We start from the raw sequence: 111,538 nt of genomic DNA, 5'->3' as shown, positions 1-111,538 counted from the left end.
TGATTGTTCTTTTTAAAGTCCAGAATGATGAAAGGCTGCACTGTCATAGGGCTATATTTGTTATTGGAGTTGAAGTTCATTAATGTAGATCGCTATTTTTGGCAAAAGGTATTCCATTCTATGAATCAATCTTGTGTAATTTTCTTATTTTAATTGTTTTGGTCAGTGGAGCCTGGCAAAAGTGATGACAGACTGTGATGTGTATTAGTTTCAGAGTGAGTCACATCCGGATCACACTAAAGCCCACAATGTTAAAGGAAAAGTTTCTACCACTCTCTACCTACAGTCCAGTTATCACTTTAATTGCCCCCTTAATCAAGAAAAATTCATAAATAGTTTTTTCTTGAGATTTACAAAAATGCAAAGTCATGCTGTGGAATGAAGGTACAGAATTGAGCAATACGAGGAAAGCCACAATGTTTTCAAGTGTGTCTAACACTTGAGTTTTAAACTGAGGTTGTTCTAGTCCAGTGTGCTAAGTCTTTTTTTTTTTTTTTATGGTCTCTCAGATTAAATTTTTTACTATTGCGGTCACAATAGTCCACATTAGGACTGTGCCATCAGATGGCTCTGATTGTTACCATGATTATTATAATTTATAATCTAAATCCTGGTTCCTGCAAGTCACCAAATTCAGGCTGTATGGTTGGACAACTCTCAAAGTGTTGTGAATGCACCCCAAGATTGTGGGGGACTAGGAATATTCTCTTGGGGGTCTCTGATGATGGGGCCCGCCACCCATAAAAACAGTCCCGGGCTCTGTGACGGCACTACTAACGGATAAAAAAGCAAGTCATTAAAGTAGGTTGCAATAGTTTTATTTCACTAATCTTCCTTTGGGGGGTTTCCATATTGATGTGATGTAATCCGGGTTGACAGATGGTGTTTTGACTACTTTTTTTTTAAGGTTTGGGTGGGAGACTCGGAATGTCCCTCTCCTTGGGTCTTGAGTGGATTTGGCCTTTGTTAGGACAGCAAAGACGGCTCTATCGACAAGGGATTGTGCCCCTAAAGAAAGATTATAGGTACTACAAAACAAGGGGGCCATTGTGGCAATTGACAAAGCCATCATACGACAAAGCAAGTGTTTAGTGCACGTTGGTTGCCCATATGCCCATTGTCCATTGTCTTGCGAGATGAGGCTCTTCAGAGTCCAAAAAAGATGTTTGGCCTAGTCATGAAATTCCTAAAAGTGTAAAGCCTGTGCCAAGCCTGTCAGCACAAACCCACAGTAAATGTAGGGAATAAATTAGTAATGTGCGTGGGTGAATTACATGGAGATTGGGCAAACAAGACACTCTTGAACTGATGCTTGATTGCTTGTTTCTTGACTCATAAAGGTCATTTTTACTCTTATATTTAATAAACTGCAGAGGTTGAGTGCAGTATGCACTTTCAGGTGGGTCAACTTTAAGTTTTTGTTGTTTATTGCCAGTAAATTTTTGAGCACAGAATTGTCTTGTCCAGTTAACATTAACAATATGAAATTATTTTTTGTAAACAAAATAAGATAATATACCATTTTGTTATGTTTAAATATATAATAACTTAATTAAAAATGGCAGACGATTGAGCAGTTGCTTATATGGTTGCCTCCTCGGGACGATATCTGATCGCGAGCGAACAAATTTAGCGTGCTCTGACTAACTTGTAAACTTTTGTGGTTACTGAAACGTATTTACTTATATGGAAGGAAAAAAAATACTTTTAAGACCCCCAACATTTTACACTTTAATTAGGGGGGTCATATTTCCCCATAGTTTGAATGTTCGAACAAAGGCCTCTGTAAGGTCTCTGATATTTTGTTTTGCTCACGAAGGTGAAATTTTTGCTCACATCCAGCCACTGATGAGTTAATAGTTTATGTAGATTCAAAAGTGAAACTAGCCTCATCGACTGTCGCTCTTTACTCAGCGTGTTCTTCTCGTGCTTCTTTCGCGCGGAGAAGTCTGTAGGCGGGTGACATAGCGACCCAACATAAAGACGTGACATAAAGAAAAGGGAGTTTCCGACTCATTTGGGTGGACGTTGTATTAAAAAAGGAGCGAATTTACTACTTCGTCCAGTATTCTGCACGCCTGGAAGTGTCAGCGGTCATATCTAGAGGGTTAAGCAAACAATTGCTGTTTATTGAAAGTACACTGCAGGTGGCTTCCTCGTGAGACAGCCTAGGTCATCGAATCGAAAGGTTTGTGGCTTATTTGTATTCCTTGTGCTGTTGAATTGTGTTGCGTGCTAATGCGTTTTATATGGGAATGAAGCGCAACAAGGCGTTTCATAGGATGGAAGCCAAGACCCAACGCGTTCCAATGACAGATCGCTTCTGATATAGATGCGCACTTGAATGTATTAATCAGGAGTCTCACATTTCAGAATTCTATTAGAACTAAACATTCATTTATTTCTGTGCATGTCCATACTAAGGTAATCCTGGGTGATATTAGGCACAGGAAAACGTTATGCTGTTGTATAAACAAATTTTGGAGCAATGAGGAGACTAACATTGTACAAACAAAATAAAGAAAAAAACTGCATGACCCACATCTTGCAATTAAAAATTAATGTGAATTGAGTTAAACATTTATTTAAAAAAATGGCATCTCAAGTATTTCCAAAAGTTTATTCTAAAGGCATAACCAGAATATTGGTTCTATTTGGCAAATGATGTGCATGCACAAATGGTAATAGCAATAGAATAGCTTAAATAACACTATAGCTGTCTTTGAAAAAAACATAATGAAATATCAGTGTTTCTGCAATGACTTTTTCTCAAAAGGTTTGTCAAAATCTACTTTAGAAGGAGAATCAAATAGATCTTCCAGAGAAAATGGATTGCGAAATAGAAAGTTATGTTAAAATAATAATTAAAACATTATGTCAGATAAAAGCTGTAGTTACATAAAGGATATGATTTGTTTGATTTGGCTTGTGTTGTTTTACTGTTTCTGCTTTACAGATCCATATTTTTATTACAAGTAATGATCATTTTGTAATTTATTTTGATAATATTATAAGTTTATAAATAATATTTAGTATTATAAGTATTATAAATTTGGATATTATTATAAGTAAAGACATTGATTAAAAAACTACATTTTGCTCCACATGTTCATCACATGGATATTAGTCAGAAACCTGCTGTCATTTCGAGATGTTTTTAAATTCCCATTAGGACTAAAAGGAATTTTAATTTTTCCTTTCGGAAAAAAAGCAAAAAGAGACAACATCTGGATTTGTTTTACACAGCTGCACAGGCTGTGTAGGAGAAAAACAGTGGAACATTGTGATAGAGCTCCAGTCCTTCAGATGAGCAGTGAACCCCTTTCCTGCTTCACTTTGATTTTTTTCTGGCCATTAAAACTTTTCTGGCCATTAAAATCAGATGTGCCGAATCAGTCTTTTTCGATATTTAAGTATTTTATCATCCAGAAGGAGAGTAAATGAATTCAGATGCTTGATCCCTGGTTATTTTTGTCCAACATAAAGTCATGTAATGGCATTCAATCTAGTTTGATATTTGTTCTGACTGCATTCTGCCTTTCTTTTTTTAATAGACCAAGCGTGCATAAGAATTTTCTGGAATCCAGACTCATATTAAAGTGCAAGCAGAGAATAAGCAGAACCATGATCCAGTTTGAATGCCGGCTCCTCAGGGGGCTCCTGGGTAAGTAAAGTCCAGTGATTATGTGATTTAATTCGTACAATGCTAGGTATTGTGCCAATAGGACCTTTGAGGATCTTCATTTGTGTGGGAAATTTGGATGTGACAGTACTAGACATAAATATTTCAGAAGTGGCACTGCAAAAATGCTTAAAGTGATTCATTACTTCCTCCGCTAAATGGAGAGAGACTCTTGTGCATTTACACAAAAAAGGACAAACACCACTGAGACGTCCGAATGAGAAGAATATCTCTGGCTGATTATGTGAGCTATCTCAGGCAAGTTTTCGGTGTGGTTTTAACATCTGCGTATTTTGTCACTTGTTTCTTCTGAAATGAGTGTCAAGCTAAACATATGAGAAGAGCCACTGCATATGCTGCTGCCACTGAAGGACTAAGACGTGACTGTTAATTTCACCACATCCTGTGTTCAGGAGCGAAAAAAAGAGAGAGATCGGAGATAGACAGATGCATAAGGTAAAAGAGAGGACAAGGAGGGGGATACCAGGCCAAAAAAAGCCAGAATAACTTTGATGGGAGGTGGGGGTTGAGTGGTCGGGCACCAGTAAATAGCCCAGGTTCTGTGGCATAACAAATTCCTCTGGCCCTCGGAAGTCTGTTTCATGGCTCGGAGACTTTGCTGACTGCCAGTCTCTGGGTAACTGCCCTATAGCGCAGCTCAACCACAGAGGCCAGCCGCACTGTGATCCACAGCGAAGTGACAGATGAATGCCGGTGCCCTGTCTTTCTGCCCAGGGCTAGCCAGTCACAATCACTTATCTTTAACAAAAAAAAAAGCTCCAAAATAGATACAGAATCAGCCTCTCAGTTCATCTGCTTGAAAAAGCTCCCATCATCTCATGCATATTATGCTTTTGTGGAATGCAAAAGCTCGTCTGTTGTGGCAATATGGCTTGTTTTTTTTTTGCAGCAGCAGCACCTTTTTCTTTGTAAGTCGGGCTGTGGTTTGAGGTTTGTGACTTGTCACAGAATCGATCTTTTGACGATTTATTTATGCAACTTTATGCGTCATTGCCTTCAAAGAGACATCACACCAAAAGTCAGCAAAACATAAAGTAAAAAGTGATGTAGTTAATAGTCATGATCAATAAATTGAAATATATACTATGTTTTGAATAAATGTATCATGAAGATTTGTATTGATCCTAGACATAAAGGTACAGGCCTTTTAATTACAGATAAACTCATATGCATTTTTGTTCTAAATGAAGCTGAATGTGTTTTAAAGATGTGTTGTGTTATGCTATGCATGATGTAAAGTTTAAGTACAAAACAGCGATCATTTCATGATGATAGGCAATGACATTATTTTAAAAGCCATTATTTTTCTTCTTCTCTCCCTCTAGGTTTTATTTGTCTATTACCAATGTGCACGAGTGCAGCACCAGATATCTGCGGTCCTCTGAAAACAGTACGGGACAACCTAAACTCAACCCTACGGAGACGCTATATGGTAAATAGATGCACAATACTTCAAGCATGTGCCCGGTTTCACAGACAGGGCTTAGATTAAGCCAGGGTTAGGCCTTAGTTCAATTAGGGGATTTATGTAGCTTTTATAAACGTGCCTTAGAAAAACTCATTGCTGGTGTGCGTCTTGAGACAAAACAATGGCACTGACATATTTTAAGATAAATCAGTGCAAGTTGCTTTCAGCATGCATTTTAGTCTGGGACTAGCTTAAGCCTTGTCTGTGAAACCAGGGGATAGTGTTATATTCTGAACAATTATGGAAAGATATTGATATTGAGAACAGACAACTTGCATAAAGTGATGGTTGTATGAACGTCTAGCATGAGGAAGGATGAATGGCATGCCAATAAAACGTTTTACATTTATTTATTTTTTACAGAAAATGAACTTTCCTATTAACTACACTATTCAAGTGCATTATGAGGAGGTGTTTAGACTACGCAACATCAGCAGACTGGTAAGTCTTTATCCCACTGACACTGTCCTCAACTAAATCTCTGACTCACTTTCCATCATGGCTTAAAGCCACATTCTCCACAACTTCCTACACCAATTAGCTCATGTTTCCTGTTTGCCGGCTTTCACCCGAGATTTAACACTCGTGAGTCGTGGCTTACAAAAAGATTGGTCAGATTGGAGTCACAGTTTTAGGGTTTCTAAGGGCTTTAAAGGCCTATGACTCATTTAGCAAATAAACAAGGGTGAATCTCACTGCAACAATTTATAACACTGTAAATTACTGTATTATAGTATTATATAAAAACAATTTTTTTAAACACAAGGCATATACTACCACTATGCATATATTACAACATAAATAAGATATACATTTTTAACATTACAATAATGATTCAATTAAAATTAAGAATGAATAAAAATTAAATTAAGAATGAAACCCTTATGTCAAAATTCAATTTAATTAAGAAAGATTATAGAAAATGATTAAAACCACGGCCACCTATGGTTGAAGAATGGATACATATATTAAACAATATATAAATGTGATGGAAATCATTTTTCTTTAAATTTTATTTGAGTGAATGGACTGAATATACATTAAACACAAACAATCAGACTTTTGTTAAATGTTAAGCGGTCTGCAAGGTAATTTTCTTAAGAATTATAAGTTATTATAAGTTATATGGTTAGATTGTATATAGTTTCTGTTATAAAAAGGGGGAAATAAACATTTGGAGAATAAAATTATTTTGTTTCCAGAACTGATAGCTATACGGTGTCTGGTAATAATTCTGTAACTATATTAATAATAATATTCCTGTTTTATTGTAGAAATAACAAAACAGTTACATTTGTAAAATTATTTATAAATTGTGAATTTGGTGTGTAACTCCTGTGACATTAAAACTAAATATTTGTTTCAATATTACAAGACTCTGACACTAAAAGAATACATGACTGTAAATCACAACCATTCTAATATAATTGAACATTTTCCCCATTAAAGTGTTTCTTCTCCTCCTTTCTTCATCTCTCACTCTCTCTGTTCTCTAGAATTCGAGTAATGAAGATGTGCAGATGAGAGATCTACAGGAGTTGTGGATTTTTGTTAGTCAGCAGGGTATACAGAGGGTTTTAAGGGTGCTGCCAGAGAGACACCCTACACGGCGTAAATACCTCTCCAATCTGGAGAACCTCTTCAAAAAGTTTGAGCCGCTTTTTCACGAGTGCAATCCCAGAGATTCAAAGGTTAGAACAATGATGTCGTTTCTGCTTTCTCAACAGCATTACGTTATAAATCATTCTGGCTGCCACTGCCACTGCTCACAGTATCTCAAAGCTAACTTCTTTTTCTGCTTCATGAATACAGTTTTAATGGAAAATAAAAACCCCATATAGGCTTATTGTTTTCTTGATTTGGTAAAACTTAACTCAGTTTGACCTCTTCTGTGTTACTGATGTTATTTATGCAAGCAATTTTTCTATTTAAATTCATCGTGTCAAAATGTATGTGTCTTTGTACCTGTTTCAAAAAAGAGAGAGCTTCCAGAGAGCATAGAAAACATCTGGGAACGATTGACGGACTCATATTACCAGGGATGGAAGTCTGTTAAACCCAAGTCAATACTGGATAACAGTTATCGGACCATGCTTTGCCTATTCAAAGAGTGCTTCTCTAAAGAGGATGACAATTATGATTGTAAGTGAATGGAACTTATTTTTCGTTTTTACATTTGTAGGACTGTAGAATATTGATCTGCTGAACATTGATTTGTTAAAAGACCAAACAAACGCAGACTACTTTTTTTTAAAATTTGGAATTTTTGGGGGGAATGATGGTACTGACTTACTCATTGGTGTTTTGAGGGTTTGAGGCAAGACTGTTGAGGTCCATCTAATGATTGCTACCACTTGGAAAAGTTTGGGGAATTTTGGAGTCCAACCGCAAGAAGGGTTCTTCCACCAGTCCACTAAATTTTTGTTGATAACCTTACGCAACCCCAAAATGTATGCACACAGTAGCAAAAAGAAACTTTTGCTGCTTGTTGATGCATGTCTGTGGTCAAAAATCAGCCTTTGTGAATGAGAAAAACTTCTAGGGGATTGAATCAACATCTTTATCCCCTCCATGATGAATGAGACGGTGGCATGATTCAGGCTTTGAGGTTGTCTGAAGGATGTAGAGTACCTTAAGAAGCCCACATGTTTTTACTAGCCTGAACATGCCCGGTCTTATGCTTTCTACCAATTCTTTGGGAAAATGACAAGTATGACCATGTACATTGTCTTTGTTATTGTAACAATTTCATTCAGACAGTGTAATGAGCAACTCTAAATAACAAAATGTGATCACTTATCTGTGCTCATCTCTTTGTTCATTTCTAGATTGTGAAGTCCTTAATAGGAGTAAAGAGAAGAAAACAACATAGCAGCAGATCTAAGCGGATCTGTTCCTGTCTTCGTGTTGCTGGTGTTCGTGTAAAAGGGTGTGTCCTGGTTTATGTAGTGACACGCAGTGTGCTTGTGTGCCTCTTGTCCTAGTGAAGTCACTGACTGCCTCCACAGGTGTTACTCATATGGAATAAACTGCAACAGCCATCACACACCACTTGGAAGACACTCTACTGACCCTGCAGCTATTGCTCTCCATCATTCGGAACATTCATACCTCCGTCCACCCGCCCGCAAACTTGCATATTGATGTAGTATTTTGCTAAAAAGGTTCATGTATGCACTGTGCGTGTGCTCTATGGAGAAGCTTTGACTCTTCGCTGTAGCATTTTCTATTGGTACTTCCAAAATAGTCTTTGCCACTGTGACTTATATTTCTGAGGAAATTCAATATTTTGTCCTTGGTGAATGCCAAAGCAGCATATTATCAAGCCACGTCGTAAATGTTCTTGGTAAGATTTAGGTAAGATGTATAAGTTACATGGAGCTTTTTTTGTACACATATCATTTGCATGCAAATGTTGTGCTGACTGCTGGCTTAGTCGGCACTGTTGCTTTTACCCGTTGGCTCTTTACTTTGTGCTTTGCTGCTGGTTTAATGTTGAAAGTTTGCACCAAAGTACTCCAATAAAAAGCTTTTTAAGGTGACCGAGAGGGTTTGATATCAGGTGTGCATATGTTTTATACACAGATTTTAATCTAGGTTATTTATTTGGACTCCTGCCACAGAATGTTCTGGTAACTGTTGTAACATGGCTTGGAAATAAATCTCCCATTATCACCCCCATGTGTTAACATGTATCATTTGATTTAAGCTTTTTGCTTACTTTACAAACACACTCACCTTTCACACACATACAATACCTGACGGTTTTACAATATCAGATATAAATATCACAAGACACATTTTTATATGAAGATGATGACATCGGCTAAATTAGGTTACACTTTATTGTTACAGTGTAATTATATATTTAAGTACTGATTATATACTGAATATTAATTAACAACGTACTTACTGTAGGATTAGAGTTTGGTTGCGTGTAATCATGGATAATTTGAAGTGCATGTAATATATGCAACAAGGACAGTAAAATAAAGTGTTACCCTAAATTATAGCTAATTATAAACACTGTAGACTAACCCTAAAAGAAAATGTTTACCCTTTTGCATTTTTAAAATTATAATACACTAGAAATATTGTCTTAGCAACTAACGGAAATAAAATAAGTTGAACTAATCAGGAATAAAATAAAGCTAAAAAGAAATATTTTAGATATAGCACACAACAAAATTGCTAAAACAAACTCAAATTAAAATGAAAACTGAAAATATAAAAATAAAAGCTAATGAAAATATTAATGAATACTATAATCATCTAAAAATAATATTAAAATTGCTCTAGTTCTGAGCTCTGTGAAGCGCTGGACCTTTAATGTCCTCTTTGGCAGTGGTTCTCAACCTTTTTGCTTTTGTCTGTTTCCTCTAAAAAGTAGATCAAAAACTAGTCAATAGAATAGAATAGAATAGAATAGAATAGAATAGAATAGAATAGAATAGAATAGAATAGAATAACATACAGAATAAAATTTGTGATTTCAAAATTTTCCAAAATTATGTTCTTTAATAAAAAATAAATAAAAAAAAACAGTTGTTGAGGAGACAAATTAAATTAAGAAATATGTTTACATATTGTACATTTTTATTTGAGCCTTTTGGGCATTTAGCTTCGATTATTTTAGAATATTTTCAGTCATTTTCAGTCATTTTAGCAGCCACCTTGGAAGTTTGCTGAGGCCCCCTAAAGGACCCGTTGGTCATTGGGTCATCTATAAAGATTCTACCTCTGCCGCGTGAATTTTAGCCCTGCTTCAAATGTTCCAAAAATATATTTTTTTCTGATTCTGACTCGTCCCGAAAGTAAACACACTACGAAGAGAGAGTACACAGTGTACATCTGGCCGCGTTCCGCGGAGTTTCACAAAAGTAGGCGTTTCCGTTTGCACTCCAAAGATTGTTCTAGTTTACCTGCCGTAGTTCCAACTTCCTGTTTTCATTTGTCCCAGTCTGTCATACGATGAAGGCGTTCCTTACACCCATAGTTCACTGCGAATACAAGTTTTAAACTTTAAACGTCTATCTAGCCTTTGCACAATGTCATCCAACAGTGGTATTCAAATCCCCAGCCGGCTGCCTCTGCTGTGTACTCATGATGGAGTGCTGTTACCCGGCTCGACCATGAGAATCAGCGTCGACACGGCGAGAAACATGCAGTTAGTGAAGAGCAGACTGCTGAAGGGGACCTCGCTGAAAAGCACCATCATAGGGATTATTCCTAACACTAGAGACCCCGAGCACGACAGCGATGAGCTCCCGTCCTTGCACAGGTGTGTGTGCGCGGTCAAGACGGTCAAACCCGCTGCAGGTCCAGTGTGATGCAACTGTCATTGAGTTTCGAAACTATAGTCATTTATTATGCTTTTATAATACAATAAGTTACTTTTATTGTATTATAAACTTTATTTTATAATGTGTAACTTTGATATTTACCCGAAATCTTTGTGGTTACCATAGAAATGTTTGTACTGGTGATGATGACTGACATTGAGACACTATTTTGTATTCACTGAACTTTACCTTTGGGTGTTTTTTGTTGAATAATGTTCAAACATTAACCTACATGCCTGTGCATTATGGTTTTTTTTTACATGCTGTAGTAACAGTGTTTGTTTTCTAGAAAAATCGTTTGAGCAGCAGATGGACTTTAACCTTGCAAGCCTCTGTTCTGTCAGCGATCAATGGCTCTCCAGACAGGGTTTAATGTAAAACATGGACATATAAGAAAGGAACACAAGCCTGGAACTCATGTAAATGTAATAAAATGATGAAAGTAAAAAAACAACAACAACAATATATAAATATATATAGTGCTGTGCAAAAGGCCACATCCAGCTTTATAGTTTTAGCAATGTTTTAATGACATGTCTTTATTAAGATACAAACAGAAAACACAGGAAATATGTACACCAAAAGTAAAAAAAAAAATCATTATTTAGTGTGACCTCCTGGACTTCTTCCAGTTTCTTAAAAAAAGAAACTCTCAGAAACTTCTTATCTGATTTTGAAACTTTTCTTGTTCTTCCAGTCCTTTTCCATTTAGGTTTAAGAGAAATACTTGCCACTTTAGCCTATAGAAGCCATTTTTTCTGTTTTTTAATACTGCAAACAAATAACCTGTATTTTCTGGTCATATTCCAATAAAGAGACTGTGAAATAATTATATATGGTCATTATACCATTGCTAAAACATCTAACGGTGGCCTGAGACTTTTACACAGTACTATATATATATGTATTCCTAGATAGCTGTACTTTATTACGTACACCTTCTAGTACCGGGTTGGACCCCCTTTTCCCTTCAGAACTGCCTTACATCTTCATGGCACAGATTCAACAAGGTTCTGGAAACATTCCTCAGAGATTTTAGTCCATATTGACATGAGCATCACGCAGTTGCTGCAGATTTTTCTGCTGCACATCCATGATTCAAACCTCTCGTTCCACCACATCCCAAAGCTGCTCTATTGGATTGAGATCTGGTGCCTGTGGAGGCCATTTGAGTATAGTGGACTCATTGTCATGTTGAAGAAACCAGTTTGAAACCTACAATATCACAAATTAGATTTGACAGAAAGCAAAACTCAGGCCTCAATGCTTAGTTTATCTGTTTAGATTAGTTTAATCTGTCTTCAAAACTTCTGTTTTTTAATATGTGCTTCTGTCTTCTGTCTCAGTATTGGCACAGCAGGACTGGCAGTACAGGTCGTAGGCAGCAACTGGCCAAAACCACACTACACACTGCTCATTACGGGCTTGTGTCGCTTTCGTGTGACCCAGCTGCTGAGAGAGAGACCTTTCCCCATGGCAGAGGTGGAACAGCTTGACAAACTGGAGCAGTACACCGAGGGAGATCCGGCTGATGGAGAGCTGGGAGAGCTGGCACAGAGGTTCTATCAGGCCGCTGTACAGGTCAGCAGTGTTCTAACAGTCTATTAAAATAACTTTTTCCACAAGTCACAGATATTATTCACTTGATACACCTGTGTATAATATAAGATTAAGTATGATTTTGTAAAAGTTTTTGAAAGAAGTCTCTGCTCACCAAGGCTGCATTTATTTGACCAAAAATAAACAGTAATATTGTGAAATATTATTACAGATCAAAGTAACTGTTTAATGTTTTAAAAAATGTAATTTATTCCTGTGACGTTAAAGCTGAATTTTCAGCATCATTACCCCAGTCTTCAGTGTCACATGATCCCTCAGAAGTCATTCTAATATGGTGCTCAAGAAACTTTTCTTGTTACAACCAGTCAAAAACCTTTGATAATTTTTTTTGTAAAAACTATACTTAAAAAAAAAAATTAAAATAGAAATCTTTTGTAACATAAATGTCTTTACTGTCACTTTTGATCAATTTAATATGGAAGCTTGTTTCCACCATGGAATAAAAAATAAAAAAGGAAACTGACTTTTATCTCACAATTCAGACTTTTTTCTCGTAGTTGCAAGTTTACGTCTCTCAATTCGTACTTTTTTTTTTCTTAGAATTGTGTGATATAAAGTCGCAATTGTGTGTTATAAAGTCAGAATTGTGAGATATAAACTCGCAATTCTGAGAAAAAGTCCATTTTATTTCCTCAGAATTGGACTTTATAACATGCAATTGCGAGTTTATATCTCACAGTTCTGAGAAAAGAAGTCAGAATTGCGATATAAATTCACACTTGTGAGTTCATATCTTGCAATTCTGAATCTCTCACAGTGGTGAGAAAAAAAGTCAGAATTTTTAGATAAAAAGTTGCAATTATCTTTAAAAAAAAAATTTTTTTCTGTGGCGGAAACAAGCTTCCATAATTAAATGCATCTATTCTGAATAAATGTATTAATTTCCTTTAAAAAAAAAATCTTACTGACACCAAATTTTTGAATGGTAATATATATATATATATATATATATATATATATATATATATATATATATATATATATATATATATATATATATATATATATATATATATATATATATATATATATATATATGCATGCATGCATAAATACATACAGTGCCCTCCACAATTAATGGCACCCCTGGTAAATATGATCAAAACTGGCTGTAAAAAATAAATCTGCATCGTTTATCCTTTTGATCTTTTATTCAAAAAATGTGCAAAATTCTAACCTTTCATTGAAGTAAAAGAATTGAAAGTGGGGGGAAATCACATTATGAAATAAATGTTTTTCTCCAAAACACGTTGGCCACAATTATTGGCACCCCTAGAATTTTTTACGAGTAAAATATCTCTGAAGTATATTCCCATTAATATTTACCTTTTTTAGCACACCAGGGTGACTAGGAACATGAAACTGTTCAGCTATGACTTCGTGTTTCACAGGAGTTTAAATATGAGGAAACACAAAGGCCAAATCCCCTTAATCATCCATCACAATGAGTAAAACCACAGAATATAGTTCTGATGCGCAGCAAAAGTTTGTTGACCATCACAAAATAGAAAGTGGCTGTAAGACAATAGCTAAAGAATTGAAAATCCCCATTTTGACCATTAGGGCAATAATTAAGAAGTTCCAATCAACTAAAGATGTTACGAATCTGCCAGGAAGAGGACGTGTGTCTATACTGTCTTAATGCACGGTGAGGATGAAAGTTTGAGTGGCCAAAGACTCTTCAAGGATCACAGATGGAGAATTGCAGAGATTAGTTGAGTCTTAGGGGTCAGAAAGCCAAAAAAAAAAAAAAAAAAAAACCTACATCCCCACATGTTGTTTGGGAGGGTTTCAAGAAAAATCCTCCTTGCTCCTCCAGAAACAAACTCCAGCAAATTTAATTGTCAGACATGACTGGAACTTCAAACGGCACAGGGTTCTGTGGTCAGATGAGACTAAAAAAATAGCTTTTTGGCAGCAAACACACTAGATGGGTTTGGTGCAGAAAAAAGTAAACCCCATGTGTACAATTTAATATACCATTGGATCTTTAATGTTGTGGGCATATTTTTCTGCTGGAGGTCCTGGACTTCTTGTTCAGATACATGGCATCGTGGATTCTATCAAATATCAATAGATAAAAAATCAAAACCTGACGCCTTCTGCTAGAAATCTTATAATGGGCCGTGGTTGGATCTTCCATCAGGACAACGATCCAAAACAAACATCAAAATCAACACAAAAATTTGTTGCGGAGCACAAAATGAAGCTTCTGCCATGACCGTCTCAGTCCCCTGACCTGATGAGTGGGCTGAACTGAAGAGAAGAAGCACAAACATGGATCTGGGAATCTGAAGGATCTGGAGAGATTCTGTATGGAGGAATGGTCTCTGATCTCTTGTCAGGTGTTCTCCAAACTCATCAGGCATTATAGGAGGAGACTCAGAGCTGGTATCTTGTCAAAAGGAGATTGCAAAAAGTATTTAATAAAAGGGTGCCAATAATTGTGGCCAACGTGTTTTGGAGAAAAACATTTATTTCATAATGTGATTTCCCCCCACTTTCAATTCTTTTACTTCAATGAAAGGTTAGAATTTTGCACATTTTTTTAACGAAAGATCAAAAGGATAAACAATGCAGATTTATTTTTTACAGCCAGTTTTGATCATATTTACCAGGGGTGCCATTAATTGTGGAGGGCACTGTACATACATACATACATACATACATACATGCATACATACATGCATACATATATATACATATTAATAGTAGTATATGCATTTATTTAATTAATTAAATAAATAATCTTATTTATTTACCTACTTTTACCAAATACCTCTTTGATGAATGATAACTAACATTAGAATTTGATCATTTTTTTTGATAAATTCAAATAACGGTAATTGATGGCAGTCAAAGTTTTTAAAAAATATGAAAGTTGAAGATATGTTTAAAAAAATCAAAGATCCTTTTTTCATGACTGAAGAAAAGATGAATGGAATTGTATTTTTCTCATTTGGCACCAATCATCTATACATTGAGTCATCATTTAAACTGAATGAATATAATGGCTTCATTCTTTGCCAAATGATACAGAATGATTCATTGCATGTAAGCTTTTCATTCAGTGTATTGACCGTGTTCTCTGGCCTCTCTTTGTCCAGCTGGTTGGGATGTTGGACATGTCTGTGCCTGTGGTGGCTAAACTCCGGCGTCTGTTGGACAGTCTGCCTAGAGAAACCTTACCAGATGTCCTGGCCTCCATGATCCGCACTTCCAACAAAGAGAAACTGCAGGTGCGACAGACAGAGTCAGTACGACTTACAGAGTCCTAGTGTGATCATGCACCATGTTTAAACCTTTCTAAAAATGTTTTCTGAATGTGCTGTTGTCAGGTGCTGGATGCAGTAGACTTGGAGGAACGGTTTAAGAAGGCCCTTCCTCTGCTCACCAGACAAATTGAGGGGCTCAAGTTACTGCAAAAGACACGCAAACTCAGACCTGATGATGACAAAAGAGTAGGCCAACATTTTTTTCTCTTTTTGCACAGTCACCTTCCTCCACAACTTCCTGCTCTATCACAGAGTTCTTCTCCTTTCTCCTAGGTGCTGGCCATCCGTAAAGGTGGTGTGTTCCCAGGTCGTCAGTTCTCGCTGGATGAGGAGGTGGAAGATGAAGATGGTGATGACAATGTTTTGCTGGAGAAGAAGGTGAAGGCAGCAGCTATGCCAGAAGCAGCTCTGCGCGTGTGTCTCAAGGAGCTCAGGCGGTATGTACTGGTAATTTCAAACAAAACCACATTTCACAGCTGCCTACGCACAAGACAGCAAGGGACTTTTTGCAGTTGTTTTTAGACCGATTAAAATTAAGTCATTATCTTTAGTTTAATCATTATTTTAATGAATAGCACATTCATGACTCCCCCCTCCTGAGCTGCATCCTGTCTGGATTTCTTCCTCATCGTCCCAACATCTTAAGAGAAATATATATATATATATATATATATAGAGAGAGAGAGAGAGAGAATATATATATATATAGAATATATAAATATATAAATATATATATATATATATATATATATATATATATATATATATATATATATAGAATATAGAATATATAAATATATATATATATATATATATATATATATATATATATATATATATATATATATATATATATATATATATATATATATATATATATATATATATATATATATATCATTTTTTTTTGTTTTTTGTTTTTTTTTGCCACAGATTAAAAAAGATGCCACAGTCCATGCCGGAGTATGCCCTCACCCGGAACTATCTTGAGATGATGGTAGAGCTGCCCTGGAGCAAGAGCACAACAGGTAAGAAAACTTTCTAAAATAAAATGAAATAAAATGTATTTGTATTTTTGTAGACATGCATTTTTGTTTTTGGAGTGAAGTTTCCAAACACTGTTAAACACTAATGATTAATTATTACAACTATCATAAACTAACTATTATAAGCTATTATTACATGGCTTGGTTGAATTCTAATGTAGAATGCGGTCTGTTATTTCTTGATAACAGACCGCTGCTAAGTATAACACACCGTTGCCATGAAAAACAGAGCGTTGCTATGGACACAGGATTCTAACCGTAGAGACAGAACGGACTATTTTCTTTTGCGGAAGCAATACAATCGTTTTTTAAATCAATAAACTCCTTTTTAAATCAATATTTTGTGTCAAATTATTGATTTATTTGGTAGGTAGCCATGTAATAAGCGGGATAATGTAGAGCGAGGCGGTTGTTATAGCGAATACAACCCCGACAGGTTGATCAGGACCCCGACGCAAAGCGGATACATTATCTCTTACTTATTAACTATTATTGCAACTAAACCTCAATTATTATAGTAGTATATTTTATATAATACAAAATAGAATTTAAGTATGTATTATTATATTATTAAATTAAGTCAAAGTATAGCATTATTTATTGTAGTGCAAGAAGAGTGGCATATGTGCAAAAATAAGAAGTTGTATGCAACTCATCCGGAAATTAAGACCAGGACTTTTCTCAATTTTAAAACTAGACTTGATCAGGTGGTCTACACAAGATGTCGTATAGGTCACACCCAAGTTTGACCCATGCTTTTTTACTTAAAGGTGAAGACCCAACATTATGTATGTTTTGTAGAATTCCTTTAACTGTCAAACATATTTTATTAGATTGTCCTGGACTTAACACAAGTAGAATGCTTTTTATGAAGTTATTTCAGTTAAGGACATTTTTAATGAGATTATTATACCTGAAAAGGTTTTTGATTTTTTATCATATTATGTTAACTTAAAAAAAAAAAAAAATTGTATAATATGACTGGCTGGTTATCTTTGTTCTGTTTTTATTGTATTTATATGAAATTTGTGTTTTTGTAATTGAATTTTTGCCATGAAGATAGCTCTGATTGCTGACATGGCATTAAATAAAAAAGATGATGATGATATTTATTGTAGTATTTCTGTATGTTAATTACCCCATCCATGCATAAATGTTAAAAATAAAATTTAGTAACTATTTGTTTGACAATTTTTAATTGTAGATATATTGTATATTTCTAAATGACCTATGCTAATGTTTTACCAGTGTTTTATACACTACAGTTCAAAAGTTTGGGGTCGGTTAGTTTTTAAATGTTTTTGAAAGAAATCTCTCATGCTCATAAAGGCTGCATTTATTTGATCAAAAATATAGTAAAACAGTCATTTTATTACAATTAAGAAAAAACATGTTCTATTTAGATTTTTTTAAATGTAATTTAAAAACTCCAGTCATTTCTCCAGTCTTCAGTGTTACATGATCTTTCAGAAATCATTCTAATATGCTGATTTTGGTGCTTAAGAAACATTTATTATTATTATCAATGTTGAAAAAAGTTGGGCTGCTTAATATTTTTTAAAAGATGATGCATTTTTTCCAGGATGCTTTGATCAATAGAACATTCAAAAGAACAGCAGTTATTTGAAATAGAAATATTTTATAACATTATGAATGTTACAACTCTTCATTTTTATTTAATGTATTGTCATTTGTGAATAAAAGTATATTCATAAAAAAAAACTGACCCCAATTTTTGAACTGTAGCGTATATATATATATATATACACACTAAATGTATAATAAACTTTTTGAAAATTAATTTAAAGAAATGTAATAGTTTAATTACATTTTCGGTAAAAAAAAAAAAAAAAGTCAAATTTAATCCAAAAGCTGTTGTCTTGAGATTTCCTCCAAAATATTTTTAATTGTTGATAACACCTTTGTAACTTTTAATTAAGCTCTCATGTAAAATCAATCAGAGAGTATGCTTACACTGCTTAGCCATCAGCAGAGGGAGACTTTTACCACGTTTTGTGAATGAATTGCTCTGTCTACTGTAGTGATGCAGAGGCATTTGAGCTGTTTATGCGTGTTATTCTTGTCATGTTCTTCATGGCCACATGAGGGACTCTGAGAACTCCAGTACAGTACATGATCTTGCCAAGCATAGCTAGAGTTTTGGACCATATGTTGAGAAGCATTAAACACCTTTCTATTCATTCATTTTCTGTGTTTTGTTTTCTATTATTATCTCATGTGCATGATTGCAGCTATTTCTTTTTGTTTTAACAATTTTACTGGCACACTTAAAGACATGTAAAAAAGTGTATGCATTACCTACTATCCTAAGCTTATAGCTTGCCTTGAAATATGATCTCTGACTATCTACGAAGGGCTCAAAGAAACATGCGCATGTGATTGAATGTTCTCATACACACACCTCTGAATTTCCCTTGCTCGATATGTCTCATGTACATGAAGTGCATTTCACAGTCTTTTAGACACAGTCTTTGAGCTCAGCACTCAAGGGTGGGTCAGCATTAGAAGAAAACTGATTTAGTGGTTTAGATCAGCGTCTGAAAGCTGGGAATAGAGAGGTTTGCCCTTACAGGAATGTTCTTCTGTAAATGCAGAATTAGACGATTCATGATTTGTGAGAACCATAAAGAAAATTCTGTGCCCAGTTTAAGTTTACTTTATGAGACAGCTGCACATACGTCTGTATCTTATTACTACATGAGGTAGTGGAGATGCATATGTCTTTGATAAAATACTCACATTCCTTTCCCAATTTTTACATCATGCGTGCAATCAAGGGCTACAATAACTGTTTAGGGTCTGCAAGATGGTTTTGAAAAAATGTCTTTTATGTTGACCAAGGCTGCATTTATTTGATCAAAAATACAGTTATATTGTAAAATATTATTACAATTTAAAATAACTTTTCTATTTTAATATAATTTATTCTTTTGATGGCAAAGCTGAATTTTGAGTTTTCAGTGTCACGTAATCCTTCAGAAATCATTCTAATTTCCTGATTAGGTACTCAAGAAACATTTCATGTTATCATAAATGCTGGAAACAGTTGTGCTGCTTAAAGGGTTAGTTCACCCAAAAATGAAAATTCTGACAGTAATTACTCACCCTCATGTTGTTCCAACCCCGTTAGACTTTTGTTCATCTTCGGAACACAAATTAAGATATTTTTGATTAAATCTGAGAGCTGGATCACTCCTCCATAGGCTTCTATGTTATTTAAACTTGCCGGCCCAGAAAAGTTAGTAAAGACAATGTTTAAAATAGTCCAAATGACTACAGTGGCTCAACCATTAGTTTATCAAGCGACGAGAATACTTTTATACTTGAATACTTTTTGTACGTCACACGCATCACACACATGACCAGTGTCGGCCAATAGTGAGCCTATGTGCTGTTACACTACGAGAACTCACGTCAGAGGCCCACACAGAAGAAAATGAATAGTTGAATAAAGTCGTTATTTTTTTTTATTTTTTTTGCCCACAAGAAGTATTCTCGTCGCTTGATAAACTTATGGTTGAGCCATTATAGTCACTTGGACTATTTTAAACATTGTCTTTACTAACTTTTCTGGGCCAGCAAGTTTCAATAACATAGAAGCCTATGGAGGAGTGAGCCAGCTCTCAGATTTAATCAAAAATATCTTAATTTGTGTTCCAAAGATGAACGAAAGTCTTACGGGGTTGGAACAACATGAGGGTGAGTAATTACTGACTGACAGAATTTTCATTTTTAATGAAAACTAACCAATGAACTAACCCTTTAATATTTTCGTTGAAACCGTGATACATTTGTTTTTGATAAAAAGTCCAAAAGAAAAGCATTATTAACATTATAATTGTCTTTAGTGTCACTTTTGATTAATGCAATGCATCCTTTCTGAATAAAAGTATTAATTTCTTAAAAAAAAAAATCGTATTATACTCATTATTTTAATTCTATAACATTGTTATCTACTTAGATTGCCTGGACATCCGTGCAGCGCGGGTGCTCTTGGATAATGATCACTATGCCATGGAGAAGCTGAAGAGGAGGGTGCTGGAGTATCTGGCTGTGCGGCAGCTCAAGAGTACCCTTAAGGGACCCATACTGTGTTTTGTAGGACCCCCGGGTGTGGGAAAGACCAGCGTTGGGCGTTCCATCGCTCGCACACTGGGTCGAGAGTTCCACCGCATCGCCTTGGGGGGAGTCTGTGATCAGTCTGACATCCGTGGCCACAGGTAAGAGGTCATCACAATGGTAGGACTCAAAGTCTGATCTTCAAACAAGCATGGTACATGATACATATAGTCTCAGTGTCAGACTGCTTTGAGGACGATACTGTAGCAGATCAAGTCCTTTTGTCTGCTGTTCTCGGCCAGAATAAGCTGTGTGGACCAGACTTCATGCTGGTAGTCAAAAGTCTGACTGCACGAAAAATACACACTCCAGTGCAAAAGTAAAAAAAAAAAATGTTTTTGAAAAGAATTATGTTAAGCTCAACAAGGCTGCATTTATTTGATAAAAATGTGTAATATTGCAAACAAATTATTACATTTTTAAAACAATTGTAATCCTGTAATGGCAAAGCTGAATTTTCAGCATCATTACTAGTCTTGTGTCACATGATCCTTCAGAAATCATTCTAATATGCTGATTTGGTGCTCATAAAATAGTTGTTGCTTAATATTTTTGTGTAAACGGTGATACATTTTTACAGGATTCTTTGATGAATGGATGTTCAGAAGAACAGTATTTATTTGACAGACTTTTTGTTTTATAACAATGTAAAGGTCTTCACTGTCACTTTGTCACAATTTAATGCATCCTTGCTAAATAAAAGTATTAATTTCTTACAAAAAACAAACAAACATTATGACCTTAAACTTGTATACTATATAAACAAAAAAAAGGCTATATTTCCACTGCATTGCCAAAACCCTGTGACCCAACCCTCATGTTACTGTGATTAACCCGGGTGTTACGTTACTAATCCAAGATCCTTCAGATGTTTAAACCTCAAGCCAGTCAAGCTTTGTTTTGCAATCAAATGGTGAGTCATAACCAACATGTGAAGCATGCAGTGATATAGATGTGTCAGATTGAGGTGTCAGGCGATGATGAACCCACCAAAGAGACGTGATGTAGTGACCCTTCAGTGACGAGAGAAACTTTAAACCTTGACCTGCATTGTGATTTCTTTTGATGTTCCCTTTGATCTCGTCACTATAGAAACTAGAAGGTGATAACATCATGACACCTGGCAGGACAGGACGAGCTTCTTTGTTTTCTGATTGGTCAATGTCAAACTTCACACTCTCCTACGGAAAATGTGTCCTCTTACAAGACCTTTCCCCATAAACTCTGCATTTGTCTCTTCACAACACATTTCTTTAAAAGAGTCTGCATTAGTTTACTACAGTAGAGTGTTTAAAGTTTAATGACAGTCTTACACCCACTAATGACTGTAATTAAGGCACAACTCCATCCTGTCTGTCTTCGTATCCTGCCTATTTGGTAGTTCAGTAGGACGAAATGCTACAGTTTACTGTTTTCGACCCCATCAGATGCACTCAAGCGCCATCCAGCAACATTGTCAAGACGTCATTTTTGATCAGCTACGCAGCCCACCAATTATGTTCCAGGAGCAGGAACACCTACTGACAACCAATAGCACAGCAACCTGAATAGAACTGCATCAAAACGGTTGCAAGATTGTGATCTTTTTTTTGTTTTTTTGCACACCTACAGATCTTTTTTACTTCCCTTATCATGTTCCACTCTGTCTTTTACCTCTCCCTCTCACTACTTTATTTCTCACTCAAACTTTATCTCCATGTGTTTCCGTCCTCAGACGCACATACGTAGGTAGCATGCCTGGCCGCATTATAAATGGACTGAAGACTGTTGGGGTAAACAATCCTGTCTTTTTATTGGACGAGGTGGACAAACTTGGGAAGAGCCTGCAGGGAGATCCTGCTGCCGCCCTGCTGGAGGTGAGAGAAACTACATGTAGGTTACAGTACTGCTACTTGGCTTGACCACAGTCTCACACTACAAGAAAATCTTAATAAAAAAATGTTTTTTGCCTGGATGAAAGGTTGGATGGATGGAGGGAAGGATGAAAGGAAGGAAGCATGGAAGGCTGAATGTATAGATGTAAAAAAAAAAGTTTTAAAAGACACTCAAGGCCAATATTGGCCTTATATAAGTGGATGGATAGATGTTCTGTGATATGATTTCAAATTGAAAACTGGAGATGGAATAGTGTAAAACTATCGATAGATTTTTCTGACAGGGCAGGTCGCTCTGTTCCAGAATGGTATTACCCAGACTCACTGCATGACATTATATGCCAGGATACTGAAAGAAAAAGTTTTTTAAAAATGTGTTCATGTGTGGTCTACAAGATCATTTTGCATGCAAGGTTAGTGCTTATCATAGCTAGATATAGTCCATATCATAGGTTGTAGTTTGTTGTACTTTCTGTATACAAGATCACATCACCATTTGCATACACTTGATTGCACATGAGCCAGTTTGTTTCCACTGAGATAAATATCCAAATATTGTCCATGGATGCTCTGAACATCTGTGCATGTGATCTTATCTCTTGGCATGACATACTTTTACAATAATTCAGAGGAAGAGAAATGTATCTTACAATTTCACCAGAGATCAGCAGTCTGCATCGTGTAATCAGAAGATCGCCACTCAAAAAGCATCCAGGGAGTGACGTTGATCTCCTACTGTAAAGCACGTGAGCCCTTTCATTGAGCTTCAGATAGGATCTGGAGATAGGAAAGTTCATCACAGGGCGGACGTGACCTGACAACAAGCTCTGCAGAAAGCTATGTGATTTAGTTTGTCACAGGCTGAGAGTATACACACTTTACTTAGGTCAGCATTTCAAAATAAATACTTTAAAGGTGATTGTTAATAGCTATAACGATCTTGTTTTAAACTCTTAACCCTGAGTATTAAAATTCGGCACATAACTCATCTCATGTGTCATACCTCATGGTGCATCTCGGAGAGGTGTTATTACTTGACTAAAGGCCCGTTCACACAAAGGCTCATTCATCAGCTGGATAAAAATCGCTCTAAAAGTGATTCCAATGATATCGTTCGACTGTGCCATTATAGTAATAGTTGAGGTGTGGACTCTGCTTTTCTTTTCTTATTTTTAAAACTATATCTTTATGGTTGTGGTTATAGTTATCGTCCTTGGTGTGAATGGGTCTTGAACAATCAGACTTACGATTTCCTTTTTTTTTTTTTTCGGTTTTGTCAAATACCATTGTGGTTGTGTAATTTAATTAAATGTGTGTAGATTTAAGGTGCTGTCACATTAGTGCAATTTTGTGGGCAAAAAGATCTATTGTCTGTTATCAATACTTTAGTGATGTATGAAGCACAGCTCACACAGAAGGTACTTTCAAACCAGGCAGCGTTCTGTTGGTTAACGTGATGAATCCTCGTGGCCAACTTGAACCCGCTGCGAAATCTACTTTGGAAAAACTTTCGCCCTCAAACTAAATCCCTGATTGCGCTGATTCCTGTTGAAATGCTTGTGAGTTAGCAGTTTGAAACAGACTCAGTCAGTGAATCAATCAAACCAGTTATTGACTCCTTCACTGAACAGGGATTCATTTCTCCACCAAAGCATTTTTTGGCTGGCTGAAAATTCCAGGCACTCTTTTGAAATATTTTTCATAATATTGTGATAGCCTGGAGATATCATATGGTATAGACATGGATACTCAAAAGACCAGCAGTATAAACTTTTCCTTCATTGTTTGTTCAGTCGTTGTACAATGAGAATGTGATGGTTGGCGGTATGATATTTTTCCCGTCCCTCCTTCTCTGTAATTGGACTGTAATCTTATAGACAAATGGTGCGTTCTATTTGTCCTTGGAAGTTGGAAATTCCTAGTTTTCAGTAGGAACTTTTAACTGGAATGCCCTCTCAAGTCAATCAATCCTTGCGACTGGAAAACTAGGGGGAACCGCAACAACCCGGACTCAAATATGGCTACTCAGTGCATCAACCATAGTGAAATGTTTGTCTATGTCTCAATAAACTCAATGATGCACACAGTACTATCCAAACTCTAATTGTGGACATGATACTTTGGCATTATCTGTGCAAAATGGCGCTTTTTATGTATTTGTATTCCGAAAGAACAAGCATAGCAAAGGTTTGTCTGGATGCGTCTATCTTAGTTTTCTGCCCTGTGTCCTGGAACGCAGTGAACTTGGGTGTGACATTCCCAGCTCCGACATCCCTCTTCCAAGGTAAATGGAACGCAGAAAAAGTAAAAAGTAAAAAAAAAAATTCATGAAACTCTCGGAACGCAATATTTAGCGTGGAATAGACACTCTGCTGGCTCCCATAGCAAACTTTTGAAAAAAGCCGGCTTGTGAAGAAATGCTTTGGTGAACACTCGCCCTTACCATGATAAAGTATACTTCAGATGCATGAGGCATCAGTCAGTTTACTGACTAAATGTTGATTTGACAACATGTAATTAAAGATTAGTAATGGTGTTGTAAAAAACATTAAAATATGCTTTTAATTAATTGGTTAATGTTTAGCATTTTAATAACAGAGTGGAAGGGAAACTTTGTTTGGAACTGTATGATGATATGTGAATCCCTAATAAAATAATTAATAAAGACCGTGTTTGTTTTTTGTCGATGTACCATCCAGTGCTGATTCTAACAGAAGTGGTTTGAGGAGGCTGTTGCTATGGTTACCTCCTCAGGCTAGAGCAGTCAAAATCATGAGAATCATGATTGAATTATCAACAGTTCATCATGAGATCTATTTGATGCGCACGCTTTAACTTGTAAATCTAACGTTTGTGTTAACACCTAAATTTGTGCAAATGAACTGTGGTCATTTTCAGGTTCTGGACCCGGAGCAGAACCACAGCTTCACCGACCATTACCTCAACGTGCCATTTGACCTCTCGCAGGTCCTCTTCATTGCCACCGCAAACACCACGGCCACCATCCCCCCTGCCTTGCTGGACAGAATGGAGGTCCTCCAGGTGCCAGGTCAGAGTTCAATATCGGACAAAAAAACACAGCAGGACGTGGGGTTGACGATGTGACATTTTTAGTGATTAATTCCTGACTATTTTAACATGAACTCAATTAAGTCTATCCTACAACTGAGCAGATGGTTTTGCAGTTGAACACTTGATTAGTTAATTGTAATTTGTGTTCTGAATATCAGCATGTGTGTCTCATTAGGGTACATCCAGGAGGAGAAGGTAGAAATCGCCCATCGGCACCTGATCCCTCATCAGCTGGAGCAGCACGGGCTGACCCCGCAACAGCTCCAGATCCCACAGGACACCACACAGGAGATCATCAGCAAGTATGCACACACTCACACGTTTTGTGTTCTAAAGAGGTTCAGCCTGATAACGGCACTTTTAACTCACGTGGAGGACAGAAGGACAAGATTAAATTGTTCAGACGGGAGCAGTCTTTGTCAGTTAAGAACTAATCACACACACTAACTAACAAATTAATCCCTCTCTCCATCCATACACTTGTATTCTGGTATTTGGAAGTTAACATGCCATATGCTTTGACTCTGAATGGTGAATATATTGGTGATATGATCAACAGAATGAGTTTTATGTTAGATGCGATTAATCATGATTAATCGATTTGACAGCACTTAAAGCAAATGAAAATATAAACAAATAACAAAAATAGATAGCAAACTGAAAAAAAGAGCTGAATTTTTTTTGCATAGCATTTCGAGTGGAAATAAATTGAGTAAATTTGAATGCATGTGCAATGTATTTGAATGTGTACATTAAGGCTAGAAGGGAGCATAACATTTCAGAGAATGTAGCGCCTCACTGCTAAGAGAGATTATAAGGTGAAACAGGAACAGTGGGGCAGTTTAGGTCACAGCCAGGTCTCCTCTTGTAAACTAGATCCTCTACTGTCTCACTCTCTCCTTCAAAACCATATCTTAAGACAGGCTGCCAAACTTCTCTTCTAAAAGTCTGTAGTCCACCAGGGATCGTCAATTAGAGATATTTGCACAGCAAACTAATTAATTACCTCAGAGGTTGCTAATTTGGGGATGATTATCTGCTAAAAAGCTATCAATACATGGCCCCGGCCCAGCAGTGCCAGCAGTAAATGACAGAAAGATTTGTGTGTGAATGTGTTTGTAGGTACACACGGGAGGCAGGCGTGCGCTCTTTGGAGAGGAAGATCGGGGCCATCTGTCGAGCGGTGGCTGTGAAGGTCGCTGAAGGTCATAGGGTCTCTAGAGCAGAGTCCCCCACGGAGCAGCTTGCAGGTAAAAGTGGGATTTTTTTCATCTCACGCATCATTGTAGTTTATGGCTGGAATTACAACAGCTCCCCCAGGCTCTGCTTCAGTCGTAGACTCTGGATTGATGGTAGTAGCCTTTGGGCAAAGATAAAACTGGAACCACAGTGTGTTCTTGTCTTTGATGCATCCCGATGGATATCTCCACCAAAAGTAAAATCTGATTGGATTAAAATACTGCACCACAATAGCTACACATTACATGGTAAGTATGTTCTGATTGGCTAGGATGACACTTTGTGCAGTATTTTCCTTTCTTTGAGAACAGGAAAATGTACATGTTGCTGGAAACTAGGCTTGCTGTTAGCAAGTTAGCACTGTGATAGTCGGTGTTACACAGTGTTCATCCCCACACCGATTACATCACTTGCACAGCCCCCAACTGTTTTTTTGATTTTTTTATAGTAATAAAAATAATTTGGTTCAGTTAGACAACAGACACTACGATTACTTAAAAACTGAACACGTCTGCTCAAAGCAGTGCACAGATCAGCACCAGGAGTAAGATTTCATTGATCACATGATGAGAGTGATGCGAGCTGACTGACGAGATGATGGTGGAAGATTGGTTTCAAAGTGAAATGTATAAGCACCTATTTGATAGTCGGCATTACCGATGGGAAAATATCATCATCATCACATCCCTACTGGAAACATGTTGCATTACCTAACTATAAAACACTTAATATGAAACGCTATTCAAAAACATTCAGAGTCAAAGAATCTGGCAAGATTTAGCCTTTTTGATCTCGCTTGGCCATTTAACGGTTGTAGTAGTTCCCCTTGTGTCGGCTCCACCCTGCTATTTAGATATATTATTGGCATCTGTATTGTACTTAAAAATCCATATAATGATGGACCACTAGTCTCGCAGCTGGTAAGACACTTTGTAAGGATGTATTTAATTCAAGAAGTGTATCGTGCTTCGCTCCCCAACAGCAGCAACTCAGGAATGGTTTAGCATTCTGCCACATACAGACGGCTGACTTCAGCACAATCCATAACACATACTTACCCTTGCTGTGCCACACAGACAGAATCAAGTACACACTACCTCTAGATGTGTGTTCAGACTAAAGAGCACGAGTAGGAAACCCATGCTGGGAAAATATCTAACGTACAGTCAGTAAAACTAGTCTCGCACATTATGAGAACCTCAGCACACACATGCACATATTGGTCATCAATCTCTCTAAGCACGGGCCCCCAGAGGGGTGGAGGAGGGTAAAGCATGCTAACAGACGGCCTTAGAACCCCCCTTCACCGTCCCGCTGCAGCTGCTCCTCTGTAACAGAAGTAATAGCCCAGCCAGTTAACGCTCTGTTTAGATTCTGATTTACCCCAACTCTGTTTCTCAATCCTCTCCTGCACGGCCCATGTGTGAGATGAGATTTAGAGAGACGAGGGTCAGGGGTTCTTTTTTGCTTTGCTTTATTTTGTATTCAGTTTCTCAGACTCTGTCTGCTGCTCGCTGTAGCAGGTGTTATTCCTAGTCTTTACATCATGACAGCTGTCGCATGTGCTTCCTGCTGTTATATCCACTCTCTCAGAACATTTCGGCCCTCTTATGGTTTGCATTAACCTCCTAAGTTACAGGGAAATGAAAGAATCAGTTCGTCAGGTAGCAGAAAGTCTTTTTAAAAGTGTACTTTTTATTTGTGACACACTATTCAAAAAGTAGAATTTGGCTGGTCATGTGACCAACATGCACGTCCTCATGAAGCATCCTGCTCCATATAATTTATATGAAAATGCAGCATAATTTTTTAAACATTTTTGTAAAAGCGCTATTCATTGTCTAATGTGTAAGTTAAATTAAAAATATTAAAATAAATACTTGTAATTAAAAGTACCGTACTTATTTCACCGTTTAAATAAAATAAAAATGAATTAAATGAACAATAATAATAAGTATAGATAATAAATATAATCATTTGTGCTTTTTACTGATCAATCATGCACAATAAAATCTTAAAAGACAATTTAATTATATCTTTCCTCAGAATGGCATATGCTCTTTCCTTCTTTGTTCTTCAGAACATGATTCTCCTTCTTTGCATGTCATTAACAGTCTAGTCACATGACTTGTGGGCAGCAAGGGGCATGTACATAAATGTATGTCTTGCCAAGGGCTAATACACAACACTCGCTTTCAGAAAAATAGACACATAAACATACTCTGTAAGTAAATACACCCTACAGCTGCTTTCCTTATTATGTTTTTTTTGTCTTTTATCTCTGCTTAAATGGAGTTTACTTTTAGTTCATGAAATGTCAAACCTCTTTTACATTGACACCAGTTTTAAAGAAAAACCTAGAATTCCACCAAAGTTTTCACCAGTTTCCCACCTTTTCTCTCTGTCTATATCTTTTAGATCAGAATACAAAGAACAAGGTGGAGGATTCTGGGATAGCGGCACCTCCAGAGATGCCAATCGTTATTGACCACATTGCGCTTAAGGATATTCTTGGACCGCCACTCTTTGAAATGGAGGTTAGTATTAAATAAATGCCAGAAAGCTTCTTAGTTGTGTCCCAACTATACACTCTATATACTTAACTGTGTAGTGTATACAGTTATTTTGTCAGTCTTAAAGTGCACTTTTTCCTTTTGGGATTTTCAGTGTGAACACTATTTATACTACAAACTGGCACAGAATAGTGCATTAGTACGCAAATTGGGATGCACCTCTTTTTGTGTGTCTGAAGGAATTTTTTTTATTATTCTTCATTTGTCCACCAAGCTGTCGGACTGTTCGCGCCTCGGCCCTGTGTGTGCTGTAGTGTTTCTCAGAGAAGTGCTCTCTCCTCTTAGTAATGGAGGCTGCATTCCTGCCATGCCTATGGGGACGGGACAGGGGAAGACCAGAGGCGGTCAGAGAGCAGCCTGTTTCAGTTCTACTGAACTATCACACACATCTTCTCCTTCAAACCCTTGTGTTAGCATTCCGCTTTCTGCAGTTAGTTTACCAAGGATACAAACAGGCAAAAGTTCACTTTTTTGAAAGGGACATGTATAAAATCAGGCTGTCTGTCTGTGGACTTCTTTTTTTAATGGGGCAAATTCTTAATCTAAATATAGCTGGAAATAAAAATCAGAAGGGCTTGCTGTTCTTTTCTGCATTTAAAGATATGGTCATAAGTTTACATCAGCTATATAGAATTTGTAAGATGTGTAACACTTAAATAAAATGTTCATTAAGCGCAGCTCTGAAGAAGCTGCATAACATTTCTAACAAATATAACTTGTTTAAATGTTTATTAGATATGTAAATGTATAATATATTATACTTTAAATATATACACTCACCTAAAGGATTATTAGGAACACCTGTTCAATTTCTCATTAATGCAATTATCTAATCAACCAATCACATGGCAGTTGCTTCAATGCATTTAGGGGTGTGGTCCTGGTCAAGACAATCTCCTGAACTCCAAACTGAATGTCAGAATGGGAAAGAAAGGTGATTTAAGCAATTTTGAGCGTGGCATGGTTGTTGGTGCCAGACGGGCCGGTCTGAGTATTTCACAATCTGCTCAGTTACTGGGATTTTCACGCACAACCATTTCTAGGGTTTACAAAGAATGGTGTGAAAAGGGAAAAACATCCAGTATGCGGCAGTCCTGTGGGCGAAAATGCCTTGTTGATGCTAGAGGTCAGAGGAGAATGGGCGGACTGATTCAAGCTGATAGAAGAGCAACTTTGACTGAAATAACCACTCGTTACAACCGAGGTATGCAGCAAAGCATTTGTGAAGCCACAACACGCACAACCTTGAGGCGGATGGGCTACAACAGCAGAAGACCCCACCGGGTACCACTCATCTCCACTACAAATAGGAAAAAGAGGCTACAATTTGCACGAGCTCACCAAAATTGGACAGTTGAAGACTGGAAAAATGTTGCCTGGTCTGATGAGTCTCGGTTTCTGTTGAGACATTCAGATGGTAGAGTCAGAATTTGGCGTAAACAGAATGAGAACATGGATCCATCATGCCTTGTTACCACTGTGCAGGCTGGTGGTGGTGGTGTAATGGTGTGGGGGATGTTTTCTTGGCACACTTTAGGCCCCTTAGTGCCAATTGGGCATCGTTTAAATGCCACGGCCTACCTGAGCATTGTTTCTGACCATGTCCATCCCTTTATGACCACCATGTCTAAAGAATCCTTTCAGCACCTTGTTGAATCAATGCCACGTAGAATTAAGGCAGTTCTGAAGGCGAAATGGGGTCAAACACAGTATTAGTATGGTGTTCCTAATAATCCTTTAGGTGAGTGTATATATATATATATGTATATATATATATAGATATATATATATACAAATATCATATAAATTATATGATCTTAATTTATATATTATAAATTATATATATATATATATATATATTATATATATATATATATATATATATATATATATATATATATATATATATATATATCATAATATTTAACAATATTACTGTTGTTGTATTTTCAATCAAATAAATGTAGCCTTGGTGAACAGAAGAGACTTAAAACATTAAAAATCTTACCGATCAAAAAGTCTTGACTGGTATAAGCATTTGAAGTATGTAATCAGAGCTGTATGTGTTTGTAGGTCTCAGAGCGACTGACCCTACCAGGTGTGGCAATCGGGCTGGCCTGGACTCCTATGGGTGGAGAGATCATGTTTGTGGAGGCCAGTCGTATGGAAGGAGAAGGTCAGTTGACCCTGACGGGACAGCTGGGGGATGTCATGAAGGAATCTGCCCATCTAGCTATCAGCTGGCTCCGCAGCAATGCCAAGACTTACTTCCTCTCCAGTGGTAAGCAATAGACATTGACTATCCATACACATGTACCGTTCAAAAGTTTAGGTTGCATTTATTTGGTAAAAAAAAGTACAGTAAAAACAGTATTTCATATTGTGATTGTGACTGTTTTCTATTTGAATATATTTACAATGCAATTTATTCCTGTGATGGTAAAGCTGAATTTTCAGCATCATGATGATCCTTCAGAAATCATTCTATTATGCTGATTTGCTGCTCAAGAAACATTTCTTATCAATGTTGAAAACAGTTGTGCTGCTTATTTTTGTGAAAACTGTAAAAAACAATGTCAGGACTTTTTAAAGGAATATAAATAGCATTTATTTAAAATAACAGTCTTTTATAACATTGCACTACTGCCACTTTTAATCAATTTAATCCATCCTTGCTAAATAAAATTATTAATTTCTTTCAAAATAAGAGATTACTGACCTCAAACATTTGTATGGTACTGTACTTACAGCAGTCATTTATAGACATAAGTTGTGCTTGACTCAGCTTTTAGTTCAACCACATTTTATGTTCATAGTTGACTGAGCGAGACTGATTTATCACAATGTTTGTGTCTGAATGATGATGTTGTAGGCAGCGCTGATCCTCTGGAGAGTACCGATATCCACTTGCACTTCCCGGCAGGGGCCGTCACTAAGGACGGACCCTCCGCTGGTGTTACCATAGTAACGTGCCTGGCCTCTCTGTTGAGTGGGCGTCTGGTGCGCTCTGATGTGGCCATGACCGGAGAGATCACTCTGAGAGGACTGGTTCTGCCGGTGAGGAACCTTAAACCATTCATCATCAGAGATGTTTAATGTCTGAGCTGACATGATATATCTCGTCTCTCTACAGGTAGGAGGTATAAAGGATAAAGTCTTGGCCGCTCACCGGGCCAATCTAAAACGCGTTATCATCCCCAAGCGCAACGAGAAAGATTTAGAGGAGATCCCAGCCCATGTGCGAGCTGATCTGGATTTCGTTTTCGCCAGCACTCTGGATGAAGTCCTGAATGCGGCCTTTGATGGCGGCTTTCCCTCAGCTGTCAGTCATCCACAAGTTGTTAGTAAACTCTGAGACTGTAGTTGCTAGATATGAAGACTTTTTTTCCTCATAGAGGAAGTTGAACACTCAGCACTTAGTTTGTCATCTTTGTGCACTTATCAGCTTTAAGTGCTTGTGCTCTAATTCACTGATTTAATAACCTCTAATTTAACAATAGAGGACTGAGTATAATTTTGTTCCTGTAGAACTGACGACAAAAGTTGATCTGACAACTTTGTGCTGCCTATACTGTAGATAATTACACTAATCCAGCCTTATTTTTTTTTTAAAGTTGTGATTTAACCAACATATTTAGTGATCCTCATAAAATGAATTAGACTAATGAATATCAAAGTTCTTAAATATGAAGGCTGGAATATTTGAACTTTGTATGGTGAGTACAATTTAAAGGAATAAATTTGGTCTTTGAAATTTGGGTTAGCATCAAATAATTGTGTCTGTACAGGAAATGTTTCTAGAATGGGTTGCACCTTCAGACCATCATTCTTCCTTTGTGTATGAATTTACAGTCGCTATTACAGTGATGATCATTTAATAGCATAATGGTAAAATAGTCTGACCATTTATATTTAGTTAGATCAGCATTTTAAACGCATCAGTGGCTGTATTCACAAAACATTTAGGAGAGTTCTCCTAAATAGTAGTGAGAGAAGTTCTTAGGTAAGAGTTTAGTTTCCTCTAAAAAACCTATTCACAAAGCTTCTGAGACCAACTTTTGCTAAGAAACAGAGAGAAATCTCTGGAGAAAGGGTGGCGCTGACCTCATTGCTATGGATGATGTCAACACGCTTACTAACTATGCCCACAGTGATTGGCTGATAGGGGAGGGGTCTCTGTCAGTGATTTAATCACAGAAATATTGCAGAATGAGGTATTATGTTGCCATATTCAAATATAGATTTTAAAATGTAGGCAAAGTATCACTAATTAAACAAATATATGTTCAGCTAATTGTCAGCCTCTTACATCTCAAAAGATTGCGGAATAAGCAACAAATGTTTTATAGAAAATGTTCTGGGGGAGCGTGTTCAAATGGTCTATCTCTATCCAATCAGCTCGAAAGGGGGCATGCACTCTATATATGTACAATATATGGGGGAGTACTCAATTCCGAGCTTTGAGCCCTCAATCCCCTCTGACAGCATGCCAAATACGCTTATTTTACTCTTTTACTCTATCATTTGTAAGTGTAAACTTGTGAAACTGCCACATGTAATCAGAAATTTTTTATTTTTGGCTTTTTTATGAAGAAAAGGCTCAGCACCCAAGGCTATCACCTATTGCCTCAACGGCGTACAGCGTCTTTACCGGATTGCCGGCAACACTTATTTTAGAATTGCTTGTGATTTGGTCAATGATTTAGAAGTCCTCTTGACTACCCCTAACTTTTAGCACTGAAATGCAGAGTCCTAAAATTAGGACTGACACGCCCATTATTTTTTAAGAGTTGAATCAAGTTAAGAGCTACTTTTAGCCTTAAGATGTTTTGTGAATACGGCCCAGATTAATATGATTTCATAGTTTTCCATCATTTCATTTAAAAAAAATCACCAGTGTACTATTTGTCTGTTCTACCAGGACAGCTGAAATGCTGTAGAAGTGATTCGTTCTTGACAACTAAACCATGTATTGCTGTATTTGTAGTTGTCATGCACATGATAATTTGCTGTGCTATACTGCAAACAATGCTGACATTTTACCTGCGTTTGGGAGTTATAAACCGTTAATGCATTCTTGTTCTCAATGACTGTAATACCTGCATGACAGCTCTGACCTGAAAACAGAAGGCATGTTTGGAAATGTCAAAAGATGTAGACCAACCACTTTCACAGAAGTCGGTCGGTTCAACATAAAGGGTATAGATTTGTGAGAAGCCCTATTTCCCACACACTTTGTTCTTGAAACATAGCCTGTTTTTAAGCTAAAGTGTGTAGACACAGCTATAGGCTATTTCTAGGTTGATCTCCCCAAAAAGAATAAATGCTGCATCCTGACTAGCAACATTGCCTCAACCAATGGCATTAGTTTGGGGTTGGACTATGTTTGTCCAACCAATGGAAGACAGAAATGAGAATCATTTTGCAACTCCAAATGATGATATTAGTTGAGGCAATGTTCCTGACTAGCAACATTGCCTCAACCAATGGCATTAGTTTGGGGTTGGACTATGTTTGTCCAACCAATGGAAGACAGAAATGAGAATCATTTTGCAACTCCAAATGATGATATTAGCGACACAGAAATTACACATTTCAGCATTTAACGTTGAGGGAAAATCCTCCCAGGATGTTCATGGCATTACCAAAACATCTAAAGCAAGAGCACAATACATGTCATTAATTCTGATCTTAGCAGTACCATAAGAGGAAATATAGAGTACAGCAATAACTGCCCACTTTGTCTTGGTTCTGTATGTTCATTTTCTCCATTAAGATTTCAAAGTACTCCTAAAAGTAATGAACCACCTAGAGCAGATTAAACAACTTTGAAATTAAGAAAAAAAAGAAAAAAATTCAAACAAACACAAACCTAAAGGTGCAGTAAACAATTTCTGAGAAACGCTAGATCAGACCAAGCACCACAACACACTTGTAGCCAATCAACAGTAGGGGGCGTGTCCACTCATGCGTTTTCTGTTCTTCCATGTCATTAGTTCGTCAACTTCGCACTATTTTTTGCAAAGCATTACTTTGCTTCACTTCTGCTTTGATAGAGACATCGACTCTTGAATTGCGTGTTCATGCATTTTGGGGGCGGAGCAATGAAGGTAGGGGTGTGTTTGGGTTGATTTAAAATGTCAGCAGTTTCACAGAAATCGCTTACTGCACCTTTAATTTCTATTGAGAAAATTAACTTTGCAGCTCATGAAGCATTGCATGACAATAAAAAAAAACTAAAAAAAAAAACATTTTGCTATTAAACTATTTTTGAAAAAAAGAAAAAGAAAATATTTACACTAAAACACAGCACTTACAGTTGAAAGGTTTCTAAGGTTTGTTAAAAAGCTAGTTCCCCATTATCAGTCAAGCAAACATGGACAATGCAAAGTAATGATGAAAAAACATCTAGCTGGTAGCGCGTCGTTTGCGTCACCCATTCTCACCCATTAGGAGAAGGGGGAAACAAATAAAGCCATCATCACCAACAGCTGTAGCTTAGAATGAGGAGTGAGAAAATGGGTATGAAAAAGATAGATTTATTTACTGGCAAAATAGAACAAAACAAACAATAAAACAAATAAAATTAGAGATCAGGACTAGCAACAGTACAATGTATCCACAGAGATGTTTGGCTTTGCTTCACCCTATCCTTGCAAAAAAAAAACAAAAAAAAAAAACAGAAATACAGACATACAAAGAACAACAGCAACAAAAATATTGACTTACAAAAAGAGAAAAAGAAGACACTGAGATCTTCTGAAGAACAACACTATCTACAAACACTGAAGATTAGCCACAAGGTTACAACAGCCTTTTCATTCCATTTCCTTATAAGTCATTACAAAATGATAATTATGACAATATCATTATAATAACTGTAATAATTGCCCCTGTTCCTAGCCTGATATTCAGTGCAGTGCTTAATCCACTGTTTGTAATGGAGGGCTCCCATCTCAGGAAACAAAACTTATGATCTCATGCGTACTGCACAACTTCAATCTAACCGTTAAAGAGTTTTTGATATTATAACAAAAGAAGTGTGGCATTGATAAAAAAAAAATAAAAAAAAAAAAAGTTGACTATTTTTACAACCTGGCTTGATGTGCGTGTGCCAAGTTATGAAACTATCCCTTCAAAAACAAACAGGAGAAACACTGCAATGATAGGCAGAAACAAACAAGACCTCTAAAATGAAATCTGGACTTGTTATAACTAATCCAGTGGTCATGCACCAATTATCAGAACCTTTCTGTATCATACTCAAGGTAGGGAAAATTAGAGGGGGGAAAAGGTGTGGTGGTGGTGGTGGGGGGGGGGACATAAAACAAAACCTAATATTTGAACATGAACGTTAGTGTTTTATCTAAACTGAAATGTGAAACGTCTTGGGAAAATTGATCAATATTCCCAACCGCCATCCAGCTCTGCGTGCTGTTCCTCAAACCCTTGTTCCAAATGCCACGTCTGCAAAGGTCCATTCCACATATGTGGCTTTCCTATGCCTTTGAGGGCAATGAATGTTGCTCTCAAAAATGTAGAATACATTAATTATTTAATTTATATAATATTGTAGCATAAAACTGAGAACCCAGGAGTAAAGTCAGGTTGGATGAGCGAAGCTCCAACCAATTACAGTTTTTTGATGACTACTTGGAACGTACAACAGCAAAAAGTTCCCTAGGTTAGCTACTCCCCCGTCCCCCAAGCACAACTCAAGGTATCCTGCGGTGTTTTGAAATGTCTGGTTTAATGTTTGTAAGTGTGTGTGTGTGTGTGTGTTCAAGTATGCACGGCTGTTAGTCCTCAGCACATGGATATGGTGACATTGATGCCCAGGTTGCCATTCTCTGCAAACAGCTGAGCAATGGAGGTGTCAAACACCAGGCAGTCACTGTTCATGATGGCGGTGGCAATGCCCTCATGGATGGAACGTGGCGTCGCCTCCCAGGTGAGCCGCCGCCGGTGGCCGTTCAACTCCAACCGGTAGGCGAAGTTTTCCGCTTGTTTCCGTGTGCCGATCAGCTGCACGATGGCAAAGAACTGCTGGTGGCCATCATATTTCTCCTGCTTCTCCAGCACGAGCATAAAATGGAAGCCGAAGCATGACTGCATCATGACCCAGTCCACTGCCCCAGGCAAGTTGATGTCTGTGGCCAGAAAGACAATATCCTCACCTTGTAGCGTGGTTATGGACTTGTGCTGGTGCAGCAAGTGAGGCATGACGGCATCGAGAGATCCCTGCCACTTGCAGGAGGCGCCAGGACAAGGGCAAGAGTATGGCCGGAATTCACAAAGCTCCTCGTGTTCAGCCTTGTCTGTATGTGGTAGGGTAACTTCGCAGCCTGATGAGGCGTACTTGCAGGGGAAAAGCACTGAGTTGGCCACTTTCTCCATGGCCAAATTGCGGATTGACCCAAGTGGGCCTCTGCAGGTGGGGCAGCAGGTGAGTTTGGGCCGGCAGTTGCTACAAACCAAATGGCCGCTCTGGCACTGCAGGATGGGCGGCAGCACATAGTCAAAACAGACAGGACACTCAAATAGACTGGCGAGGTCACTGTTGGATGCGGTGGTGCCCGACAAGGTTGGGACGCGCTGAGAAGGGGGACACTTAGAGGTTCCTGTGGGCAGCGCTGTGGCAGTCTGACGACTCATTTCTAAAGAAAAGGAGATAAAGAAGAGAGTTAGCTTGGCTAACAGACGACCGTAAAGAAATGGAGGTGCACACATTTACAAGGAACATCCACAACCAGCTAAGCAACTGCATTATGCATGACAGCAGAGATCAGCTGGCATCTAATGCACTGATCTGAGCACTTCTGCTTCTGGAAAATGAAGTAGACATTTTAGAATGTAGCCTCAGGGTAAAAATGTACACGTTTCTGCTGATTTAACCAGTATGAACTCCAAAGAGCGATGAAAAAGTCTCAACAGTGCTGTGAGCCAGGCAATGCCTGTTCTCCCTCAGTGGCTCAGAGATATAGCAGTCTAGTGCCACCGATAAGTCAGACAAGGGCCTCTAGGGAAAACTCGGGGCAGCTATTTCTGGCATGAGTAAAATGCACAGATCTTCACGCCTCGCCCTTTTTTCTTTTTCTTTTTTAACCCAGACATGGAGAATGGACTCAGAAGACCAGAGCGCATGTCTGCTGCAAGAGTGTTCCTATGGCAACAAGCTGCTGTGAGAAGTGTGAATGTGTATGGGACAACCTGTGTAGAGAAGTATAGGACTTCTTGCCTTATTCATGACAAAAGGAATGGAGTGACCCAACTGTAACACCCTACCGCTATATATATCCTACTTCTACACGTCAGTTAATAGGAAGCACAAGAGCAACTGTAAATCAGCACCAGGGAGCAAATGAAAAAGAATGATTGCAGATTTAACACAGACATCAATTAAGTGAGGAATAAAGAGACTACAGAACAAAGGAGCAGTGTGGCAGGACCAGAGAATAGTAAATCGTCTCACGTGGAGGAATAAGGACAGTGCCAGAAAGGAGGGTGGGGGTGTGGATAGACGGCGAGCTGTGCGTGTATGTAGGTGGCTTAGAATCTGCTAGTAAACACATCTGCTCTGATAAAGCCAAGTATTTTCAGCCCCCTCAATGAGCAGCTCTCAGAGTATAACAACTGAGGCCAAAATTAGTCCAAGCACAACAGCTAACACCATGCCCTCAATGTCTTTCTAGGCTTGTAGTCAAAGACTAAGGGATTAGAAATGCCAACAAACATATATTTCCAAGTGTATCATTACAAATCATATGGATTCCTAACATGATACACATGTTCCTGGATCAACATCCATTGGTCATGGAACATCATCCAATCAGAAATCTCAGATTTTAGATGAAGGGTTAAACTTATGTTCTTGCATCATTTATTGTTGTTTTAGGACCCGTTTTACAATATCATTTGACAGATGTTTGTATCCAAAGCAACAGTGTATTCAAGATATACATTTTCAAGTTCATGAGAATCTAACCCAAAATCTTGGTGTTAATAGTCTAGCACAAAACTGCACTGTTTGAACAACAGGAACAGTCTTACTTGGACAAGTCACAAGTCATGTTGTGCATGTCTGAATGAACCTATGATTCTTGCTTGAGTGCAGGAGGTGTGTGGTCGAATCCCAGACGAGCCCCCAATAACGGTACACATTTTAAAGAAACAATTTACAGGTGACCTGTTAACTTGTTTCAGGTGTGTCCAATCCTGGTCCTGGAGGACCACTCTAAACCAGCTAGTCAAGGTCTTCAGGATTAGTAGAAACTCCACGCAGGTGTATTGGGGCAGGTTGAAGCTAAACTCTGCAGGATGTTGGCCCTCCAGAAGCACGACTGGACAGACTTGGCTTTTGTTGAGATGCGTGTCCATATCCAGAGCAGATGTCCGATACAATGAGAGAAGCAAAGACAGCCTGTCTGCTTGAAGTTAAGCCAAAGAGACAGTAAGCCAACCTCCCACCACGAAACAGTCGGAGCAGCTGATGGCTGTCGTACACTACTGTTACAACAGCGCTGCTCCATTAAGCTGAGGTTTTAACAACAGCTGAAGTGATGCATGAGTCTCACTAGGAGAAAAAAAAGTGAAAATTAATTGAAAGGGAATAGTTTGAGAGATAGAGCTTGACTTTTGAGAAAGGATTATTTATGGACATTGACTTTTGTAAGTTGTGGTTGGCAGGCAAAATATCCCGCTTCTGCCAAAACTAAATATATTGGGGGCGGAAGCATTCCAACGCAGCATGTTTAAACATCATGTTCCTCATCTCATGAATAGTCTCATCTTAAATAACCTTCAAAGTAATGAGCAAGAGTAAGTGTTAATTAATCAATCATTAAATCAATGCAATGTTAAAAAGGCTTTATGTCCAGTATGCATTAGCCTACTATTTAGGCAAGCTATAATGTAAATGTGATGGTTTGCAATTGGTTTCTCTTTTTAGTCCACTGTGCCAAGAGTAGATTCCCTACGCATTTTCAGTGAGTCTAGAAAGCACTGTAAAAAATTATATGGCACATAAATATAGTAGACTCACTATAGGTTAAAAAAAAAAAAGTCGCCTTCACTAAGGATTTGTAAAGAAAGCAAAGCGTGGTAAGAGCCCTTGTGGCATTGCTGAATTTTCTATTTGTGAAGTTCTTCGTCTAGGAATCAAAAGGACTGTGGTGTCTCTTTTCTCCAGCAGTGCTGAGCTGCTATGTCAGTGGAAAGTTTGCAGTCCATCACATATAACAGGAAATCCTGTAACCCTAGAGGAAGTGGTTAGAGCAGACTCGTTGTCAGGTCTTCTAATGGAGTTAGGAAGAACAAAAGGCAATGCAACTGGCCTACGCTGCACAAGCTGGAGTTTAAAAATGGCGCAATGTCCCAGACTGTTATTTTGTGTCTCAGATTAATACATCAGATTAATGGAGCCTCAGCAAAAAACATCAACATTAATGCTGAGGGTAACATCAGCATTAGTGCTGTGCTGAGTCCAAGCAAGGCAGTTGGACAAGTCCAAGGACCAAAATACACTAAGCAAAAAGCTCAAAAGGGCAACTCAAAGTTTATAGCTAGCTACTTAAAACACATCTGGTTTAATGGCACAGACAATTGAAAGCATTACCGCCTAAAAAACTGTATTATGTACAATGTCACTACTTGCTTGGAATGCTTTGGCCAAGAACTTGCATTTGCCAAGAATTTGCATTTGCATACCCGATACTAAGACCTACTGAGTAAACAAAGCTTTTGATCACAAGGACCACCATCTATCTGTGAAGCTGTAAACGCATATTATATAGGCTAAGTGTGCATCTCACCTTTCAAAGTTTTGCATAAAGTGAGAATTCTAATTAAAGAGAGCTCTAGCCTAAAATAATATCTTAAATTTAAATAAAGGTTATTACAATTTTGTAACTTCATTACTTCATACTTCAGTAAAATAAACTTTTGAAACAATTAGGACAATATATGGAAAAAAAAGATTCATATGTAGGAAAAAAAAAACTTTTATTCAAAGTTTTGCATCTTAAGATTTCTATTTAAATGTAACTATGAAATTGGTCATGATAACATGATTATTTGTAAGCTAAGATATTGCCAGATGTTAACATCAAAGAAAGTCATTTTCAATGGCACTTGCGTAACTAACCTCTGCTACAAACATCTACATTAATTAAACACTTGAATACAGTTTCTTACTATGAATGCAACACTTTGTAAAGCGAGAGGCATAATAATATGCATTTTCAGCTGCATAAATTGATGGTAGTGCTAATTAACAGTGTACTTTAGTACATAAAAAGGTTAGCAAATTTTAGCAAGTTTTATTCAACTCTGTCTTGCAGTTTTATCAGGTACAGTAATGATGTGGTCTGATGCCAGACTCCATGGAGATGTTTGTGGTCAAAAGCTTTGTTCACTCGGTAGGAGTTACCATTGGATTAAGGCTTGCTGCAGTCTTTGTAATGTGGTTAGTGGTCTGCAACATTCTGTAATGGGAATTAGTTTTATTCCTGAGATCTGAAGTCAGTTCTCAAAATGGATAATAAAAGCTTTGTGTGCTATTTAAATTTAGGATTCAAGTTTGACTAGCTCTTTCACTTTCTCTATGAGGCTTATATGTGCCTAAACGCATAGGAAACAAGCTTGTACAGTACACTTGTAGTCAGTCAGTCAGTCAGGGAAAAAATAGGGTCCATCGGAGAAGTGTGGAATTCTTAGGTGCGCCGAATAAACACCACAGAGACAGTGTAAGAGTAAAACTATATGCAAAATAAGATATACTGGTGTTTTGCCAGATGAGAAGTTTATTCTATGTATCATCTTTTTACTACTTTAATTCATTTTACTCTAATTAATTTTATAACTATCATTTATCTCTTAATTCCTTTTATAACCGTTTTAATTTCCCTTTTATTTTGTGCTTATTTTCAATGCAAAGCACTTTGAATTACCACATTGTGATATTTTAATAAGCATTTTGAATGTTTTAATTTTCCTTGCTTTTATTTTGTGATTATTTTTATTCCTTTCTATGTAAAGCACTTTGAATTGCCATAGTTTGTGAAATGTCCTATATAAATAAACTAGCCTTGCCTTGCCATGTATGATTGCAGAAAGGGTTTGTGGGATATATTCTGGGATACGTTCCAATAAAATGAACTGCTTTTGGTCTAGTTTCATTTGTAAACAGCGTTCTGGAACAGTTCTCTGGAAGAAGCCCTTCTAGATTTGATGGAAGGCACAGACAAGAGGTTCATGATGTATTCAGGGCTCTGGTGGATGAAAAGATTAAGGCCAAGGAGATGGTAGCGTGATGTGGCCCACAAGGGATCGTTTTGGTAGAGATGGGTCACTCTGCAATGTCTAATGGTTCTGCCTGTGGTAACAGGCTCAGAGGGAATGGGAGTTTGATGGTACAGATCTGATGAGGACTGTGAGTGAATACAGGCACAAACCCTTATCATTTATCTTTCCTCTGCCACTTCTCCATTCGCTCCACTAAGAAGCCTTCCACATCCCCATGAACTCAAGCTGATGTAAACATCAGCTGAACATGAATTGAAGCATCACAGCCAAAAAATACCCAACCCTGTTGCAAGTTTCAACGAACCTAAATTTCCAAAAGCCTGCACATTGGCAGAGGATTCTGCTTGGCTTACCCAAACAGTGTGAGTGAGTTCTGTTTACTGTTATTGTATTTTCAGAACATGCACAGTGAGAACATAAAACTGAATACTTGCCTTCGTCCATATGATTCCCAAGTACGTCTTTCTTTTTTCCTTGAAATGTGTGGACCTCTGGAAAGAGAGAGAGAGGTTTTGTTAGATTTGTAAAAATGCATAGATAGATCTAGACTTTTTTCATTGTCTGTTTTCATGCTGTTAAAGTGTCATTAAGTTCCAACGCCAACTAAACTATTTAAGTGTTCCAAATCCTTCTTAGCAACAAAGCATCCTTCTTAGACCAGAATGACTTTCTAAACACCAACACCTTTGTTTTTTCTATAGCAACAACTGTACAATACAGTATAATAACAGAAGAGTCAATGAAGCCAGGAACAATACAATTACAAAACAAGTAAAACAGATATTTCTTCATACCGTGATGTTGAGAGAAACAGACACACCCGTCTAACCGACCTCCTTTTAATGCCCCTATGAATACAACTAGGACTGGGCGGTATACCGAGTTTGTACGCTATATCAGTATATTTTTATAAACTATACAGAATGAGGCAATACAATTTATATCGCAATTCAATTTATATCAATATATGTTAGTGTGGAGCACATCTGAAAACTAGCGGAGGACAGAGAGTGAGTCCAAATTGTCCTAAACATGAGATATGCTTTATATCATTCAAAATAACTCGTAAGATACAGTTAATGCATGTAGTTCAACGCATGCCCCGTCAGATGCTCTGACAGATATTTGTACTGTTTATTGCATTTAAGATGTCGCGTTTTTCCTCGGTGCATATCTTACATTTCCATGTATTCTACATCTGTAAATGATGAGGTCATGCAAATATTTCCATTTTGCTGTCAGGAGTGGACGAGCATTCTGCAAGCAAGTCTCCGCTAAACTTCATTTTGCAAAAATATTTGTTGTAGAAAATATGTAGAATTTTAAACCTACAAATAAGTGTATTTTTATTATAGCAGTAACTGTAAATGACTATTGTAATGGAGTAATCAAATGTAGGCTAATTAAACAATTACCCTGTGCTTTTGTTTTGATCTATTTTCATTTTTGATGTAGTAATTCTAACGTCTGCTTTAAAAAACTTTTTTTGTTTTAACCCTTTTTTGCACATATAGCATTAGCCTACATGGCAACTTACATTTTAACCATATATTTGTTTTCATAGCCTTCAACATTAACATTGTAAGACAACATTGGGCAGTATGTGAAACAAATTATTTTTTTAAATAAATACAGAAAAAAAAAAAAGTGCTTTTTTTTTTTTATCCAAATAGAAAAAGTCAAAAATACTGCCCAGCCCTACATACAACGTTATCCGTTTTTATCTTTTGTAATGTGAGGCCTGTTAAAGCAGATACTCACGGTGGGCAGGACTAATGCGGAGCACAATACCGGTTGGGCTTCACATTGATTTCTCCACATTAGGCCACACTTCAATATTTCATCAGAAACCATTCAGAATGGAAGGACGATCAATACGCATTAAAGTATCTGGTGAAATTATTCAGCAGATTAGGAGGTGTCGAAGTCCAAATCTGGCAGATGGTCAATTGCATGGATCAGCATGACCAAAAGCCAACAGGGACTTAAAAGCTGAAAACTCAATTTTGTTTTGATATCAACATTTGTAATTGACTTAGCTGCTAGTATGAGAACATCATGACAAGTTTATGAAGCCTTTCACAAGTCATATAGTGACCGTTCTGAATCTCAGGACCAATTCTATGTCATAGAACTAATGCAGTCATTTAGCCACCAGCGAAAACCTTTGGAATGAAAAAATAAAATAAAAATGTGAGATGAGGTAAAGAAATATAAATGTATTGTGGGTAGTTGACAAATGGACATGCCTATTTTTTTGAGAAATGTAGGTGATTCTAGTGAGCGAAAGTGTAGACCTAGCCTATGCTTTCAGATGTTGTAACTAGTTTCTAGTTTTAATCAACATTTAATTTCAATGGAAATTGATAAAATAAAATAATTTTATTTGAAGAAATAAATAAAAAAAATGGAAAAAATATATTTCTCTATAAATTACATTTAGAAAAGTGTCATCATTGAGATCCCATAAAGTCTTTTGAGTCTTTTTTCAATCTTATTTTCAAAAAATAAATACATTATTAATTTTATGAAATTCTAGTTATTCAGTTACTGGAGAGGCTGTCCTTGCGTCTCAAAATTGCATAATAAAATTGAAAATTTGAGATTGGTAATAAAATGCGATATATCCTTTAGCATTATTTACGTATTCATATTTTTAAAATATTTTAATACTTAGGTAGTCGACATGATTTAATGTCTTGATACAAGCCACAGAAACACATGATCCTCCTGTCTGTGAGTCATAGTTCCCTGAGCAGGCAGACGAGTCACAGCATGCCCTCACTGTACAGTCCCCCTTTAGTGTTCAACACTCCACACCAATTCCAAACACATGCATGTATAATCCTAGTATGCACAACTACACTACTAATAGAGTGAACAGAAAAGCACAGCCGAGTACAAGACGCTTGAACAATGCACACAATATGTCTGATGACAGTTCCATTGAAGTTACCCTTGCATGCCATAGACTCAAACTATGACAACAAACACACACATAGACAAAGAAAACAAAAATCAAGGATGGGAGGGTTCTCAGCATTTTAGAACAGAGAAAAGAGTGTTGTCTCTCAAAACAGGCAACGTTTCCTTCGTCTACAGTAGAAAGCATAGGAATGTATTAAGCCCAAAGAAAACAAGGTTTGTCAAAATGTCTGTTTTTTAGTACTACATACAATAGTGTTAGTGGTTAGGAGTTAGTGGTGGTAGTAAACAATGAGAGCATATTTCTGTTACCTTTAGGTTTACTAGAAGTTCGGGCCGCAATGCAAGAGAAGAGCTTGAGCACCCCCTTCCATGAGTACACAGGCTGTAGTCTAACCGTAGCAGACATGGGGAGCAGACTGACTCTTCATCATGCTCTTTACATAAAAACAAAAGTTCCTCCTTTCCTGTTTCACTCGTTTTCCTACAGTCTTATTCTAATGACACCGCAAGATAGAAACACAGCTCCAACAGGTCGCCTAGGGCCACTGTAAGGTATCCCCACCACCAACCCCTCCAAAGGAGGAAGGGATGAGTCCCGAACACCAACAAACTCGTGCAATTTGCGCAATTCCAGCAGCCGTTCCTTAAAGTGGAGAGCAGGAGATTTCCTTTTTAAAAGAATATACGGAGTACAAATAAAGTACGGGAAGTAGGGGAGAAAAAAGGATTTGCTGTAATCTAGGAATGTTACACAAGTAGATCCAGTTTCCAGCGTCAGGAAGGAGACTTAAGCTGCAATCCCAGGGAAGAGGGAAAAAACTAAAAACAGGGTTAAGGAGTCGAGTCGATAGGGTTTTCCTCCCTTTAAAAGCACATTCCAGGACTCGTTTGAGAAAGACCACTCCCATGACTTTCAGAATACCCCGTCGGTTCGGCAAGTGAAGACGGGGAAGGAAGAAACATGCTGTTGCACAGAAGAGCGAACTCTCAGAACGACCGCAGAAAGAAGGAGAGTCCCGCCTGCACCGTCACCACTGTTGCCTGTGGGTTGAGGAGTCAAATGCCAGTCTGAAGACAGCATGCTCTCTCTCTCTCTCTCTCTCTCTCTGAGGACGAGGAGTGGGACCGGTTCATGAGCCCAGCCGTATCAGATTACACAGCTCCTCCTCCAGCCGCTGCCTTTATTCATGTCGACCAGACAAAGAGTCTTTACAGCATGGCACCTCTACGACAGCCGGCAACTTAAACAAAACACTCCACAATTACACACGCTGCTCATAAACGGCACCGACAAAACCACAAAAGCATAGAAATGCAGATTTATGGGCCCTTTAATGTCTTTGAACATAGAGAGGGAGAACGTGGCACATTACAACAAATCCAATATCGCAAGTCTTAACTGCTTTAAAGAAGCTCATAGTGTACAGCCACATCATTCACCACTAAGTATCGTCTATCACCACTACCCAAAATACCCCAGCACATGCACGCATGCTTAGAATGGGGCTGATTAAAACAATCTGACCTTTCTGCTCTTGAAATTGACAGTAAGGCCCAGACGGTGGCCCCATATCAGCGTTTCAGTGTGACACTACAAGGCTCTGACCATCTCGTGTGACCTTTGGTCCCTCACCTTCGTCAAAACATGCCCTGTAGATTTAACTAGCAATAACATGACAACCAAAACATTCAATTCCACAATGCTGTGCTCATGAGACCTCTTATTAAAATCCTTGCCATTATAGCCACAACAAATGGTGTTCATCTTCACAGTAACATCTGTTAATCATAGAGCTGTTAAATACAAGGATGGACTTACAAAAGAAATGAAAGCCTTTAAAATTATCAAAGACCATTTGCCTTTTGTTCCAGTGTTGCTACATTATCATTTGAAAGGGCAGATGTGACGGGTCACGCATGTAAAAAGGGTTTTGCCTAGTCCTGCCTCACGTACAGTGTGGCTGAAACACCTGCAGGCATGTGGTAAAGGTGCTTTTTCTAATTTCTCACCAATTTGTCTACACGGATACAAGGAAAAACATCTTGCCATGTCTCAGGCAAGAAAAAAACAAAACACAAATGAAGTCTTACATGATTTCATAGGAAAAATCTGTTAAACATCTTTTCACAACAAAAATGTCTCCTTGCATGTTGTTTATAACAAGGTTCCCACACCTTGGTTACCTTTACCCAGTAGATTTGTGCGCTTGAACGTCATGACAACGTACAACACAAAGTACCTCACATGGGAAACTAGAACCTAGCAAGCTAGAATTCATAGGACACGAAATGTTGGCGAAATAACACACTAGCAGACTGGAGTGAATAATATGGAATTTTTTCCAGAAAACTTCTTGCACAAAATAAATTCAAGCACTTTCAAGGACCTGTATGTATGTTTATTTTCAAAAACTTTCAGATTCACAAACTTTCAAGGATTTCAAGGACTCGTGGGAACCCTGCTATAAATGCATCAACTGTTAGTCACTATTAAATCAAGAATTAACATAAGTCATTTATTAAATTGAATAAACTTATAAAATGGGTTTTTTTTTTCTTCATTACAATATCACAAAGTATTTATTTTAATTCAGAAATGGAAAACATCACAAAAATTTGGGCATCTTCTGAATTTAATGACACGTTTTAAACTGTAAGAAGTCAGTGAATACGATCTGCTTTTAATGTATTTTTGAGTAAAATAATAGATCCAGGGTGACAAAGTACAATAATTAAAAAAAAAAAAAAAAATTGAATGCAAACTGTAAAACAAGACGATTACAGTTCATCTCTGGAAACAAACACACCATGTGCTCCACATTGCCCCCCACAGGCCCAGACCATATGCTGACAGCAAGATGTTTTGTTAATGGTACAAATCTGCAATCAATGCAGAAAAAGCACAAGTTTGTAAACATAAGGGCTGAGGGCAAGGCAGAGATTCTACCCAGAATTACCATCTAAATGAAGACTCAGACATGATATTTCCATGCAGGTCATTGTGCTCCGGGTAGAGTAAACACCAGAGCTCCTCTCCACTACAGCTGGAATGCAAAACAAGTTTCCAGTGGAAAATAATATAGGATAAAAAAAAAACAACACACACATTACTATGAAACCCACAATCATCAGTACAGTTGTTTTGCATGAGAAATGGCTTTTGCCCTTACTAAGTCTGCCTAATCGAATGGTCTTTACACACAAGAACATTGTAAAGTGCATGTACTGACAGCAGGTCATCCACAGCCTTATTTCAGTAGGGTTGGGTATCGCTTGGGTTTCTTACGATACCGGTGCCAAATCGATACTTTTTAAACAGTACCGGTGCCTCAAATGATTGAGGTGGATTACATTAAAGAACGGCTTTTTTATTTAGAAAATTCTTCAAATTGAACAATATATTAAAAGTTTAAAGTATACTTAAATATGTAAATATAAATAAATACAAAACACAACAAATTTACATACTCAAAGTAAAACCTAAGCCACCTAAACCAACTACAATAATTTAACACTAAATAACAGTTCCAGTACTACTAACAGGCATTAGTAGAGGAATGCAAGCAACCGCGATATTTGCGTTTTTTTCCCATAAGGCTATGCCCTTCTTGTTTTACACGTTGTGCATGTGTATTAAATATAAATAAGTTAATAATGATAACAAGCTGTATTTATCATGGTGATTTGTTCAGACAGACGAACAGACAGTGGATGAGAAAGAGATTGACTTAGTGTGTCTTTCCTTCAGGTGGGAGTTTGCCATGTCAAAGCAAAGTAAAAATCAGCTGAAGTGATGGTGTCAGCTGGTCAATGCTTTAAATCAATGCCATAATGTACAAAAACAAAATACTGACAACTAGGGCTGCACGATTATGACAAAAATCATAACTGCCGATTCTTCCCTTGAAATTGTAATTGCGAATTTAATTATTAATAATTTAATTATTAATTACGATTATCACAATTTACATTGAATATATATATATATATATATATGCATATTATTATACATGTTTACTTAAAAATTGTGGACACACACAGTGTCCCCTTCTACTTACCATACACATAAATTGTAAGAATATGACTAATAGTAAAGACTACTAAGAAATAAACACAAGGCCTATGCTAAAGCTATTAAAGGGGTCATATAATGGTACATGCACTTTTACAAGTTGATTGCACTGAAATGTCTGTTGGCAGTGCCTGTACACAACCATCCTATCATGATAAAAATCCATCCAGTGGTTTTGTTTTAATCTCCTTATATGTTTGACCATCTCTGAAATCAAGCCGTTCGATATTGTGACGTCATAAGATCGTACGCCCCTCCCGCTATTGTGATTGACAGCCGTGCTTCAACACAAGACCCGCCCTGAGCAAGCTGTGACAGCTGTCGTCATAGTAGTCCGCCATTGTTGATATGCTGGAGTAGAATGGCGTCTAAGCGATTGTGGTGTTCTGTTCTTAGATGTAATAAGGAACACAGCAGTCATTTGGATGTTCCTAAATCCGAGCCGTTGAAGAAGCAGTGGCTGAGTTTTGTTTTTGAAGAGATATGCCCAAAGGATTGACGTGGGGATTCCCTCACGGGGATTCCCCACAATCGTCTGTGCTTTCATGTTTGCGCGAATCATTTCACACCAGACAGCTTCACAAACGAGAAAAAACGGATCGTTACCAACGTGTTCCTGCTGAACCTCCAGAAGATGTGAGTGTAATGTTTTATTAACCTTTATATTAGTATTTATATTAATCTTTGCGAAATTTGCAAACCTTGCTGCAGGCTTCACGATGAATGCGTCTAAGGTTTACTCTCAGGGTACATTACGGCATGTTTTCTATGTACGACGTTCTCAATATAATTCATAATCCCACGTTTATAACGAATAACACGTGGTTATTGTGTTAGATACGGTCAGAGAATGTCTAATACGGTGTACCCACAGAACAGAGGGGCGGGGTGAGCAAAGCTCATTATCATTTAAAGACACATGCACTGAAACAGCGTGCTGAAAACAGAGCTGTTTTTGACCAGGTAAAATTAGTGTTTTCTTACAATACTAATGAGAATTTTTAATTAAAGTATATTACAAACTTTTAATTTAGACCCTAAAGAATCATATTAGCTTGTACAAAAATTGCATTATATGACCCCTTTAAATAGCAGTCCCAAACTAGCTCTTCTTAATACAATGTTGGTATGAGCCACCACAGTCATTTAAAAATATAAAAAATAACACAAAGTGAAAATAAAGTGGCATTTTGGGGTTAATATTGAAATGACAGTTACCATGGTGAATACACAATATTAACAAGAACTGTTAATGAAACATGGAAACTGCTCCTGGTGAATAGAATGAAAATCATCCCTGCATGCAAATCCTTCTCAGCTAACACACGACGTACCAATAACGTGATTTATTGGTATTTTACTTTTATTCCGTGACTTACTAATTTACAACGTAACAACGTTGCAGGCTCGTAGTTTCCTTTGCACTTTATACACAGCACGCGTCGCCGCATTTGCGCGTGCAATTGAAGAGTGGGGTACGAGCACAGTATAACGACTGACATGACAGGAACGTCCGTTTTTCTGAGGTGAAAGACTTTTTATTTCAGCGTACACATACGTCACTGCCTGGTAGTTCCTATTGTGCTGGGTTTTCTGAAGTATAGTTGTGATTCGCCTCTCATATAACATGTTCAAAATGCACGCAAAGTAGATTTATTTTTTTATTTTTTTTGTAATCACGGCTTTGAACGATTACGTAATCATGGCATCCATAATCGTAATCGCGATTAGAAATTCGCTTAATTGTGCAGCCCTACTGACAACACACGCTTTATTTCTCAACTTTTTATGTTAACTTAATGCATAAACAACTGTTTACGAGGTCGCAAAGACAACATTTTTGACACATAACTGAATATTTAACCGTTCAAGCCCAATAAGGCGACTTAAAGAACTTCAGTACTCTGAGTACTGAGTTCAGTACTCACGCATTGTATGAGCAGCAGCTTCATGTGCGCGCATTTCAGGTGTCTCAAAAACCGTCTCTAAGACAGCACACACATATACTGTTAGGAGTTCTTTTTTTTACCACTTATTGCACTTGAATGGTTTAAAATCACTTGTTTTTAAATCACAAGGCTTGAAAACGCATTCAAATGATAAGTCAATATTCATGACTGCACAGAACGGCAACATTACGCGAGTGTAACCACGACAGTGACGATGGTCCAAAAACCTCAACCGTTTGATCGTGTCTACCGCTATATCGCCTGACCCTATGTTCATCTCCAAATGGGCCACTCACTTCAAAAGTGAAACAGAAGCTACACCTGAATACAAACAGGGGGAAATGAAGCATAACATGCACACACTTCATTTGTGATTCTATCCCATCCATTATCTCTTGCTCATCTCTACGATACCTTCTCAATGGACAAAGTCCATTAGAGCTCTATCCTGTAACTCTATATACAGCAAAAGCTCTGGGCAGGGGCTGCTAATGTAACTAGCAGCTATAACCATGTATATTACCACATGCAAGCTGTGGGCACTCTGGGCAAACAATGAGGTATTTTGTGTATTTGTGTTGTCAACTAAGCTTGCTTAAAGGCTTGTTACTGGTAATGAGGGACAATCAAAGACTTTATATACAGAAAGACGGTGCACTCGTATTACTATAAATGGGAGAAAGTGCAAAATGGCGGAATAAATCCCGCCTTCTAAACAAAATAGGCAATTGCCGATTGGTACGCTTAGGACTGCGCGTTAGCCTGGTCCAGCCTGAAAAATGCAGTTTTATGTCATGAATCGAGCATTTAGAAACAAAATTTACAAGACAGTTGTTGTTGGATTTCATTGGTGATTTCAAATGAAATTTAATCGTAAGTTTTAGTGAACAGTTAAGGAGAATCTGATGTTTCCCCACGCACTTGCGTTCAGATTGTTCACTTGTGTGCAGATACTTTTCATACACGAAAAGCGGGTTCACATACAAGTGGTTGCTGTGATAAGGAACAATACCTTAATGTGCTGCTGACTTATGTGGATTAACTTTTATTTGAGGAAATATGTTTATAATAGGCTATTATGTTTGAACTTTGGTCCTGCGCTGCCTATTGATTAAATTTGATATATCTGAAATATGTCTATAATGCTTAAATTAATGCTTTCAGTGAATGTTTAATATACAACGATAATGCAAGGCAAGCACATCACAAGTATAAGACCTCTTTTAGCAGCATTCAGTATGGGATTTGACTTCATAGATTAAGTCAATTTCAAATGGATCGCATATACAGACCGTCTCCGGGTGGTGGGTTAGACGAGTTGGTTGCTGACTTTCTGTTTAAACATTAATTAGTCATTACGCAAATATCTAGTTCTGACAATAAAGAGCCAAAACCACAAAAAAAAAAAACAGTCTGGTTTCTACAACTTTCACTAAGGAGCATAAAAGTGCTTTTAAATTGGAAAAATAAAGATTTGCCATTTATCGTGATAATTATCAATATGGACTGAAATTTAAAATTTTATCGGTTTTTTGGCCATATCGCCCAGCCATAGTTAAAATGAATGGAGAATATCTCGTGTTTTTCTGTGGGTGTTCGGCCATTTCCATGCTTAAGCCTCCGAACACCACTTTGAAGTATCGAGGGGTATAAGAAGTATAAGAAGTGGAAGAGCGATGCAATGGGATAGAGAGTGTGAAATGGTCGATCCCTGCTCTATACTCCCATTTCAGCTATTCTAAAGAGGGTCAGATTACCTCACCATTACCCTGGCCTGAAGCTGTGGAGTCTAACTCTAAAAGACAATGTCATTTCTTGGTCACATTTCTGTGACCAAGTGATAGTGCAGCTGCCCCATAAACACGGTTTGAAAACACAAGAGCCACAACAAAATAACTCCAGTCATTGAATAACACTCAATACCCAACAATGCAATTTAACAGAAACAAATGTCTTGCAAGTCAACACATCATATTTTAAACGTAGGCATTAGAAATAGCCCAAATAAACAAAAACATGACCATTTAGACAGAAAACCAACTTTCATTGCCTTCTGAAGATCTCACTAAAGTGCACAAATCTCTACAGAAATAATCAATAACTTTGTGATGAACACTCCATAACATGATCTCTAGTTCACTGCTGAGGTGTGTAAAGAGAAGGATTGCATTTCCAAGCATCTGGACTCACAGAGACAAATCGAATGCGTCCCAAATTCAAGGCAGAAGGGTTTATACATTATTAAGCTTATGCCTTCTGCGTTTCTCAAAAGCATTGTGAGCTAAGTTCATATCTATTATTAACCCTGGACAATCAATCCTTCATCAATCCAATAGAGATGTCAATCAGCAAATGAGATCACAGAAAGATGCACTTTAAATAAGTAGCCTGAAGGTTCTCTTAAAATATATTCAATGCTGCAAAATATCAAGTCTGTGGCAACACTCCAGTGTTTATAACAACCTTACCTTTCTAAAGATAGTAGAATAAGGTTAGTTACCGAAGGGATTTGACCCTCTCCTATCTAGCTATTTCTTCAACCAACTGCAGCTTAACCTCAATTACTGTAATCGATAGGGGAGGTGCTTAAATGGCTCTTTAAGGATAAAGAACAACGAAAACAGTACAGCTCAATTCAGTTGCTAACAAAACATCTCTCTGGCAAATCGCAGTCGCTTTGTAAACAAGACGGTGTGACGATCCAGATGCCAAGTTCAAGGCGTCTGTGAGCGCGGAAGCTTAAAATAAATCCCGTGTGTAGCATTCGTGGACATTAAGCTTCTTTAGGTCTCAAAGCAAACACATGCACACGCACATCTGATGATTTTACTGTAACATCTTGGGTTTGAGAGAGTCATGTCGAGACTCAACACCAAGTGTCGGTTGACGGCTAGCTTTATGCACGTTTTCTTTAGGGCTGATTTCTTAATCATCATTACAGGTTATATTGACCATAACGGTGATAAAATGGTTCCTACATCACATACTAGCCCAGCTAGCCCTGTCTCTGTGTACATGTGTATTTAATGCCAGGATTATTTTGCAGAGAATGATACAGTATCTGTCAGCCAAGCTATCTCTCTTACGCTTAGAGATAGTCTAGTATGATTCAACGTCAATTAATGAGGCCTCAAGCTTACAACTAAATATTAAACACAAATAGCATATCTGCATGCATGCATCCGATTATTACCGTTGGAAAGAATTCCGTTGGTTAGATTACATTTAATTTCATCGCATTAATAGTGTCTCACTTTGCACAAGCATAGAGAGCTAGCAAAGCCGGGCTAATAATGGTTACATGGACCAAATCTCAGCGTTTAAGAGAATCAATAAAACATTTTAAAACAAACTGGCTACGAATCACACCGGGAATCTTAACGTGTTAACAGAAAAATAGGTCAAATGAATGGGGTATTGATGAGGAATGCAGTAAAAGGTTTGATAGCATGGTCGGCTAGCCGCTTTTTAAGCTAGCTAACGTTAGCTCGCTAAAATCAACAACAGAGCCATTATCCTCGAATGAGGGATTTAAACACTGCACTTACCGCTGGAAAAATACCCTTCAGCTGCCAAACGGAACAATTAAAAAATAATAATCCACTACACGTCGGTCCTCGTCCGTTAATCGTTTGAATGTTTGTGTTTCCACATTCGCTAAAAAGAGACGCTGCTGTCGCCCGGCAGTCTCGGTGTCGCGCACTGACTGAAGCTGTTTAAATATATTTTTCACGGGAGCGGCGCTACAAGTCACGCGCTTCAGCCACATGAACGCGGGGAGGAGAACAACGTTGGGTCAACAACTTACAGCCCATTGACTGTACAACAGACTAGTGATGGGATGTCCGTCTCATTACATTTCTACGAATCGGTTCTTTCGAACAGTTCATATCAAAGAACCAATTCAGAAAACCGTTTCAACAGCAACACGTGGCCCCTGACATCCCATGTTTAGTGTAAAATGTTCGAATAAAAACACATGCATTCATACCGTATATTTTTTATTATGTAGGCTATTGATGTATATTAGTGTGCGTTATATTAGTGTTCTGTGTTGTTGCGACCTGATTCAACAAGGTAACGTCACATTTGCAAAATGCTAAATTTAATGTGCATCTTTCGGATGAAAAGCCTGGATGTTTTGATACAATACTATTTATTAAAACCAACCCTGTCTCGTAGGCCTATGTTAACATAAAAAACGATCACCAATAAAGTTATAAACATATCTCCAGCACGTTGTATAATGTAGGCTAAACTTTCTGTAAAGTGAACCCCATCAGTCGGTAAGCTAGCCTACTATTCGGATTGGTTCGAAAGATACGATTCTCTGTTCCGTTGCGAGCGGGTCGTAGGCAGGGTTTTATAATCACCGATGTCCCAAATTCGAGCTGTCTCGATCCCTCCGAAAGCTGAGCTTTGACTGATATAGTCTTTTCATTTCTGTGTCAGTAAAGAAAGTAAACATAACTGGTCCACTGATATTTGTTTTATGAATCATTTTCTTAGAAAAGTGAATTTACTGAAGGCTATTCCACGAAAGCTACTAAGTTTAAGCTAAGTCCATTCACAATATGAACACGTTCATTATTAATCTCTATGCATACTATGATGCAAACGCCTTTGTTAATGTTTCTTAATTGCTTCCTCACATTGATACTATAGGCTACATTACATTAATCACTTAGCCAACATTAGGTCTATTTTCAATTCAAAATGTCGAAATTAGACACATGACACATTCACTCTTGTTTGTATGTCTAATAGGCTTGTAAAAGGCTAATAATTCTTGCCACGTCACATTCAGGTATGAATGACATCATAATTTAAATGACAGCATATTTTCAGTTCAAAATGGCGAAATTAGCCTACATCTAAAAAGATCTTAGTGCAGTTCTTGAACGAATCTTTCATGTCAGTTCTGAAACTTGTTTATTTAAAAAGACCCTATTATTCAAAGGATGCTGAAACTGTAGCCTATATGATTTCTATGTATAGCCTTCATAATTGTAACACGCTCCCTTGAGCACTTGTGTTAGGGTGTGTCATGGTCTGTGACGTCACGTGCTGTAATTAAGCAAATAGCCTAGTTCCTTTTCCCATGCCTGTCTATTTTTTACTGTCTGTCCTCTTAAAGGTCCTTCAATTATTTATTGATGGAGGACTCCTGAGAGTTCCCCGTCTAGAATGAACAGAGATATACCTTTACCTGTCATTGGGTGCAAGTCAATACTTCAAATATCGTATTACTGATTATCACAATAATATGTTCTTCTACATGTCACTTCTCATGAACAGACAGTGGTTTAGAGCAATTAACAGCTGCTGTTTATCTCAAGAGACATGTGCCCAGTCTGCCCACCTTTTATACTCCACTGCACACTAAAGAAATGATATTACTGTAAAGCAAATTTCTTTTACTGGCTTTTTTGTAATATATATATTGGGTAAATTCAGCTATAAATTGGAGCGCTACAGTAACATAAATGTTAAAAACTAGCACAATTTATCTGAATTCACCCCATATTATTAATATAATATAATCATATTTATTTAAAATAAACATATTTATTCAATATCCAATGTATAATAATGCAATTTTAACTTGCATGCAGTTTGTTCCATATTTTTGTTCCATAGATGGTAGGAAAACAGCAATATTTATTCATGCTCTGTCAGACATAGCAGAAACACATTAGCAGTCATCAGTGATACAACCACTGTATTTACCTGAATTGTGTAAAACAGGTGTAGGTGAGAGTATAATGTACTGGGAATGGAAAAAAAACACGCCTGTCTGTCAGTAGAGCCAAACTTTATTACAAACGTGCCATCATTGTCTATGAATGTAGACTAGACACACCTATGGAAATGTCTCGCTAAATATAAACCCACACCTGTAGTTGTATATTAATAATGACTAATTATGAGTCATTTTAGATACATCTCAAGCATATTTTAACATGCTTAGATTAGCTGCAACCTGTAATGCACCCTAAAATGGGACAGTAGCACTCTCACTCTAAATTAGCCCTGTGCTCTTTTAAGTTTCCAAAATCGCCAACTCAGCCACTGAGAGGAAATGACATCATTGTTTACAGCTCTGCAGCAGATGGAGGAATAGGAGTGTCCCCTCCCTCAGCCACGGGAGCAACCCGTGTGCCACTCTGATGATTCAAAACAGTGTGTAGTCACAGTCTATCTTTCTATCTCCCTTAGTGCAGCCCAGTATGTTCAAATCCCAGAGTACTCCTGCTCTCATGGAACTGCCTTGTCAGCAAACTCCTGAATGAAGCCACTCCTTATTCACATTGTATAGAAATCATTGCATTTATTGTTGTGTGACATACTGTACTCCCAAATATGATGATATTCAGGCAAGTATCCCTCTTTCTAAAATATAAAAGCAGATATTTTCATGTATAAAGATCCATTACATCTTATTGTCATATAAACTTGAATCCCCAGTTTCAAAGACAAGGCTTAAGCTTGTCCCAGACTAAAATGCATGTTTGACCTGTTTTAACTGACATATCTTAAAATATGTCAGTGCCATTGTTTTGTCTCAATATGCACACGTCAAAAAGATTTTTTTTTCTACATTTACAAAAGCTACTTAAATGTTTTAATTGAACTAAGGCCTAATCCTGACTTAATCTAAACCTTGTCTGTGAAACCAGTCCTTCATCTCTTAATCCAAAATATGAATATATCAATTTGATGGAAATTTACTTAAAGCAGACTTTTTAGTCATGTTGTTTTAAATGTGTTACAGTTAGAAAAAAAAAAAACTTAAAACACACAAATTTGCACATTTAAAGCCAGACAATAGAATAAAATAATCATAAATAATCTCAAGCAAAATCGTAAAAAATGAATTAATAAAAACTAAAAAACATTATTCGTTATACTTAAACAGTTTCTGTTCGCAAATTTTGGATACAGTCCATGACCACAAACTATCTAAACTATGCTGTTTTTTTTCTGGAACTAATATTATCCACATTCCTCAACTCGCTTCAGCCTTCCTACTTATGATAATCTGTGTTAACAATGTCTCTATTCAATGAAGTCTATCAGAACCAAATGTTTCCATGCATACTTGTGCTACTGATCTCTTCTGATCAGTCAATCTGGCTTCCTTTATTTGCAATAAAGATCTGGCATCTTTGGCATGTTTATGGTTAAAGATTAAAGGGCTATATGACATCCTGACTAGTAATCCCGGCAGATGCTGCTCCCATCATTGCTGGTTTATCTTAAACCAGTGGGTTCAGGACAGTGGGGGAGGGCTGGTAGGGATTACTTTGACAAGTTATGCAAGCATGCTCTCCAACTAAATAGAGAGAAAGAGAGGGATGGAGATTAATGGAGACGGTGGAAATTTTTGTAGGTTTAGGGAAACAAGCAATACTGGGCAGGAGAAATTCTGTGTTCCTGAGAATGCTGAGCTTTTCTGGAATGTTGATGGTATTTAAACCACCGGCCCATGACTGGACAAAGAAGTTTTTTTTTTCCTCGCCGTTCAGCAGAAAAGGGGACAGAGTGGGAACAGATGGTATAAAAAGAACGGTTTAGGTCTGGAAAATGCTGTTGAGGCTTCCCCAATCGATTCCCCATTTTCTTCAAAACACATTTTCACTCATGACTAAACAGTGGCTAATTTTTGTATGCTTAAAACTGATGACAAAATAATGCTGAAATTAAGAACCTTCCAAAAAGATGCAATAGACAGAAAGAGCAAGTGAACAATGGGAACATATTACCAGTTAAAAACACTCACTAATCTTAAACATTGAGAGCTCATGCCATATGCAGACCCTCCTAAACATTTCCCATTATGCTTTCTTTCAAAGAGAAAAATTATTTCCCAAACATTGTAATAGTCTGCAATATACCACTTAAATTCACTTAAAAAGTGAAGGATTTGCATATTGTGCAGGATTTGCATATTGAGGTAGGTTTCAGTTTGCTCATCGTGTGAAACCTTAAAGAACTAGAGACGCATGTAGGTTCACAAAGGAAGGACAGGGACACCCCCATTGTAACGCTGACAAAAACTAGTTACCTGACTTGCTGCTGTCATTGTTTTGAAAGTAACCGTGTTTGTACTTCTAATGAAATTAGAATTGAGGATGGGGGGATTATTTTGTGTATTCAATGATGTTGGTTCAAGATAATATACTGATATTACTCGTATACAGGCAAAGTAATCCGATAGCGTCACGTCACTGCTCATAATACGCTTCACAACGACTGACTACTGCTTTTGTATGAGCTCAATCTTTAAAGCTGTGATGTCGCCCCCTACCGTCATAGACGATATGCAGAAACACCTCTATACCGAATACATTCTCAAAGTAAACAGTGCAATCCAAAAGAGTTCCAAATGCCCATTTGAAATGCAAAAAAATTGATAATTATGAAAAAAGGACAGAATATAGAGATGCTGATAAACACATATGTGGCCTTTATTAACTGCCTTCCAGAAAAAGCGAAAGGTTTTCAGCAGCCATACTGTGAGATACCCACAGTACCTGCCGAGTCTGTGACGCTTCCGTGGTTTTAAACGCCTATGCATATTCATTCCCAAAATTGAATACCAATTCACAAAATGCAACGCTAAACATATTTCAGTGATGTCATAACAACGCGTAAACAATAACGGTGAAAATACTAAACTATGATTTAACTTTTGTGGCAATGATACGCTCAAAAAGAAAACGATGATTTTTAACTGTGCATTGCATTTTGTCCATGCCCTCAGTAACACATTACATAATGAGGTTGGTAAGAGCTGGTAATCCCACAGCGCCCTCTGATGTTCGTAACTGGGACAAAGATTTACTTCGATGATGGCTCTGGTTGACAGTGACTTGCACAACAGGCATAGGAAGAGGTGTGTCAGGTGACGGAGTAATCTGGAAACTTTTTTTTTTTTAGCCATTTAACTGTTTCAGTCTCCTGGGTCACACAGGGGGTCTCCGAGGATTCCTAGAAACAACACACCATTTTGTCACCATCATCAAAGTTAACAGAAACTAAAATTAGTGAACAGGAAATGAGCAATTCTATCCTGTAAGCAGATGATAGGGCACTTCAGTAGGGCACTTTGAGTGACTGGAAACTAGTACTCATTTGGCTCAATAATGTCAATATTTACAGAACAGAAGTTAAAGAAAGCACAATCATATCAAAAACAGCAAATCAACATTTGTCCTTGAGCAGTAATTTGAGCAAAGCCAGTTCAAAACAACTGTGTAGCTGGAACACCTTTTAGATTAGAGATTTCTGAACAGATAATTACAGGAAAGGAAGATTATTCATCGTGAATATTTACATCAAATTTATGGCATTCGGACTATACACTCTTATATTTAAAGCTTGCGTTTAAACAATTTATAACTTAGGTTTATTGTGCTTGCAGTCATATCTTCATCTAAATTAGTTGACAGAACAGAGTCCCTTGAACAAACCTTGAAAAAAAAAGCTTGTAGCAGCGCAATTCCATCATGGTACTCCTTAAAAATAATTAAGTGAAAACTGTAAATTTGTGTTAAAGTGTGCGTCAGCCCAACAAGAGGCCAGACAGCGCATTCAGGTCCCTCATGTATGGGTTGTCACTGAGGATGCGGTCAATGCGCTGCTTTTGGTCAGGAAAGATGTCGTACAGCTTCCTTTTGAGCTCTGTGGTTTCTGAGGGCGACCGCTGCGGGGGTGGAGAAGGGGACGGTCGAGGAAGGTGCCAGTCTGGAGGGCCGGAGTGTGGCCAGTGGGAAGGGGAAGAGGGATGTGCTGTGGTCTGTGCTGCAGGGCCGTAAACTGACGGGGTTGCCCGAAGGTCTGTCCTCAGGGGGGGCATTATGGGACTACCTCTGTGAGAGGACAGAACAGTTATGAGGAGTTACAGACAAGACAGCAAATGTGTGATAACCACTGAAGTGTTTTTAAACTCACCGACTGTTTTTAAGTAGAAACTCGTCTAGGTGAGGTCCATGCTTTCCGAGTGGGTCATCTGGGATCATAAAGTGATCTTCAACAAAGGTGAACTGCAAGAGTCTGAAAAATCCATAAAAAGAGCTGTAAATCTAAGCAAACAGGAACTGAGCACACTAAAGGTGCATCCATGTACACTACCGTTGAAAAGTTTAGGCTTTGGGAAATTAAAAAAAAAAAAAAAAATGTTTTTGAATGCTAAGAATGCATAAGTATCTTGTGCTCACCAAGGATGCATTCATCAAAAATACAGTAAAAACATCAAGTTTATTGTAAAATGGTATTACAATTTAAGAAAACTGTTTTCTATCTTTCTTTCTAACTGACTCCAGTCTTCAGTCAGTGTCACATGATCCTCCAGAAATCATCATTTCTTATTATAAACAATGTTGAAAACAGATTTTTATGGAGACTGATTTTTTTTTTTTTTTTTGGATTCTTTCATGCAACATTTCTGAATAAAAATATTATTTCTTTATAAAAGAAAAAATATTACTGACTCCAAAATTTTGAACGGTTAAGTATGTAACTAACATTAGGAATTGAGTGAAGCACTGATGGTCATCTAGACATCTTGCTGTAAAGATGTTGTTCTTACCTCTCCTGAATAATCCTCCTCCACGCATCTGACTGGCTCACAAAGTCCCTCAGGTTGTCATTGGTGACGATGACCCCTGCTGTCTTCTCAGCCAGATGAAGCAGGAACCTGTGAAGACAGTCATAGATCAAGCAGGGCTCAGAGAAAGAACCCGGGGCCTATATCAACTGTGTACAAAGTATGGGTATGCACAAAGGTTTTGATTTTCCAATCCTACCCACTTGCTCCTGAAATAACCATAAATGGAGCATACAACACCTGTTTTATTATTCATGACCTCAACTTCATATTTTTCCATACTGATATTGGCATCTAGAAACACTGATTGCATTTAACAGTGCTAAAAAATAGGCAAATAGATGATATGCACAGCACATATTTGTGGCATAATAAATGTAGTGCATTTATTTTTACATTTCTGATGTGTGCATAAGACACAGTTTATCATTTTTTTTATGTCTGTGATTTCCTGAAACATCATTGAAAATCTATATGCAAATGTATCGAATTCACAAGCTAAATAGGCCTACTATTTTGTCTGATAAGGAGTCTAGATGACTCCTTTAACAGTTTACCTGTCATCATGGGAGGAAATTCTCTGTCCACACACTTCTCTAGACGGGGTAAAAGAAAGGAGTCGCAGGTTCTCCAGCTGGATCAGAAAGTGTTGTTCTGTAATAATAAGGACAAGGCATCCTATTTTTAACTGGAGATAAAATCATATGTATGTATGCAAATAAATATAACAGATGTTTTGCTGGTCTAATGACAGGAGAAGGCTGAGCTCCTACCAGTGATGTTGGGGTCTTTCTTCTGTCTCCACTGAGGAACAAAGACAGTGATTTCTCTGTGTCCTCTGCGCCAAAAAGCCTCTACAGCGATGGCAATCCCACGGCAAGAAAAGATCCGATGGAGTCCATGCCTGGTGAGAGCAAATAGGGAGGTCAACGGTCATGATCAGTTTGGAATATCATATTTTAGCAGTATGCAGTATGTTGTGCAATGTGTGAACATTTTCTATGTTCATAGTGTATTTGGATGAAAATGTAGCCCACAGTGCAACACTTTCCACTTTACTCTTCACTTATGGGTGTGCAGCCATAAATATCAACCACAACTTGTTTTTTAATCTCATTCTAGACTCATATTTGACAGAATTGTAATTAAAATTCTACATTACTAAGATGATAAATGGATGACAGTTGCTAAATTAAACACGCAATATAGTGAGGTCACTTGAAAATAATGTAGGCTAACTGATGTTTGAAACATTTATCATTGCATTCTGCAAACTGAATTTTTAAATAGTATGCAGTATATACAATATATTCCCAAATGCAGCAAGAAGTCTACGTTCACATTCAAACATGCTAAATTCACCTAAAGGCTGATTAAATAACCAAAGACCAAAGTTCCCTCTTGAATATCAATTTGCTTGATCAGGAAACAGCTCTGCATTCAATTTCACAATGCATCTACCACTGATAGAGAGATAAGTACACATGTAAATGCATTTGAGAACAGTGGTCAACCATTTACTTCCTTTTATCTCGGCAAGTCTCGATTAGATGCAACTGACGCAAAAGGGTGCAAAAATAGACGCACATCTCCATCTATTCAGAACGCTCAGAGAGAATGACACACGTATACAGATGTGCAGCCCGTGTAACACATACACACCCATCCACACACAGACACACATATGAACCACAAGAGGGGTCACGGGGAAGTTCCCTCTACGAGAGAAAGTTATTTTAAACAGGAAGTGTTACTAAATCAACGATCGTTGACGTAAAGAGTCAGATAACTTTCCCAGTCTGGAAATGTAAATTGCTAAATATGCAAAAATACCTTTCATTTCTCCCTTGTATTTCTGACAAAAACACCAAATAAAAAACCCATGTGGTTCACCTCTAACTCATCCATATGAAGATCTTATCCAGTGACTGTAGACTCTTACCTGTCCTTTCATTTTAAGATAATCAGGTCAGAGTAAAGATGGTCCTTCGTCTGAAATCATTCTAGATTGTGTCAGTACAGACTGACACCGTGTCTACACTGGCATAGACCACGGAATGTACCAAAAGAAGGGGTATGTTCAAACCCAATAACCTGTTATAAACAGATTTCCTCAAATAAAAGTTAGTTCACATAAGTCAGCAAGTTAAGGTTTTGCTGTCCGTTACCACGGCAACCAATTGGGTGTCCGGGTTTGAACACGCTTCTCGTGTATGAAAAGTATCTGAAGACATGATGGGACGCAAAAATCGCAGAAAAAAGTTTGACATGCACTGATAATGTTGATATAGCAACTTTTCAAGTGTCAAATAAGTTTCATTCATAATTTTTCTCCTTTAATCCGATTTAAAATTTCATTCAGTATTGTCCCTCATAACCGGTAGTATAACAAGCCTATAGTAGTTTGACTAGTTTGACATGACAGAAGAAAACGGAAAAGTTTTGTAGGCTTTCAAAACACTCCCTCACCTTGCTCATCTTCAAGTGGACATTTCTCTGAACCCGGCACGTGTGAAATCCAACGCATGCAAAATCTGAGGTTAAATTAAATTAGTTTGTTTTCCGGTCCAGATATAGCTACACTTTTCAAAATGATATGTTAATTTTAAAATGTAACATTAACATGACTAATTTAAACATAGCCTTTGTAAAAATATAAAGCAAAACATTAAATGTGCAAAAGAAAAAAAGTAAATAACCAGTATTTCCAAGTCAGCTAGCAGTATCGTTTAATCGGCTAGTCGAATAGTCTCGCACATCCCTAGTCTAGATAGGTGTGAGGAACATTTCCTTCCAAAACAACCATACCACCTGAGAAAACAGAGATATGAGAAATGAAACTACAACAAAATCCTAGATTCGTGCCAAACCACATCCACACATTATTACTGCAGGATCAGGAGCTGTATATACGTTGCACCAGTTTCAACACATGACCTTTGACCTCTCCTTCACAATGACAGCTTATCTTCAACTGCAAGATATTGAGAGATCCTTCCTGACCTGCTGTGGCGGCGGTTCTTGGTAACTGCGTATTTGGGCTGCTATGGCAACAAGATTTCACTTGAGGATTCACATCTCAAATATCATGCAAGCATACAAATCAGCCATGAGAAACCGTGTGAGCTGTTGTCTTCAAGACTGGCTGAACATGTGATAGTGTGACTGTTCTGTGCTCTGCATGGATAATATGAGGTAATTAGTTACACATACACCTTTTGTTTCTTGCTATTATTTGAGTGGGAACATTTCTTAAAAACTCAAGAATACTCCTTGTTTCAGATCTTTCTAGTATATGCCCACATCTTTTGTTGAAGTAAAGGTCTTACGTTATAAAAACTCCCGCCTAACACCTTATCCCACGATTTCTATCACCAGTAGGGTCTAAAAAGATATTTTTCCTCTCTTCACCCCTGTATAACACCTCAGTTTCCACACTAGTATTTCTAAGAAGCGCAGTCACCTCCGGTAAGCCACTTAAAGGGCAAAAATAAGGGGGTGACAATGGGAGAGACCCACTGAGAGGTTGCCTTTTAGGTGGGAAGGAGGAAGAGGGTGTGGGTGAGAACGACAGAAAGAAAAGAAGGGGGTTGCACCTGGTTTTAGGTTTTCAAACACAAACATTTACAGACTACAGTTCAAAAACACTCACAGACCTTACTGGAAGTGACTTTAACCTTTATGGGTACTCAACATTTTCACACTCCCTCAAATTGTCTCCAAAAAAAGCATCAATCACATCTGTCCTTTACAATGGTTTCATAAAGTAAGCATTAATTAAATGCTGAACTTGAAATACTGAATGCATCATTTAGTTTTAGTAAGTTTGGGTCACCTAAAAATCTGTCATTTACTCACTCTCATGATGTTCTTTCTCCCAAGGAACACAACAGGAGACATTTTAAAGAATGTTCACACTGTTCCTTTCCAAACAATAAAAGCAGCAGAGACCAGGATCTGTCAAGGACAAAAAGCACCATAAAAGTAGCCCATACAATGCTATATTCCGAGTCTTCAAGCCATACAAGAGCACTGTACAAAGTTGTTTATAATGACTCAAATTTCAGTCTTTCCCTCACATAAAACGTGTATGCTTTCAGAAGACATGGAATATAGCACATAAATTGCTTAGGGTATATTTATGGTGCTTTTTGGAGGTATAACTAGCTATACATTGACAAAGGCTACTTGTGCTGCCTGAAATGTTCATAATAAATGTGCTTAAGAGAGTGAGCAGTAATATATTTTTTGCATTAAGCAACTAGCTGTCAACCCTAACTCCTGAGATGGATTTTTCAATAGCTGTAACCTACAAAGTTGGGTGGCTGATGCCCAATGTAATGTCAATAGTTTTTCCTTCAAAAATTACCAAAAGAACTGCAAATAAATGGTTTACTAACCATTGACAAAGCTGCCATTACAATTGGAACTGACAAAGTGTGAAGGACCATTTTTATATTTTGCACAACAAAATAAACTACTAAACACAAACAACGTACATAATCTAATAATCAAAACTCATCATGAGCACAAAACAAAGTTAAGTTTTTTTGTCTAACCTTGCCATCTCTAAATAATTTGATCAATTATAACATTATTTATTATAAAATGCTCTTAATATGCTGATAAATAACGCAAAAAAAAAAAACATGTAAAGGCGCCACGCGTTAACTTGTCACAAACCTGTTTTAGTTAAACAGTCGGAGTCAACTGTATGACAGTTACAAATAACTGTATTTGCAGCATTCTTTTTTCTACAAGTAGGCTAGTATATAAATAAAAGTATCTATTTTGCTGCTCAAAGTGTTTCTGCTACTGTTGCTAAAATAACTGTGTCATTGCAGCTCTTAATGTGGAGATGAGAGATGCAACATGCTAAGATAGGAAAGGGATTGAATGAAGCACATTTGGCTCTAGATAAAAATATTAGAGAATGCAGTGCCAAAAGATCATTACTGTAAACAACCCTGAGCGCTTGTGGTGTGAACCACTCCGTTGTTTTGACGCGCTGCTCACTTTAAAACGACAAAATGGCACAATTATGTCGCCGCTGACCTACATGAAAGAATGAGAATTGTAAGTATCCCCAAAAATGATACAAATTGATGGAGACTTACGCCATTGCCACATTGCTGCCATCAATGATGATGTGTCGCAGATCAGGGCAGCCCGGTTCGTTCTGTAGCACTAGTCGGTAGGGGGTTCTCAGTGACTGCTGAAAACGAGACATGCCGGTGAGGGGTGCTGGTTTAGAGGTGCCATGTGCCTCAGTGTGAGGTATAGGTGCCCTTCCAGGAAGCGTCTGGTAAGAGCAACCTGGTCGTGTGTCGGTGGTCCGAAGAGGAGGGCCTTGAGAGGAGCTGCGGAGATTGGTCATATTCTCCATTCGCATAGGAACCATTGTTTGAGAGCTACCGCGGGGTAGGTAATCAAACCGGGGCTCTGACTTCAAATCAAGTGCAGCCATTCTGGGCTTCCTCTCCATCTCTTTGAAGTCGTTATCATCGTCGTCAATGATGATCACTTCACATATGTCGTTCTGTACGCCATTGTTTCTTTTAAGAGTGGCTGAGGCCAGTGGCATGCAGCTTGTCTGGTTCTTCTGGCCTATGCCATTAGTACTAGGAGGTCTAATGTTTTCTTTGCACTTGATCTCTGCAAGATCTCGCATCTGCACCCGTTCCTTCTCTTTGAGCCTGTTGGAGGTGAATGTAGACGAGGCGTTTACGCAGGGTGATGGGTCGGGTTTGCAAGAGGTGCTCTGGGCTCCTTGCGTGCTCTGGGTCTTCTGGGTCTCCCCCACAATTCGTTCCAGCAGTAAAAACGTATCCTCCGTCTGCCCCGTCTCCCGTACCACCCGCTCTACCACGTCCTGTTGGTAGCCCATGGTTCGGAAGAAGTTAACAAGACAGCGTAAGTTAGTCTCAGGACTCACAGCCTCATTTTCATTTGTCACTTCACTAGCAGCCAGTGTCCCCTTCGCAGGCGTAACAGCTGGAAGCTGCCGTTCTTCCCTCTGCTGCCGTTCTTCCCTCTGCTCTTCTTCTCTCCTCTCCAGCGAATACTGCCTTTTAGTGTCCCTCTGCTCGCTTTCAGAGGACCGCCGCTTGTTGCAACGACCGTTGAAACCGGGCATAATGTCAGGAGTGGTCACAGGACCTGAGGTTTTGTCCTCAAAAGTGGTGTCCAGGATACGGTTGGAGAGGTCAGTTACGGGTGTGCTGGTCTGAGAGCGGTCCTGCTCGTGGTCTATGATAACTATAGGTTGTGTGGGGCTTTGGGCCAAGCCCAAAAGTTCCTCTTTGAGGGCACTGGGCAGCAACAGCAACTCCATTGCATATTTATCAGCCCGGTCCTCCACGAAAGTCTTAAAAGTGCGCTTAACCAAGGGCTCCCTGTCAGCTGGCAAGCTTCGCTTCTCCTGAAAGAGGGCAACAAACTGTTGAACACGACTTTGAGCCATGACGACGGCCTCCGCGCACCCGCTTAACCTCAGGCGACCCGGCTCCAGAACTTGTACCTCAGCACTCGTGTCTCTAAGCAGCCGGTCCAAAAAGAGTCCACGAGCACCAGCGAAAATGCAGTGCATGTCCACTGGGTAGCATTCTTCTTTTTGAAGTTCTGGGTCACACAGGCCTTTCACATACTCCTGAAAAACAATCACAGCAGAACAGGATTACAACACATAAATTGCAAAAGACAGAAAACTTCACTTCTACAAGCCAAAGGGTGACATAACAACACAAGCATAATGCTCTACAATGAAAGGGATAATTCACCCAAAAATTATGCCATTAATTACTCACCCTCATGTCGTTCCAAACCCGTAAGACCTTTGTTCATCTTCGGAACACAAATGAAGATATTTTTGATGAAATCTGAGAGCTTTCTGACCCTTCAGTAATAACGACTTTATTCAACAACTTTCCTGTCATTCTCCAACGCCTTTTATGTTTTAGACAATGTTAAATAAATTTGTTATTCTTGTTTTGTCGCTTCATAAACTTAAGGTTGAACAACTGCACATGGACGATTTTAACAAAGTCTTTACTACCTTTCTGAGCCTTGAAAGTGGTCGTTGCGTTGACGTTTATGGAGGGGATCAGAAAGCTCTCGGATTTCATCAAAAACATCTTCATTTGAGTTCCAAAGATGAACGAAGGTCTTACGGGTTTGGAACGACATGACGGAGAGAGTAATTAATGACAGAATTTTCATTTTGGGGTGAACTAACCCTTTAATACTCTCACAAACAAAACAAGCCAAACTGGTTTCTTTACTTTAAACTAGCATGCATATATGATTTGTCTTGAAGGACTAAATGACCAAGAGCTACATAATCATTCTAGGGAGATTCCACATGCTCATTATCATATTATCGATGAAAGTACATATCCAAGTATGCAAGTATGACACTACACCCAAATGTAGACTGTTACTGGCTAAAACACAGAGCTACTCTGTGTTATGCATTTCATAATGTGCCAACACTGAACGCTTAGAGCCAAATCTCAAAGGCTGCGATTTATATAAATATATGCATGCTGTGTTTCAGAGTGAAGCATGACATCGCTCATAATAACAGTGTCTCAGATCTCAGTAAATGCTGCTTCACGTGGTCTCCATCTCTCAAGTGCTGTCATACTGCATACAAAGTGCATTTGAAAACACAATACCTGCCAATTATTTCACCATGTTTTTAATGAGATAAGCTTATAAACCTGTTGCATGCCAACACATGTGACGCTTTAACCCTGTGGTTTTCCACCGATAAAAGCTCAGAAAATTAGAAATTAAGACACAAATATGTATTGTAATTTTACAGTTGTATATTATTTTTCATAAAATACTGTTTTTATTTTACAGTGAAATAGTCATATATTGATTTTTTTTTTCTTATTACTTTATAATCATATTGATATAATCACAAAATTATTGGCCAAATTGTGTAGCCCTACAAACAAGCACAGAAAACCTGGAGCTCTTTAAAAAAAAATCATATTTCAAATCATAAATGCAATTTTTATCAGAAAAAAAAAGCAATTCAATTTTTCCCCAAATCGTGCAGCCTTGAAAGTAATATATTCTAAAATGCACTAAAGTGGTTAAAAAGAATGAGTGTAACTGGGTGTTTCTTAACTTCATAGTTCATAGTCATCATATTTACATGATTGAGTGGCTTTGAGGAAGCTATCTTGCCTATGTGGCAAATAACTACCAGTTGAAGATCAGAAGTTGAAAAAAACAACAACAACAACAACACAGGAACCCCTTGGGGTGGACCATTCTGCCACATCTCTGGTGAACTTTTTGTTTCTTTGATCTGAGCGAGCAAGTTACGGTAAAAGAAATACTCATATACAGTACCAGTAATGACACTAGGTTAAAAGCCACTACACAGTAGTAACTAAAACCGAAAGTGAAATACACTGGGGGCCTCCCATCTTGTCCTGACTAAGCAAACAGATCTCTGTCAAAGACCCATGAGAAAATTCATGACACAGTTTGGATGAGAAGCAGATACCAGGTTATTGTAATTCAAACGGGAAGAGATTTTTTTTTTTTTTTTTTTAAATCGATGACGAGATTGTGGAGACAATATCTTTTTGCATGTGAATGTGATTTTAGTTTTGTGGTTGGAGTTATTATATACCTGTGAAAAAGTATTACAAATAAATCAAAATGTTTAGGCAAAGAGGAAGTCCACACGGTGGCGAAACACATCCAATGAGTGGTTTCCGTTTCGTGGCTTAACAATAAGGATATTCCAGGTTTACTGGCAATGGTGGTTATATTTCCTTATTAGATCGGACTAGAATTGCAAACAATGGCATGTCAGAACTAGGTGATGACACCACTTGTGTTCAGTGAAAAACCACATCTTTTGTTGCTGTCTTGGAAACTCATTTTTTCGACACCACATTAACGGGAAACATCTGTGTGAAAATGTACAGGGTTGGATAATCTATAAATGTGTGTGAAAGCTTATTAATGTGTTTCTGTCTGCTGAGACACTATGAAATACACTGATCCAATGCATTGGCTATGTTGGATCTGTGCGGTTTGGCAAGAGTTATTCCCAAATTATATAATAAACTTCAACTGTGATGAGTTATTCAAGCAAGATCACCTACAAGTGTGCTGTTGTACTGAGTATCAGCACAGCTGGCCCGGGATTTTGCCAGTGTGATTCACAGGTATGAATCACAGCCTTGCTCATGTTCAATCAATTCTACATCATGACTGAGAAAGTGATTTTACTTTTCTACACCAGATCTTTAGTGAAGTAAATAATATCGATTAACTTAAGTGACTGGCCAACTAGTCACTGTTTATCATCTCCGCAAAAGATAATGGATCCAGTAAAGCCAAAGCATCAAGCTTTGCGTCTCACCAAGCAATGTAAAGACTAAAAGGATCAGTCTATGACTAAATAGACTGAAGACTAAACATCAGTCCTCTTTGAACTGTTGTGTAACTTTATTTAAATGCCAAGTTGTCTGAAAATGAATATTATTTTAGTAGGTTAAATAAAAGTCTGATCAAATCATTTTTAAGGGGTCACACAAGAGATACTATCGGACACATGGGAAAGTATGTCAAATAAAGACAAACATGTTGTCAGACGCAGCTGAGTTCAGTCTGACCTCAGCTTCCTCCAGATATTACGTTGCAACTTTGGCTCAAAAAAAAATAAAAAAATAAAAATAAAGACAAGTAGCAACATTGTTTACTATAAACTTCTTCTATTCATTTACCTTCGCTTTAAACACATCTTCCTTTTTCCCCTTCAGCTGGAGCCAGATCTGTCTGGAAGCCTTACTTCCGTGGGCTCCAGTGTGATCCAAGAGCCCAATAATCGTGAACGTCACTTGGAAAACCTGTTCGACCTTCGGTTTGCTGCATCTGAGCTCCGTCTGCTTGTCCTCATGCACCGTGAACTCGTCTACGGTGAGCGGCTCTGCCTGCGTTCTGCTGGTGGTCGGGGACTGCCTGCCTCTCGGCGGCTCCGTCGTACAGGTTACCTCGGTGATTCGCTTCATCCCGAGGAGGGGCCGCGTTGTTGACATCTTATTTTTTAGCTATATCAAACTATGTTGACCACGGCGACTTCACTTTCAAAACCACTACTAGTAAAATGAATCGTTTACCCCTTTCATGTTAGCTTCCCGCCCGCTGTCTCTTGACGTTTGTCAACAGCGCTGTAGTATCTGTGTTTTGACGTTACTCTCGGTTAGCCTGCTAGCCTAACAGCTCAAGCAAGCCGTCGCAACCGGAAAACCCCGCGCACGTCATCAGCAGACGACGACGTTGCTGATATGTCATTGCACTGATTGCAGATAAGAGTCTGTTGCTAGTAGTAACCATAGTTTACGCCAAAATACATACAACATTATATAATCACCCTTACATGGAAGCCCCGAAAAAAACATGCGTTGACAAATCCTAATTATTACATAAAAACATATTTTTTGATACTAAATCACGATTATGACTTTTTTTAATCAATATGACATATGACAAAATGTCAATTGAGACATAAAATGACATTTTATCTCATAATAAATTTGACCTTGTCTCTCATAATTATGATTTCTTTCCTCATAGTTATGATTTATGACATAAAACGTCTTATTCATGGTATAGAAAGTCAAAATTATGAGATACTAAATCAGAATTATGAGATTAAAAAGTCATCAATATGATATAAAAAGTCATCAATATGATATAAAAAGTCAAAATTATGAGATAAAATGTCAAAATTCTGAGATAAAAAAGTCATTATTTTGACTTTTTTGTCATAATTATATATTTTGTCATTATTTCGAATTTTTATTATTATAATTTACCAAAGAATGATTTTTTTTTTCTGGAAATGGGATTCCATACACTCATGTTTTTCTAAACTTGAACACAAAAGAAGATGTTTTTTATTGTCCATATAATCAATATGGGGGGTTATATTCATCAGTGGTTGTACATGAAGCAGGGACACGTTTGTGTGCATTCGTGTGTGTGCATTTGTGTGCACACGTTGTCTCCGCAACGGATTGAAGACTGTGCGCGGGCCACAAGAGAACACTGTATCCGCGATCGATCACTTGATTTACACTTGATTTGATCACTTGATTTTGATAGTTAACTGGAGATGTTTTAGTTATTTGTATTGACATCCGTCCCGCGAGATGTTTTAAAAAGTGGTGGGGACGATATCGACCCTGGCAAAAAGTGGTGGGGACGTGTCCCACCCGCAAATTACGGCTATGCTGCTTTTACATAAGTGACAGCACTCTCATTCACAGAACTGTCTAGCATAAAACTTGAACACCTGAGTTTCAGGATACAATTAAAACTTGTGCATCAAAAGAAGTACTTTTTCCTTTCAAGCTCTCAGGGACCGAGAGTGTGTGGGCACTGCATCTGTGCAGAGGAGGGAGGGGCTGAAGAGGAACTAGAACAAAAGTAGACTGTTGTAAAAGAGTGCAAGGCCATGAGGCAGTTTGCTACACAAGCAGAGGCAGCTATACAGCTCATTCACAACAGTCTGTTATCCACCGAGGGCCATGAGAGCACTCGCTCTAGACACGAGAGAGAACAAATATTCATACAGCACAAAAGAGTGCTCGCATTCAGACACACATGCAGTTATGTGAGTTCGCGTGAGTACACCCACACACCATACTCCTCCTTATCCTGTCTTTCACTTTTCTTTCCATCTTTTCAATAATCACATATGATGTATATCTATAAAGTTATATTTCCACTGTACAATATTTTTTTATCAGCAAAGTAAAATTCTCTATAATTCTTAAAAGCAAAACTAAATGAAACCTGCCAACATCACATCCATTTTTGGAAAGGAACATCAGTATTAAAGGAATATTGAATACAAATTAAGCTTAATCAACAGCATTTGTGGCATAATGTTCATTACCATGTGTATACCATGCATATATATATATATATATATATATGTGTGTGTGTGTGTGTGTGTGTGTGTGTGTGTGTGTGTGTGTGTGTGTGTGTGTGTGTGTGTGTGTGTAATGGTAAGAAGGACATGGTCAAGACCATCTACTGAAGTTCAAGCTGAGCATCAGAATGGGGAAGAAAAGTGATTTAACTGACTTTGAACGTGGCATGGCTGTTAATGCCAGACTGGCTGGTCTGAGTACTTCAGAAACTGCTGATCTACTGGGATTTTCACACAAAACCATCTCTAGGGTTTACAGAGAATGGGCTGAAAAAGAGAAAACATGCAGTGAATGGCAGTTCTGTGGGTGAAAATGCCTTGTTGATGCCAGAGGTCAGAGGAGAATGGCTTGAGCTGATAGAGAAGCAACAGTAACTCACTTGTTATAAACCGAGGTCTGCAGAAGAGCATCTCTGAACGCACAACACGAACCTCGAAGCAGATGGGCTACAGCAGCAGAAGAAGATCACACCGGGTGCCAATCCTGTCAGATAAGAACAGGAAACAGAGGCTACAATTCACACAGGCTCACTAATATTGGACAGTAGAAGACTGAAAAAACACAGCTTCTGCTGCTGCGACATTCAGATGGTAGGGTCAGAATTTGACATAAACAACATGAAAGCATGGATCCATCCTGCCTTGTATCAACGGTTCAGGCTGCTGGTGGTGTAATGGTAAGAAGGATATTTTCTTGGCTCACTTTGGGCCCCTTATTACCAATTGAGCATCATTTAAACGCCACAGTCTACCTGAGTATTGTTGCTGTCCATGTCCATCCCTTTATGACCGCAGTGTACAATCTTGGTGGATACTTCAAGCAGGATAACACTCCATGTCACAAACCTCAAATCATCTCAAACTGGTTTCTATCTATCTATCTATCTATCTATCTATCTATCTATCTATCTATCTATCTATCTATCTATCTATCTATCTATCCATCCATCCATCCATCCATCCATCCATCCATCCATCCATCCATCCATCCATCCATCCATCCATCCATCCATCCATCTATCTATCTATCTATCTATCTATCTATCTATCTATCTATCTATCTATCTATCTATCTATCTATCTATCTATCTATCTATCTATCTATCTATCTATCTATCTATCTATCTATCTATCCTCTTTTAAAGGCTCAAATGTGCACCTCAGAACTTATTTTTTTTGTCTGGCAAGCTATCATTTGTCATGAGTGTTTGTTTTATAACCACTAGATGGTGCTCTCTCTCTCTCTGTCTCTCCACCTGAATTGGTCCACGTCTGGCTTGATTCCCTTCCAGCTGCAGTGTGACTATTGAGCTAGACGCAATTTACAGATCGATATGTTTCATTATTTGGAGTCCAGACGTACAGATCAGGGGAATACAGTTTTTATTAAAGTTCACAGAGAAGAGATGTAGTGTTAAACAGTACAGGAAAGGAAAGTGTGTCCATCCGATGGAAGATGGGAGAGACTGTAATATCTGCAACCATGCAGTCTGTCCTTCACATACACATAAACAGCTGAAATGTTGGCAAATTTACTACTCAAGAAGAAGAAAGCGGCATGGATCAGTTTGTGTGCAAATATTACTTAATGCTGCTTTTATGTTTTTGACATTCTGCCAGTCAGTTGGTTCCTGAAGACAGGAACACACTCATGCTCCACTCACACCCCCTCTATGCACATTATGAATCACATCTGTGCGTACACAATAACAAAACAGGACTAATCCATTTGCCAAATCTTCTTTCCAAAATTCTCCTCATTTACATACAGAAAGCAAAACAGTAATTTATAATGAAGAAAAGCAAAAGATTTGTTCAGCAAGATTAGAAATGGACTATTGTAAGCTATAGGCGTTACCTGTTATAGAGCATTCATTAAGGCCACAGCGCTGGCTGGCTCTCACGCTGAAGGCAGCTGGTGTCCTCTCAGCTGCCTGGCCCGGTCTGTCTTGACCCTGAACACATGGTCCACTTTAGCTCTGATTGGCTGGGCTCAGGCCACAGCTGTGCACAGCACAGGTCGACGGCTGAATCAGCTGTTAATCACGGGAATCAAGCTCAGGCAAATCTCTGCCTTAACCTGTTAACTGTCAGTGTAATGGTAGCACTATTGCCTTTTTTCCCTATATGACGTATTTTAGAAATCATCATAAATTAGGTATCATTCATCCCGTGAAAACCGTTTTGCAACTGGACATTGCGTTACTACTGAAACTGTATTTTAAAGGGGACCTGTAATGCAAAACTCACTATGACATGGTGTTTGAACATCAATGTGTCGGCAGTGTGTGTACACAACCATCATATAATGATATAAATCCACCAACTCCTTTTTTTATCCCCATAAATAATAAGCAGTGACTTAGAATGAGCCGTTTGCTGTTTCTATGCAGTGTGATGTCACACTGCACAGGCCCCGCCCACAACTGCTGATGGACTCCGCCCTATTAGCATAGATCCACCCTGAGTGAGCTGAACACAGTCCGCTATGTTTATCTCCTCGCCAGAGCATTTAACAGCAGCATTCAAGTAAGAAATGTATTCTTATTAAAGCTACCAAAATAATTCTATCAAAGAGCAGTGAATAATTTTCTGTTTTTCTTTTGTTGTTTGATTCTAGGGATGCACTGATATGAAAATTTTGTTCGATACCGATAACCGATAATTCTTTGTATTTGAAAACCGATAACTGATACATTGGCCGATAAATCTAAATCTAAATGTTTATATAATTTTTGAGAGCTTGATTACAAAAACATCAATTCAGTTTTTGATAATTTTCACAAACATTTCATGGCCCCCAGAATATTTTGTTTTATGAATATCTGAACATGAAATATATCAAAAGAAAGAACAGACCCTCTGCTTTTAAACAAAAACCCTTATTTTAGGTTTCATAAAAACAACATTTTGAGCAACAAAAAAAAAAAAGAAAAAAAAAAGATCTGGACTTCATCCAGATCCGATTTAGAACGATGATCAAAATGTGTAGATCGAGTTTATCAACACCCCTAATGTTTGCACAGTCCTTCTCGGGTTGAGATTTCATTTGGGAACGTTAGGCGGATTTGATTATTTATATGCTGTTTAATGTTGAAATATACATAAAATAGGCTGTGATCACATTATTTTACATACATATGATATCGCATTTTCTGCTTCTTCTTCGCCTGTGTTTTGATCAGGATCCCAATGTGATTCATATTAACAGCATACGTAGGTACTGTATATTATGCTTCTTTCACTTTAATACACAGATCTAATATATACATTTGATTTCTTTACTTGCTGTTTACGTTCACAGACATAACCAACTATGTGATCTTTGTGTGTTTTTGACATAACCTTCTGTGTATTTGACAGATTAAGTGCAAAAAGACGTGAAAGAGAACTATTCAGAACTTTCCAGTTTCCTGTGGGCGTGCTTCGGATGTGTTCACGGGGGGAGGCGCAAGGCGAAGTTTGGCTCTTAAGGCGTCGTTGCTTCAGCAGGAGCGCCAGCAGGTGTGGCCCGGGAGGTCTGCGAGCATGAAGCTCTTCAAATACAAGATATTTTTGGACATTTTTATGAGGAGGAATATCCTCCAGTGTGTCTTTCACCCCTAGCTCACCCAGGATGGTGCATGTTCACCGGTATGCACCTGGCACCGAGGGACTGGGTGTCCAAACCAGACCCTATTTACTGGAAGTCTCGCCCGCACAAAATGCACTTTCTCTGGGCTGGGTCAGGCGGTTTCCCCACCTGGTCTGACCACCACGGTTCTCTGGTCCGTGTTCCTTGTCCAAGCGGAGCATTGTCCCACCTCCTCAAAGGCCGAAAGGTCCGTTTTAGGACCGACTTTGCTCCAGACGGAACTCCAGCGGTGGCAGACAAATCCGAATCTGGCCCAGGATGGGCCACCCTCCTTGGGCTGGCCATGCAGGGGAGGTCTGACTGCATTGAGCTTCCAAATGTATCACAATATTTTGGACATAGTTTTTTTTTTTTTAGGAGGAATTCCCTCCATTGTGCCATTCACCCTTAGCACGCCAAGGGCGTTGCACCTTCACTTGGATGCGCAACGGTGGGTCATCAAAAAAATGTGCTTAATTGACCAATCCCCATGATTCTGTTACTAGTTCTGGAATGTGTGGTTGTCAAGCTAGCTGTCAGGATTCTAACTGTTACAACATGTGTTGTTATGGAAGTTTCAGAGTGGAAAAAGTAAGTGGATCAGTTTACCCCCAGCTGGTTCACTTTACCCCCTTGATTTCTCTGGTCTGTCTCAGTTTACCCCTAAGCTGGGGTAAAGTGAGACACAAGACCACTTTTTAAAAAACAATCATATTTTCACTGCCCTTCGTCCTGAATACATTCTAATAATTTCCATTGCTAGGAAACATCCTGAATTAATAGTAAATGTGTAAATTTGACTGATATATCATTTTAGCTCACTTAGAGGGGAACAAATGTAAAAAATGTCTCACTTTACCCCACTCTCCCCTAGGCTGTGTGTAGCGCGCGTACCCTTCGGCATACCCTGACGTGCACCTCTCCAAAAATGTAACAACGCGTCAACTCTACGCGGACGCAAGCGCTGTGATTGGTCTGCTAGGACCGCTCCCTCGGGTTTCACACGCTCTCTCTGCGCGCGTCAACGCGGACAACGACGCAGAAGTATAAATGAAAACCAACGCGTTGCCTACAGCGTAGAGGCTCCGGCGTAGGTCCGACGCAGAAGTATAAATCAGCCTAAAGGCTCTGCCCTCTTCTGAAAAGTGGAGAAGCAGCTCATTTGTTAAAGATACATGCACAAAAAAAGCATGTTTTTTTTCTTTCCACTCAAAAAATGGGCATTTACACCAGTTTCAACATTTGTTTACTAATTGCTCCCTTAAATATTTTTCAGATTTAATCTCAGAGTTCAAGATTCCAAGATTCCCTTTTGATAATCCGTTGGACATTACCCATATACAAAATCTTTTTGGTACGGAGCTGGACAGGACACTTGATCCTATATCTGTAAAAAGAATTGGTATAATATCATATATATCAATAAAATGCATCTTGCTTAACTGGAACCAGCAAAGGCCTCCAACATTTCATCATCATTTCATAATTTCATCAACTTTTGATGCATTTTGATACATCATGAATGCACCTACTACTTAAGAGGGAAGGCTGATGTCTTCCAGAGAATATGGGTGCTTCTCATAGACCTCTAAAACTTTGGCCACAGGTGGACATGCATTAAAAACTGTACGACCATGTTTTTGACCAGTTGGAACTGGATTATTTTTAGTAAACAATGTCATGTTTAAGATTTTACAAAATTAACTACATTATTTTATAATTAAACCTTTTTTGTAACAAAATGCAAATTGTTGGAAAGGTCTGAGACTCAAGGTTCTTTGGCAACTTGGCCAGAAGCAGTGTTGCCAAGTCCGCAGTTTTCCCACTGATCCAATCCCCCGACGGAGAGAATCGCAGAGGGCTATTTCTTACTGGCCATTTGGGCTAGTTTTGCTGCACAGACCTGGCAGCCTTGGATAGAAGTGATATTGTGACAGAATGCATAAAAAAAATTTCAATGTAGGCTATTTTTAGTATAGGCCCCAAAGAAAATCTCATAGCACAGGACCCTTAATGTCATTTGAGATATCAACTTCTAATTTAATAAAACATTTGCTTTACAGTACATTTTTTTCTACACTTTCAATAATCTTCTGTCTACTTTAAAAATAGTCCAACCATAGGTCTGTCTTCCAAAGCATTAATTTATTAAAGCTATAGTTTCACATCTATGCTGAGGTGACAGTTAATAACAGCTCCTCCAAGAATAAAGGTGAGTATCAAAAATGAGAGCACATCAAAATGAGCAGATTTCAATTAGCAGTTTTTACTCTTTTCACTCAGAAACTTTTATTCTGATCTTTCACTTTCCTTCTCAGTAACTTGTCCCATTGTGAGTGAGAAAAGGAGGGGGTGGATGGTGACTTCACAGTCTCTCATATAGGAATACATGGCAAAGTCACCTGCTGCTTTTGGTTGAATATAAAAGGAAAGCTGGTGGGGAAGTGATGCCATGTCCAACAGGAGCTGTGTGAATCCTTGAAGCATTTTAAGATCTCGACAACATGAAACAGCAGAAGATAGATTCGATTATTTTAGGAGGTGGCCAAACACACACCCGCACACACTCATTCTATGGCAGAAAAATCTAATTTGCTTCTCCGACATGCTGTGGTGTACAGAAAACTGGCGTACAAGGATTAGAGCAACAGATACGCGAGTGACCGGAGAAGTGTGTTGTCCCTGTAGGTGTGTGACTGTGACAGCCCAGATGTGTGACGGGTGTGATGGACAGCCCACTAAACCCAGCTCAACGTACCCGTCCGGTGGAGAGGGAAATAAATATAACACCACATAAAAGGCAGATCATGAATAATAAAACAGCCATAAATTCCATAATCTGGCCAAATGATTTATGAATTTACAGTGCGAGATGGCCCCGGCCAAACTGTAAATATTCATGCGACAAGCGCTAAGCTCTATTTAATTGTGATTAATGGTAATGCATGGAAGGATGCCTCATAACTGCCAGCCTTTATTACAGGCAGCTGGCTGAATGCAAATGTTATTTCGAGTAAGATTAGGGAGACAAATAGGGCCTTTCGGGCAGTCCACGGAACAGGACTCATAAGATTCCAGAGAAAATGTACTAGGTTGGTTCCCCCAGCAGGATGCCTGTTGATAAAAAGTAAATTGTCACACTACGCCTGGTAAACACTTATTGGAGAGAAAATATATGTACCAATTGCAGTGGAGGTCACATTATATTTGCAATTCATATCGCACTCATGGTTCAGCTTCAACTACTTTTGCTTCTGTTGGTCTTGCTTCAAACCCAGATTTTACAATGGACATCAAGTGGCGACCCAACACGATGCAAAATTACATTCATTAGGCCCAATAGGCCCGCCAATATGGAAATTTATTAACACAACACGCTGAGTAGGAATACTAACCGTTTTGTAAATGTATTAACAACAGTAGACATCTGACACCAGCCTGAACAATCTCTATAGGCCAAATATTGTATTAGGTTTATGTATTACCAAGTGACGGATGAATTTGAGCTAAAATACTATCATCAGTAACAAAAGACTTTGAAAATGTTGTGTTACTCCTTTTAAAAGTTAAGACTATTTATTTAGCTTTCCTAAACAACTATGCATGTTTATATGGTTAGATGCATTTTTTTAGCAACCCACTTTTTGAGAGCTTAAGAGAAATATTTAATTTTAGATTTGTAATATTTTAGAAATTTCCCATCTTTTGTAAAAAAAAACCCAAAAAACTGAAATTAGATCAAGCTTTGTGAGATAATGCTTATTGAACTCTAGGTTGAAGATGCATGTTTTTTATTGCCTTTGATGTTGAGATGTAAAAAGATTTTATGCATATGGCCTATGTTGTATAATGTATGCTATTTTCTTATTCAACCATATTTTAATTATTATTCTGCAATTTTGTATTTATTGCATTTTCTTGGTTGTACAGCACATTTGTTATTTTCAAATGTGCTTTATAAATAATTTTGAACTTGATTGTGCCTTAAAGGCACAATATGTAACTTTTTTGCTTTAAAAATAGCAAAAATCACTATATCTATGTTATATATATTTTTTTAGTTGTGTACTTTATCTGACTGTTTATCTGTACATTATCCTGACTGTTTCCAACAACTTTCAAACCAGGAGAAATTTGTAATTTAATTCGAGAAACATCCCGTTTCTTTATTTCCGTTTTGTCGCCGTCAATGGCGTCATATCCGCGTTGTCCCTGGTTTCCGCTCGTGCTGTCATGGCAACCAGAGCTATGAACCAAAGCCGTCTGATCCAAAGCGACTGACGCGGACAACTTTGTAGTTCGCAATGTCTATTTGCACGCTGTTGTTTCGTTCAAACATTATGGACCATGGCAAGCAGACTTTGGATAAAAAAAAGAACTAAAACGAGAATCAATATCAGCGCGGTGTTTTCGAGATGCCTAGAGCTCCCATAGACAGTATATAAACGAAAGCTCCACGTCCGAGACTTCGACTGCTCCTACATGTACTTTACTAAACAGGTGAGCACATTTACATAAAACTAATCAATGTTTTATAGTTCAACAATGATAAAATGTCAGAATATGATCTGTATGTTATTCTAATGTTGATCTAGTTTACTGCTAGTCTCATACAGACAGACTAACACATACATTTCAACACATTCAAATGCAGTTTAGTGTGATAGTGTAGGCTAATGTTAGACCAGTGAAACAGCGCTGCGTTACCTCACAAGTTTAATTTGTCTATTAAACTGACCTGTGAGTAGTAATTCTGCGTGTAATTTGGTAGAATGAAATGTCCATATTCCTTTTATATCCGCGGGACTCGCGTCGTGTTTGGAGCTGATAGCTGTCTCTTAGCAATCCCGAACTGCTTCATATCACATTCATGATAAAAGCATCGATGTATTCAGTCATCCATAAACATTATTAGATCGGTCGGCTTGACGTTGACGACAAGATCCATAATTCTTAGCAAATGTTGCGTCATCAATCTACGCCTTTGTTATTGTAAATAGGTTAGCGACCCCTAGTGGCGAAAAATGCCATACTGTACGTTTAATGTAAAAAGACTTATGGATTGTGAGAAAGAATGCTTGATTTTCGACAAGCTGAAACTCAATACTGTCATTGGTAACTGGTAATCTCCCCAATCGTATTTCTAACTCCTTTCTTCATACTTTTGGTTGTCATTATGAGATCTTCAGAACACTGAAAACTAAGCTGAAAACTTTTCTCATCACAGAAAGTGACACTGCTACACTGAAGCTGGGGGTAAACATTCTTACACCTCGGTTTTACCTAATGAGATGTGGTTCTACATTAGCCTTGAACACAGCACATTTACACTGTTCTAACATGGGACTAAAGCAAATATAGCAACATACCTCATCCAAAAACATTTGAGGATGAAATAAAATATTACAAAGGAAAAACTGCAAATCCACCATCCACAACATGACTATCTTGATCCAATCAATATTGACGGAGCAGCAAGCAGCCTGAGGTGGGTGTAAGAGTGACGTGGGAAGGTTAGGCTTTGGGACGGTATCCTCACTCTTGAGGGAGTCAGACGTCCACCGATGGCGGCCCATGCTCAGGGAGTAAAGGCTCTGCAGGGGCTGAATCAGCAGACATGCCTGTTCTCCTCAGACACAGATTTAGACCTGGCAGCTGGGCTGGAAGGTAATTGGTAGCGTTGCTGGGAATGGCACAGCGCTCGCATGTGAGGGAGGGGAGGGGAGGACGGTGTGTGCCTGCTCGCCACTCACGCCAATTGCAGTGGTTAGAGGAAGCTGGCCACGGACGGCAGGGGAGGCGACGATGGAGCGCACTTGTCAATGAGCGTGCAGGGGAGTCGCCGGAATGAGAAGTAAAAGTCCTCATGTTACCCATTTCAACACGCCACCCAACCCTCCCCTTTTTATTTTTCACTCCATCCCTCTTCTCTAAACTCCCACTCACTCATTGTATTTCACATTTATCCATTTGTTTTCGCCATCTGATATGTTAACACTATCCTGTAGCTTTGCATATTGTAGATGCCTTTTTTTAAAACTGACAATGTGCCAGTGACACCCCTCTGTGAACTGCAGGTGGACGGAATAAATGAAAATGAATAACCAAGAGGAAATAAAGCATGTTCATTTATGGATATCATACCACTTCACATGACAGGCTTTGTGTTAAGCACTTAAAGAGCGATTGCTTACTGTTAAAAACAGTGTTGGGGATGAACTGCTGTAAACGCAGCGATTACAGATCTAGCGGTTATCAAAACAGTAGGTTTTAGTGTCACATGTTACTTTTTCTCTGAGAGTATAATCAAGCATGTTCATCTTTCTATAGCATTGTCAAGTCCGATAGATTCTGTCATCATTTACTCTCATTATTTACACCCTCACATTGTTCCAAACATGTATACAGTTCTTTCTTTTGCGGAATACAAGATATTTTGAAGAATTTGGTTTCAATTATATATATATATATATATATATATATATATATATATATATATATATATATATATATATATATATATATATATATATATATATATATAGCAAAAATCTAACCTTTCATTGAAGTAAAATAATTAAAAGTGGGGGGGAAATCATATTATCAAATAAATGTTTTTCTCCAAAACACATTGGCCACAATTATTGGCACCCCTATAATTTTTTACGAGTACTATATCTCTGAATTATATTCCCATTATTATTATTTTTTTTTAGGACTAGGAACATGAAATTGTCCAGCTATGACTTCTTGTTTCACAGGAATATAAATATGAGGAAATACAAATCGTCCATCACAATGAGTAATACCAATAAATGTAGTTCTGATGTGCAGCAAAAGATTGTTGCGCTTCACAAAATAGAAAGTGGCTGTAAAAAACAGCTAAAGATTTTAAAGTTCCCATTTCCACCATCAGGGCAACAATTAAGAAGTTCCAATCAACTAAAGATGTCACAAATCTGCCTAGGACGTGTGTCTATATTGTCTTAATGCACTGTGACGAGGAAAGTTGAGTGGCCAAAGACTCTCAGAAGGTCATAAGCTATGTTTCCATCAACTTGTCAATCGAATTATCTGAAGTTCGATAAAAAAAATCATGCGAATAAAGCTGCTGAAAGTGTGTTTCCATCAAACGGCTTTAAAGCGAATAAAAACCTGTGCGTAATGACGTCACATGCTGTTTTGCGATCAAATTGGTATATCGAATTGATTTGAGACATTTTAAGGTGTTTCCATTCATTTTCGCTCTGAATCGCACAACATTCAAGCAATCATTTGCGAACAAAGTTTTGCTAGAAAAAATGGATCGCGCCATCTACCAACAAATGATCAATAGGCCTATTGCACAAGTTGTAATGGTGCACTGCAGAGTCCTGCACGGGTCCATTTTTTGAGACCGCCCCCGCCCGTACCCGCAAAGTTCAGCAGATCTGACCCGTGCCCGCGATAAATCGCACACAAGCTAAAATCATTCAGTTTAAAGTGCTTTATTTTCATCTGCACTTTCATTTAAAGTGCTTTATTTTTATCAACATCTGATGAATGGGCTAATGAGCGCTAAAGTGCGCTTTGTTTTGGGCCATTCAAGTTGCCCTAGGCTACCTCCAGTTCACGCGCGGGCGCCTCTCCGTGTCCTGATTATATTGCCTGAGATTTAGCTCTTATTTCTTAAATCCAAGAAAATGGTTGATTAAACATTGATTAAAATTAAGATACAATTAATACGAAACGAAATTCACTTTAAAGAAAGTCTTTCTACAAAAACAAACTTAATAAAGTGGTCAAAACCATGTCTGCCCATTTGCCTCCCGATATTCGGGATCATCTTATCTTATTCTTGCTTTTTTCACTTTTCATATAATCAACATAATAAAAAAAAAAAACTAAAAACTAAATCGTTTTTTAATGACAGGGCAACAATACAGGCTTATTACCCTGCCCTACAATCATTGAATATTATTTTGCTTGATTGACGGGTTTTTATTAAAAAAATAGAGCGTAGTCTATGTTTGTAGGCCTATAATAGGCTATGGGCAATTTATATATACAATACTTAGGCCTACTAAAATATAATTAATATTATTTTATTGCATTTGTATTAGTTGTTTGAAGAGTAAAAAAAATAAAAATAAAAAAATCGGTCGATCTTAACGCAAGTTTACAACCGGCCATTCGGTCGGACTAAAAGGGGGAAAAAAAATTATTGGGTCGGTCCTAAATTGACAGGATCGGTCGGGTAACGGCAAAGAATATTTAAGGATGCCCAAAACATAATATTTGCGAGTGTGTAATGGCAATTTAGACAAACAAATATTGCACATAGCCTAATTTTCATCTGCTATCCGCCCGCAAGGAGTTCATTATCCGCCCGCATCCCCGCCTGTGAATTTTAGGAATCATGTCACAATCCATCCGTTTTAGCCACTTTTATGCAGGTACCCAACCCATTGCAGGACTCTAGGTGCTTATGTGACAGATGATAGCGACATTATTTGACTGTTATGGCATTTATTAGATTTTTGCTATAATAGCCGTTTTATTTTTCTGTTAAATTCAATTCAAAAAGTATCTCGTGTCCTCGTTTGTCCACGTTGTTGACACCGGCCATGTGTGCAAGACAGTATATAATGGGTGCAAACTGGGCGGAAATTAAGTAAAACTTTTTCTTTTGTGGTGGGTTGTAACTTGTACCCATAAAATGACCTAAAACTTAATCGCAATGCATTATTTATTCGGCAAATAACGTTTCCATCAGCGTTTATCGCATAAACCGTATATCGATCAAGATAAAATCCGATCAGACCGACCGTATTTCATTTTAGTCGATATTCAAGAAATTCAATCGAATTTTACTGTTTCCATAAGGTATTTTTCATTCGATATCACATAATTCGGATAAAAACGTGGTGATGGAAACATAGCTATTGATAGTCTTGGGGTCAGAAAGCCCCAAAAAATAAAATACACAAAAATTCAGATAACCCTTACATGACATGTTGTTTGGGAGGGTATCAAGAAAAATCCTTGTTGCTCATCCAAAAACAAACTCCGGCATATTCAAATGTCAAACACGGCTGGAACTTCAAAAGGGACCGGATTCTATGGTCAGATGAAACTAAAAAAAAGAGAGAGCTTTTTGGCAGCAAACCACCAGATAGGTTTGGTGCAAACAGGGATAAGAAGTACCCCATACCCACGGTTAAATATACTGCTGGATCTTTAAGTTTCTGGGCCTTTATTTGCTGGAGGTCCTGGACATCTTGTGAAGATACATGGTATTATGGATTCTAGCAAATACCAACAGATAAAAAATCAAAACCTGACGGCCTCTGCTAGAAATCTTATAATGGGCCGTGGTTGGATCTTCCATCAGGACAACGATCCAAAACAAACATCAGAATCAACACAAAAATGTGTCACTGAGCACAAAATGAAGCTTCTGTCATGGCCATCCCAGTCTCCTGACCTGAACTCTATAGAAAATGAGTGCTGAACTGCACCAACATGGAGCTGAGAATCTGAAGAGATTCTGTATGGAGGAATGGTCTCTGATCTCTTGTCAGGTGTTCTCCAAACTCATCAGGCATTATAGGCGAAAACTCAAAAGGCTAGCAATAGCAAGCTAGCTTTGAAATCCAAAGATCCACGTCCCTTCTTAGCCACGCCTACTCCAAAACACATGAACGTGCAGAGTCTGCCAAGCGTCACGAGAAACAGCTTCAGTGAAGTGAGTTTCAACTAGTATAACAAAAAATGTTTATGAAAAACATTGCCTACCCCTCCTTTAAGTGTCATACTCCACAAGCTGATAAGAGCAGTAGAGTGGTAGGGAAATGTGCATGTGTATTTGTGTCATGAAGACCGTTCCAGACCACTCGACCTGACCGACCCACTCATCTCAGACCCCTTTCCCAAAACAGACCCTCTTGTCCGTTTTTCCTTCTCTTGCTATTTCCTCCTCTTCTCAGGGTCCAGCTCAGCATGGGAGAGCAGCCAGTGGAGCCAATTAGCAGAAGCACTACAGTGGAATTTTACTCAAGGGTTGATGGGCTCATTAAGCATTAAGAATTCATGACATTTAACTCCTCAACATGGCGGGCAGAAAGCGTGGAGGGCTTTGATTGGACGGACAAAGTCTGTTTTTTTCCCCAGCAATCAACAAAAATAGACCTCTTTCTCAGCTTTGAGAGCTCAGGGATAAACAGGGGTGCACAGATTATTCTTACCTGGGTGAACAATGTGTGTGTGTGAGAGAGAGATATTTATGGCACACAGGTGTGCAATTCTGTACTGATGGAAATTAATAATCTATGAAAACAAATATTGCACATCCACGCGTAGTTAACTTAACTGACTGATTATTGACCGACTATTAACAGTTAATGGAAGCTTGCAATAATATGAGGCTATAGAGGCTATATGGTGCCCTGGGGAATTCAACATGGAGAAATAGGTTTAGCATTTTATGAGATGGTAAGGTACTTTTGATTACATGTGGTGAAAGAGCTGCCACCCAAAGTTTATAAAAGGCACCTAAACATACAGTGAGGTTCAAACATTTAAAGGGAACATATCATGCTAAAATTCGAGCAATCCGCCATTATTATTTCTCGCTGCAATTTTGTAGTCCAAGCTAAAGTATGCAGAAGTTACGAGAGGGTAAGTTAAAATGTTTGGTTGTTGGATGGTCAGGGTATATTCTGGCAAACCGTTTGCCAATCACGTCTGGCAATCGGCAAAGCAAACTGTGGCACACGCCATTTACCAACAAGCGATGGGTAATTCGCAAAGGACAATGATATTTTCTGTTTCCCCAGCACGATACCATAGAACGGCATAAAGTAAGAGGTTTGAGAAGTAAGAGGCGGGGCACCAGTTAAAAAATTTCAAAGTTAAAGCTGTATGACTCTGCTGCTTTAAAAGACTTAAAGTTCACGCAAACTGGTAGCCTATTAATAGACCAGGTTTAGTCAAATATTGATTGTTTATAGCTGAATTAGTTATAAATTAGGCTGAATTAGGCTATATACAATTATACACAACCGATTTTATTGGTTTACAGCCTACAGCAATCCTACGCATGTAGGCTACACGTCTGGTACGAGTTTATGAATGATCTATGACGCTGTTTGGCCGTACTACAGAAATATTAAGTGATAACGATTTCAGTAACAATCAATTGGATAATGTTTTGATTAACTTACGAATCAAGTTTAGGGTGACCAGACGTCCCGAAAAATTCGGGACAGTCCCGAAATCTAAGCTGTTGTCCCGAATCCCGAATCCGGCCCTAATTGTCCCAAAAATTATACTAAAGCAAATTCTTATATTGTCTGATAAAACATTAAAAACTGTCCGTGGATGTTGAGTCGTCCTGCAGCCAGCCCCTGCCGGCTGCTTATTGGCTGCAGCATCTTTTTCTTTTTCTTTTTTTGAAGTTCAACAAAGATACCGTAGGCGCGAATTAAAATGCATTGATAAGCGAGCGCGAGTTGCCGCAGCCGCAAGTACAGTGAATGTGCAGGCAGCCAGTAAAGGAGTGATTGATTGGTCGCGGCACTGTGTGCAAAAAAAAAACTTCGGCCTAATGTCTGATGTTGGGTTACACAAAGCAAATCATCTACACAATTATTTAGTTTTCTTAGGCTATTTAATGACCGACAATTTCGTCATAATAATAATTTTGGCATAAGGCTTATTAGCGTTAGACTTATAGCCTGAAATGTCTGATTTACAACTGTTACAACAGTCTTTTTTTTTTTTTTTTTTGGTCACAATGACATTTGAGTTCATGATTTTAATATTGTTTTTTGTGGCAGACTAAATATTAATGACAGACTGTTGATCTTTGAATAAAAATATGTTTGGTTCAGGTTTGAAAATTCATTTTATTATAGGCTATGTAGTCTAATATCATAGTAGGATGATATTACCACCCCCAAATAGAACACAAGCCCTGCATGGAAATTGGGTTTTGTGCGTACAATGGGAATAAAAACCGCGCAGTGCTAAAATGTGAAAATAAATAAATAAATATATATATATATTTTTTTTACTAAAACAGATATTATGTCGATCTTTAGCAAATATTATTATGTAGCCTATAGGCTAAACGTGCTCAAGAGCGTATTTAAGCAATAGGCCTACATGTTATCACTTCTCTGCTGGGTATTGTATTATTTTATTATATTATAGGCTAATTGCACAGATTTACAGCTGTGTTTTTTATGGTTATGCAGCTAGCTATATGTGAGTGTTAATATTTGAAACCATTTTTATATACATTACACGCAGATTAAAACATGAACACACAATGCGGGGGTAGATAAATAAATAATTGGATTTTTTATGTCACAGTCGTAGGGCCTATGTGTCAGGTTTTAAAATCATCGGTGCCGTCACCAAGCGTTTGTTTGCAGCCGGTGTGAAAGCACAATGGGCACGCACGCGCAGCAAACGCTCTTCCGACGCGCCACTCAGGCGTGCTGTATGAAACCGGCCTTAAAATAATTGTAATGTGGCGATCGGGTGCGGATATCTATAAATCAGAGAAAATTATGTTGCGGGTGGGTGGCGGTGCATTATTAATTAGAAGCAGCCGATTCGGGTGACGTTTAATATGTTCCGCGCATCTATTAAACGATTAAGCTTTAGATGATTTTTTTTCCACAGAAAATGAATGACACAAAACCATTTAGCCTAAAACTTACCATACATACATGAAATAATAGCCTAGAATGCGTTATGCAATGATTTAATAAATTATGTTGGTTGGAAGTCTTATTTCTCTGATGATTGGCTACACTGAATTTCTGAAAATTTCTATAGTTCATAAAACGTCTTAAGTGTGGCTAGGCTACCCTGTACCATCTGGAAGCTTTACAGAATGGCCACCAGTTTGAGAACCACTATTAGGCTAAAATCTGTGTTAACGGACTTTACAATTATATTACAAAATGGAGGTGTGAACTTAGATATTAAATTCGATATTTTATTAAGATATTACATAAGAATGGGGTTGCTCATGCCAATATCTTATATCGTTGCATTCTTTATTGGATTATAGGGGAGAGCGGGGCACAAAGTAACGATTTTTGACTTTCTCAGTTTGTGTAAATCTACTTATGGTATTTTTTTCCCCCATATTAATTTACCACATGTCTAGTACAATTATGTGTTTTTGTTTTATTAATACAGTATATACTTTTTTCTTGATGTACCCCGAAAGAATGGAAGTGAAATGTGACAACATGCCCCATAGGTGGGGTACATTGTAACATGTGTGGGGCACATTGTAACATGACCATATGACAGCTTAAAATGTTATCTGATCTAATAAAAAAAATATACAAAACAAACTAAAATATTTTATAAATAAAATACAATTAAAAAACGTTTTCATATAAAATAATGGCATTTTTTAATAATTAAATATAAACTCATTTTTGAGTTTTGACTACGAACACATGAAAACACAGCTATACATAGTTCAAAACAAATAATTAGTAATTTCTGAACATTGACTCTCAGTCAGTATTCACCCTTTTCTCAGTTTTCTCAATAAAATTAATAAAAGTATAGAATATAATAGCATATTTCTAGGGGCACATTGTAACGCAGTGTTACAACATGCCCTCGCCTGCACAACTGGGATTTAAACCCGGCTAGTGTCTTCTGCTAGTTAGCGAAGCATTAAAGAACTATCTCAACTGTTAAATAACATTTTAGAGATTAAAATAATATCAGATTTGTCTTATTTTAAATAAACACAAAAAAATAGAGATGAAAAATTAATTTAAGTAAGAAATTTACTTTTGCTATGGTTTAATAAATGTCTATGGATATCTTTCAAAAAAAAAAAAAAAAATACACAAAGTTTCGTCATTCAAGCATGTGCGGAAGTATTTAAAACAAGCGTGTTACAACTAGCCCCGCGTTAGGTTGTGCCCCGCGCTCCCCTAGGCTATATTCTATCTATGTTCCAAATATAATTGCGTTCTACTAATTCAGCTATAAACAATCAATATTTGACTAAACCTTGTCTATTAATACCTGTTTGCGTGAACTTTAACTTTGAAATTTTTTAACTGGTGCCCCGCCTCTTACTTCTAAAACCGCTTACTTTATGCCGTTCTATGGTATCGTGCTGGGGAAACAGAAAATAACATTGTGCTTTGCGAATTACCCATCGCTTGTTGGTAAATGGCGTGTGCCACAGTTTGCTTTGCCGATTGCTAGACGTGATTGGCAAACGGTTTGCCAGAATATACCCTGACCTTGGATGTAGTAACCCACACGCTTCATTACACCATCTAATGTAGATGAACTGCAGTGACGTGCGGTCTGGGTAGGCAAACTAGGCACTGCCTACCCTGCCAAAATTCAAAAATAAAATGGTTTATTAAATAATAAACTTGTATTTGTATTTTTACTGTTTATTCTTGTGATTTATATATGCAATATGTGTGTTATTCCAATTATTTAGACGTTATGATGACAAATGTAGCAGTTACGGTTAATCAAATAAAAAACAAATCGTAGAATAAGCAGTGCTTTTACTGTCCATTCATTGCAGACGGCAAGCGAAAAACCCATGTTGCGCATGCGCACTTCGATCCTGTATTCTTTAACATGTACGTCAAAAAGCACAACTCTGCTGTGCCTTTGGACGTAAATATGGTATGCCCGTAACATCTCCGTAACATATCAGACATGGACCAATTAAAATCAAGATATTACTGGACATTTGCGCAGCTAACGTCATTAACGTTACACACCACAGATAGCCTACATGCCTAATCCCCGCGGCAAATTCAAAGCCAAAATGACAGCACCGGAGTTAAAAGGCTGTCATCAGAGAGTTAAATGTTTTAAATTGAGAGCCAGAGACTGTGCAAACTGAAGGCCCGTAAAGATGAGTTTTACAAAGCTGCGATCGACGTCTTCATGAGGAAATGGCGGCGGATGAATTTGATGTAGGCTACAAATAATCTACCGATTGGTGAGTCAAAAACTATTTTGGCCTTAATATTGAATTGATAAATATGGTTGAATTAATGCAAGCCATTTGACTTCATATTCAATTGAGCGGTGTGTGATTTTACTTTCACTTTTGGCCGCTGTGCAACAATAAGGATTAAGAATGGTTGCATTCTAATGCTGGAGTGGAGTGGACATAAACTACTGTTACTCGCGGTGTGTGCCTGTGCCGCGCTTGTGTATGTGCGACGTGCGTGTATGTGTATGTGTGTGTGTGTGTGTGTGTGTGTGTGTGTGTGTGAGAGAGAGAGAGAGAGAGAGAGACTGAGAGAATACACGCGATATACATCCTGATTTGTACATTTCTTGATATGCCGCGCTTGTGCGTAATGTTTACTGTTATTATTAGCCTTTAAACAATAAATCAGGTAATCTTTCATAACTCAGTGCCTAGCCTCTTTAAGACATCACCGCACGTCACTGATGAACTGCCGCGCTTGTGACAGGGCGCATGTTTAACTGAAGTCCGCGTGAACCGGAAGTTGCAAACGACTTTTCTCCAGTGTTGTGACGTATTTCCCAGTGAAACGGAATAATGAACAGAGGGCAGGGTTTTATTCTAGTGCTCTTCCTCTCCATCTCTGCTCATAACAGACTAACGGCTTGAGGGGAGTGGTTAAGCGTTTCCCAAACCAAGCCGTCAAACATACGTCATCAGGGAAGGTCCTCCAAAGCAGAGGGGAGGGGCATTTTCAGATTTTGATTAAAGATTACGAAGCCAAAAAATTTTTTTGTGTGGATTAACTTGCATGGATGAATTTTTCACCACAAAACGATCAAACTAGGCAAACAAAGTAAATATGGTCAATTTTGATTTCATGTGGACTTTAACTGAAAGAACGAGCAGAGAGACCAGGTCGCGCGCGCGCGCACTCTCTCTCTTCGGAGCCAGTCGAAAGTGTAAACAAGACTTCACCGTCTCCAAACTAGGCGCTGTCTTGCTCTCTCTCCCTCGCACATATTAATCAAAATAAATCGACACGGTGGTAAAAGGTCGGAAGACCAAAGTTTCATGTGTAAATACAGTAACACACCATTGCGATACATCCATATGAAGACGTTTTTCTGCAGGTTCGTCGTCTTCATTTTCATCTCGCTCCGGCTCCGACTCTGGCTCGAACATGTAAGGCTGGATGGACAAGTCTTCCGTTGTTGACATTTTGTTAATAACGTGTGAATAAAAAGTTTCTCTGCTATCAAACTACAAAAATGGCCGAACGGGGTGAAGTTGAACCGAGTGTCACCTCTGCAACCGGGAGAGGGGGCGGGGTATGAAGTGTCTCAATTGCATTTAAAGAGACCGCACCAAAACGAGTTGCTCTCAGACGCACATCAGAAAAGGGGTAGAAAAGGGGCCTGTGGAGCTATAATAATGAGGAATTCTGACCCAAGCATTGCAGTTCCGCTTTATATAGACCACAAATGTATGATTTATATGTAAAAAGGAACGATTGAAAAGCATGATGTGTCCTTTAATTTTGTATACAAAATTCTATATTTCGTATACCTTTTATGTTATGTGTTGTAAATAGTTCAAAATTCCATTTTTTTTTCTTTAGAAAAAAGTCCTATTGGCAACTATAGCAATATTTTTATTTGATTTATTTATTGTCTAGTTAAACATAATAACACTGCTTCCTGGTTATACGTGGTTCTGATAAAAAAACACAAACAATAATGCCTCTACATAACTTATTGTAAGTCATCAGCACTGTTTGTTTGTGGGTAAAATTATTATATTCAGCATTTATGCATACGTGTGTTGGTTTTGAGGAGGTGGCAGACTGTGTGGGGGGTAGAGCAATAATCTGACAGAGATTAACCACTTCATTTATCTGTTCCATCAGCTCCTACATTAATTATGTTACCCACAACCAGCCAGGGAGTTTTGGGGAAGGCAGCATTGCTATTATATTATGCATATTCTCATGCCCTCAAGAGATTGATATATTAAGGATATCCTAAAGTTTCCAAAGTAGCTGTATTAATGTGTGTGTGTGTGTGTGAGTGCTCTAACGCCACAATTTAAGTAATAACACATACCAAGGCTTTCTTCGGAAATCAATTAGAAAGATTCAGATGAGAGAAATATGATTGAGCCGCTTGCACCTGCATCGGGTGGAGGAGGCTGTGGGATGGAGGGATGGCAAATTATCCAGTCTTTTCCAGAGAAGTTTTTCAATGTGCTTGTAGAGAAACAGGTTCTCTGTGCAATGAATCTCCCTTTATGCTTCCCTCAGACATCTAGTATGATATGTACAGCTTTAAAATATTAAACGTATATTATTGAAACAGATGTCAGCAAACAGGATCAAACTCTCTCAAAAGTGTCCCGACTGTTCTCTTTGTTATCCCTCAGAGCAGATCTTTTCATCTCATTTAATTTCTCTTCCATGTCTTTCTTTTGATCCACCCCCCGACTCTATATCTCTCATACCTCTTTTTCCATTATCCTCATTCAATCCCTGTTACCATGTTTGTTTTAAAGATTTTCCTCGCTGCAGCTCAAATGGTTCGGATTTACTTTGCCGCTGCTGTCATTCCACCTGATTCACTCCATCCAAAACTCTCACAAAAGGTGTAAAGATCCTGGTGCTGTTGAGAATGAAATAATAACAGCAATGCCTGAAAATCTTTTTCCAGGTGAGAAAACACACAAGGAAATATTCAATAATAATTTTCCACATGAAGAAAACACATTACACCGGGTATATTCAATATCTGAAGAGTGACGTTTTCACCAGTGAACAGCATGTGTAAGTAAAAATTATTTCCTTTTTAAATATTTCTTTTCATTTGTGATTAATATAACACAGTTTGCGTTAATATAACAGTTCAATAAAGAAGAGTCGGCCCCCCCAAAAAAGTTCCATTCAAAGCCAGAATTAACCGCTGAGCATCTCCGAGCATTTTGAACAAATCAGCTTAGTGAATGATTTAAAGACTTGCTTCTACAGACTTGGTTTGTTCATTAATGAATGTTTTAAACTAATCGGTTAAATTTAAAGATGCACTATGTAACTTTTGGCCCTCTAGTGGTTAAAAAACAAAACTGCATGCATTTTGTGGAAGAAAATAGTTTTGGTTGTGCTTCGGCTCTGCGTGACTGTGCGGATGAGTATGGTTCTTATACTGCTCACAAAACATTCACTACTAGACTTAAAGGTAGGGCAGGCAATTTAATGGAAATACATATGCCGACAGACAGGTAGGACATCGTATATCATTGGATGAAAATGTTTTGGTCCTGAGACTTCCACAGAAGATATATGTACTTGTTTTAATATTTAGACCACTTCTATTATTGTTTGCTATCAGAATGTGAGGAATTTCAACCAGTATAATAAAAAGTGTTTATAAAAAAAACTGCCAACCCTAACTTTAAGTGATATACAAAGTTTATTAATGGAAAAGATTTCAAGTTGACTGGCACAAGACGTAACTAGCGATCCCCATTAAAGGTGCTCTAAGCGATGTTGGGAGCAAAACTGCTCCTTTTTAGTCTGGCTATCACCAGACCAAGCTTAATCTTTTAAGACTGAACATTAGCCTGGGGAGTCTGCTCTGTATTTTCTACTGCACAAGAGGCGTGATCAACGGGCATAGATCAAATGACTCTGTACGCAATTAGATAGTCCTTCAACCAATCAGACCAACGATCCAGGTGACGTATTTTGCAGCGAAAAACTTCAGGCAGGAAACGTGTCAACAAACGTGTTGGTTTGGAGCATTGATCAGCAGTTTGCAGAAGCAGCAAAAAAAAAAAAAAACATGAAAGTGAGTGGTATTTACACCCACTCGAGCGATTTGTTTGCTAAACTAAATAAGCCATTGACCATTGGCGAGAGGTTAAAAGGAATTGTATTGGATTAAACCTGCCAATAGTGTGCCAGGTGGATAAGCCAGTTTGTGATTGGTCCCCGCAAATTTGTAATGGAAGCAGGATAGTAGAATGTACAGCTTTTCCAGCAGGGTGAAATCAAATCGCCGGCAGATTGGGCTGGATTTACCCAGTCTAGCTCCTTTTCACTCCTTTACTATTTGTTCATCGGAACGTCATCTTTTCGGTCGTGTGTCGGCCATATCAAAATTCAAGAGAATATAATTCTAACATTAGTTGTTGTCGTTGTCTAGGACATCTCTCCTCTAGCTAACTTCCCTCTTCATGCTTCTCTCTCCTCCACTCCACACACTCCCCTTCATGTGCACGCGCACTAACCCCCCAACCCCCACTCCCAAATCATTCTTGTCGGTTATTGGCTGGAACACTGTTTGTTATGTTTCGTGGTGCAGGTTGGCCCAGTTTGTTTTTGTTGCTGTTTGTGGAGCCTGGGCTGTCTACAGTGACCGCGTGTTTTTACAGTGTGTTCAGGGGACAGGCAGCTAGCGGATAGTGAGGAGATGTGTATGTGACAAAAAATGTTTCAGCCTAAAAAACGCGTGACATCGCTTAGAGCACCTTTAAGACACGACACTTCCTTAAAAAAAATATATAAAAAAAACAGTACAGGGGCCCGTTCTTCGTACGTCGCTAACTCACTTAGCTGGATTTGATTGTTGGCGATTTGGCATGATCTTGGATTGTTTGGTTCTTCAACGCTCATCCTGGACTTGCTGTCATAGCAACATGTGCGCAAACTTAAACCTGCTCGGGAGCAGGCTTATTTCATGTTAACAGGATTAGATCCCGGCTTCATAAGCGGAGCTGATACGGGAAGTCCAGCGCAGCGCGATAGTGCACTTTATGAGATATATATTTTTTTTCTCGTAATACGTGAGATTGTCGTTTTTTTGTCGCTTTTAGGTTTAAAAAACAGTTTTAGTTTTTTTTTGTGGCATTTCCAAGCCACTTAAGACCCAATATTGTAAAGAATTTTTGTTTTTTTTGTTTTTTTTTGTTTAGGCTATCATCATTTTTTATGAAGATCATACAATCATGACCATGCCGATTACAGATATGTCACTCAGGCTTCACTAACGTGATTGGTACCATAGACTATATAGGCTAGACCATAGACTGCTATCAAGACCTCAATGAAGGGAATTATGTGAACAGAAAGGGGGTTCACAATGTAAATGTGCAGCCCAGTTATTGTGATTCTTAATATTCCAGATTAGTAATATTATATCAAATAAAAAAAAGGCAGTTGACTAAAATCTTCCATATCACAAATGTGAAAGCAAAACGGCCAGGATCTGTGCATGACTTAAGCATTTTCAGAGATTCACATTTATGCACATTATTTGAAAAGTGGAAAGGAAAGTTCCACAATTAAATATCAAGCTCACTGTATTACATTATGCTGATCCTAACAGAACTGCATTTTTTCATAGGTGATTATGACATGTTCCTGCCTGCAGACAGGTGTTTTATGACCCCATTCCCTGACCCAAACCAGTTACAATGCAGCTCTAGCCAGGACAAGGGCACACAATGAAATGAACTTTGGCTAACTAAAGGGAAGATTTCAGTGTCTGAAAAGTCTGAGGGTTGCACACCTGACAGGGCCTGTGACATTGTTGCATGTGCCATATTACACAACATTGCCGCCCCCCCCCCCCCCCCCCAAAAAAAACTTTTCATTAAATGTTTAATAAAAGACAAATATGCTTAGTTCCTTGAGTTTTATTTCAATTGTTCTTTGTAAAGAAAAGCCAGTGGTCAAGTGCCTGCAACAAGAGATATTAGACACATGCCTCATGCAACAAATAAAAAGGAAAAGTTGGCTATCCACTGCCCACCTGTAGGCCTATGTCTCCTCTGTCTGTGCAGACTCTTCTGTAGGCCTTTCTGTAGATGTGGAGTCCTGCAACTTCTATTGCAGCCATAAAGCATACACGTATAAATTAAGTAAAGTTATTTATGCACTTGCAGGTAGGCTAGTTCCTCCATATGACAGTTATCTGAGAGGGTTTATTCACTGTCCAGTGCAATGGAAACAAATGGACATTACAAAGTCTTATACTTTCTTTCCTTTGGAAAGTTAGAAAATGTCCACTTACTGCACATATTTCAGCCACCACTTTCTTGGGAACAGATACAAGTGTTGGTGGATTGTGTAAAAGTGCACAAAAGAGGAAAACACAATGTCATTACAATGAACTACACTGGGGGAAAATGTGATCAATAACTCATGGCAAAATATTTTACATTAACATAAGTTTATCAGTTTTCACTTTCACAAGTCAAAGCAATTCATCATTACTCAAGATTTAACAGCTGAAATGACTATACAGCCTTAATTTAATGCAGCAAAAAATTATTTTACAGTGTAGGCTACTAAGATCTTTTCTATTTTTTTCTCACCCTTTTTCTTGGTTGCTTTTATAAACAGAACACCATTTATTTAACAGTGGCTTTTATAAAAAGAGACGACAATATAACTAAATATTACCATTCTGTATAATATTTTTGTACTTCACTTTTATTTGTTCCCATGTTGTGGTGACTGACATTACAATGAACAAAGTAATTAAAATACAAAAATATTGGCTAATAAGTGATAAAAACATCTAGCATGGCCACTTCTAAAGGATTTAAATTGTCTGCTACTTTTTGCCAGCCCTCACTCCTGGCTTTTGCAGACTTTGAGGTGTTCCCTGGCGTTTTAATTAAACATTAAAATTCCGAAAAACTTCGACTATATTAGTTCTTGCTCTGCTGAGTAAAACTGAGCGTGCTCTTTGGCCACGCTGAGCAGCCAATAGCAGCGTTGCTGATCAATGTTTCTACCATCGATACATATCCCCTTTGAACCAGCGCATGAACGCGCATTTATCTCAGATAACTCAATCCAGCGATACTTATCATATCCGGCAAGTGTGTTCGAAGAACCGAGTTAGCCAGATCATGATTCGCACGATGATATCATCTTGGATGTGTCATTTGATCTCGGATGTAATAAGCAACGTACGAAGAACGGGCCCCAGCTCTACAACAACCATAATGAAATGACTCTTTACAATATATAACACTTTCAAATGTACTCTAGAGAGACATATATGGCTTATGTTTTATGTGGCTTATGGCATTTATCTGTTCAATAAAATAAAACGGCATCTCCATGTTGCTTTTACAACATCTCAAATCCCTCATTTCTCTGGATCTCCGAAAAGCCAAGCCAATGTTGATACTTTTTTTATTATGAGTTACGTTCTATTTTTTGCCAGCAGACTCTTCTCTATTCAGCTTCTTATTTTAAAGAGTGATTCTCTGGAGGTTTGAGATTTAGCGTGCTCCATGTCAACCTTTCTCACCCGTTTTGACAACTAACCTATGCCACTCCCACACCATAAACACTTCAAAGTAGCCAATGCAACTTTTCTCTACTTACAGGTATGACGAGACGCCAGCAATTTCCCACGAAACCCATCTCGCTAGGTCTAAAATATAAACAGTCTTACCATAGTGGTAAGACAAAAACACTCTTTGGAAGAAGGATCAATGATGTATTGACTCTTTGTTTAAATTTTGTTAACTTTGAACAAAAAAAAGTTACATAGTGTACCTTTAAGATGAAATTATTTGCTGATACACTTTTAGAAGAAAAGGTTCTATGTAGAACCTTAAAGGGTTCTGTCACGCACGTCACATATACAGAACCTTTTAGGGGTTCCCAAAATGTGATCATTGTATAGACTTACAGTAGTTTTAATTTGCTTGATTTTGATTCATTATTTTGGGTACATTTTATGACTTGTACACACACTTTATCACAAGAAACATTTGAAATAAAGTAGGAAATCATTGAAAACATTTCTCTTTATATAGAACCTTTCTGGCATATAGAGTTAATTCAAGACAATAACCCCCGAGTTCTACAAAGAACCAATTTAAACCTTGTGTGAGATCCCCACCTACAGTCACTGAAAATGCACACATAATGTATATACAGTAGGACTATAGTAATTAAGTAACCAATGCATATATAAACTTACATTTTATGGAAAATTAAATTCAGTTTAACAGTGGAAATACTTTCATACTAAATCTCACCATGCAAAAGCAACAGGACCTCGGGGCAGTGTTTATTTCAGAATAGATGGCAAGCAATTAAAGGGATGTTCACCTAAGTGTCTCTGTGACAAGAATAGGTACTTGCTACAGACAAACCAAAGACAAATCAATACTGCTGGGAAGACGAAAACAGCATGAGCCAAAGCAGTAGAAAAACAACAACCTTATAGCACAGCACTTTGCGTAATTTTGTGAGCGCTTGCATGAACTGAATGAACAGAGAAGATAACATGTGAATGTTATGTGAACTGTGAATGTGTGTTCTGGACAGTTGCAGGCTGGTTAAGCAGTTCCTCTGTTGCTCAGGATTGTAATTGAGCTGTCAGGAGTAGAGGAATAAAGTGAGTTCTGATAAGATCTGAAGGAAGACTTTTGTGTGTGTGCTTTGTCATAATGCAGTATCAGTGACTTAGTGAGTGATGTATTTAGTTGTGAAATCAGAGACCTCCCTGTTAAAAAAATCTAAATTGGTTGCAGAGATGCGGGTGTAAACAGGGTCTGAAGGACATGTACAAATCAGCTATCTGCATGTTATACTTACAGAAACACACACACACACACACACACACACACACACACACACACACACACGCCAACCATTTTGTAACATCAAAAGCATAAAGACGGTTTAATTGAGAGTTAAATTGGGGGGAGAGGCCGGAGGGGAAAAGGCTGTTTTAAACTGAAGGAGCTGTCTGCTCTAGTCTGACCTGTACATGGAGGGGAGTGTATTAATACTTGGCTTGTTAATGCATCTGTGCAGAGCGAGAAAGTGACCTTTTCTCACAGGAACTAAAAGACTCTAATTAGCTGCTGAAAGGTAAATCAAATCAACAGATGCTGTACACATGGAAGGAAAAATATGAAACCGTGCACAGAATACACATACAATATTCTCAGCATATTCACAACCGTACTCCATTGCCATTTTGAACTTACAATAGAATATAATAACAGTTTACAACTAGCAGCTACATGTTACAATGTAATTATTTGTCAAAAGGCATTAAAGTCGGCATGAAACACAAGTTGCGATGTTTTTGTCTTCCCTATTGTGACATATACGAGTGAAATGGCTTCTCGAAAAAAGAAAAAATGTAGGGTTGATTTTGTCCTTCAGCAATTGACTGGATCATTGTATCGCTGTGGTTTTCTATTGGTCGATCTCCTGTGAGTGACAGGTTGTCTCACCCACACACCGGTAAACGCATCATCAGAGAACAGATGCCATTATTTTAATTAAAGATTACAACGGCACAATCATTTTTTTAAAATAATGATGTGGACAGATAAATCATTTATAATAAATGCTGCAATATTCCACAATAATAATAAAAAAAAAAAGAATGGCCAATTTTGATGGTGACAAATAAATAAAAATATACAATCTATTTGACTTTACTGCAAAAATATTGATCTTTTAATTCAGCCATTGAACCAATCTATTGCACAAAAGTTTCTTTATGGAAACATTTTCTTTAGATTATTAAATTGGCTCTTTTAAGTGCTGTTCACATAAATGGTTTTTCTATGGCATCGCTACAAATAATACCTTTTGAGACCTTTTTTTTTTTTTCTCATGAAATGAACAGTTGAAAGGGTGAATGATTACTGAAGTATATATATATATATATATATATATATATATATATATATATATATATATATATATATATATATATATAAAAGATTAAAAAGTTCAGTCTCATGAGGCAACAGTTCATTTGAACCAAGAGTGACTCACTCAATCTGTGCCATCCGCCTGTTCCCATAATGACTCGCTCCTTCACAGTGCAGTGCCGCAGAATAGCGAGAGATTGGAGGGAGTTTATAGCTGCAGACTCCCAGAAGTACGGACAGGAGAGCCTGGAGAGCAGAGAGGAGCTCTGTCAGAAACTGGGAAAGTGCCATGCAGATATAAATTAGCCTATGTTGTTGAAGGAGTCCCCAGCTGGCTCCCTTGCATGCAGAGAATAATTACACCGATTTCCTCTTCCTCTCCCAGCCACTGCCACACATCAGAGTCACCAAGTTGGAAATAAAACCTAGTTATCCTTCTCTCACAGCTGTGCACCTTAGCCTGTTGATTTATTATTATCGCACACACAAACACAAGTTACTAATTGTCCGTCGCTCTCGTGAAGTAACGGTTCAGACGAGGCTAAGCTACAGGTGAGGAGAGCTAAAACAAAACTGCTATCTCTGAAAATGATTTGAAGTTTAGACTGTTTCAAATTGCCACCGTCTCGTCGTGCCCACCTGTCAAACATATTCATTATCACACCTCATCGCATCAGAGACGACCTGAAAAGATAGGAGGTGTTGGTTGTCAAGAGTACCTTCACACATTTTACCAAAGCTTTTTACTAAGAATCTTTCACATTTAGAAACAGACATACCGCTGTTAACCGGCAGATGCACCAGCTGCGTGTTAAACCTTGGGAGCCTTCAACCATGTCAGCTCTCTCTCTCTCTCTCAAGAAAAGATAAGTACACTACTTTTTGGAGTCAGTAATATTTTTTTAAATGTTTTTGAAACAAGTCTCTTATGCTTTAATCAAAAAAAAAAAGAAAAAAAAAAAGAACTTTTCTATTTTAATTTATTTTAAAATGTAATTTATTCCTTTAATGGCAAAGCTGAATTGTCAGCATCATTACTCCAGTCTTAAGTGTCACATGATCCTTCAGAAATGCTGCTGAACATTTTTTTGTGTGTGGGGGGAAATGGTAATGATTTTTTCAGGATACTTTGATGAATAGAAAGTTCAATGAACATTTATTGAATTCAGTGTTCAAGTTCAGTGAGCATTAAATGTATTTATTAAATCTATTAAAGCATTTATCAAATAGAAATTTCTTGTAATATTATAAATGCCTTCACTGTCACTTCTGATCAATTTAATGCATCCTTGATGAATAATGTATTAATTTCTCTCTTTTTTTATCTTAGCACAAATGTTTGAATATCATTGTTTCCAAAAAATATGTTAAGCAGCAAAAACTGTTTTCAACATTGATAATAATAAATGTTTCTTGAGCAGCAAATCAGTATATTAGAATGATTTCTGAAGGATCACGTGACACTGAAGACTGGAGAAATGATGCTAAAAATTAAGCTTTGCATCACAGGAATAAATTTAATTTATTTATTAAATAGAAAATAATTATTTTAAATTGTAATAATATTTCACATTTTTGATTAAATAAATGCAGCATTGGTGAGCATAAGAGACTTCTTTCAAAAACATTGAAAATTTGAATGTTTCTAAACTTTTGACTATGCTGGGTTGTTTTAACCCAATGCTGGGTCAAATATGGACTAACCCAATGTTGGGTTAAAAAATGCAATTTTAAAAATAGACAAACCCAGCCGTTGGATTACATTTTTAATGTAACCAATGCAATTTGTCCTTTTTTAAATTGCATTTTTGTCCATTTTTGATTTTGTCCAAAATGCAATTTGTCCATTTTTAAATTGCATTTTTTAACCCAACATTGGGTTAGTCCATATTTGACCCAACATTGGGTTAAAACAACCCATAATTTTTTAGAGTACTGTATTTATTTATTACACATTGAAATAGCCTTTTTGTGTTGTATTTCAGAGGCGATATAATTTATTTGACAGTTGATGGTTACATGAGGCAAACAATGTTTGAATCATAAAGTTAAATAGTCATATTATGTGACTACACATTTACAGTACAGAGATTATGTCCCACTGCCTAAGTCACCATTAAATCAAAATGGACAATTCTTATTTTGTATGGAATATTGTTATATTTATTATAAATGTTTTTTCTGTGAACAACATTATTATTATCACAAATTAATGTGCCCTCCCTTTTGCTGTGACATCTCTTCTCTGATGATACGTTTACTGACGTGAGGGCGGGACAACCTGTCAACGATCCAATCAATTCTCAATGGTCAAAATCAAGTCCCGCCCTACATTTTTTCCTGTATGATAAGCCGTTTCGCTTGTATATACATCACAATAGAGAAGAAAAGACTACTGCAACTTCCGTTTCATGTCAAAATTAAGACACTTACTCGTTACTGAGCCCCTATTGTGAACTTTACATGGCAAGTCAAGAAACACTCAGATGGTGTAACCCAACAATGACAACAACACTTTCTTTCACTCATTTTTGACTGTTCAGTCAGTGCCTTGTCCAGTGGTTCTATGGATGAGTTTGGAGAAAAGGAAAGAGGCCGGACAAAGGGACAGGGCCGCCTACCTCATCCCTTTCCTCCCATCTCCGATTCTTTTCTATTAAAGTTATTTATTCCTTATTTCTATTTTAAGGCTATTTATGCAGCAGGCGACGACTCATTATCCATCCACGGCTCTGCAGGGATGACAGGAAAGGATCCCCAAAAAACAGAGCGAGGGATGACCCTGCCCTCCCTCTCATCCCTCTCTTCTCTCCACGCATTGCTAAATTGCCTATTATTTCTCCATTTCAGCCCGTCCCGTGTCCCCTCTGTCGGCACGTTAATGACAGGCGAGCAGAGCGTCGACATGCTTCTCCTCGCTGTGCAGACGCTCATTAAACAGAAAGGATGCTTAATGCTATGGAGCTGAGCAGTTTAAGACAACGCAAAGATGATTTCATCTGCATGGACTCCTCTCCGACTCGCTCAATGACTTCTCAAGAGCAAAGCAGACGCGGGACACCATCCGAGCCACAGAGGACATCATCTCCCACAATTCCCCGTGAATATGTAGATACAGTTAAAAGCACCGCCAAACTGATGAATAATGAAAAGATTGGTATGTCGGGCATTCCTCTGTCCGCTTGTGTCCCTGCTGACTCAAAGTATAGAATTAAATGCATAAGTGGATTGAACGCTCCTCAGGGTACGAGAGTCTATGAGAGATGATGAGAGATGGCCTCAGTTTATTTCTTATGTCTTAAAGTGTCTTAATCAGTCCTGAAAATAGAATGCAAATTATTAATTATTAATATTGATTCTAATATATATATGTTTGGAAAATGACAAATATTATTCATTTAAATACATAATATTACCATTACATTTTCATATATTATTTAATATTAATAATTTTATATCTATATTACTTACTGTTATATATATTAATATAAAAACGTTTTATAATAGAAATAAATATACATTGTTTCATATATATATATATATATATATATATATATATATATATATATATATATATATAAAACAAACACACATATATACATATATGGTCATTTATATGAAATTTATTATGACAAGTATACCACATACCTCAACAGTATTTAAAGATGTTGCAAGGCATTCCAGTTGAATTGATTTTGTTGCTCAGAACCCTGTGAAGGGAACACAGCTTATGTTCTTCAGCAGAAGGTTGGACAAGAGCATCACAGAGTAAGTAAAATCATACCTGCTGTGTCAGCCAAGTGCTGCATCAGTTGACCCGCTGTAACGCCACCCTGTGCATCCTGACCTGTGCTGCAGAGACATATCCATCTGTCAGTCACTGTGTCAGGGCACACAATCTGCAGTGACCCCGCTCGCATGACCTCTGACCCCTGCTGGGTAGTGTACTGCAGTCTGCATCATCACTGTCAGCACTGTAACGTGACAGAAGGTCCTTCAGGGTGGCAATGACACTCATTTCACTGTCAAGTATTTTCACATTAATATTTAGTTTTTAATGTTTTCCAAAAAATGTGTATGCATCTGTATGTAAAGTTCCACAATGATCCTAAAAAACATAAATAAATGCAAATTCTCTCGATACATACTCATATGCAGAAAAACATAGGTGTATGGACTAATTTTCAGAAGTGGCAATTGTGCAAATAAGTGCTGGCAACTACCTGTGGTATGATTAAAAACCGCCACTGGGTGAAATTACACAGGAGTCTAATCAGCCAGACCACTGAATATCAGCTGGCAAAAAAAAGGCAAAAGTTTTGCTCAGTCCACAAATTATTCTTAATTATTCTGCTGATTCATAACAAAGGGAAAATATTATAACGAGTCACTGCTGTTCTTTATACTTTGCGAGAAGGTGAATACTCATTTTTCAGCCGTACATTTGCATAAATTCACATTTCTTTAAGCTTGCATTGCCAAATGTGATAAAGCACTTGCTGCAAAAAAAAAAAAAAAAAAAAAAAAAAAAAAAAAGGAGAGGGTTTAAGTAGGAATACAGGTATAGGAATACAAAAAATAAATAATCACAGAAAAAGGAGGAAGACGTGCATATAGAAAAGAAAAAAAGAAAGAAAAAACCTGTGAAGCTCACCTTGATATAGAATATGGAGGAATAAATTAATATGCTAAGGATATTTATGAAGTGGAAGGGGAGCAAACGCATGAGGATAGCAGATTTACGAGGTATCGAGTGGAGGGATCATATGGAGGGATGAAGTGATAAGTGGAAGAACGAGTGAGGCACTCCGTTTTTACAGCGGCAGTCAAACAATGGCGTTCAACAGCGTTTAGAGTCGAGCGGGGACGGCCCAAGGCATTTAACTTTTACAGCACAGATGATGGAAGGGGTGTGTGAGTGTGTGTGTGAGACATCTTACATCCTGTCTTAAAGCACTATGCTTTCGGTCTTAATCTTTCATTCGATACGCACATGCAAATCTTTAGCATCACTGACATAAATACACATTCAGAAGCTATTCCTACTCACAGACCTCTATATCCATTTCTATTACCAAGTCAGACACACAGAATCCCTGATGAAAGTCTCCCACACTTCAGGGTAGATGTCATGTTCCAGTGTAGCAGAGATATATGGCACATTAAAAATGAATGGAGAAAGGTGGAATGTCTTGGATGGAACGCTGTGTTATACCTTGCAGTGCTTCCTCTTTGGCGTACCTGCTGAATTTTTCACTTCTCTGTACGTCTCTCTCTTTTTCATCCTGTATCTTACATTTCAACAGTCTGTTTGTTTTCAGAGGTCACGGTGTGCCATGGCATTATGATCAGCACTAACACGGCGAACTCCCTTTCAGTGCGCTCACAACACCAGGTGACCTTTATAAAATCTGTAAAGATCACAACAAATATCTCAAAAGGATTTTCATATATAGAGACCTTCCAGGTCACATATTTCATTATGTAAACTGCAGCAGCAATCATCTACATCATGCCTTTCCCCCCTCTCTCTTTTCGATTGCTTCCATCTTGTTTTCCTTCAGTTCTTTCTCCTCTCCGGCTCAGGAAGTGTCTTTCAGAGCCTGCGTGACCCGGACATTTAAGAGAACAGTGGCAGCAGGGGGCGATTTCAAATCTCTTTTCCTTCATCAAACAGTGAGAGAAGACGAGGAAGGTCACAGAAAGATGGGATAGGGGAAAGCACAGAGGTTGGTCATGATGATTGTTTGATCCAGGAATGAGAAATGGCAACAAGAAAGTAGGAGCCCATCAGAGGAACGAACAGAAGAAGATGGAACAAGGGATGAGGAGGAAGAGAACGAAAGAAATGATGGGATACATTTTTAAACTTGCCACATTGCGTTCAATTATGAGACTGTGACAACTAGTTCTTTGGTATCACTCAAGCTTTGTTCAGACTGTCAGTCCAAATACAATGCATATCAAGTGTGAACGGTTCAAAACTGTTTTCTACAAACACAAACATGTTTTCTCTTATAGTCGTGATGAATTGGAAGTAGCGACAGATCATTTATTCAGTACTATGATGTACATTTAAGTGAAATGTATATTAAAATGGTACAAATGTAGGGTGGGGACTTGGTTCTATCTATTTGTTGTTGATTGGAGGGAGGCAGATCTGAAAGTGAGTGTAACGCTAATATCCACAGAAGACGAAGATGATGATAATAATCCAAGGTTTATTAAATAATAACTAATAAGAGAGCCAACATGCGAGACAGTGGGCCCTATTTTAACGATCGGAAACACAAGTATCAACCGCGAAACGCAAGTAACTTTGTGGGCGGGTCTTGGGCGCTGTTGCTATTATATCGGTGGGATAAATGACTCTTGCGCCTGACGCAAATCTAAAATGGGTTGGTCTGAAGTAGCTTCATTATTCATAGGTGTGGTTTAGGTTTAACGTGAAATAAACCAATCAGAGCATCATCTCACATTCCCTTAAAGAGCAGGCGTGCTTGTTCCATGGCGGATTGCTATTAGAACGGCGGATTTGCCAGGCGTACGCCAGAAGCGGTTCACAGCCGAGGAGACCGACGTTCTCGTCAGGGCCGTAAAACACAGAGAAGTGACATTGTGGATGGGAGAAACCCACCCAAATTAGCTTCGGTTAAACAGGCAAATAAAAATTTGGGTAAATGTGTAAGCTAGATTTATGCCTATTTTTTCCAATCTTCATGGACACAACAATGCTATGCCTCGTATGTTAATATTTTTCCTTGTAATAATGTATGGTTTTCTAAAAATGAAAACTGCTGCATCTGTGTGTAGATGAGATAAGCAAAGTGTATGCGCGTTGTGCACACACTACATTGGTTATGGCCAAGCATGCGCCCTTAAAATAGCATATGAATAACATGCGCAACGCGCCACTGACTTTAGACTATGTTTTTCCTGGTCAGTGGCGGAATTGTTTTCTAAACCTGCAAAATAGCACCAGGGAACGTTTGCGCTGGAACACGCCTCCTCTTAGCGCTGAACCGCCCCCGGGAGCGCAAATGCATTTCCTAGTTTACCGATGTGCGTCAGTGGAGGGAAAAGTCCGCTGTGCGCAGGTGCAAAATAGGAATGATACATGCGTCGCTGTACAAAGTCAATTGCGCTGGGTGCAAGATAGGGCCCAGTGTGTCGAACACAAAATGGAGGGGGACGTGGATGAGGCGAAGGGATAGTCGCAGAACATGGCCAAGGCAGGATATGGTAGAGGGGTGGTGATGGCAGGACGAGGTAAAGGGATGGTGATGGCACGATGAGGTAAAGGGATGGTGATGGCAGGATGACGATCCCCTGGTGGCAATTGTGGAGAAAGTCCACTAGCACAGGCCCAGAGCTTGTCGACAGCCTACGGTGGAGTAGAGGGAGGGAGGAGCCAAGATGGTATGGAGGCTGACGGCAACTGGGGGGTTACCGAGGAAAACTAGGCCGATGGATCCACAGGACCATACGGAGAGCCAATGGAATCGAGCGACATCACTGGCATTGGAGACCAAGGTGATGACTTCAGTGAACAGTGACTTCAGGGTCTCGTCGTCGAAAGGGCAGGTGACAGCGAGACAGTAAATCTCAGAAAAGGATAAAAAAATCGTGGCCCTTCTGAGCCACTGCCACAAACTTTGCTGTGTAATCTATGGGTCTGGTATTCTGTAATGCTAATATCCACAGAAGATTTATTACACATTTATTAAATAATAACTAACAAGAGAGCCAACATGCGAGACAGTGTGGTGAACACAAACTATACAAAGAATAGAACAAAGGGAGAAACTTAAATACACAATGATGATTAACTAAAAGATGTGATAATTAATGTCCATGGTGACTAATGAGAACAAAAGGAACACGTGATGTATAAAAAAAACCTGAAAGTCCATGAAATCAAACTAACTAACTAAACATAACTGTGACAGTGAGAAAGGGGCAGAGTTTTAGCAGAGTAAATTATTAGAAAATTCCGGCAAGTGGTAAGTCGTTTCATCAGAAGATTGAGTTTGATATTCTAAGGTATAAAAAAAATAAAATAAATAAACATGCATAAACATGGATGAATCATTCACAATAAGATCAATAACAAACATTAAGAAAACAGAATTAATTTTTTTTATGCCATCTTGATGTAAAAATGTTCCTTCGCAAGTCATTTGCAATTTTGTTTTTCAAAATGTCAAAATTCTCATTTTGTGTTGCACCAAAGAAATACAGTCATACATGTTTGGAATGACATTATATTGAGTAAATAATGAAAGAATTATCATTTTAATTTGTTGAAATCGTTGTAGAAAATGGATATCCCTCCTAATTTGCATATTATATAGTGAATAACTGCTTCAGGGCACGTTTTAACAATATGGGAGCGATGTTGAGAAAAGATGTCACGCCGGTGAGTGTATAAGGCCAAAGCAAATTACAAACGGTGGCAACTAATAATCGTCTGCATTCACGACCATCTCTCCTCATCTCACTGTCTGAAGGCTTCAGCCTAAAGCAAGTCCCGTGAGAGCGTGTAAAATTCTTTTCTTCGGTCCGTAGACATATACGCCACCCTCTCTGATAAAGACTGATGCTCTGACTGAGTTCCTCAACGGTGCCGGGACGCATACATAGGTCAAGAGACGCCTCTGTTGTTGCCGACTCATCTTGACAGGCAGGTGACAGAGATTAATAGCCCCTCTATTGACTGACTAACTTGCAGTTCCTTATCGTTGGCTTGGCCCAAGTGCACAGCGCTGTTATTAGAGGTATAATTGCAAAGACATTTAAAGTGTTTTCCCTTCGGGGATGGTGGAATCCAATAAAGCTTTCATAAGAGTCAAGACAAGACGAGGCATTGCGCTCTCTGCGCACACACACACAAAATGGCAACGGAGGGCGAAAGATGGGAGAGATCCAGTAAAATTGCCAGCATCAAGACAATAAGTGATTTATGGTGAATTGCACAACTCTGGTAAAGCTGATTTATTAAAAACACACGGAGAATCTGTACATATGACAGCTGACATGTCAAATACGCAGTATAAATGTAAG

The 111,538-nt window shown here is 38.1% G+C and overlaps 4 protein-coding genes across 6 annotated transcripts; 2 read left to right on the top strand and 2 right to left on the bottom strand.

The window, feature by feature from the left end:
• Nucleotides 1-1,867: 1,867 nt before the first annotated feature.
• On the top strand, nucleotides 1,868-8,848 carry il34 (interleukin 34). Its single transcript, XM_081372343.1, has 7 exons — nucleotides 1,868-2,188; nucleotides 3,555-3,664; nucleotides 5,029-5,135; nucleotides 5,535-5,612; nucleotides 6,668-6,862; nucleotides 7,151-7,313; nucleotides 8,000-8,848. Exons 2-7 carry the CDS (start codon nucleotides 3,625-3,627, stop codon nucleotides 8,041-8,043), a joined length of 627 nt encoding a protein of 208 aa, XP_081228469.1. The 5' UTR covers nucleotides 1,868-2,188; nucleotides 3,555-3,624; the 3' UTR covers nucleotides 8,044-8,848.
• A 1,258-nt stretch (nucleotides 8,849-10,106) lies between these two features.
• lonp2 (lon peptidase 2, peroxisomal) lies at nucleotides 10,107-34,428 on the top strand. Its single transcript, XM_081372946.1, has 15 exons — nucleotides 10,107-10,452; nucleotides 11,860-12,094; nucleotides 15,241-15,372; nucleotides 15,472-15,594; nucleotides 15,682-15,845; nucleotides 16,342-16,436; nucleotides 20,437-20,695; nucleotides 22,309-22,450; nucleotides 25,367-25,517; nucleotides 25,716-25,842; nucleotides 26,663-26,790; nucleotides 29,198-29,316; nucleotides 31,426-31,633; nucleotides 32,225-32,409; nucleotides 32,486-34,428. Exons 1-15 carry the CDS (start codon nucleotides 10,220-10,222, stop codon nucleotides 32,705-32,707), a joined length of 2,523 nt encoding a protein of 840 aa, XP_081229072.1. The 5' UTR covers nucleotides 10,107-10,219; the 3' UTR covers nucleotides 32,708-34,428.
• A 1,447-nt stretch (nucleotides 34,429-35,875) lies between these two features.
• siah1 (siah E3 ubiquitin protein ligase 1) lies at nucleotides 35,876-55,466 on the bottom strand. Of its 3 annotated transcripts, none has more exons than XM_081372948.1 (3): nucleotides 55,152-55,466; nucleotides 43,089-43,145; nucleotides 35,876-38,009 (listed from the first exon to the last, which is right to left on the bottom strand). In XM_081372948.1, exons 2-3 carry the CDS (start codon nucleotides 43,096-43,098, stop codon nucleotides 37,159-37,161), a joined length of 861 nt encoding a protein of 286 aa, XP_081229074.1. In that variant the 5' UTR covers nucleotides 43,099-43,145; nucleotides 55,152-55,466; the 3' UTR covers nucleotides 35,876-37,158. The 3 variants fall into 3 exon arrangements, with proteins under 3 accessions (XP_081229074.1, XP_081229073.1, XP_081229075.1); XM_081372947.1 differs by lacking the exon at nucleotides 55,152-55,466 and adding an exon at nucleotides 45,892-46,627; XM_081372949.1 differs by lacking the exons at nucleotides 43,089-43,145; nucleotides 55,152-55,466 and adding an exon at nucleotides 39,539-39,732.
• A 5,139-nt stretch (nucleotides 55,467-60,605) lies between these two features.
• Nucleotides 60,606-72,509, bottom strand: n4bp1 (nedd4 binding protein 1). Its single transcript, XM_081372907.1, has 7 exons — nucleotides 71,974-72,509; nucleotides 67,333-68,864; nucleotides 62,989-63,119; nucleotides 62,773-62,869; nucleotides 62,198-62,305; nucleotides 61,561-61,662; nucleotides 60,606-61,478 (listed from the first exon to the last, which is right to left on the bottom strand). Exons 1-7 carry the CDS (start codon nucleotides 72,283-72,285, stop codon nucleotides 61,172-61,174), a joined length of 2,589 nt encoding a protein of 862 aa, XP_081229033.1. The 5' UTR covers nucleotides 72,286-72,509; the 3' UTR covers nucleotides 60,606-61,171.
• Nucleotides 72,510-111,538: the final 39,029 nt, after the last annotated feature.

The sequence above is a fragment of the Scardinius erythrophthalmus genome (genome assembly GCF_964197995.2).
Source record: "Scardinius erythrophthalmus genome assembly, chromosome: 8".
In the NCBI taxonomy this organism is placed as follows: domain Eukaryota; kingdom Metazoa; phylum Chordata; class Actinopteri; order Cypriniformes; family Leuciscidae; genus Scardinius; species Scardinius erythrophthalmus.
This window is presented reverse-complemented; position numbering and strand designations above follow the sequence as displayed.

Bases quoted from the DNA above. Each gene is read 5' to 3' on its own strand.
- il34 (XM_081372343.1), top strand. From the start codon at position 3,625: ATGATCCAGTTTGAATGCCGGCTCCTCAGGGGGCTCCTGG. The intron at 6,863-7,150 runs GTTAGAACAATG...GTTTCAAAAAAG, and splicing joins GCAATCCCAGAGATTCAAAG to AGAGAGCTTCCAGAGAGCAT. The intron at 7,314-7,999 runs GTAAGTGAATGG...GTTCATTTCTAG, and splicing joins AGAGGATGACAATTATGATT to ATTGTGAAGTCCTTAATAGG.
- lonp2 (XM_081372946.1), top strand. From the start codon at position 10,220: ATGTCATCCAACAGTGGTATTCAAATCCCCAGCCGGCTGCCTCTGCTG. The intron at 15,846-16,341 runs GTATGTACTGGT...TTTTTGCCACAG, and splicing joins TGTCTCAAGGAGCTCAGGCG to ATTAAAAAAGATGCCACAGT. The intron at 16,437-20,436 runs GTAAGAAAACTT...TTATCTACTTAG, and splicing joins CTGGAGCAAGAGCACAACAG to ATTGCCTGGACATCCGTGCA.
- siah1 (XM_081372947.1), bottom strand. From the start codon at position 45,988: ATGTCTGCTACGGTTAGACTACAGCCTGTGTACTCATGGAAGGGGGTG. The intron at 43,146-45,891 runs GTAACAGAAATA...CTCTCTTTCCAG, and splicing joins AACTTCTAGTAAACCTAAAG to AGGTCCACACATTTCAAGGA. The intron at 38,010-43,088 runs GCAAGTATTCAG...CCTTTTCTTTAG, and splicing joins TGGGAATCATATGGACGAAG to AAATGAGTCGTCAGACTGCC.
- n4bp1 (XM_081372907.1), bottom strand. From the start codon at position 72,285: ATGTCAACAACGCGGCCCCTCCTCGGGATGAAGCGAATCACCGAGGTA. The intron at 68,865-71,973 runs GTAAATGAATAG...ATTGTTTTTCAG, and splicing joins AAGATGTGTTTAAAGCGAAG to GAGTATGTGAAAGGCCTGTG. The intron at 61,479-61,560 runs GTGAGTTTAAAA...GTCCTCTCACAG, and splicing joins TTTCTACTTAAAAACAGTCG to AGGTAGTCCCATAATGCCCC.